Source organism: Phaseolus vulgaris, chromosome 6 (genome assembly GCF_051622355.1).
Source record: "Phaseolus vulgaris cultivar YP4 chromosome 6, ASM5162235v1, whole genome shotgun sequence".
NCBI classification, from domain to species: Eukaryota; Viridiplantae; Streptophyta; class Magnoliopsida; order Fabales; family Fabaceae; genus Phaseolus; species Phaseolus vulgaris.
The window spans coordinates 27,329,050-27,473,228 of NC_143503.1; the positions used below are offsets into that span (position 1 = coordinate 27,329,050).

The 144,179-nt window shown below is 30.8% G+C and overlaps 11 protein-coding genes, 1 non-coding gene and 1 pseudogene across 22 annotated transcripts; 4 read left to right on the forward strand and 9 right to left on the reverse strand.

Moving 5' to 3' along the window:
* Positions 1-2,328: 2,328 nt before the first annotated feature.
* On the reverse strand, positions 2,329-14,082 carry LRS1 (Transducin/WD40 repeat-like superfamily protein). 3 transcript variants are annotated; one of them, XR_016521443.1, is made up of 19 exons: positions 13,742-14,067; positions 12,700-12,806; positions 11,805-11,954; positions 10,531-10,596; positions 10,342-10,431; positions 9,878-10,183; positions 9,596-9,693; positions 9,174-9,209; positions 8,967-9,087; positions 8,590-8,826; positions 8,272-8,367; positions 8,119-8,184; positions 7,947-7,985; positions 7,683-7,812; positions 6,867-7,228; positions 6,513-6,606; positions 6,098-6,289; positions 3,523-3,645; positions 2,329-2,796 (listed from the first exon to the last, which is right to left on the reverse strand). XR_016521443.1 is itself a non-coding variant. In XM_068639551.2 (19 exons), the coding sequence occupies exons 2-18, from the start codon at positions 12,796-12,798 to the stop codon at positions 3,547-3,549; spliced, it is 2,286 nt and encodes a 761-aa protein (XP_068495652.1). In that variant the 5' UTR covers positions 12,799-12,806; positions 13,742-14,082; the 3' UTR covers positions 2,329-2,796; positions 3,523-3,546. The 3 variants fall into 3 exon arrangements, 2 of the variants coding, with proteins under 2 accessions (XP_068495652.1, XP_068495651.1); XM_068639551.2 differs by having other exon boundaries at positions 7,683-7,817; positions 13,742-14,082; XM_068639550.2 differs by lacking the exon at positions 13,742-14,067 and having other exon boundaries at positions 7,683-7,817; positions 12,700-12,819.
* A 6,681-nt stretch (positions 14,083-20,763) lies between these two features.
* Positions 20,764-23,357, forward strand: LOC137831754 (SEC-C motif protein). Its single transcript, XM_068639558.1, has 5 exons — positions 20,764-21,143; positions 21,256-21,404; positions 21,506-21,667; positions 22,374-22,489; positions 22,916-23,357. The coding sequence occupies exons 1-5, from the start codon at positions 20,936-20,938 to the stop codon at positions 22,932-22,934; spliced, it is 654 nt and encodes a 217-aa protein (XP_068495659.1). The 5' UTR covers positions 20,764-20,935; the 3' UTR covers positions 22,935-23,357.
* Positions 23,358-24,506: 1,149 nt separating this feature from the next.
* Positions 24,507-24,667, forward strand: LOC137833714 (U1 spliceosomal RNA). The gene has a single exon (XR_011084783.1). It is a non-coding gene; the product is annotated as a U1 spliceosomal RNA (small nuclear RNA).
* A 2,351-nt stretch (positions 24,668-27,018) lies between these two features.
* On the forward strand, positions 27,019-27,741 carry LOC137833107 (uncharacterized). Its single transcript, XM_068641480.2, has one exon. The coding sequence runs from the start codon at positions 27,102-27,104 to the stop codon at positions 27,633-27,635; it is 534 nt and encodes a 177-aa protein (XP_068497581.1). The 5' UTR covers positions 27,019-27,101; the 3' UTR covers positions 27,636-27,741.
* Positions 27,742-33,755: 6,014 nt separating this feature from the next.
* On the reverse strand, positions 33,756-35,846 carry LOC137833108 (glyoxal oxidase-related protein). The gene has a single exon (XM_068641481.2). It carries the CDS (start codon positions 35,584-35,586, stop codon positions 33,928-33,930), a length of 1,659 nt encoding a protein of 552 aa, XP_068497582.1. The 5' UTR covers positions 35,587-35,846; the 3' UTR covers positions 33,756-33,927.
* An 8,438-nt stretch (positions 35,847-44,284) lies between these two features.
* On the forward strand, positions 44,285-59,741 carry LOC137831755 (uncharacterized). Of its 8 annotated transcripts, none has more exons than XR_011084478.1 (21): positions 44,290-44,430; positions 45,358-45,464; positions 45,989-46,055; positions 46,201-46,359; positions 47,358-47,423; positions 47,521-47,610; positions 47,761-48,066; positions 48,214-48,311; positions 49,951-49,986; positions 50,065-50,185; positions 50,319-50,555; positions 50,797-50,892; positions 51,021-51,086; positions 55,982-56,020; positions 56,154-56,288; positions 56,735-57,096; positions 57,577-57,670; positions 57,888-58,079; positions 58,621-58,744; positions 58,971-59,015; positions 59,270-59,741. XR_011084478.1 is itself a non-coding variant. In XM_068639561.1 (20 exons), the coding sequence occupies exons 2-19, from the start codon at positions 45,445-45,447 to the stop codon at positions 58,717-58,719; spliced, it is 2,283 nt and encodes a 760-aa protein (XP_068495662.1). In that variant the 5' UTR covers positions 44,290-44,430; positions 45,358-45,444; the 3' UTR covers positions 58,720-58,744; positions 59,270-59,741. The 8 variants fall into 8 exon arrangements, 3 of the variants coding, with proteins under 3 accessions (XP_068495661.1, XP_068495662.1, XP_090159365.1); XR_016521424.1 differs by having other exon boundaries at positions 44,358-44,430; positions 45,358-45,893; XR_011084477.1 differs by lacking the exon at positions 45,989-46,055 and having other exon boundaries at positions 44,287-44,430.
* Positions 59,742-62,313: 2,572 nt separating this feature from the next.
* Positions 62,314-64,391, reverse strand: LOC137833510 (benzyl alcohol O-benzoyltransferase pseudogene; annotated as a pseudogene). Its single transcript, XR_016521756.1, has 2 exons — positions 64,153-64,391; positions 62,314-63,216 (listed from the first exon to the last, which is right to left on the reverse strand). The product of XR_016521756.1 is annotated as a benzyl alcohol O-benzoyltransferase pseudogene (transcript).
* Positions 64,392-74,159: 9,768 nt separating this feature from the next.
* LOC137831756 (benzyl alcohol O-benzoyltransferase) lies at positions 74,160-76,264 on the reverse strand. The gene is made up of 2 exons (XM_068639563.1): positions 75,653-76,264; positions 74,160-75,207 (listed from the first exon to the last, which is right to left on the reverse strand). Exons 1-2 carry the CDS (start codon positions 76,229-76,231, stop codon positions 74,329-74,331), a joined length of 1,458 nt encoding a protein of 485 aa, XP_068495664.1. The 5' UTR covers positions 76,232-76,264; the 3' UTR covers positions 74,160-74,328.
* Positions 76,265-90,817: 14,553 nt separating this feature from the next.
* On the reverse strand, positions 90,818-93,119 carry LOC137831758 (benzyl alcohol O-benzoyltransferase). Its single transcript, XM_068639565.2, has 2 exons — positions 92,584-93,119; positions 90,818-91,834 (listed from the first exon to the last, which is right to left on the reverse strand). The coding sequence occupies exons 1-2, from the start codon at positions 93,046-93,048 to the stop codon at positions 90,908-90,910; spliced, it is 1,392 nt and encodes a 463-aa protein (XP_068495666.1). The 5' UTR covers positions 93,049-93,119; the 3' UTR covers positions 90,818-90,907.
* A 6,346-nt stretch (positions 93,120-99,465) lies between these two features.
* On the reverse strand, positions 99,466-102,299 carry LOC137831759 (benzyl alcohol O-benzoyltransferase). The gene is made up of 2 exons (XM_068639566.1): positions 101,713-102,299; positions 99,466-100,528 (listed from the first exon to the last, which is right to left on the reverse strand). Exons 1-2 carry the CDS (start codon positions 102,175-102,177, stop codon positions 99,605-99,607), a joined length of 1,389 nt encoding a protein of 462 aa, XP_068495667.1. The 5' UTR covers positions 102,178-102,299; the 3' UTR covers positions 99,466-99,604.
* A 4,425-nt stretch (positions 102,300-106,724) lies between these two features.
* On the reverse strand, positions 106,725-108,350 carry LOC137831757 (benzyl alcohol O-benzoyltransferase). Its single transcript, XM_068639564.2, has 2 exons — positions 107,853-108,350; positions 106,725-107,780 (listed from the first exon to the last, which is right to left on the reverse strand). Exons 1-2 carry the CDS (start codon positions 108,297-108,299, stop codon positions 106,854-106,856), a joined length of 1,374 nt encoding a protein of 457 aa, XP_068495665.1. The 5' UTR covers positions 108,300-108,350; the 3' UTR covers positions 106,725-106,853.
* A 6,614-nt stretch (positions 108,351-114,964) lies between these two features.
* Positions 114,965-117,593, reverse strand: LOC137831761 (benzyl alcohol O-benzoyltransferase). Its single transcript, XM_068639567.2, has 2 exons — positions 117,025-117,593; positions 114,965-115,924 (listed from the first exon to the last, which is right to left on the reverse strand). Exons 1-2 carry the CDS (start codon positions 117,484-117,486, stop codon positions 115,004-115,006), a joined length of 1,383 nt encoding a protein of 460 aa, XP_068495668.1. The 5' UTR covers positions 117,487-117,593; the 3' UTR covers positions 114,965-115,003.
* Positions 117,594-126,908: 9,315 nt separating this feature from the next.
* On the reverse strand, positions 126,909-129,107 carry LOC137831762 (benzyl alcohol O-benzoyltransferase). The gene is made up of 2 exons (XM_068639568.2): positions 128,581-129,107; positions 126,909-127,970 (listed from the first exon to the last, which is right to left on the reverse strand). Exons 1-2 carry the CDS (start codon positions 129,025-129,027, stop codon positions 127,260-127,262), a joined length of 1,158 nt encoding a protein of 385 aa, XP_068495669.2. The 5' UTR covers positions 129,028-129,107; the 3' UTR covers positions 126,909-127,259.
* Positions 129,108-144,179: the final 15,072 nt, after the last annotated feature.

Sequence of the window (144,179 nt, forward strand, 5' to 3'; positions counted from 1 at the left end):
AACACTTTAATAACAGACAAATAAGCAGCGGCAACCACACAAGAAAGACGTTTATGGTTTGTATTTCGCTTGTTATACGGCTTCTCCCTCCCTCCAACAAGATCGTTGTTTATTTCTTCCTTTCGTTCCACCCTTTCTTTCATTTGAAATTCTCTCGCTTCCACACTCGCACTCAAACGCAATACTCTTACAAAATTACCCTCATCAAAATTAAAAAAAAAACATCACTCTACGAAAGTCTAAGTCTATGTTAATGGATAAAAGGTGTTAACAAAATACTTTTGATATAATATTTATGATTTAGGGATTTGGATTTGTGATATAGGATCAAATCTTTGTAAAAACAACGTTTCAACCACTCAAAAGATAAGTTTTATTTTAAAATAATTAAATAAACATAATATATATACAAGATCTTTTTTAATTACAAGACTAAATCAGTAAATTGTGTGAAATATGGAATATGGATCAATCTACAATCTGTTATTTTAATAAATATACATTCAATAACGAGTCAAAGATGTATTTAATAATAATTAATATTCTAACTACCTCACATGAATCCTAACTTACCTCAAATTGTCTTTTGTAGATATGTTATCTTTGATTGGGGACCTATAAACTCTTAATAAATACATGTCCAATAATCGAGACAAATGTGCATTAATAACAATTAGCATTTAACAACCACACATTAAATTCTAACTAACCACATATTAAATTATAACTTAAACGTTAAAATATCTTTTACGTTAAAATATCTTTTACAAATATCCTACTTCGAACACGAACTGAATTCCAAACTCACCTGAAGTTAAGAAAGCATAGGCATAACATCAATATGTATGTTCAAATCTTTCTGGTTAATTTATAACAAACAATTTCACACTAGTAATCATTTCAAAACGTGAAGATTGTTGCAATGATTTTTTTATCTCTCATAAATGAAACGATTAAGAATATCCACCCTAACTACCTTTGGTACTACTTTTATGAATGTCTGCTTTTTGTATTTTGCCTTAAAAGAACTTTGGCAATTGTTGAAAAGCCTTACTCGTGGAGAAATTTGCACTCAAGTACAACTTAAGAACCCTTAAAGAAAAGTTGAGTCAAAGGAAAAACAGGAAGTTGTAGTTGAATAGAACCCAACACTGAAAGCAGTGTACGTCCGAAACACTTTCATCTTGCCTAAGCTTGCACGTTTTAGTTTAATAGACGTGGAATAGTTGGTCTTTTTAAATGGACGTCATGTATTAAACTAAATTCAAATAATTTTGGACATATTTGAATAATTTTTTTCTAAATAGTTTATAAAAATAAAATTAAGAAGAAAAATTTATATATTAATATTAATTTTCAGATAAGTTAACTTATAAAAAATTGTATAGTTTCTTTAAAGTCTTGCTTTTAGTTTATGCGGAAACTTATGAAAAAGTTCATAATCAAGCAATAAAATATCAACTCATTCACGTCCTTATTAGTCAACACTGTGTCTTAACCAGAAGTTTAACTTTAAAAAAAATGGTTAATTTATTTTAATAAAAGTTTTATGTTAATTTGAAATTCAGTCATCCAAACCCCTTGAATTTATCATGTGACAAATGCTCCTTGTTTTGGCAGTGATCATAGCATAAACATGTGTTTGTTTATTACATTTTTCTAACAATTGTATTTAAATTAAAAGATAAAAACATGTTTCAATATCTGTTTGGAAAAAACCTCCAAAAACAACAAACCTTGATTAGAAAATTTTCTATATAAATAATTTTATATGTAAATATGTATTAAACATACTTTTTAAGTATAAAAATGCATTAAACAAGTTTTTACACGTCATATAACAACATTATATTTTAACAAAAAAAAACATCCCCTTAATGAAAAAGGAGTGCTCTGTCACCGAAATTTAAGAAATTTTCTGTAGAGTCAACAAAAACAGAAATCATGCAAATTTTGCTGATCACGAGAGTTCTCACAATAATTTGCTCTAAAATGAATTATAATACAGCAAGCAACAAACATCAGCTGCTGGAAAAAGTACCACCGTTTATGTACATATTCAGTTTCCATATTTCACATCTACTGGCTCAACAAAAATAAATAAAATAAAAGCATAACAAGGTAAGATTATCAGTTACATCATTTTGATAATAATTTCGAAATATAAACCTCTAAGGAAATAATGCCACAGCATCACAGTTTCAACTAATGTTTTGCCTTCAGAATTGCATATTGAATACACTCAAATATTCATACACTAATGCAGAGAAAGAACACAAGACCCATATAATGTTAGCTGAGAACTAGCACTAGATTTCAAATGACTAATTTGAACAAATGGAAATATTATTAGAATTAACAAAATTTTATGATGTAAATATGCACCTGGACAACATAATTATGGCCAGATATTTAACGCACAATTCAAATTTACAATGTTTTCGTTGTTATCTCTATATCAACTGCCTGATTCCTGAAAAAACACCCCACTTTGGCAGTATGATTCCAACTAATCCTCAATAGAGTCAATTAAAAGCCTTCATAGCGCCAGATGTCAGATGCAGAAGACACCGCCACGTCCAGCAGAAGTATGCACGCCAACTAGATATAGTTCAAAATTTACAGTAACAGCTCTCCAATAAAGAATAAACTATCCAAGCAGGTTCGGAGGATGGCACTAAATTTGGTGATAGTGACCACTAAGAATTTACAAATTCCTATAATAATACTACAATCAATGCAGGCAACCCAAGAAGAATCGGTGCTCAGAAGCATTTTACATAATCACAAGAAAACCTGCAAGTATCAATCACAATTCATCGTGAAGTTTGCAATCTTTGCTGAGACAGCATAAATAAAATACAGAAAAATACCAGCAATACACTCTTTTGAACATCTCCTTTTACAATTGATTGAAATTTATTAAAAAATACAAATTTTAGTAGGTTTCACTTCTCATTTTATAGTTTACATTAAATTTTATACCAATGAGATGAGTTAGAAAAAGTGTCAAGAGAATATATTACTAGCACTCCTCATCAAATATATAATTTTTCACACTAAGAATGAAGCATGTCAAAAAGGGGTAAATTCAATATGGAACAACAACAAACATTATCCCACCAGGGAATGCTTGTATTTAAACAAAAAAGTTCAGAATAAAAAAGATAAAAAAAATATTTTTCCTTCTAATTATTTTTCTTCTAGAGATAGAGATAAGAAAGCAGAAGAATGGTTTCTGCAATGCATCAAAATAAATAATGACAATTCAGATAATAATAGGTTAAGCTCAATTTTGTCCAATCTGAAAGAAAACAAGTTACTAATAAAGATTAGGCTTTATCACCTAATATCACTTTTATCGACATTCACACCAGTCAAGAAATATTATCTTAAAATGACTATTTCCTCTTTCCAATCGGTTACATTTACAAAATATGATAAATACAGAAATGAAAATTCACAAAAGCATTAAATATTATATTGTAGCTCAGAAAAGACAAGCAAGGCTCAATTACCCACCTCTGATGCATATGCAATTTGTAGTCACCTGCTTTGAACTAGTCTGTAATTTAGAACCAAGTCCTCTGATTTCTTCCATATGTAAGCTCGCACTGTGGCTAAGCTCATTTCAGGAGATAGTACCTAAAAATAAACCAAAAGGCTGGCTAAATGCAGATTCCTTAAGTGAAAAAATAGTATCATGCAAAGCAAAGTCAAATATGAATAAAATAAAAACAACATTCAATCTTTGGGAAAAATGATATTAAAATATTATCATCATCTCCAACCAGTAAAAGGCGTAATAAGTTTAATAACTTGATTAAAACATGAAATTGAAAACAAAGGTGGTAACACACAAGAACAGTTAAGACTAAAGATCAAATACAAGTACTGCCGTCTATTTTAAGACTTCAATACAATAGTAAAAAGGCTCAATTAGGAGTCTATAACATCTGAAATTGAGTTTTATAATCAAGGGCTTACCAGTAGGTTAAGAATTTAAGAAGACAGTCTTTTCAAATCTTATTATCAGTTCATCTTGTGATATCCGGTGAAAATAAAATCTAACACGGTTACACGATGAATAATAATAATAATAATAATAATGCCACTGGTAAAAGAAATCCCAGGTATAAGAAACATTGCACTGAGTTTTTGGATAATCAAATCAAACCAAGAATATTTAAACCATATTGCCCTAATATTCTGTCAACTCATCCTGCATCATGGACTCCAGAAGTCAGTCAAATTAGTGACTTTGTAACTGCAAATTACAAACCAACATCCACACTACATAATTCTAACAAGTACTAAATATGTTTTTAGTTCTTCAAATTCGGGTCACTCTTTCCTATAGTCCTCCAAATTAAAAATTGTCCTTTTTTAGTCCATGAATTAAAGAAAATGTTATTTTGATCCCTAAGTACTAAAGACGTTACACTCGTTGCTAATGTGGCTAACATCCATGTCAACAATAACATGTGTACCTTAAATAATTATATGAAAATTCACTTTTTAAATTTTTTGGCTAAAATATCTTTTTAATCGCTCTCAAATTTAGGCCAAATTTTAACTCCCCCAAATTTAAAAGTGTTTTTTGTCTCTCAAATTAAAAATTGATATTTTAATCCCAAAAATTGAAAATATTTTTTACTTGCCCAAATCTAAAGTGATTTTTAGTCCCCTGCAATTTTAGACATTTTTTTTAGTCCTCTAATTTGGAAATAACTCATTTTAGTTCATAAAGTTGTCAAAAGATCTACATACTAAAACTAAGAAATGAAAATGAATAATTGACAACTTCATTAATAATTCTAGGTTCATTCAAGATGAAAAATTAATTAAATAGAATAAAAGAAGAACATAAGCAGGTAGTGGGAATTGATATTGACATTGATTCATCATTTTGAATTAACGTCTTTAATTCAAATCTGAATACTTTACAGAAAAAAATTAAAGGATCGAAATCTTAAAAAAAATCCCCTAACATTGATGTCAACCCTTTTGTATTCTATCGAAAACATTGTTAACACTATGTTTTCTAAGAATCTTAGAGATACGATTTATAACAATTTTTAAACTTCCAAGATTTAAATTATCAAATAACGTTTTGAGATCAATTTGTTCAGGATTTTAAACCCACAAAATCTAGGGAACCAAGAGGAAACATTGTGTTCACACACATTCTAGTCACAAACCAGTATACTTTAATCTCAAAGTCAAAACTTCATTCAGGACAATGTGACAAAAAGCAAAGAATATAGAAGATAAGAATGAACTATATAGTTGTGGTTAATAGCAATCATTCATACCACTATTATAAGGAGGGGGCAAGAATGAGAAAAAGAAACTTCATTCACGGCAATGTGACAAAAAACAAAGAATATAGAAGATAAGAATGAACTACAGTGTTGTGGTAGTAGTAGCAATCATTCAGACAACTATTACAAGGAGGGGGAAGAATGAGAAAAGGAAAAGTATAAAGGATATTTCAAACAGGATTAAAATGTCGTTCTTAAACTAAATGTGTTAGTTACATCAACAAATTGTGAATGTCAACTTCGAAAATCAAAATGAATTATTCTAGACAAGAAAAAATATTTTCAAATTTGAGGGATGTAAATTGTCAGTTTTACATTGAGAGACTTAAAAAACCCCTTTCAAATTTTGAGGACTAAAAATTAATTTTAAATTTGAGGGACTAAAACTATCAATTTTTACATTTGAGAGGCTAAAAAAATCACTTTTAAATTTCAGGTACTAAAATAAAGTTTGATCCCAATATTAAGAACTAAAAAATATTCTGGGCAAAAAAAATTAAAAAGTGAATTTTCATATCATTATTTTAGAACAAGAGATCAAAAAGAGCATTCCTTCAATGACTTCCAGAAACACCAAGACGGGAAAACTAAAATGGCAATCATGTTAGCAAATAGATTCTAGAAGACATAAAAGGAATTGGAAAGTAAGCCAACCACAGAAAAATAAAGTATAAAGTCATGAAATTGCTCAATCTTGGTATCTAAAATACCATAATATATTCATACAGAGTCACAAGATTGTATATAAGACTGGTAAGCAACATATTACTTGCCTGGTTGTTGCACAATATTTCAATAGAAGGTCTAAGCTTTAGCCAAGGCTTAAATCCAGATCGAAAGGATCCATCTCCAACTGTTTGATGCTGTGACTGTGAACCAGTAAGCCCGGGGGCAAAACTACCATCAGCACTTATGCTATCCAAAGGTTTGTCAAGCACCATCTTTTCAACTACATAATTAATAACCTAAACCAACAGAAAGAAGAGAACATTAAGTTCATCATAAAAAATGTATCATCTACATGTGGGGATATGCTTACAGAATCCACACATATGAACAAACAAAAACTAAACTAAATTCAAAACGAATAACACTTTTGGAAAGTATGATCATGGTCAACTTAATAACACATGCAGAGATCATTAAGGCAATTATTAATACCAATTGTCAATTAATATAAAAACTTACCTTGTGAATTCTTAATATACGTGGGGCACTTAGCTTCCCTTGGGTGACAATCTGGACTGAAGAGCCTTCACATGGTTGCAAATAGAAACTGCATCTGCAGTGGTTATCACAAAAGAACACAATATTAAAGAGAGCTTTATATAACTAAGTTGAGATGTTATCATGCTCAGACAATCAAATTCAAAGACAAGTACCACCATATTTTTGGATGTGATTAAATAGATATAATCCTCAGAGTTAGGCAATTATGCCAAAGGAACAAAATATACAAATAATCAAAAGCACGATTACAACCACATATTTTAATGCAGCTATTAATATGGAAGGAAAAAATAAAGACGGCAGCAAAATTACTTAGTGTTTTCTCTGGTAGGCAACCGATTATTCAAGACGCAATCAAGGCACCACCAGGGGAAGTCTTTCTCGTCCTTAGTTCCATCTAAATCAGTAATTTTTTTCCTCCAAGGACCTCCATGAGAGCCCTCAGTAATAATGGAAGGAGGGGAAGTAACTGAGAATTCAAACGGAGGATAAACCATAGTATCATTCTCAGAACTACCATCAGCCTCAATTCTTGAATGGTTAAGACTTCTAGAAGCAATATCTTTTCCCGATAATAACTCCCCATTAGCAGGAGCTGGGGATCCCGTTCTCTGCTTTCGTTTTCTCAACCAATGAGCCAGGAGTCCTTTAAGGGTTTCCCTAGCCAAATTAACCTGCACAATAACAAGCAACAATTTTATTGTTCACACATGACAAACAAACTGATGAAAATATTCTAATTATGTCGTCGTGTGCATGAATCACATATTTATTAAAACTATAAAGATTCATAATAGAACTCAGCCAATATAGTTCAACAGATATATAAAAAACTTAAATGCTTCCATCATGACCATTATACTATGAACCAAGATATGAATCATTCCAGATTGAGCAAGATTATGGACTAAAGATGGTATGATGACCATGTTCCACTGACTGGAATGGATCCCATGAAGATTAAGTGGTTGACAATTATACAGTTTCACGTCAATTATAGCCAACGACAACAAGTAAATAAAGAGTTGACCTTAATTGTAGCGGCATACCAAAAACTAGGAGCAACATTATATAATTATAAATTTAAGAAAAGGGCAGGTCCATTTTTCATGACAATGATGCCATTACCTTGTCATCTTCAGGCTTGCCTACAATGTTAAGATCTGCCAAATACATTTCTGCAGAAAAACACTGGGGTGTGTCCAAATGAACTGATAAGCTTCCGAGCCTGGTATCCACTGTAAACCATGCAGGAATGCTAACCTAAAACAGCATTTGGAAAAATTAAAAGCTGGCTTGGACAAATAAAGTACCGGAAATCATGTTATCTTGCCAAGAAAAGAAAATATAATTATTAAAAAAGAAATTCATGATGTGACTTAGTAATCATACCATCTCAAATAACTCCTCCTTTTTCTCCTCAAATGAAACCTAGATAGTTCAAAAGTAAAGCAAGAGCTATTAGTTGAAACTTTGTAAATATCATTTATTCATTACAGACAATCTTCTTCCCTGGCAAACAAGAATGTGATACAAGTTGCAAATGAATGTAACCAGTTGTCACCTTTCCATAATCTTCAATCACATCGCCTTTGGTAATCTCCCAAAGTTTCACTGAACCAGATGCATCCTATACCAAAAGTTATTCATCAGATAAGAAATAACAGAGAAAGGCCATGTCAATATGCTAGACATAATAAAATTACCAGAAAATTACCTTTGTCAACACATGCCTCTTGTTATTCAAAATTTCATGTTGTACTATTGCAGGTGTACCTAGGATAGTTAAGGTAGGTTCTTTGTATACAGGAACCTATTAGATCAGTCATTTTGACAATAAAGGGATAATTATTAGTTCTGAGAAAAAGAGAAACCAGAAAAAAATATTTTCAACAAAAGCTAGTTTAAGACAATCTGACATATTCACCAACAGGAAGTACTAATATTGGATATGTAAGCTAACATGCTTAATCTATATACGTACATATAGAAAATTAATATAGTAACTTTTATTTCTGAAATAAATGTAACATACAGGGGTAGATCCTTCCAGTGACACTCTTGCTCTTGAAAAAGACAAGTTTCCCGCTAAAAAAGAATTGCCTCTCTGGAAAATCTTTTCAGGGTTGCATCCTTCAGTAGGCCATCTATGAACCGAAGAGTCTGTTGATGCAACCCATATGCTATCATCATGCAAAGCCAATTGAAGAATAGGGTGCTCGCCTGTGCAAAGCAAACTACTCTCTCTAGTTTGCAAATCTGTCAAGTATAACTTAGGGTATAAAAGAATACGACATTAGAAGATGAGGTTAATGAATTAAACAGGAAAAGGAGATGCCATGTCACATAAATGCAAGATGTAACAATAAAAAGATAGTTTGATGTTAATTTCAGTTTGAAGGTTGCACTCACTGAAAAGTCTCTCCCGCCACTATAAACATGACTAAACGTTGGGGTGCTGGCAAGTGCCCAAACAGAATCTATATGAACTGCATAAGAATGCACACATCTCTGCTGACCTATATCCCAAAGCCTGTGAGGAAAGATGGACAAATTGTTAGTCAACCACAAAACAAAACGAATTGAAATGCTTATAACTACTCCATATGCGACCATTACCTTATCATAGAGTCGGAAGATCCAGATAAACAATATCTGCAATGATGAACATTAAAAACATCACAACCGACTTGTTGAAAAAACATATTACTTAATTTGAACTTAACAAATTTATCCAGTGAAGAGATACATTGCTGTATACAGTGAAAAAAAAAATACTTCTCACTGTATGATTGACAATTAAATAAGTTCACTCTAACATAGCCAATCAAAGAATTAGGTTATTCATGTGCATTGTTATCTACAAGTTGTGGGAAAACATAGAAATATCAAATGAGAAAGATCAATGAGAAGAGAGAGACAGAATTTTACGAAAATAAAGAAATTAAAAATAAAAAAAGGAAGAAAAGCAAGTTACCAACTTTAAACTATAATTGTAAACTGGAAAATAGCAACTAAAACTAGATATCCACTCAACAAACCTGCCAGTAGAATCCAGAAGCAGAGCCCTGATGTTATCCGTATGCCCTCTTAGCTTTAGAGTCTTTGCTCCTGTTCTTGTGTCCCAGACACGCACAACCTAGAGAATCCCACAAAAGTGGAAGAAGAAATAAGCCATGGTAAAAGAAACATGCCACAAAATCCAAGCTACTAAAGCGCTCTATGTGATCTATACATCTATCTCTATTAAGCGCAAACAAACCACCTCTAATGTTTCAGAGGTAAAGAAGCCTCAACAACTCGGAGCATATGCCATACTGTACCTTTTCAGTGCCACCAGACACAAGAATAGTTCCACTTTCATTTGTAGCTAATGCATAAACAGAATCTTTATGGCCTTTGGCAGCAGTTGGAATGTATCCCTGACTTTGATTAGTGTTCATGGACATATTGGTGCTTGAGTTAACAGTACGCAAGCTTGTCAATGGTAGTAAGTTACCAGAACCATTGATACCATTTGAAGATTCGTCAACTGTAGTGTCATTGCTCTTAGAGACTGGAGTGGCAGCGGCCTCTATATCCCATATAAAAACCTCCCCACCAAGGCCACCAGAGGCAACAATATTGCTCTACAATGCATGACACTATTAAACAATCAAAGAATGGATTTGACATTGATAATTCAACCAAATTATCTATCTGATTCAATGCACAACCTATAGAAACAACAAATTAACTTTTTTTTTATGCACTAAATAAGAAGCATAAAATGTTTAAAGTACGTTACATTTTTTCCTGCTGATGCGAGGCAAGTAACATAGTCAGAGTGTTGTCGAAGCGTTCTAGTACAAGTTCCGAGGGACAAGGCATTCCATGTCTAACACAAAAAAAAAATGTTCAAATAATTATGAAAGTACTGGTACCATTTTAGAAGAGCAAGGATTGATTGGCACAAAAAAGCTAGCCACCAACCAACCTTGAGGGTAGTATCTGAAGAACAAGAAACAAGTGTACTGTCACCAACAAGAACAGCATCATTAACCTGAAAGAATAAAAGTAGCATTTATAAATTACGTATTCAATTGTACTTAAGCTGTTGTGCATGTGCTAGAGATTGTGCAGGTGTCAGGTTTTGTGGGTACAACTTAAATGTTAATGAAAGGGGGTTTTGGACTTTTGGGGGGGGGGGGGGGAGTAAAAGTAGAAGAATGGTCATAAGTTCAAGAACATTGACCTATTGAACAAAAAGAATTGCATAAATTTCTAACGACAAAAAATAGTTTGACAAAAAGAGGACATTTTAAAGGAAAAAATGTACATTAGACACTTCAGGATATTATGAATTTTACAGTAAAAGAGAAGGAAACAAGACAAAAACAGTTGTACACAATACAAAAGACAAATTCAGTTGCCTTTTCCTTTTCAATCATACCTTCACAATTAGAATTAAGCTTGTTAAATTTCAACACAGCAAATCATTTTCATTACAGACGACAGGAAAGGATATCTGTTGAAGTACTACACAAAAGTTAAAATAAATAAAAGTATATCAAATTCAGGCCACTGAAGACCTATTTTTGCAGATGAAATTCTAAAAAAAAAACACAACACTCTGAGATAACTTTATCTCACACAATACAAAGCTCAAATTCAGTTGTACACAATACAAAACAAGACAAATTCAGTTGCCTTTTTCCTTTTCAACCATACCTTAACAATTAGAATTAAGCTTCTTAAATTTCAACACAACAAATCATTACAGACGGCAGGAAAGGATATCTGATGAAATACTCCACAAAAAATAAAATAAATAAAATTATATCAAATTCAGGCCATTGAAGACCTGTTTTTGCAGATGAAATTCTAAAAAAAAACACTAACACTCGTCTTAGTAAAAACATAACCCTAAACTCTAAACCCAACAATGAGGCTTCTTTTGCTCGTAGCATGGAAAATAGATTTCCCACATTACATGATATACTTTCTTACACCTTTTGACTTTACCACTAGATTGGGTAAAATTTAAAAAAAAAAATGCATTATTAACAATGTAACATAAGTCCACCAAAAAATGCCAAGTGCAGGAAAAATGAAAAAAATAGCTGCTGGGAGGTTTTCCATTGCAGATGAAGATTCATTAAGTAACCATGTTAAGAAAACACTTCCATGTACCAGAAGTTACTAAATCAAAAATAAATTATCAAATGGAAAGGAAGAAAAATAAATATAAAAAATTAACACAAGGATTACCCAATCAACATGAGATTCAAAGGTAGCCGAGCATGTTGCTCTATCAACAGCTAGTACCCATCGCTTTAACCTGCCATCACGGCTCCCGGTGAAGAGATAATCAGACCCGTCAGATGTAAGCAGAGCCAAACAATTTATGCCTGCACAATGCTGCAGCAAAGAGCAAAGTTACAATTCTAGACCGTGCAACTAAGAGAACTATCAAAATTGAAGGAAATTCAACCAAAATAAGAAATATTGAAAAAATAAAATTTATGACATAACGCCTCTCAAAGCAAAACACAAGTACCTGGCAGAAAGGAGCTAAGTACTGTAGGAACTATTCATGAAGATTTGATCGATTAGAAAGTAAATATGGGTAAATATTAAAAACCAAAAGGTCAGATATGCAAACAACCAAGTGGGTCTAAAGTGAATGTAAAAAGAGAAAATAATATTAAAATTTAGGGTAAACCTCCACCTTAATATTTGTAAAAATCTTTGGAACATGAATTTGGTCCTTCACATCTATTTGATCCTCAATTGACAGTTTTTAATATCAAATTGGTACAAAAAATGGTCACTTGGACCAAATTTATGACAGTCAATAATCAAATATTCTCAATAAAGCAGAATTTAAGTCACTATTTTGAGAGGAATATTGAGTTAAGAGAATCTTTCTAGGACCAAACTGGGAATTCACCAAATCCATTAAATAGTATTTTCATCCAAGTAATGCTTATGTTTATTAAAATCAACCCAATCAGTTTCAACTAGTTAACAGATTCGGAAGCATAGTATCAAAGAAAATTTTGTAGGAATGGATAGGGATGAAGATGCAACTACTAGAAGCAAGCATGAAACTTGTATGCTACCCTGGAACAAATAAAATAAGTAAATAAAACAACAAGTTCACCTTAGTGTCATCAGAATCATTTAACACATAGGTTAATCTCTTCTCCTTGCGAGGTCGAGTTGAGTTGTTTCCGTTGCTCGCACTACCCACGCGGTGCATTGCAGAAACTGCCAAGTACATAAATCATATAGCGTAAATAAACCCCAGGGGTGAATTGAGAAAATAATTCCATAACAGGAATTTTACATAGGATCATTTCCAACGGCAAACAAAAAAAATCAGATGTAGTTTATGGATTATGACCATTTATTTAACAAACGACGTTTGCAATGCAGAAAAACTCTCTCAAGACACATCCAAATACCAAAATCTACAGCTCCGAGAAAGGCGTTAAGTATAAGGCATAACCGTACATCGTGGGAGCTCCGAGAAACTAACATTTAAGAAGTCTCTGTAACAGTACCTAGTTATTACAAAACATTTTCACCCATTATATAAGATGGACCATAGTCTTCTCAAGATCCCAAATACCAAAATCTACAGCTCCAGACGTGGTTTTTCACAATTACTAAGAAACCAGCTCCCACGTCCCAGACGTGATTTAGTATTTCTCAATGGTTTTCCAGACACGCTACATCATTCCAACAACAATTCCCTAATAAACTCACAATCCAGCCAAAGTTTAAAATCATTATTTCCATACAGTCTGAATTACCAGTCAAAGCAGAATCGCATATCAAACGCAGCGAATACTCAATGCGAATCAAATCAAAACGCAGAGTTACGTGATCAACAACCAAACACAAACCTAAAATTCATAACATGCTGAACCCGCAGAAGCTATCGAATACCCCAAATCATCGACACAAGTAACGCAAACGACGGAAAAAGAGAAAACAAAAGGTCGGAAAACAAAAACATAACTCTTCGCACAAACTAGCTAAACCGATCATAAGGCTCAGCGCTTTGCAACGCAGCACGAGCTAAAACGGACTAATTACAAGATGCGATAAATTGTTTGGCATAATCGAAAGGAGAAAATAACGGAATAAAACGAAATCGAGCTGGATAGGGAGAAGATGAATCAGTGGAAGGAACAAACCGTGATGAGTGAGGAATTGGGAGCACTTTGAGTGCTTGCGTTTGTTACAGTGGCGAGGTTTCAGGTTTAGAGAGAGGAAGTGTTTGGAAGAAGGAGAGAGAGAGAAGGGTGAAGACAGCGAACATGGGTGTGGAAAATGGGCGTCCAGATTTATTCCGGTAGATCCTTTGACCCGTTTGTGCCTTTTAATTGAGGGCAATATGGTCTTTACAGTTACGGAAAGGATAAACCAAAACTATGGAGAGAGAATAAATAAGCAGCATGGCCGATAATTAACTCTCCCTCACGTTTCATCAAAAGCAGCTCCGTCTGCGGAACCAATGCTTTCAACGGGTTCTTCTTTCTCCTACTTATCGCGTCAAATTTTTCATCTCGTTTCGTTTAAGAGTTTCAGTTTTTTTCTTCATTCTTTATCACACGTCAAATATTTCAAAGTAATTATTTTTTATTAAAAATTATAAATATTTGGATTGATAATTTATTTGTTCTCCTAATTTTATGAATTAAACTAATCAAAAATGTATTATTAATATACCAAGTAAATTATAAAAAGTGAAATACATTAAAAAATCGTTTATGATTATATGCTAACTGTAAATTAAATTAAATCTCCTTATGTTATGCTCAATATCTAAATGGGTGGGGAGAGATTTGTAATTAAAATATTTATTATTCGAGAGGTACGTCGTTTTAAAATATTCCAACCTCCATGCTGGATCGATGTGGTACTGGATGAACACACCTCAAATCATAAGATAATATATAGATGTAGTATTGGTGATGGTAAACAACCATCTTTTATTTGTGTCAATGCTTCATTTGGTTGAATTTGTTATATATATTTATAAAAATAATCTACAATTATATAAAATTCAGGTTATGTCTCATTGGATATTTTACAGGTGTTTCATTACATGACATGTCAAATTCTTAATTTTATTTCAATACTCTTTCAAAAAAAGTTGTCAATCATCTTAATATATGTATTCCCTTCAAATTATGTTGCTTAATAGATGGATGAACTTTTCTTCTTCTAAAGAATGTTGTTAGATGCATTGTATGTTTCATTGTTGTGGTGAAGTTTATGAAATTATATTTTTGGATGTTCCAAAAATGAAGTATTTAGCTAACTATTGTAGTGATATTTTTGTGTATGGTCAATGATAATTCTTTATATAATGTGTGTGATGGAGTATTGGAAAGTATGTTTTTGGGTGTTCTAAAACATGACATTCCACCAACTATTATACATGGGATTAATGTAATTGTTGTGCATTGCCAACAAGAAACCCAAATAAATGAAAAGTGTTAATTATTTAAATTGTGTGTTTTATAAAACACAAAGATAATATTTAGAGTTTAAATGAACCATCTAGAAAATAATTACATGTTGGAATATCAAATCACTCATGAATGTTAACTAATAAATATTTAGGTGCTTTTATGAAAAACATATTTTTATGTGAGAGCATTTTTTTTAAAAACTAGGTTTCAAGATGTCACAAACTTAAACCATTGCTTGAAATGTAAATGTTCTTCTAAGTGTATTAGAGGGAAAAAGAAAGACATAGACAAACCAGAAGCAAAAGAATTGTTATTATATAAAAAATGGATGTGTACAAAAGAGAGTGTAGTAAACTTATATAGAGATAGAATAAACTTAAACCCTGTGTGGCAGGTATAACCTTGTCAACCATCTTTAAATTTATGGGCGAGTGATTACAAATCCTAAGTTTAGCCTTCCATTCATGAAAAACTACATCAGAAACAAGTTTCGTGAGAATACCAGTTATTTAGAATTGGGATGAGAGGTGAACCAAAATGAAATGTCAATCTTGAATACGATCACGTACAAAGTGCAAATCAAATTCAAAATGTTTGGAACGGGAGTACATGATAGGATTTGTTGCAAGTTGAACTGCACCTAGGTTGTCTGAGTAAAGTTGTGTGTTGGAGATGTTATACAAAGTTCATGCATTAAATATTGTATCAAAATAATGTCAGCAAGTGCAGCAACAACACTTTTATACTCAACCTCAATGTTGCTATGAGAAACAACCATCCTTTTTGTTTTTTCGAAGACCATTAAACAAAGTTATTTCCAACAAGAATACAATATCTAATTATATACCTGCGATCATCCAAGTGAGTGGTCCAATAAATATCATTGAATCCAATATATTGCTCTCATTAACGTTAATTTCTAACTATAATATATATGCTAACAATTCTTTTATTATTACTATAGCAACAATTTCAACTAATAATATTTACTACTTAAATTCAAACTCCATTATTTTACTTTTTTTAATTGTCATTAAATTTTGTAAATGCTTTACTAGAGCTTTTGTGTTAATATTAATGCATCACAATATTCTGTTTTCTTTATCGATAAAAAAAATAATATTCTAATTAATATTTTTCATTTTGAATTTAAACAAATTTTAAAAACACATCACTACTATTTGTTTAAATCATAAAATTTGTATTATACATGCTTATTCAAAATTAATCATTCCTTATTTTTTTTAATTTAATTTATTTTTAGTCCTTGTAAAGCAAAATTAGTATCTAAAGTTTTAATTATCTATTTTTTTTTAATCATAAACAACAATTTTTGTAGTTCAAATATTATTCGTGTGAGACTTAATAAAGATATGTTTGACATATATTTGCATCATTCACTATCATTATGATATTTATTTAATAAAAAAAGTATAATCAATTCAATGTATAAAGTTAAAGTATTTAAAGTATTAAATACCCCTGATTAATCAGTAACAGTCAACCTAATTTTGTAGCAACGAAACGACGCCGAGTCGTGTTCCCTTCTACTCATTGAAGTTAAAATAAAAAAGATGGCATAAGAATCGGTGTCGGTGATAGGCATTGTTACGCAATCGAAGGACGCAGTGAGAACAGTGCCGGTTCTCGTTATATTCTCCTTTTCGTTATGTTTTCCACTCTTTCTTCTTCTTCTTCTCCCTTTTAATACTCCCGTTAACGACGTAGTTCATGGCAGCACCTCCGTCTCGGAAACGGCAATGCCATTTTGACGACGACGGTGGAGGACGTGGCGTGGATCCAACTGAATGGACTGCACTTCACGACAACATCCTCCGCAAGGGCATTAACCCGCCACCATGGCTCACCAACTCCATGATATCCGCCGGATGACTCACTGAGTCGGTTAGCAACTCGAACCACTCGATTATGATAAGAGGATTACGTTATGACACGTGACCGCCGATTCTTTACAACATGGGTTGATAAAGTGAGTATGGGTAATATATAAATAAGAGTTGTTTAACATAATTATAAATATGAACTAAACTCCTAATCCAGTGAAGCGAAAGTCCATTAAGAAAATATAAATAACACAAATTTTAAAAATCAAGTACGTCATTATTTACGTACTCTTATAACTGAGTGTGGAGTGTCTTCTGCAGGTACTTTCCAATATGTAAGACCAGACGATAAAGAAGAGGAAGACGAAACAGAAAACAGAAAGTGACAAAGAAAGAGATAACAAACACCCGAAAACAATAACTTTAAAATGAAGAATTTGTATTATAAGACTCTATACTCATAAAAAATAAATCTCTTTTAAGATCACGACTTTTAAGTTATTTATCCTAAAAAAATCGTATTTTTAGGAATATGTCCTTAATTTATATTTTTTAAAAATCGTATTACTGTCAACGTTTTCTTCTTTTAGTTACTTTTTCATTGTTTTACTTTTATTTTATTTTATTTTTTAAAATTCGTGTTAAAAGTCATACTTATCTATTCTTTTTCTGAATTTCTATATTTTTATACTTTTAAAGTTGTATATAACATATTTTTTACTTAAATTTGTTTTTGTAATAATTTGATTAATGGATTTTTTAATTTTTAAACTTTTATATAATCCTTTTTTTAGATATTTATTTCAATAATTATTTAAAGCATGACTTTTATCTATGTTTTTATCTACAAACACTTTGAAAATATGATTTCTTCTTAAAATTGTGCACTAACTTACTAATTTATATCATTTTTAAAAATGTATCCTTTTCAATACATTCGAATAAAAATTGTAAAACAACCTAAGGTCTCTTCTGCAATTTTCTCTTTAACTCATTGTTTTTTCAGATCAGATTTATTTTAGGTCTTTTTTGGATCAAACTGAAGTTTGTATGCGTCATTCCCGTCTAGTTATAATTGTCTTTCATTGTTGTCTTCTTTATCTTTTGTGATTGTTTGGACGGTGTAATGATATGTTTTATTGCTGCAGGTAGAATTTTTTTTCTCAATGACATTTTTTTTAATTTTATATGTTAATTATTAAAATAGGTAAATGGTGTTAAGTTAAAGTTGTGAATATCACAATGTACTAATCTATTTTAATAATTTCTTTAAATTTATTGATTTTGTTAAATAACATGATTCATTGTTTAAAGATATCATTTATCCATACAAACTCCTTTGTCTAAATACAGTTTTTTTTAATTGGTCAAGGTTATCTTTTTGAGCAAGTTTAAAAGCTTTATTATTATGCAACTTCTTTTAAATACATATCACTAACACTAATTATTGCAATTAATAACTTTCATCTCTTCTAATTGCACTTGATGGGTTCAGTTAGATTACTCATTCTATTGTCTTTTTTTTGTCTTATGCAAGTGTTTAGAAATTTCATTAATTTAGTTTCATATGTTACAAATACAATTAAACAACAAAAAGCTTATAACTGTAATTGGATTAATACAATACAAGTTTTCATTACTTTCAATCCACAAAAATGTTAAGTAAGTTATTTTAAATACTTATTAAATTTAATAATTTTCAATAATAATTTTTACATTTTAATTGCTTACTTTTCGTATGTTATTTTAAATTAGATATTATTAAATATTCATATTAACAATTTTAATCACTTAATGACAAATTCTCCCTACACCAGATCATTTTGGACTGCATCCAATATATGCAAAGGAAAATACCAAAATATCCTTAATGAAATGAAAATTAGGGTTTAGGTAAAATGTGCACTCAACCCAGCAGTGCACCATTAAATTTTCTGTGGTCATTGTGAGGCAGCGCCGCGGAGGCACGGTAGTTCCCAAGCACAGTGAGAAAAACAAAGAACACAATGTGGATGATGGCACCTGTAAATGTTGAACACATCACATCATATATGAAGATGGATGTCTACTTAAATATGCATATCACAATCACATTTTGAAGATCAAAACTTCTTGTAAATCGACTAGGGTTATGCAATCTTTATTCTTTGTTTAAGTTTTCAAGCTTTCGCGTGTTGTCTCACGGTGACCACAAAAAAATGAAAGGTGCACTGCTGAGTTGAGTGCACATTTAACCTAAACCTTAATTTTCATTTCATTAAGAGTATTTTGGTATTTTTATTTGCATAAATTTCGTGCATTCCAAAATGATATGGTGCATGGAGAATTTGCCATTAAACTTTAAATGTCAACGTTAATGTGAAAGAAAATAATCTCAATTCACAACTCTTAAGTTATTTTTGCTAAAAAAAATCACATTTTAGAAAAATATTACAAATTCTATAATTTTTAATATAGTTTTTTTCAGAAAAATAAACACATTTTGAATCATACCAATTATTTTCAAATCTAAAAATATATTTTTAATTTTACTGTCCAAAATATATATTTTTAAATATATTATACAGTATAAGATTTCAAAGTTCTTTTTTAATCTGTAAATATTTTATAAAATTTATAATTTGAATTATTTTTTAAATATATTATGAATTATAGAATTTAGAAGATATTTTAGGAATAAAAAAACATTAATATAATAATACAGATAATTTTAGTATTTGAAGAGTTATGAGAAGAAAAAAGTATTGAGGAAGAATACGTCAATAGTGGATTATGGTTGGAAGGGTTGCTGTTAAAGTTGTAGCTTAACAGAACAATATGAAACAAAATTTTCGAAAGGGACCTGTCAAAAGAGATGCTCACCACCACTTTCTGCAATTGATATGTTATATAGCATTTGTTTTGTAACATCCATTTTTTTTAATATTTTATAAATAAATTATCTATGAAAAGAAAAAAATTAAAAAGAAAAAGAGTATAGTATGGTATTATTGCAACAACCTTTTGAACTATATTCTCATACTAGAGAAACTATTCAAAACAGCTTATTATTTTAATTAACCTTTATATTCCTTTTAGCTTATAATCATTTTAAAAACTTAAAACAAACACATGATGCATAAAAATGGTTATTGTTTTTTAAAAAAGGACATCTTTATTTATAAAAAGAGTTGTAAAAAAGGTGTCATATGTTAGTTTGATACATCTAAAAAACAGGATACTTTAAAAAAAAAAACAAAGTGTATTATTTCAATATCAACAGCTATTAATAAAATACACGAATAACAAATTTTGAAGTCATTAAAACCTAAGCAATAACATTTCAATGAATAATTGTAATGCATTTCTTTTTATAATATAATAATGTAATTTCTCAAGGAAAGAATTTAAAATTCAATATTTTCTTTTTAAAAATATTCCTTAGGACTTACGAGCTATGTAGCACATGTACGGATACGGACACTGACACAACGTGGGTACGAACATGAAGATACGTATAATTTTTAAAACGTAGGATACAAGGACACAAATCTATATATTATATAATTTTGAAGTATATAAATTGAAAATAAATATTTATGTGCAAAAGTATGTTTCAGATTTTTTTGGAGCAGGAAAATATTTTTCATAACTGATTCAAAAGAATTTGTTTTTATTTTTATAATCATAATAAAATTTTACATAATAAATTTGAATTTTTAGAAAAATATTGTATTTATACCTTTTAAAATTGTGTTAGAACGTGCTAAAATTTCAGAAAATCTAACAAATATTTTTTAAATTGAACACTTTATTGATAAGTGTCTTATCCGACAAGAATATGTTTTTTAAGAGAAGTGTCTGAGTATTGTAGGAAGTGTTTAGTTTATAAATTATAAAAGTATTTAATTAATTAGTAAATAAATCAAAAGTTTCCGTCTAGGCGCAGCGCCTTCAAACGACGTCGTTTAAGTCTAGCGTCAACATCCCAATTTCGAGGGCAATTCTCTAACCTGGAGCAGAGTTGCAGCCATTGAAGAGTGTAGTAGTTGCAGAGAAGGAAAGAGTGTTCAACTCAAAGCTTTCAATGCCTTTACTTCGCATCGCAAGCAAGATTTTACATTCAGCAGCAAACCAAAGTTGCAAGCACCAGCACCAGCACCGAACAATCTTTGCCACGACACAGTTGCAAGGTTCATGGATGGAGAAGGTCAAAAACGTCATCACAGGCCAAAAGACCACGCAGTCCCAGGGAGACGCGTCAGAAGTCAATTCCGATTCATTCACTCTGATTCGTCAGTTCCTTTTGATTCCAATTTCGCCCTTTCTTCTCCTTTCTCAAATATCTCAGACACTGTTTTGTACATTTACTTAACCCAGTAAGAATAATGATATCATTGATCTCAGGTTTTGCTGATGAAATGAAGAAGGCAAGAAGAATTGGCGCGTTTAAGGAGTTCATGGTTGGACGAAGCAGCGAAGCCACTTTTTCCTCTGCCTTCGAGAAATACGAAGCCATAATTCGATATCTTGGGGTTTTGGACTCCACTGGAGAGGTTTCTGGAAAAATTCATTCTTCACAATGTTTATTTATGCATTTATTAATTAATTTGTGATTTATTCTTCTGGCTTTTATCCTTTGTTTTGTTATCTCCAGAATCTTCAGACTGCTCAAAAGCAAGAAGCGGCAAAGCATTGTGGCTGCACGCTTGCTGATGTAGAGAATGCACTTGCTAAGTTTACTTGGGCCAAAGAAGCACAGAAGAAGATAGAGAAGTTAAAAGAAGAAGGAAAACCAACGCCAAAAAGCTTTGCTGAAGTAATGCTTCTTCTTAACACTTTAATTCCTTGCAACCTAGTTGGGTTCAATTGATCATTTTTCTGGGAAGAAATTTTAGTTTTTTCATTGGTTCATGGAAAGCTTACCATTTTTTTACTCTCGCCTTTGTAGTAGTTCTACTCCAAAATAGGTCTTGATTGGGCAGTTTTATCTTGACATTTGGGGTTTGGTATGCGTAGCACGATTTGGGTCCATTATTAGCCTAGCAAGGTGCTAAGCCTCGGCCCTTGGGTGAGGTCCATAGCTTATTTCTGGTGATAACTTATAACTAATTAGTTGCTTCTTCAATGGGATTACAAAATTTCAGAATTATGCTATTGATTCATTATGACTTCTTTCTTGATTTCGGGTTATGTTGCTGGCAATGTTGTACAGCATTATGCTTCAAATAAAAACAAAGTATCTAAATGTTGATGTCTCCGTCAATGTGTTATATTTTTTTCTTATCTTTTATTGTTGGTATTGATATTTAATCAGAATTTCTTTCAAAACTTGTTTGATTTGGAAGTATGTATATCTAATGCAACTAAAGTCATTACCTTTTTTTGATGACTATGGTGCGTGTGAGTACGTGCAACAAGATAACAACTGAACTTTGAATGCCAAATAATTAGCCTAATTGCTTTTCTGGGTGCTTATAGCCATATTTTGATAACCAGCCATATTTATATTTAATTTTCTCTAGGTCCAAAAGCTGGTTGGTTCTACCCCATTGGACCTTGCAAGGTCTAATTTGGCCAAAGCTGGACAAATTAGCAGGAATGCGCCCTGTCCATGTGGTTCAAAGAAGAGATATAAAAGGTTGTCTTTTCTCCCTTTTCCTGTTTTGTTTAAGCGAGTAAAATATTACTGTCTGTCCATACTTGCCTGGGTTTTCTTTGGATGCTTTTTACACAGTAGCTGATTATGAGGCTAAAAGAATTGTTTTCAAAACTCCTTAATCCGTAGCCTCCTTAATTTGCTGCTTTTTGTATTATCTTGTTAGATATTAGAGTAGTTTCCTGCCTAATGTCTTTTATTTCTTAATTAGTTTCTGAAAAGCTGGATTTGGTGTATTATTATGTGTGAAAACTATTGCATTGTTGCGTGTTTAGTTGTAAACAGTAAACTCTGACTTTTCTTTCTTTCCTATTCAAATAGTAAACAACTTTTTTTATCCCCCAAATTTGATGAACTTTAATATAAGAAGTGCAGAACCCTTATGTTCCTCAATATTAATTTATGAAGGTGCTGCGGAAAGGATTGAAGGAATTCAGAGATTAAATGTTAAACTGCAAGTAAGCCTGATCGGTTATGGAGGTATCCCTAGACATTGCTGAATTGATCTAGAGTTATACCCTGTTTTGTTCTGTACCGATCTTGCTGCCCAATTCACTCGACTGCAAGAATGCCCACAATAAGTTGATTTAGGATGATGTATTTTGCTGAAGAATTGCGCAATTTTGTTTAGCTTTCCAATTTTTGAGGTGGTCACAGGCAGAACCAGAAAAGTATTTTTGTTCAACTGAAGAATAGTTAGTTAATTCTCCTGTCTCTCACACCTGCCTAAATGGCAAGGGAATAAGAAGAACTGTATTCATTTTAAAATTAGAAATGCTTCTACTCATTTGTTTACTGATATATAACAGCATTTTATTAAATCTATCGGATTCGAGATTTGGTACTCAAATTGCATTAATAGATTTTGGTTTTGGTATATTTGGTCAAGGTTAAAAGAAGAATGGACGAGAAATACACGGTTCAAAGATGGCTGTCAAGTGAAGTGGAATTGCTTAAATTAATTATCAAACTGGGGATGAAAAAAATTAAAACATGGATGCTGGAAGTATTTGCTCAAAATGATCGAAGTTACATGTTTGAACTCCTATAACTTGCCCTCTGTTCTCTGCAAGTGATCTAGTTCTAGCAGACCTAAGCAATCTATGGATAACATTCTCCTATCTCGTGAGATTCGAGACAACTTAGTTCATTAATTAAAAGTTGGTATCTGTCAAACGCATTGGTCATTCATTTGAGGTCTAATTGTACAAATTTCTCGACATACCCTTCCAGAAAAAAGAAGAGAAAAAAGAAGAAAAACAAATAAAAAGTTAATAGAGTTTTAAGAGATTTTTATTAGTTCTATAAACTAATTTTAGTTTATAAAAAAGTTAAGTTTTAGTTTTGTTTTTTTCCTATAAGGAGTGTAAGAAACGAATTTTTGTCGTTAGAAAATGGTTATGCATGTATATATAGTAATAAAATATCACAAGAAAAATTGCAGGAGTGTTATCCGTTACTAATGACCATTCCCTTTTACCAGTAAGTTTCAAGGAAACCCATAGTGGTTGAGTTGAGTAAGCATAATTTTTTTAATTATTTAGTCATCATACACAATTGTAAGGAAAAACTGTGCCAATGCAGAGGATTACTTTTGAAAGAATGTTATGGATCTTCTCAAGTTATACATTGGCATGATAAGGTCATATGAATATTTTATATTCCACTCACCCTTAATGTGTTTTTTTATAAATTTTCATCCATTCAACATGCCAAAGTCTAGTTCAGTTATTCGGCAATTAGTTCAAGGAAGAAAATATTGTTCAACAAATAAACGAAGAAAAGTTGAACTATTTGTCTTATCTCACTTCAAAGAGGTAAATAAATGTGGGAACTACCTGGAAAACTTCATATTATGAACCATGGAAAGATATATGGTTTTGCTTTCGAGTAGTTATTTCCTTAACTTCAGCATGCTTAATAGTCCCACATTGGCTAGTATTAAGCATGCGATAGTCTTCAGGGTGTTTAAATTAAAGCTGACCTCCGGCGGTAGAACATACTTACCTGGATGGGGTCAATGGGTGATCATTAAGGCTCATGGCCTAGGTTGGTGACCTCCATTGCACTCAGGAGGGGTGCCCACTTAAGGTCTCCCAAAATGGGAGAATCTACATCGTAATTTGTGGAAGCGGGGGCCTGCGTTCGCGCGGCCCCTACCAAACTCAGTTAAATTTTTAAGTATGAGATAATCACCTATTATATCATTCTTCTTTAATGTTTAATGTGCAAGTTGTATTTGACTAAACATAAAATGTATAAACCCAAAACTAGGCCCGTACCAAATTCAGTTAAAATCTTAAATATAAGATAATCACCTATTATATCATTCTACTTTTGTCTGTGAGATCAGAGTGTGTTACTATAGTATCTATTTTGTCTACCTATTGTTGTCTTTCGAAAAGTTATAGTGTATACCTACGTTTGATTAGAATTAGATTTAATATTTTGTAGGTTGAAAAGCTGGTTGGTTCAATACCATTTCTTCAGAAAAAATCCTCGACAGCAATAGATTATTTTTTCTGTTGTGGTAGTTGTTTGCTCTTCAATTAAACTAGTGAAATGTTGCTATCTGTCCATGCTTTCTGTAGTTCTTGGCTTTTCTGGGCATACCTTTACACAAAAGCTGATGTGTTGAACTTAATGATATATCCATGTGTTAAATCTCCCAAGGACCCAACACAGTTATAGCATGCTACTTTTCTATCATTTATTTAGATATTATAGTAGTTTGCTGCCTAATGCCTTTTATTTCTCACATTTCTATCAGAAAATCAGACCTCCAGTGAAACAACAACTTGTATTCACACAAAAAACTATAATATGCTTAATATTTAAATTGGAATTGGTGTTTTATTTTCTATCATAAGCAATTAACTCTTTGACATTTCTCTTTCTTTTTTATTTTAATCAAAGTAGGAAATTACTCTTTTTTTATCACCACAGATGTTATGAATTTAGTATTTAATATAAGGACATAATCTTAAAAGGGTTTTCATAATTGACCACAGTATGTTCCGCAGTATTCATTTATGAAGGTAAGGAATACAGAGATTAGAGGTTAAACTGCAAGGAAGCCTGATCTGTTATGGAGGTACCCTCTCCTTATGCAGACATTCTTTTTTATCTAGTTCAGGTCAAATTGCTCAATGCTCTAGACTGCAAGCATGCTCACAGTAACAGGTTTTTGGTGAACAGATGCATGATTTTGTTTAGCTCTTAATTTTTTGAGGTTGTCATAGGTAGAAGAGTAGTTAATTTGTTTTATTTCTCCTTCTGCTGCTTAAATAGTCAAGAAAACATACGATTTAGAAATCCAATTATAAGTAATAGAGATTGACCTTAAACATCTAAATTCTTACCTGCTTGCTTGAAAACATAAAATAAAGAATGATTTATATATAAGGGTTTAAAAAACATGAGAAAATAATTAGACAATCCTTGCATATATATACGGATACAATACTATCACGGTTAAATTTTATTATAATAGCAACTCCCTAGCCAACTGAAAATAGTTACACAATATAACACCTAATTATTTGACCTCTATGCAAAGGGCACACTGGGGTGTGTATCTCCATTTGTACTCTCGTTTTAAAAGTCAAAGTGCCTCAACTTCTTATATTTTAATACCAGTAGGAGAGGTGCAATTAGTTTGTTTGGATCAATTATTTACTTTCAAGACAAAAAATGCTAAGAGTTTTTTAAAAACCGAGAACCAAATTGGATCTTCTTGCTATATCTGTTCACTATGTTGACACCATGTTTCCCTCTTAGTGAAAAGGATTTCAAAAATAAGTCTTCAGTTGAAAAAGATTTATACAAGATAAACTAGTTCAACTAGATCTGGTATTATTTTCCATGTGAAATGCATGATTTCAGTATTTAATAGCAGTAAATCCTTAAAAAACAGGCATGTGTGAAAATGATTAGAAATGCACCAGGTAGTAAATTCAGAACTGATGCATTTCACATAGAAGAACAACTAAACTAGTATTTGTCTTAGTCCCACATCAATAAAAATGTACTTACTTTTAGTTTTGGATACTTTAAGTAAAGAGTAACTGGCATAATTGTAATTTAACCTGGACGGGTTAATGGGTAAAAAAGGTCTATTGTTTGTCTGATGACTTTTATCTTCAAACTTAATAGATAGAAATTCGTTTCCAAAACTAAATTCCAGAACTTTATGTATATAGAATTTACTAAACATTGAATTAAAATTAAAATTCTAAGTTTAAATAAAATGGTATAAATTAGAATTCTAGTCTTTCATTCTATCAATCAATTCTTGTTTAATCATCAATGTTTGACCAGCAAAAATCCTTTCAAATATTAGTTATATGTCACAATCAGAAGTCATACACATCTTTAGATATTTTGTTACAACATTTATATAAATAAAAGTTATCTATCTATCTCTATATATATAATATAAGGATATACTTTTTGATTGTTCTATTAAACTAAGATAACTGTTGGAAAAATCACACTTACATAATATTGGGCTTGGAAGGTCCTTTACTTGTGGTGCACACCACAGATCAATTTATAAAGTTTAGAAATCAAAATACTCCAAAATTTGACCAAGATGGAATCTGTGGATCTCTCTACTATTAGACTCCGGCCATTCAAGATTAGTGATGTTGATGATTTCTTCTTGTGGGCAGGGGATGATGAAGTGACCAGAAACCTCCTATGGAAGACTTGTGGCTCTAAGGAAGAGGCTTTGACCTTCATAAGGGATGTTTGCATACCTCATCCATGGCGTCGCTCAGTCTGTCATGGTGACTGTTCCATCGGATTTGTTTCAGTATATCCTTGGTCAGGTGATGAAAGGCACAAGGCTGACATAGGCTATGCCATTGGGAGCAGCTACTGGGGCCAAGGGATAGCCACCAAAGTGCTCCAGATTGCTGTGCCTCAAGTCTTCAAGGACTTTCCCAATTTGCTAAGGTTGCAGGCTTTTGTTGATGTTGACAACAAACCTTCCCAGAGGGTGTTGGAAAAGGTTGGCTTCATTAGAGAGGGTGTTCTCAGAAAGTACACTTATTTCAAAGGAGTTCTTAAGGATTTTGTTGTGTATAGTTTCTTGTCCACAGAGAAGATTCTTCCAGGTGACTAGATTATTTCTGCTGATATTTAGTCTGCAAATAAAGTATGATTCACTGTAATATGAAAATCTTGTTTGTCATAAATAAAATATAAAACAATATAATACTTTCCATGAATTGCTACACTACAGTTATTTGTGAAATTTATCTTAAATCTATTTCAAACACAAGCTTCTGCAAAATTGTTTTGCCCTTAAGCATATATAGCTTATTTATCAGTTAGTTGACAGATTTTTTAATCCAAGAAAAGATTCGCAACACACACTTGCAGATCAATGAAGATTAGTCACACATCGCTCAAAGAAGTGGAAATCTTGTTAATGGTCAAAGTATAAATAATTGTTTATAATTAATTATTAACAATATACAATTAAAATTGGAATAAGTTGAATTTATCAAAATTTAAAGTGTAGTATAATGGATAAACTTTTATTAGTGAGTAATATTTTATTTGATTAATCTCTTTAGGCAAAATTTATTTTCATAGAAATTAATGTTATTTAAGATATTCAAATTTAGTATCACTCAAACAATATAATTATTCGCAAGTAGAACTTAAAAACAACTGAAACCATACTTTACTGTGTTTTTTTACTTAAATTTTCATATATTTTATATATTTTTATTCTTATATTCTTTTTATAGTTTTTTTTTCTCTATATCTTTTTCCTCCAAATCATAGAATTTATGACATTTGTTCCTTTTCTTTTATCCTAATCATTTGTAAACAAGTAGGAGGTGGAGAGGAGTGAAATAGAGTGAGATGACAATGTCAAAACAAATTGTTTAATATGAAAATAAGAAAAAAGAATTTTAAAAGGCTAAACAAATCACTAATAATATGAAAGGTTCCCCTTCATATAAAGTCAATAAAAAAATCATCACATTCAACTTATTTAAACTTAGTTGCGATTTTGTTTTTTAAAAACATATTAAAACAAAAAATATATAAATTATTTTGTACTTTAATTCCTAAATTATATCAGATTATATTAGATTTATCAGAACTATAATTAGAATTATTCAATTTATTTTCTGAAAAGTTATAAATTTGTATTTAAATTTTTCTCAGGTTAAATTGCAGTACAAAGAATAACTTGCTACTAATAGTCAATTCGCAATGGTCTAATTAATATAAAACATATAAATCAAGTTCAATAAAAAAGGGAGACATGACATAATCATTATCAATAATTAATTAAATTAATAGTATGGTGTGTCAAATTAATCAAATCATAATTCTATGGTCGGGGCAGATAACAATTTAAATTATTATCAGAAACAACAAAATTCATCTGCACACTAGATAATTTTTTTTTATATCAGCACTCCATACTAGATAATGACTTCAAAATGATGACTATGGCCATGAACACCATTCTACCATCAAAGTTGAGAGAGATGACGAGATCATTTCATGGTCTTAGCATGAGATGATAGACTGAATCTAAAAAAAATAAAAAAATACAATAACAACCCAATAATAAATAATATAATGAAATTTTTTCGGTTCATAAGAAGAATATAGAAATTCAAGTTTCTTTCACCAGGTTGGATTAAAATTAATACGGATGAGACTCTTAGGGTATCCTGGTCTTGCTGTTTGTGGAAGTATTTTTTGTGGGAGTATGAGAAAGTTTATTGATGTTCTCTCTGCATTTCTTGAAGTTCAGACTACTATGATTGTTGAGTTTTATGAAGTTATACATGCTATGGAGAAAACTCAAAAGTAATGTTTGGCTTGAATGTGATTCTGTCTTGATTTGTGATGCGTTTACTTCTATAACTAATGTTTCGTAATCGATGAAATACTTGTCTTAATTACTGTAGAAAAATCAAGTTTAGGATTACTCGTATTTTTTCGTGAAGGAAATGCATGTAATGATAAGTTTTGATAAGTTTGAAATTATAAAATTTATGGGAGTGCTGCAAGAATTCATGAAGGTGCAAGAAGAAGCAGCCCACATTCATTATTGGTAGCAAGAGGACGGGCCGAGAGAGACCCAAAAGACTAGCAAAAACTCCTAATAGAATGCCAACAACACACAACTCTAACCTTTTTTTTATTGTTAATTAGATTTTTTTTTTATTGAAATGTATTGATTTGATTCGAAATATTACAGTAAAATATTTGATTAACTTGATATGATTTATTAGGGGACTTGAGAGTTTTTTATTAGGAGTTGAGTTTGAGTTTTCAAATAATATTGAGATGATTAGTAATTTAAAATGCACAGTGTGTATGATTGGAGTTTTACTCACACTCTTCATATATTCATGCTTTCTCCCTTGTGTAGTTCATCACTAACTAATTTTAAATATAGTGATTAAGAACGCAATAAATATGCAAAATAACTTCTTTTTCCAATATAAACAAATAATCATTTTAAATTTAAACTATATTACTATATTTTAATTATATATATATATATATATATATATATATATTTATTTGAAATAATTTAATATTCAGTAAGCATATTGAAATTTTAAAGGAGAAGGATAGGAGAATAAATATTAACTTTACTTAAATGATATAAATAAGTCTTATTATTTATAAATATTAATATTTTCAATTCATTTGATTTAATTTTGTGGTTCTATAAATAATTTCTTTTTGGGGAAATTTAAAATTTACATACTCAGTGAAATTGATAAAAATAAAATAACAGATTATGATCACATAAGGTCTTATTTGTGATGTGTTTAAGAATATAATCAAAATAAGATTGTACTTGACCTTTTGTTTCTTCACCATATTCAACTGTGACACCTACTCCTTTTCATCCAAAACATCTTTGTTTTGTTCATCTCTCCTCCAACTTTGGACACATGATTATCACTTTCATTTCATGCCATTTTTGTGATGATGTCCCATCAACCCCTTGGCATCAAATTGTGCATGCCATTTCAATTTATATTTTGGTCATCTTTCATATATGGAGAGATGTTCTCTTTCCTATCTCTTCATTCAAACACATAAATCTCTTCCATATTTTTATCCATTTTAATTTATACCTTTTAAATACTTATGTTTTTTTTTCTCCTATATAATTTAATTAATGGAAGAATCACACAAATGAAAAATCAAAATAGATAGATATAAATAGTAAATAGAAGTACTCCCTAGGATAAACTTTTCTTTATTTTTGTAATGAAATAGTATTTCCAGTCCAGCCATTGCAATGACTTTTATTTTTTCATGTTAAAAAAACATTTTTTTTAATATGGTAGATCATTAGATAAAAATATGTTAGATATTTGTTTGAGAATGAAGTCTTCATTTAACAAGATTTATATATTTAAGTAGTAATAGTGGATAAAAATGATTTCGAAAACCATAAAAATGAAAATGACTGGCAGTTTGCCAAAACAGTAATGGTTGTTGCATAAGAAACTTAAATGCTCTTCATGTTTATTATACTTATTATTAATATAATTTATACATATTAATAGAATTATTATTAATAATAATAAAATAAATTATACTCATATTATTAAATTATTATTAATATTATTATTAACATTATTATTAATATTATTATTAACATTATAATTAATATTATAATTAATATTATAATTAACATTATTATTAATATTATTATAAATATTATTAATATTATTATACATATTATTAATATTATTAGTATTAATATTAATATTTAATAAATTTAATATTATTATCATCAATTTAATAAATTTAATTTAACTAATTTATATCATAATTTCAAAAATAAAATAGTTATGACAATATATAAATAAAATAAATTTAAAATAAATAATATTTAAAATAAACAAATATTTTATATAACATTTAAATAATTTAAATATATATTTTATTTTAGTCAATTAATTTTAAATCAAACGCTTATTTAATTTAATAAATCTAATTTAATTAATTTATATTCAAAATTGATAAATTAAATAATTTATTATAACATTAAAGAAATAATTCTAAAATAAATATAATAAAGAATTCAAAATTAAAATATTTATTATACATTAAAAATATTTAAATTTTAAAATTCTAAACATGCGTGGGCTATAGCGGACGCATATGCGTGAGCTATAGCGGACGCATATGCGTGGGTTCTGTGGGCAACGCAAAACCGACGCCTATGCGTGGGCCGCGGCCGACGCAAAATTTTTAAAAAAAAAAAAAAATTAAATCAATATATGCGTCTGTTTTGCGTCCAATGTAAATTTTGCGTGGGCTTTTACTCATTTTGGCCGACGAGAGTAGCGTCCGCAAATGGCCCACGCAAAAATTTGGAAGCTAAATCAAGTTTTTCTTGTAGTGAGAAAAACTGAAATACAATAACAACACTAACAAAATAAAAAGAAAAATAGTAATATTATATCATCCTCAAGAATATAAAGTCTTGAACGTTTTATGGGGTAGAGGCTTTGTAAACAAATCAGTTGTTTGCATGGAAGAGGAGATGAAGAGTAACTTGATTAGTTCTTGGTTTAGCTTTTCACGAACTATATAGGTAGTAAATTTGTATATGTTTTTTTCCTTCGTGAAAAATTTGATTGTGAGCAATTTAGATTGTCGAATGACTGTCATAATAGGAGGAAAGAAATCCAAAAATCTTGCAAGAGATTATAAACAAGCCACTAAATTACGCAAGTGGTGAAAGCTAATGCTCTATACTCAACTTTCAAAGAACTCCTTGAAATGATTTGCTTTTTTTATTTATTTCCAGGAGACCAAAGTTTCATCCAAATATATACAATTGTGGAGAAAAATACCTGCACCAGGAGAGACTTTTAGGTATTTGAGAACGTGTAAAGCAGTATGAGATTAGGGGTGACAAAGTGAGGCGGCCCGGCCCGCGGCCCGCTGAAAAAAAGTAGGACGGGTTGGCCCACATAACTTTAAAATGTAGAAATCTTTTGTCTGCATCTCCATATTTTCTTTTTGTAGCTTCATATTTCACATTCCAAATATTTTAATAACATCTTACTACGCATGTTTAGTGAAAATAATATTATGAGACTATTTTCCTAATACATATAAATAATAAAAATTCAAATTTTTTATTTAATTTTTTATTTCTTATCAATTTGTGCCTCGGTTAGTTTTGATTCATAAATGTGATCAAACATTATTTTTGAGACTTAACATTTCACTACCACTAATGGTTTCCTTTTTATGCACCCTACACAAACCTCTGGTTATGAAACTTGAATCAAACAACTTGCAAAAGATCTTGTTTTTTTTTGGTTCAAAGATGTTTCAACCCTATATATTATTATAATAGAGATACTCAATCTACACCTCCAAAACCTACATAGTAAATATATTTCTATTATCTCTTATTTCATTCAATATCATCTTTTTTTCACACCTCATTTCCTTATGGGTAGAAGACTTATTTTGTACTCAATACCACATGTTTATTATATATTGTACAAGAGAGTGATATTTAACACTGATATCGAATACACAACTCCAAATATTAATATTTTTATGGATGTCAAAAGTATAGTTTTTAATTGTACAATAATGTCTATATGGTATTTAACAAAAAATAAATATTATGTGTATTTTTTTATCGGCAAAATATTATGTGTATAGTAGAAATTGATAATAAAAAATAATTTTCGCATTTTTTTAAATCATATCTACATTTACGGAAAGATAATGTCAAATTCATCTACATTCATCTTAAAATAATATATATATATACATATATATATATATATATACATATATATATATATATACATATATATATATACACACACAAGTTTGTATATTTTTTAATACTAACATATTTTTTTCATTAATTAGATTGTTTACCTCCTTAAAAATCATATTAATTCTAATTAAATAATCAAAGTTTATTATATAATCTGAAAATGTTAATTTAATTTCATGAAATCTTTTATGAAAAAAATTTGTAATATTAACAAAAAAAATTAAGATAGTTTTTATATTTATATCATTTGAAAGACTTATAAACAGTAAAGAAATTATATATAAAGATTAATCTCTAAAACCTAAATGTCATACACTCGTATCAAGAGATAAGTTCAATTGAAGGGAGTGTTTACTGGCAATGTTTGTGATATCAGCATTCAACAAATAAAATGTCATACATTTATAATCACCCTAATTATTTTTCTACACACCCTAAGTTAGAGCATTAGATATCATGATTTGTAGTTGGGTTAAGATTATTAATTCATTCTCATTCATCTGCACTGCACTAACAAACACCTCTTAATATTTATGCTAATTATTAACAACAATTTAATAACCAATTGCACAACTTCATAATCTCTGTTACTTTATTACATGACTTGCACCCACCAACCTGAACTTGGCACACCCTTGTGCACCACAAACAAAATGTAGTATCCCGGCGGTGCAATCTCCGCCGTCGAAGGCCCCACCACCGTTGCATAATAAGCTTCTCCGCCCAGGTACGTAACCCCACGCAACTTCAACACCACCATCCTCTGATTCTGTCCAAAAGAGTGCGTCGTAAACGACGGTGCCAAGATCCTAATCGACACGTCACTCGCCGAACCAAAATCAGACACCGAGAACGTCACATAACAAAAAGTTCTAAACCCTAAAACGTTATTATTCGTAACATACCTAATCGTTGGCCGCACCGGATTAAACTCCGGCGCCAAATACGGCGGAGAAAACGCCTCCAAGCTAAGATCAGTGGGGTACTCAACCCCAGTGAAGTTGTAAAAAACGTGAGGGTTGCTACCACCAACTAAAACCCTTCCATCTTTCAACAACACAGCCGAAGAGTGATATAACCTAGGTCTTGATGCCGGTGCCATAATACTAAACCGATTCACCGTCTCCGATGGCCGGAATATCAACGGCGTCAACACCGGCTCACGGCCGTGTTCCCACCCAGCTGTCCCGGCCCCTACGCCGTTAATTATAACGACATCACCGTTAGGGAGGAGAAGCATGTCACCCATTGCTCGTGGCATCGGCATGTTCTCCATCACCCAATTAGGGTTAGGATGAGTGAGTCTCAGTCTCCCGCACGAGGCAAGGGCTTGCATGAAGCTCCCACGTAAGGCGCTTTCGAACGAGCCGCGAGGCGCTCCGCCGCAGACCACCACTTCAGCTTGGAGTGGAACTAGGTTTTCGTCTAGCGGGAGGAGAACGGAAGAACCCGAGCTAGGGTAGTTACGAGGATCTTCACCTGGAATTGGAGGGAACTCTTTGATTACACTGTTTAGTTTGTAGTCAAATAACACGGATTTTGTGTTGGCGAAAATGAACAGGTTTCCATCGGGTAAAAGATGCACGAAAGGGTATAGATTATTTTCACTTGTATCGGAGGTTCGCTGAAGAAAGTTAAGAGGAACAGAAGAAGGATAACTGTTAGGGTTAGCGGTTTTAGGTAAGAATTCGTAGTTGAATTGTCTTCTACCTCCAACAACAATGACACGAGCATCTGGGAGTATTTGGTTTGTTGCATACCATCTTCTTTGTGATAACAAACGTGGGAATTCGACCCAGTCGCAGGTTTCGTCGAAGCACGGGGTGAACATGCGAATGTTACGTTCGCCATCGTTGTAGCCCCCGGTCTGTATCAAAGTACCGTTCGGAAGAACCGCTCCTGAGGAACACCATGTGTCGGTTTGTATCATTAAGGGTCGCAGCGTGTTGGTGGCAACGTCGTATAGAGCGGAGTGAGCAGAACAATCGAGTTTTAGGGCAATGTCAAAGGGATCCATGCGACAACGGCCATTGGAAAGAGGAAGGTATGAGTGGCCAAAATCAGTTCGATCAAACATGATGACTTTGTCGTTGTGGAGAAGTTGCATGTGCATTGGGGATATGCCAATGCTTGGGTGCAAGAGCTGCCATTGTCCTTGGTTGGCAAAGCGTGATGGCAGAGTCTGAGCCTGAAAACATGGAAACAATGAAGCTAGAACAAATGGTATTACTATTAGGATCATGATAGTGCTCATTCTTGGTAATTAGGTAGGGAGAAGGAGAAGTGTTGGAAGAATTTGGTTGAGTTTATTGGTGAAGAGTTGGTGGCGTTGGGTGATAGAAGGAATTGAAAGGGAAATTAATTTATATTTGTACAGAGTGAAGCATGAAACATGTTTGATGAAAAGAAGAGAAAAAACATGCATAGATATAATTACAGGGAGGAACAAAAAGGAGGGTATCTTTGAAAGGAATGGTTGATTCAGCAGCTAAAGGAGTGCAGGTGAAGCAGTGCAGTTTAAAGGCAAGAAATATGATACCAAAAACCTACACATCTTCAGTTGATTTTAAATCATAGTGTCCACATGTTCAGAAAATATAGGGCACCACACTCAAGGTAACTTTTTCAATGTAAAGTGTCAACCCACAATGATTTTAATAGGGTATAAAGCTCAAATGAGAAAGAAGAGTGTATACTCATGCTCTTTTCAACATATTTTTTTAATCATGGATTAAAATTAGAAAATTTTATTTCAATTACTGGTATGTTATAATAATTTTCAATACTATAAAATATATATACGTTGGTATCTCACATCCAATTAAGATAAATATTTCATATTATATAAATAAATATAAATATTTAATTTGTCTTAAAGTTAAATCTTTAATGTGATAAGAATTTATGTTCTTATAAAATTAATAATTTTTACCTAAAATATAATCTTATTTTTCAAGTTTTGATGATCTGTTTTGTAATTGTCGTGTGAAAATTAGATGATTTTTTTTGTCTAAGATTACTAAATACTTTGTACAAAAGCATATGAGTAACATTTAATTTTAGAATATGTACTATTTTATTTTCTATCTATCTGTCAGTCTTTTGATGCATATTTGAATGATTTAAGCATGATTTTTGGGATTTTAAGAATTTATTTAACTTAGCCGCTAAATATGGTCTATTATAAATAACGTTCAGATTTGGAAGCTTTTTTTTATCTTCTGAATGTAAATATCTAGAATCTATGCTAAATGTTTTTGGATTACTTTTCGAAAAACAAAATTAAAACAACTTGCGCCACTGTCACTGCATCCACCGTACAAAAACGAAAATGCTTGCGTGAAAATACAACTCCACCGCAGGTAGCATAAATCTCTCCTCCTCCACCACCACAACAAACAACTACACCTCCACTCAAAACATCTTCACCACAGCAAATAAAAGTGACAAGGTCAATTTGGATTTTAAGAAAAATGTTGGGTGCAGGTTAAATTGATCTGGTCAATTCTTTCCTGCACCCAACGAACTTTTTAAAACTCAATTCTGTCCTTGTTTTCTTTATTTTAAAAAAGGTGTAGTTGAAAAAAAAAACTTAATTTTCATCTTCTCTTTGGTTGATGCTGGTAGTGGACGTACCGTTTTCAGTGTAATACACTGAGAATTCTGGAAAAACTTATGAACATATGCATCTTCTGGATAACCCACATCCAAAACAGCGAAAAAACTTCCAGACATAGCATTCGCAGCGCATAAAGGCGTTCCGCTATATCCGGAAGGCAATGTCAATGAGAAAACACTTTTTTTGCGTGTCGTCTCTTCTTGTAGCTTCGTTCTCTCTTGCCATCCAACTCTATCACATTCGATACCGCCTCACTGACCACCACCACCACAATTGACATTGCCGTTCAGTTGGTCTTCGGTACAGGTAAACGCTGCTATTGAACGTAAAACGGCACAGAAAAGAAAGCGGCAGAAAGATTGAAAACAAAAGGGTTGCAATGTATTGGGTACAGGGAAAACTAAGAGACTAAAAGAAACATCCTAATTTTCATTTCATTAAAGTTAGTTTAGTATTTTCATACAAATAATTGGATGCATTTTTTATTGGGTGCAGGGAGAATCTGCCATTGATCTGGTGTAGGAAGAATTAGCCTCTATTGAAAGGGGACATGTGCTGGTATTGGTGAATTGGGTTTTGATCTAGATCTGGGCTTCTAATATATACTTTGGTATTAGGGGATTTCTTTTTATAGCCCCATATTTTTCTTCTGCAACTAATACATGTTAAAATCCTTATTTTATTCTTTTCATGGAAACACTTTCATAATATGTTAAAAAAAACTTTTGGAATGATTTCCAAATTTCACAATCTTGAAAAATAATGCCTTTTATATTGTGTAATTGATAAATTATTTTTCTAAAAAAGTGACTTTGAAATTATATAATTTGAAAACATTGAATTTAAAACCTTTGTTTTCATTCAATTTCTTTACAAACAAAAAATTAAGGGATAAAAAATAAATAAAAATTGACCCATAATATATGTGCCAAGCATTTTGTACTGTATAAATAAATTTAAGTATTTAGTAATAAGCTTTTTAATATTTTATAGATACAATTTTAAACTCCTGAAATTTAAATTATTAAATAATATTTTAAGATAATTCTGTCGTTATTTTTAAAACCTTCAAAATTTAATTAATAAAAGAATCATTATATTCACAGATTATAATCCTAATCATTATATTTTAATATCAAAATAAAAACTCTATTTTAAATAATGTAACAAATAACAAAAAAATTATATAAAAAATAGGAAGGATTATATAGCATTACTAACCATCTAAGTCATTATTCACTACTAAAAAAATTATAAAATAAAAAATAATAGTAACTAAATTAGAAATATTTTTATAAATTAGAAAGTTAGTGTTATATAAAGTAGTTTTTTTTATTAATATAAATTTATAAAATTATTTCTAAATTAACATTTAACTATTAACTACTAAATTTTAGTTACTAACTATTTTATATTCTAAATTAGTCTATATTAGTTTTTTAGAAATTAATTTAAAATCTAAAATATTAGTAGCCAGCTAATTTAAATACCAATTTAGAAATTATTTTACAAATTTTTATTAATAATAAAAACTATTTTAGATACCAATAATTTTTTAGTTTCTAAAATAATATATAATTTTAGTCAATTAATTATTTTTAATATCTAAATTTTTTTTTATTTAATAATTTTGTTGTAGTGATTATAAGGAGAAGAGAAAATCATATATAAATAATAAAATATTTAAAACAATGTTATAATATCGTTTTTTTTTTTCAAATTAAAGTGTATTAATTAGATTGAAAATATTTTCAGTACCATCAAATTTGAAAATCAAAATGAAATATTAATAAATCAGAAAGCATACAAAACTAAGTTTAAATTTGAAGACTAAAAATAAATTTTCTAATTTGAACCTTACAAAATTAGTTTTAAATTGGAGTCACTAAAAAAATGTCAACTATAAATAGATTACTTTTAATAAAAAGAAGCAGAAGGAATCTTTCCAAAATTTAATGAATATAAATGGAACTTTTAATTTTGAGAAGAAAGAAGTAAGAAGGGTTATTTAGTAAGTCAAACATGTTCAAATTTCTTTATAATTAATAATTAAAAAAAGAGGTGAAAAATAGGTAAAAACATAAATATTTGCAACCTTTATAGATTATGGATCATATGCAGATATGGAAAATCGGAAAAGACATTGTAGATGTGTAACAGTACCATGTATCCAATGTGAAACCTAATTGCTAATATGACAAAAGGAAATTAAGAGAAATTATTGAAAAGTTTATGAATAATTTAATAATGTGATAGAATTTTAAAAAATAATTATAAATTGATGTCTTTAGAAGATAACTAAAGTATTATTGCGTTAAAAATAAATTTTTATTAAATGCCAAGTATTGTTTAAACACCAAAATAATGATGATTATTTAATACCCATACATTATTTGATACAAATGTCCGTAATTTTATCAAAATAATTTGATTTAAAAAATATTTTTAAAAAAATTAATTTTAAAAAATTAATTAAAGTTGAAATAGAATGAAAATATTTTTTTTAATTATAAAATATTAGTAAAAGTAAAAGTTATAGAAAATAACAAAAAAAGTTCTTTATTAAAATACTCAAATTTAAATTAATTAATTTTATTTAATTCTTGATTTGCCCCACTTTAAAATATTAAGTCCTAACTTTAAATTATAACATCTACTTTAAAAAAAAAATAAACCTTATTCACATGTACTTTGAAAACATTGCATCTTAATTTAAAATATAACTTATATTTTCTAACTAGCCTCACTTAATTGTAAAGATCTATAAAGTACTACAAATAATTTATCCACTGCACATTGAAATATTAAAACCAACAGTGCAAAATTTAATCTCTATTTAAAAATATTAAACCCTGTTTTACATTTTAATTTCCTCCATTAAAATATTAAACCTATACTTTGTAATTGACACCGATCAATCAAACTTATATTTCATATTTTAACATAGTAATTATAGTTTAAAATTTTAATAACCAAACACAGATGAATTAGAACAAAAACAAATTTGTAGCAATTCTAATGTTCCACTTATATATAATTCATATAACATTATTAACAACGCCACTTATCAATTTGTGTATCCAATATATGTATGCATAGTAACATTAGTCTCCTTCAAAATCTTGTCATAATAGATTGTATTTCAACTCAATTGATTGGAAAATTTATTTTAATAGATTTTCAAGACAACCAACATAATTACATTCATCCATCTATAAAAGCACGATCTTGAAATGCAGAAATCATACATCTAATCACGACTTTATATAAATTGGAGTTTTTTTTTTTTTTTATAGTTTATTCTTGAGGTTATGTTTAAAGTCAATATTTTGTTTTTTTTTTTAAGTTGAGAGAGCACGACTAGTATTGTTAATTTTTTTTTTTTTAAAGTCATAACTTTGTGGTTTTATTTTTATTTTATTTTAAAATCACGATATTCCATACATATTTTAAAAAAATAATAAATAAAAAAATGTGATTTTAAAATAATTAAAAAACCAAATCCTAAAGTTGTGGTTTTAAGCATGATTTCTAGAAAATTTTAATTTTTTTTATCATTGTTGATATTTAGACTTCGTGACGATACCTATGTTGATGATGTTGTTAGAGATTCTTCTGGCCTTGTTACTTGTGGTAGTATTTTTTGTGGGAGTATGAATGAATTTATTGGTGGTTTCTATGCTTTTCTTTATGTTCAAACGACTTTGGTTTCAGAGTTTTATGAAGTTATACATGTTATTGAACAAACTCAAAAGATGAGTCGTACTAGTTTATGACTTGGTTTGTACTGCATTTATTGTTATGTCTAATGTTCCTTTGATGTTTTGTAATAGGTGGAACACTTGCCTTAACTATGGTGGGAAATCAGGTTTAGGGTTTCTCACATTTTTCGTGAAGGAAATGCATGTGCCGATAAACTTGCTAACTTAAGCTTTATTCATAGAGAGTATTTTCATTGGTATAATAGACTTCCAACGAGTCTTTTCTTAAAGTTTTTTATTAATAGGTATAGATTACTTAGGGACCATTTTTGTTAATATATGGGTTTTGGTATAGTCTCCCCATATTTTATTGTATTTTCCTTTCTTTTAATAGTTTTTTTTTGCATGTGATGACAAATGATTGTTGTTACTTGAGGTGTCAGCCTAACTGAGATGTCAAGATTCATAATGATCCCTAACATGAGAGTCTTAAAAAAAAGACTTAGCTTAACGATGATTCATATCAAGCACGAGGACTTGGTGATGACCCTACCAAGCATGAGGACTTTGTGACAACTCCTACCAAAAGCAAGGACTTGGCGACAACCCTGCCAAGTGCGAGGACTTTGCGATGTCCCTACAAAGTGCGAGGACTTGGCGAAAACCTTGCCAAGTGCAAGGATTTGGCAATGACCTTGCCAAGCGTAAGAACTTGGCGACGACCCTACCAAGTACGAGGACTTGCGATGATTCCTACCAAGTGCGATGACTTGGCAATGACCTTATCAAACGTGAAGATTGGCGACGATAACTTGGTGTAAAGTTCAAATGTTTTATCGATATATCCTTTCTTAAAGGTTGTCCTTATCTCCATATATCCTCGAACTCTAACCTGTTTACTAAAAAACCCTAAAAACTATAATAATTTTAATTTATTTAAAAAATAGTGAAGGTAATTACAATGCATATGGTCAAACTATTTTGTTATATAATGTAAAATCCTTTATCACCAATTAATTGGAAAGTAGAAAAATGTAAAAAGGAGAATATGAAGTAATTTGAAGTCATTGGTTCCTTGGTGGTCCCTGAACACCATTAGGTTCTCCTCCTCAAACCCTCATCATAGGCATTTGTGACTCTCCACCCTATTTCATTTTGCTTGCACATTTCTTTCATTATTTTTCCATAATTTGCTGTAAGATTTGAGATACCACATCTCCCTCCTCTTGTGTTATTGTTCTTCTTATCACTCATATTTATGAAAATGACATATCATTTACCTATCCACAATAAACACCAATATTCAAACCAAGAAGTGGGGATATCCTAATATAAACAAGCCACTTTGTCCTTTTACTTTTATCATTGTTCATTTTAATATATTGTTTGCTAGTTTCTACTTTTTCAATAGTACCCACATGAAATATAGTTTCCAATCTTTTACTTGTTATATTTATTACTAATTACACCTTTTTAATATTATGATTTATATTAAAAATAATTTGAAATACTTTAGTAGCACTATCAAGATTCATCTATTAATTATTTTTATCTTGATGAGTCCACCAACAAGTTACCATGAATAATATTATTAAGATCAAACCTGAACCATACCACCAAATAGCATTGACTTTAAGCCCAAAACCTAAAAGAAAGGATAAATTGATGACCTATAAAAACACCATTGATCAAACCTAAGAAAACCAGGCCTTAACCATAACGCTGCATAAACCTATGCAAGGGTTGGTGGATGTTTGTTTTACTCCAATTAATAATTTCCAAATTCATTGAACGTCACTCTCCTTTTCCAAAACTTTCCCAAAACTTTGACATCAAACACGACTCAAAACGGAAACACTAGTCTTAAAACTTGATGTTGAAACTATTTTGCCTTGTTCCATACCCACATTGTTCTATTCAGATCCAAATATTTAAGCCCTTAAATTTATCTATTGTTTTCATAAATAGTTTTACATTCACAGCACAACTATTTAAATACTTAAGCTATTATTTAACGTATTTAATTTCTTTAATTTTTTTTATTAAAAAATACATACAGTTTTATTAGCTAAAATTTATTAAAATTACAAAATCAACAGAATTAAATAAGAAATATATTCTTTAAATGTGTGATTTTTAATAAGTTTTAATTAATTAAAGAAAATAATATTTTTTTTATATATAGGAATTGAGTTATAACAAATATCTTGATCAACTACACTCTTTATTAATAAAAAAAATGTTTAAAGCGCACTTAAAAAAGTTTTTTTTTTTTTTATAAAAGCTTTCATGTTAGACATTATTATGCAAACATTTCAGCTAGACTCACACCTCAAATAACAATAATCATCTGTCATCCCATGAAAAAAATATTATCAAAGTAAAATAAAATATGGAGGACTAGACCAAAACCCATATGTTAACAAAAACTATACATAGTAAAGTATACCTATTCATAAAGATTTTTAAGAACAGGTTAAAAGGAAACTTATTATACCAATGAAATGATTATCTTTGAATAAATCCTAAATTAGTTAACTTATCAACACACACATTCTCTTCACGAAAAATGTGAGTAACCATAAACCTGATTTTTACAGTAATTAAGACAAATATTCCATCGATTATGAAACATCTACGGAACATTAGGCCTAACAGTTGTAAATACAACACAAACCAAGACATTATCACATTCATTCAAGCCAGACATTAGTAAGCCCCATATTTTGAGTTTCTTCCATAACATATATAACTTCACAAAACTCAGCAACCATAGTAGTCTGAACTTCAAGAAACGCAGGGAAAACACAAATAAACTCCATCATACTCCTACGAAAAATACTTTCACAAGTAGCAAGACCAAATACCCTCTAGTTGCCCATCAATGTTAATTTTAACCCAGTATGGAAAAGGAAATTCCCATCTAACCGGAAGAAGACAAAAAACTTTACCACTACGAGTATTAATACCAAAAAACTTAATCACGATGAAATCCAATATATCATTATTCATTGAAACTTTAGACGAATTTTCCACTAGACAAGTTAAATCTTTAACTATCGAGATAGTCCTAACATAATTTTCTCATACACCATATCATCAAAATAGAAAAAGTTATCATAACAACCTTAATCAATTTAATTAAATGACTACCATCACACTTAATAAAATAAATAGCATTTAAAAAAGGTTTAAGTAAGTTAATATTTTCTAAAACTCGACGTAATTATGACCATGGTTTCCCAAATTTCAGAAAAAAGTTTATTTAGTCTTTTAAAATTGAAAAAAGAGTTTCTAAACACGGAATTTAAAATGAATTCAAAACAGATTTTATCCTACATCCATAATTTAAAAAAAAACCTTTAAAAGTAGTATTTATAAATTAAAATCATATTATTTTAATGTTAGAAAAACTATTTAAAAAAAATGAAAGGAACAAATTAATCCCATTTTAGAAAGTAAAAACTTATCCATCCTTAAAATATATGCTGTTAAATTTTTTAAAAAGATAATCCGTTTAGTTTTATTTAATGAAACGCAAATTTAACATCATCGGGCATAAGCACAACACAAGTGTAAAGACCATCTTACCCTCAATTAAGAAGGCTCAAAACGGGTCAGAGGATCTACCAATCTCAATGCCCATATTTTTACACCCACGTTCGCTGTCCTCACCTTACCTCACCCTTCTCTCTCTCTCTCTCTAACCTTGAAACGAAACCTCGCCACTGCAACGAACACAACCACTTCAAGTGCTCCCAATTCCTCACTCATCACGGTTCGTTCCTCTTCCATTTTCTCCCTCTCCAACTCCATTTACTTTTCTTCCTTTTTTGTCTTCTTTCAATTCCACACACCAATTTATCGCATCTCATAATTGCTCTGTTTTAGCTTATACCTCTTGCGAACTGTTTAACCTTCTGATTGCCTTCGTAGGGTTATGGTTTCGTTTCCTCATCTTTTATTCTCTCTTTTTTCCTCCCTTTCCGTTAATTCTGTCTATGATTTGGGGTTTTTGGTAGCTTCTGCGTGTTCGTGTTCCTATGTTATGACTTTTAGGTGTGTATTTGGTTATTGATTACGTAACTCTGCGCTTTTATTTGATTTGCATTGAGTATTCGCTGCGTTTGGTACGCGATTATGCTTTGACTTCAGATTCAGACAGTGTTGGAAGAACGACTTTGAACTTTGCCTGGATTCTGAGGTTGACTAGGAGTTATTGTAAGAAATGATGTAGAGTGTTTGGGAACCTGTTGAGAAGTTAGACAAGGAACCCATAACTATTAGCTTCTTGAAGCTATGACTATTACCCCCTTAGTAAATGTGAAAAACTACGTCTGGACTTGTAGATTTTAGTACTAATATTTGGGATATTGAGACGACTAAGCTCCATCTTTTATGATAGCTGAAAATATTTGATAATAATTATCTACTGTTACATATAATTCTTTATGGTTGTTTCTAGGAGCTCTCACATTATACGGTTTGGATGTGTCTGTCATTAAATGTGCCCCTGAGAGAGTTTTTCTGCACAGCAAGCTTCCCTTTTTTTAAAATAAATGGTCATAATCCATAAACTGCTTCATTTTTTTTTATTATTTATGCAATTTGAAATGCTCCTAAGTAGAATTCCTGTTAATGGCATTGCTATCTCAGTTTATTCCCTGGGTTATTTTTTAAGCTATGTGATTTATTTACATCTCAGTTTCGGCAATGCACCGGGTGGGTAGTGCTAGTAATGGAAACAATTCAACTCGTCCTCGCAAGGAGAAGAGATTAACCTACGTGTTGAATGATTCTGACGACACTAAGGTGAACTCATTATATATTTATGTATTTTATTTGTTCCAGGGAAATAGACAAGTTCAATGTTTGATTCTATTAGTTGCATCTTTATCGTTGCAAAATTTTTATTTGATTTGTGTTTATCTTTTAAATAGTTGAACTTGATTGGATGTTTTTAATGAACACAATTATTTCTTACTTGGATGGAAAATATTCTTCAAATTATATGGTGAATTCCCACTTTGGTCCCTGCAAGATTTTTAAACTTAATGTTCTCCTCGAAAGGTTAATGACGTTAAATGGTGCCCTGGTGTGAATATTTGGGTCAATTGGGTCCTAGTAAACAGTATTTTCTCAAGTTTGATTTTAAAACCTTTTCTTTGAGAGTCAAATGGACGTGAATCGTGATCACCTTTGGAGGACCAAATTGATGTTCCTATAAAGATCAAGATGGAGGTTTTCCCTACCTTGTAATATTATTTTGTCTTTTATTTACGTTGACCCATTTAGTGGTTTGCATATTTTGACCTTCTTTTTAATATTTTCCCTAGATTTTACTTTCTGATCAATCAAAGCCTCATTTATAGTTCATATAGCACTTGGCTTCTTTTCTGCCAGGTACTTAGCATTTTGCTGTGAAAGGTGTTATTGTATGGATTTTCTTTAAATCAAGATTTATTGTTTTGGTTGAAATTCTTTCAATTTTGATAGTATTCTTGGTTGCACGGTCAAGAATTACTTCTAAGTTGACTCTTTTCTGCAGCATTGTGCAGGAATAAATTGTTTGGCTTTACTTACATCTGTATCATCTGACGGGTCTGATTATCTCTTCACTGGGAGTCGAGATGGCAGGCTAAAACGATGGGTACTAGATGTGGATAGAGCAACATGCTCGGCTACCTTTGAATCTCATGTTGATTGGGTACTTATGTTCATTTTTCATTTTATTTTTCTTCTCTTCCATTTTTTTTGTTTACTTCTTAGTTCTAATATAGTAGCTACTGTTAGATAACCATGTTTTTTAAATCTTGATTACTTGATTAAGCATTATCTGCAATGGATCCCCTACCCCTTCCGGTTTTTCTTGCACAAGGCATTTTTTGTATGGACTTCTGTTACATTTTTAATAATGCTTTCTTTTATAAAAGCTTTATGCTCAATCTCAGATATGAGATAAAAAGGTGTAAGGAAATATATGATGTGACATAGGAAAACAATTGACCATGCCATGTGCATGCCTTATTCTTTAGATCTTATCATCTTGGTTATGATTTTGTGGGGGCTGTATTTGATGTTTTGATTAAGATGAGTTGTGATATTTAGTATTCACCTTCATACGTAGGTTTGTAATGGTCTGAATTTGATATAGAATTTTATTTATTTTATATTGTAGAATTTTTCATCAGACATCCTTTCACCCAGTCTATAATGATTTGTTGCGTTCTTTTGTCTTGAAGTTTAACAAGCTTAATTCTATTAGAAAAGATATGGTTTAAAAGGAAAAGGCAATGAAAAACCATTGGTTCTCATGTGCAAAAATTTCTAAAACTGCAAGTGTAAGTGTGAAACTAAATTTGATTGAGTATTGTATTGTGTTGTTTGTGTTAGATAAATTATCACTGTATTCTTTAACTTCAGTTTTAGGTTGTCTTTTTGTCACATTTCCATCTCTTATATTGTAAAAGTCATAATATCCTGCAATGTATCCTGGACATTTTTTCCTTTAAAATATCCCCCTTTTTTTCTAATTAATTTATGTTACTAGAAAAATTCTGCAATCTTTGTTCAATATATCAACGTTCCTGAACTTATAATCATTCTTCTTCTTTTATGTTTTCTCCCTAAAGTCCAAATCCCTGTTTGGCTGTTTCATTAGCATTAAAGTTAATTGAATATGTAAATGCTATTTTAATCTTGCAGGTTAATGATGCTGTTCTTGTTGGTGATAGTACACTCGTTTCTTGTTCTTCAGATACAAACCTTAAGGTTTGTTAATTGCTAGCTTTCTTTGTTCCGACTAGTACTTGCTCTTCTGAAATTATTCCAGTAATTACATAATTATTTACTCCTTTTTATATGTTAGCTATGGAATGCCTTGTCCTTTGGAACTTGTACAAGGACTCTCCGGCAACACTCAGACTACGTTACTTGTCTTGCAGCAGCAGGAAAAAATGTAATGTACAATCTTATGTTTCTTATTAAGTGCATAAGAAAAAATCATTTATTACTTCTGCATGTTCCACATTGAAATGGATAGATACTTTGGTTGAATTATCAGTGTCAAGTCCATTCTTTGATTCTTTAATAGTGTCATGCTTTTTAGAGCAATATTGTTGCCTCTGGTGGCCTTGGTGGGGAGGTTTTTATATGGGATATCGAGTCTGCCATTGCTCCTGTCTCTAAGAGTAATGATGCTACGGGGGATGAATCTTCAAATGGTATCAATGGTTCTGGCAACTTACTACCATTGACAAGCTTGCGTACTATTAACTCAAATGACAATATGTCTATGCACACTACTCAAACTCAGGGATATATTCCAATTTCAGCCAAAGGCCATAAAGATTCTGTCTATGCTTTGGCTATGAATGAAAGTGGAACAATTCTTGTCTCTGGAGGCACAGAAAAGGTACAATGTGCCATATGCTCTACTTGTCAAGGCTTCTTAGTGTTTTGATGTTAGAGTTGGTTTGTTTGCACTGTAGTAGCTTGAGTTATAGGGAATTTGTCTCTGACCATGGTTTATTTATTCTTCCATTTTTCTTGGGTTGTCTAGGTTGTTCGTGTCTGGGACACAAGGTCAGGATCAAAGACCCTAAAGCTAAGAGGGCACACTGATAACATCAGGGCTCTGCTTCTGGATTCTAGCGGCAGGTTTGTGGAGTGGATATCCGAGTTTAGTTGCAATTTTCAGTTTACATTTATATTTTAAAGTTGGTAACTTGCTTTCCCTCCTTTTGGTAATCTTTTTAATATCAAAATTCTCTCATACTCTCTGCATTGATCTTTCTCATTTGACATTTCTATTTTCCCACAACATATAGGTAATAACTAACATGAATAACTTATCACTTCCGTTGGCTAGGTTACAGTGGACTTATTTAATAGTCAATCATATGGTGGATGAAATTCTGTTGGGTTTTCATTTCTTTGTATGCAGTCATGTATCTTTTCATTGGATAAGTTTGTTAAGGGTGAGTTTTGTAAGTGAAAAAAAGTGGGGAAGAGGAAGGAAGGGAAAAAGAAAGAACGAAAGTGGGTACTTTGGTAAGGGAGAAGTGTGAAGCAATAAAAATAATCAGCATGGGACCAACTTTTATTTTTGCACGCAAAACAACAAAGAAAAGTTGGGAAATTTGTCATGAAGCACAACATAATCCATTATGTTGTGATAAGGGTGTTCCAGTTATAAAACACTCCCTTAATCAATTATGCAGGGCCCATAATCAATATGGGGGCTTGAGTTTTTTTTTTCAAACCTTATTTTGATAATAAATAAATAAATAATATTAATAATAAAAAAGAAAAATATCATTGTAAAAGTAAATTCTCTTCAACTAAACAACCTTCATGTTTTATGGAGTCCTCTTGAACTTGTGAAGGATCTATTCAACTCAAAGAAAGAAAAGAACTCTCCATGTAGTTGCATTGATGATAGGTACGGCAAACTCCATAAGAAAATAATAAGTAAAATGAAAAATTAAAGTGCAAGAGGATTTACCACTTGAAGAAACTATTCAAGATAAGAACCACAAGAAAAGTATCATACTCTCAAGACACTAAAATGTTACAAAATTATATTTCATTCAATTTCAAGTGTGAACATTACACGGGAGAATCCCTTTATTTATGGATAGAGAGGGGTTCAAGAACCATCCAAAGAAACATTTAAAGAAAAGATAACAACCCATTGCGAATGCATCTTGCATGTGGTGTGTACTATTGCTGGTGATATGTGGAGGATGTTATAATTTCCACATGATGAAGTGGTTAGGTACATGAACTTGCTTAACCTCCTCAATGAGGAGTTAGTTAAGTGAGTTCATGTATCTTCCCACTTCTTGTGCTCATCTCCAGCCTTCTAGAAACTACTAGAATATTCTAAAAACTTCCAAAAAGTTACAAATAGAAACCACTAAAGTATACTAGAAATTCCAAAATGAATTTAAAGTATTATGCTTTCTAATTTTCTGTTCAAGCTCTTTCAGCTTCCTAGTAAATCTTCCTTTGAAATTTTTCTTTATTTTTCATCCTTTTTCTCTTTTGCCACATCCCTTGTAAGAACTCCTTGAGAAGGATCTTCTCCTTCCAACCTCTCATCTTCTCCTTGAAGTGCTTCCTCTTCATATGATCACATCAATTTCTACTCTATTTCTCACCTATTTTGTGTTCTTTTCTTTTCTACTCATTTCCTCACACTCTATTTCTTTCCTTCTTACCCAACATATCCTGTTAAATTAAATATGTTTTCTCCAACAAGTCAGCTGTGATTTTCCGATTTTCATTATTGCAGATATTGTTTATCAGGATCTTCAGACTCTATGATAAGGTAATGCACGTGTATGGAGTTATAAGCATTTGTATTTGTTTTGTTTTTGGTTGACTAATAATCCATCTTTCTTGATAGGCTTTGGGATATTGGTCAGCAGAGATGTGTGCATTCTTATGCTGTTCATACAGATTCAGTTTGGGCACTTGCCAGCACCCCAACATTTAGTCATGTTTATAGTGGAGGGAGAGACTTTTCAGTGAGTGCAATCTTCCATCAAGATTAACATCAAACTATTTTTTTATTATTACATTATGCATAACTTGACATCTCCTTTTTACGTTTAACCTGTGAACCTCATTTTCTAATGCACTATTCTTTTATATCCTAAGTTATACTTGACAGATTTGCAAACTAGAGAGAGTAGTTTGCTCTGCACCGGCGAGCACCCTATTCTTCAATTGGCTTTGCATGATGATAACATATGGGTTGCATCAACAGACTCTTCAGTTCGCAGATGGCATGCTGAAGGATGCAACCCTGAAAAGATTTTCCAAAGAGGCAATTCCTTTTTAGCAGGAAACCTGTCTTTTTCAAGGGCAAGAGTGTCTCTAGAAGGATCTACCCCTGTATGTTACATGCATTTTTGAAAATAATTACCATCTGACATTGCTCTGAGTACTCATACCAGTTGCATATGAACATCTGTGTATTAAGCGTGTTAGTTTACATATCTAATATTAGTACTTCCACTTTGTGCATATGACAATTTGTCTTAACAAATTTTGTTGAAAATATTTTTCTTTGGTTCTTTCTGTTCTGCAGAACTAATAACTGTCCTTTTGTTGTCAAAATTAATAATTTTAATAGGTTCCTGTATATAAAGAACCTACCTTAACTATCCTGGGTACACCTGCAATAGTACAACATGAAGTTTTGAATAATAAGAGGCATGTGTTGACGAAGGTAATAGTGGTGTTTTCTGGTAATTTTTTGTGCCATGCATATTGATAGTTCCATTGTGTCATCCATTTTTGTGTGAAATTAATATCCTTTCTGTTACTTTCTTAACTGGTTAATAATTCTCTGTATAGGATGCATCTGGTTCAGTGAAGCTATGGGAGATTACCAAAGGTGTTGTGATTGAAGATTACGGAAAGGTGACAACTTATTGAATTTTCATTTTCTAACATGCATGGTATTAAAGGAAAAGAAAGAATAGGGTAAATCCCTTGTGTATATTGAACACATAGGGTTATGTTTATATAGGAAAAAGAAACATATGGGCTAAGCCCATTACATAAATATGAGATATCTAACAATATCTATAATATCTCATAATATCAAATAATATCTAATTATATCTAATAATATCTAACACTCCCCCTCAAGCTGGTGCATATAGATCATATGTACCCAGCTTGTTACAAATGTAATCAATCCTAGGTCCTCGTAAGGGTTTAGTAAAAATATCTGCTAATTGATTATTTGAATTAACAAACTCAGTCTTGATATCTCCTGATATAATCTTTTCTCGAATGAAATGACAATCAATCTCAATATGTTTTGTCCTTTCATGAAAAACTGGATTTGAGCTAATATGAAGAGCAGCCTGATTATCACATATCAGTGTCATTTGACTAACCTCTCCAAATTGCAATTCTTTAAGTAATTGTTTAAGCCAAATAAGCTCACAAGTAGCCGAGGCCATAGCTCTATATTCTGCTTCTGCACTAGATCTTGCCACAACACTTTGTTTCTTGCTCTTCCAAGAGATCAAGTTATCACCAATGGAGACACAATAACCAGAAGTTGACCTTCTATCAGATGGAGATCCTGCCCAATCAGCATCTGAATAACAAACGAATTTAGTATGGTTATTATGACCATATAACAAACCTTTTCCAGGAGAGCCTTTAATGTACTTCACTATACGAATGACTGCATTCCAATGATCTTCACATGGAGAATTAAGAAATTGACTCACCACACTGACTGCAAAGGAAATATCAGGACGAGTAACAGTGAGATAGTTCAATCTTCCAACTAATCTCCTGTACTTCTCAGGATCTGAAAGAGGCTCCCCCTGATTGGGTAGAAGCTTGACGTTGGGATCCATGGGAGTATCAACAGATTTCGAATTCATCAACCCAATTTCCTCCAAAATATCTAATGCGTATTTTCTTTGAGAGATAACAATACCAGTATTGGATTGTGCTACCTCAATCCCCAAGAAATATCTGAGTTTGCCAAGATCTTTGGTCTGAAAGTGTTGACAAAGGTGTTGTTTTACTTGTGAGATGCCATGGTGATCACTGCCTGTAAGAACAATGTCATCAACATATACTACAAGATAGATACACCCAGCACTCGAGTGACGATAAAAAACTGAATGATCGCCTTCACTGCGAGTCATACCAAATTGTTGAACAACATTGCTAAATTTTCCAAACCAAGCCCTAGGAGACTGCTTGAGGCCATATAAGGATTTGTGAAGACGACATACCAATCCAGAAGACTCCCCCTGAGCAACAAAACCGGGAGGTTGCTCCATATAAATTTCTTCCTGCAAATCCCCATTAAGAAAAGCATTTTTAACATCCAGTTGATAAAGAGGCCATTGTTGAAGAGCAGCCATAGCTATGAATAAGCGAACAGAGGCCATCTTTGCTACTGGAGAAAAAGTATCACCATAGTCTAAACCAAAAATTTGGGTATAACCCTTAGCCACAAGACGAGCTTTGAGACGATCAATAGTACCATCAGGACCAACTTTGATAGCAAAAATCCACCTGCAACCAACAACAGATTTCCTAGATGGTAAAGGAACAAGTTCCCAAGTTCCATTATTCTGAAGCGCATTCATTTCATCAAGCATGGCCTGACGCCAACCAGGATGGGCTAAGGCATCACCTACAGATTTTGGAATGGAGACAGAAGAAATAGACGAAAGGCAGGTATAAAAGGGTTGAGATAGTCTATGGTAACTCAAAGCAGTATAATGTGGAGAGGGATTACGAGTAGAACGTATACCTTTACGGATAGCAATAGGAAGATCAGGTTCAACAGTCGGAGGTTCAACTATAAGAGCCGGAGGGGGATGAGGTGTTGGCACCAGAATAGAGTCTGCTGATGGACGATGAGACGGTTGACGACGACTATACACCTGAAGAGTTGGCGGCGGTGGTGAATTGTTAGGTGCACTAGGCACAACAAGAGGAATATTAACTTGATTAGATGAAGAAATTGAAGGAGAAGGACAAGACTTAAAGTAAAGGGAAGATTAACTGAAGGTGACATCTGCTGAAATAAAATAACGGTTTAAAGACGGTGAGAAACATTTATATCCTTTTTGTGATCTAGTGAACCCTAAAAAGACACATTTGTGTGACTTAGGAGATAATTTATCAAGACCAGGACTAAAATTATGAACAAAACATGTGGACCCAAAAACTTTGGGAGGTAAAGAGTGGAGAGGGTCATGTGGAAATAAAATAGAATGAGGAATTTTGTTATCTAAAACTGAAGATGGCATGCGATTAATGAGATAACATGCACTAAGAACAGCATCACCCCAAAAACGCTGAGGAACATCACCATGGATTAAAATAGTACGAGTTGTTTCAACAAGATGTCTATTCTTACGCTCAGCTACCCCATTTTGTTGAGGTGTATAAGCACATGAAGTTTGATGAAGAATACCATGAAGCCATAAAATTTTTAAAAGAATGAGAAAGATACTCACGTCCATTATCACTGCGCAAAATTCGGATGGAAATTCCAAATTGATTTTTAATTTCATTGTAAAATATTTGAAATATAGAAAACAACTCAGAACGGTTTTTCATTAAAAATACCCAAGTACATCTTGAATAATCATCAATAAAAGTAACAAAATACTGAAATCCTAAATTAGACTTAATACGACTTGGTCCCCAAATGTCAGAGTGAACTAAGGCAAAAGGAGATGAAGCACGTTGTGAGACACTACGAGGAAAAGAACTACGAATGTGTTTCCCTAACTGACACGACTCACACGATAAAGTAGACACATTAGACAAACTTGGAACAAGCTGTTGCATCTTGGCAAGACTAGGATGACCCAACCGAGCATGAATGAGAGATGGAGAATCCATAATTGCGCCAACATGTGCAGAGATCTGTAGTTGATAAAGTCCATGAGACTCACATCCGGTGCCAATCATCCGTCCCGAACTCCGGTCCTGTAAAGTAACAGAATCTTTGGTAAAAGAAATAACACAGTCAAGGGAACGAGTGAGACGACTAATGGATAATAAGTTAAATGGAGACCCAGGGACATAAAGAACATTATCAATAGATAAAGATGAAAAAAGATTAATAGTACCAACACCATGTGATGGTACCCTATATCCATTGGCCATGGTAACTGAAGGTAAATAACCCGTAGTAGATAGGGAAGAGAAAAAAGATTTATTACCAGTAATGTGATCAGTGGCACCTGAATCTAGAACCCAAGGGCCATGGGAAGTGGAGTGAGTGAGGCCAACAAAAGATGTACCTGAATGTGCAACAGAAGCCGTGGAACTAGGGTTCTGACGATCCTCATACCATTTAAGAAATTCATTGAAAATAGCAGGCTGGCTTGGGGTAATTTGAGCAACCGCAACAGATCTAGGAGGACGACCATGTAAGGCATAACATCTGTCAATTTTGTGGCCAAGTTTGCCACAATGGTCACACTTGTGACGCCCTTTGCCCGGCTTGTGAGGGCGAGTACGATCATTATGCTGAGATACTAAAGCAGAAGAGTCATCAACATGAGACGTTATATCAGCGGTGTGTTTACCTGGCACGCGCAAAAGGGTAGAACAAGTGGAAGTAAAATTGGGCACAATAGGAGATCCCAAAATTTGATCACAAATGTGAGAATAATCATCAGGAAGACCATGTAAACCCAATAACATGAAGAACTTGGATCTTTGTTCTAGTTCTTGAGAAGGAGTAGAGGCAGGAGGTAATAACTCATTAAAATCATGAAGAAGAGCATGAAGTTTACCTAGATATTCTGCCATTGTACCATCAAGACGTTTGGGAGCAACAATTGTGAGAAGATTTTGACACACTCTATAAAGACGTTGAGTATCATTGGTGTATAATAATTTTGCTTGTTCCCAAACTTCTGAACATGTTTCATAGGTACGAAAAATTTGTTTTAAAGATGAGTGAATGGTCGATTTGATAACAATGCATAATTGAGCATCAATTTTTGACCAACGAACAACCTCATTTTCAGCAAGAGTAGGATGAGTAAGATGATCAACGTAACCTTGACTCTTAAGCCATAATTTAATATCTGATGCCCAAGTGTCATAATTGGTTCCATCCAATTTGTCAATGGAAAGATGAACATTGACGTAATTAGTATAAATAGATGAATCCGGCATAATGACTGAAGAAGAAGCCATAGTGGCAGCGGAAGCGGAAGAAGCCATAAAAGATAAGGACAAATCCAGTCACCGGTTAATTGGCGGGAGCAACAAAGATGAAGGCTCCGACAGCGATTCCGGCGAGATTCCGGCGGCGTCTCCGGCGAAGGTCCGGCGAAGGTCCGGCGAAGGTCCGGTGAAGGTCCGGCGAAGGTCCGGTGAAGGTCCGGCGAAGGTCCGGCGAGACAGTGGGGGTGGTGGCTGGAAAATTCCAGTGAATAGTGGATTCACCAATAAAAATTAAACCCTAAACCCTAAACTCTAACCTTATGCTCTAGATACCATATTAAAAGAAAAGAAAGAATAGGGTAAATCCCTTGTGTATATTGAACACATAGGGTTATGTTTATATAGGAAAAAGAAACATATGGGCTAAGCCCATTACATAAATATGAGATATCTAACAATATCTATAATATCAAATAATATCTAATTATATCTAATAATATCTAACACATGGGAATCTTATTTGATAGGGAAGTAGATTGGCTGCAATGAGTTATATTTTCACAAATTTCTACTATAGCTGATGATAGGACTCATGTGTTCCTAATAGCTCATGCTTTTCTTGTGGACTATCTATCTAGGTTTCGTTTGAGGACAAAAAGGAAGAGCTATTTGAGATGGTACGATTACCAACTTAAGTCATGGATTCCATTTTTAATAATTATATTTTTTAGTTGGTAAGAAAACATAATGATTTCCAGTAGTTTTTTTTTATTCAAGCTGACTTTTAATTTTCTTCTGATGCTGCTTTAGGTTAGCATTCCGGCATGGTTCACCGTGGATACCAGGCTTGGAAGTTTGTCAGTTCATTTAGACACTCCCCAATGTTTTCATGCAGAGATGTACTCAGCAGATCTTAATATCGTAGGCAAGCCTGAAGATGATAAGGTAATGACTTTGTTATCACGAGTGATGTACCTGGCCTGATCTTAAATTCCTGATTATATTAATTTTTCTCCTATTTTTTGGTATGCTGTAACAATTATTGTCTACTTTTATGCAACCATTTACTTGCTACTGCTGGCTATAGTTGATGTCTAGTCTTGTGCAATTGTCAACCAATTTATCTTCATGGGATCCATTTTAGTGGCACATAACCATCAAACTATCTTTCTCCGAATTGTTACTCAATCTGAAATGATTCCTGTCACTATTCCTAGTATAGTGGACGTGGTGGAAGTATTTAAGTTTCTTTATGATCTGTTGAACTGACATTGGCCGAGTTCTGTTATGCTCTTCTATAGTTTCAACTTTCAAGAAATAATACAATGACAATGAAAATGTTTTCATTAGTTTTCTATCAACAATTCATAAATGCCTGGTATTTTTTGCAGGTTAATTTGGCTCGAGAAACCCTTAAAGGATTACTTGCTTCTTGGTTGAGAAAACGAAAGCAAAGATCTGGATCCTCAGCTCCAGCTAATGGGGAGTTATTATCTGGAAAGGATACTGCTTCAAGAAGTAGTACCCATTCAAGAATTGAGGTTGATGGTAGTTCTGATAATGATGCTATGGTTTATCCTCCGTTTGAATTCTCAGTTACCTCCCCACCTTCCATTATTACCGAGGGCACTCATGGAGGTCCATGGAGGAAAAAAACTACTGATTTAGACGGAACCAAGGATGATAAAGACTTCCCCTGGTGGTGTCTGGACTGTGTTTTGAATAATCGGTTACCTCCCAGAGAAAATACTAAGTAAGTTTACCTTCCTCTTCAATTTATCCTTCCTTAAAAGGTTGCTTTTAAACACATGGTAGTAGTTGAAAGTATTAAACCATGCTTGTGACAATTTGTTTATTAAGTTAATGTAGCATAATTTCCTAATTCTGATGATTAATATTTTTTAATCACATGAAAAAAAATATGGTGGTACTTAACATGCCTCTTGTAAATGACATCAATTGATATATGGTTAAAAAGTCAAAGGAATCTATCTTTCTATTAATTCTGTGGTATCTGTTGACTTGGAATCATCGATGTACTCAACAACACAGTATCTTCAAACCTATTTTGTACTTCTAGTGTTTATTTCCATGATCATGTTAAATTATTTTCTTACTTTTATAGATATAGATTAGCAATGGTCATGTCTATGAATTTGAATCGGAGTATGATGTAATCTCAGACTAGTTACGTATGCTCACTTTGATATATGTTCTTTTGTGATAACCACAGATGCAGTTTCTATTTGCAACCTTGTGAAGGCTCTTCAGTCCAGATCCTCACACAAGGGAAGCTAAGTGCCCCACGTATATTAAGAATTCACAAAGTAAGCTTTTATGTTTATATTAATTGACAATTGGTGCTAATAATTGCATTAATAATATTTGGATGTGTTGTTAAGATGCCTTTTATCATGCTTTCCAAAAGTATTATTTGTTTTGAGTTTTTGTGCGTGCATGCATGTGTAGATTCTGTACACATTTTTCTCACGGATGCTGATGCATTTTTGAATGATCAACTTTCTCTTCTTTTGGTTGGTTTAGGTTATTAATTATGTAATAGAGAAGATGGTGCTTGACAAACCTGTGGATAGCTTAAATGCTGAATCTAGTTTTTCCGCTGGTCTTGCTGCGTCACAGTCACAGCATCAAGTAGTTGGCGATGGATCTTTTCGATCTGGATTTCAGCCTTGGCAAAAGCTTAAACCTTCTGTTGAAATATTGTGCAACGACCAGGCAAGCAATATGTTCTGTTATAAGCGATCTTATGACAGTGTAGATAGTAGGTTAAGAATTAATGACAGTGTAGATAGTAGGTTAAGAATTTAAGTATGGAGAAAGTCTGTTGAAATCCAAAAATCTGTTCATCTTATGATATTCTCTGAAGATAACATCTGACATAGCAATTTAATTTAGGCCGGTAATTACAAAATTCAATTACAAGATATTGTCTAAACTCCTTGTTCAGCCTTGAGTATTGTATTTAAGTCTTAAAATAGATCACATTGCTTATATTTGATGTCTAGTTTTGACTGTTCTTGTGTGTTACCAACTTTTTTTTCAATTTCATATTTTTAAGCAAGTTTTTTTTTTTTTTTTTTATCTTACTATGTATGCCTTTGATTGGTTTGAGGATGATTGCAATTTTTTAAAGATTGTTTGTCCCAAATTGATTCAATGTTTTATTTGGTTCACTGTTGGCTTTGCTTTGTATGATATGCTATTTTTCATTAAAATAATGTGCATTTAGCCAACTAGCTTTTTGGTTTATTTTCAGGTGCTGTCTCCTGAAATGAGTTTAGCCACAGTGCGAGCTTATATATGGAAGAAATCAGATGACTTGGTTCTGAATTACAGACTAGTTCAAGGCAGGTGACTACAAATTGCATGATGCATCAGAGGTGGGTAATTGAAACTTGGCTTTTCTGAGCTACAATATGATATTAATGCTTTTATGAATTTTCATTCCTGTATTTTTCGTATTCTGTAAATGTTATTTACTGCCAACTGGAAAGAGGAAATAGTTATTTTAGAATAGTATTTCTTTTTTAAATGATGTGAATGTTGATATAAGTGATCTTTTTGTTGACAAAGCCTAATTTTTATATATAATTTGTTCTCTTTCAGATTGGATGAAAGTTGGGTTTAACCATGTCTGAATGTTCATTATTGGTACCACAAGTAACTTTTAAATTTTGATGCATTGCATAACCATTTCTTCTGCTTTCTCACCTTTTACGTAAGTTTTACATATAGAAGAAAAATAAGTTGGAAGAAAAATATTTTCACTTTGTATACTGAATTTTGTTTTTTCCAATACACGCATCACCTAGTGGGATATATGTGTGTGTATATATATATGATTTATGTTTGCCATTTTGGAAAGCATTGCAGACCTTATAATGAATTATGATTAATACTTGCAGGTTTTCTTGTGATTATGTAAAATACTTCTGGGCACGAATTCTTCTTGGGTTACCTGCATTGAATTGTGGTATTATAGGAATTTGTAAATTTTGAGCCGTCATTTATCACCAAATTTAGTGACATTCTCCAAAGCTGCTTTGATAGTTTTTTCTTTAGTGGAGATTTGTTACTGTAAATTTTGAGCTATATCTAGCCGGCAGGCATACTTGTGCTGGACACGGCATCGTCTGCATCTGGCATGAAGAAGGTTTCTTAATTGACTCTTTTGAGAATTAGTAGGAATCATACTGGCATAGTGGGGTGCTTTTCAGGAATCAGGTAGTTTCATTTAGAGATGACAACAAAAACACTGTAAATTTGAATTGTGCGTTAAATATCTGGCCATATAAATTATGTTGTCCAGGTGCATATATACTTAGTGAAATTTTGTTAATTGTTAATTGCTAATAATATTATTCTCATTTCTTCAAATTAGTCATTTGATATCCAGTCTGAGTGTACTCAATATGCAATTCTGATAATTGGCCACTGACAGGCATTATTAGTTGAAACTGTAACGCTGTTGATTGTAGCTATGGCTTCGTTTACTCAATGGTTTATATTTCGAATTTATACTAAAAAGGTTGTGACTGATGATCATATTCTTCTGATAATTGTAGCTATGCTTTTATTTTATGTATGTTTGTTGAGCGAATAAATGCTAATTATGGAAACTGCATATTAGCATAGTGGATGGTAGTTTTGCCCCCAGGCGATATTTACTTTAATCTATTGGTGCCTGCTATATTTTAAAGCTACCATTGGTAGCACAAGTCATATTGCAATGATAGAGGTGTAAGTTTTCTCATTTTATTAATGTTCTAAGAGATACTAATGCTCGGTTTGGATTTGGCAGGAAATTTGTAGGTTGTGAGGATTAGAGAGGATAGGTGAGACTGTTTGGATTGATGAATGATAAAGTGGATTTCTGATAATGATTTATGCTGTGTTTGTTTCTAGGTATGAGGAGGGAGGAGAGGGAGAGAGTGTTTCTTCTGTTTGTTTTAGGGGTTTTGAGAGTGTGGGAGTGGATGATGGAGGTGATGAGAGTGATTTTTCAATCTTCACAAAATGAAAAAATGTGTTTTTTCTATGTAGGATTATTGGATTTTACCCAAATATTATTGGACATGCATTTTATTATAATATACAATATACAAAATTATATATTACATAGATTTATTTAACAATTTTTTTTTAATTATACTATTAATAATAAAAAATAATTATAAATAATAAAATAAAATTATAATATCAGTAATATATATAGTTATAAAAATAAAAATATATATAATAATAAATATTATTTTTATAATTTTTAATATATTTAATAAATTTATTTCAATTTAACACAAAAATATTTTCTATTTAATTTTTTATTTGTTACTGAAAAATACAAGTAATTATGTATATTATATATTAAAAAAAATTAATTAATTCAAACTATACAAAAAAAATATATCATAATTCATTATTCAAATATTTTGTAATAATAAGGATAGTAAATTTACATTTTACATCTTTAAAATAATTTTTAAATTTTCTCTCAACTATCAAATCACTTATAAATTTCAATAAACTATCATCACAAATTCACTCTATCATTCCTCAATTCAAACAACCTCTCTAATCCTTACACTTCATCTTTGATCCTCACAAATTCTTTCTCTTTTCTCTTCAATAATCCTCTCCTTAATCCAAAGACAATATTAATGAGATTTGTGAGTGATGTGATAGTTGGGAGAGAATTTAAAAATTATTTTAAAGGTATAAAATGTAAGTTTATAAATTTATCTATATTATTAAAAAATATTTAAAGAATGAATTATGATATATTTTTTATTTAGATTTGAGTTAATTAATTTTTCTAATATATAATATTCATAATTACTTGTATTTTTTAATAAAATTTTAAAAAATATAATAGAAAATATTTTTGTGCTAAATTGAAATAAATTTATTAAATATACTAAAATTTATGAAAATAATATTTATTATTATATATATTTTTTATTTTATATAACTATACATGTTTTGTTGATATTATAATATTTTTATTATCTTTATTATTTATAATTATATGTTATTAATAGTATAATATTTTTAAAATTATTAAATAAATTTATGTAATATTTATTTTTATATATTGTATATATAATTATAATTATAATAATAATAATAAAATAATTAATATTATTAATAGTTTGAATAATTTATATTATTAATAGTTAGAAAATGTATGTAAAAGGTATGTGGATAAAATGTAAAAATTGTATGTAGTATCATTGCAAATCTCTTCATTTATGTGAAAAATAAAAAAAATGCTCCCACCCTCTCCTTCATCCTTTTCTCCACTTAAACAAACACAATAAGCAATTGCTCCTCCTCCCTCTTCATTGCATATATCTAAAAACAAACACAATGTAAGAAGAGAAAACGAAGCAGAAACCATTATGAGCAAGCAAGGAAGACTTTCCAAGTATTAATACTTTTTTAGTCAAATATAAAATTTAGAGAAAAACTAACTTTGTCAACAATAGTAAGCATGTGTAATATTTTTCCTATTCTGTAGTAAATTATGTTGTAAATACTTAAATCTCTCATGTATAAGGACCAAATTAAAAAATTTCATTTCCCCATGTTCAAGAATGTTAATTTTTTTTATTGACAAAGTGTAAGAGCGTTGTTTATAATTTTTTTTCCAATTGACATACATGGACACCACATTGTGCTAAGTATCAAATATCAATGAAAAAGTGGAATCAAGCAAACGATGAAGGCAAAATCATAAATATAACTGACATGAACTCAGGACCATGTTCCACCAATCTCTATCCTTCTTTAGTCAATCTTTAAAAGAACAAAACATTGATTTGCTAAAAAAAAAGTCCATTGATATTTTTCACAACAAACCAGTACAATGTTCTTCAGAATACATAATAATGATATAACACACTATATCTACTTCTCTTCTCTATATCATGAGAATGACCTAGGGTGGACATTATAAAGTGCTTTGAGGTTGATTTTGGTTGCAAAGCATGTGATTAAACTCTTTGGCAAACCTTTCCATAGCTTCCGCAGGCAAGAAAATCGAAAATATTATACCTTCTTCTCCCTTTCCATTCTTAGCCGAGCAGAAATACGATATTCCTGGAAAGCTCCCAGCCCCAGCTTGGGCCACTCCACCATACACAGCCTTACCCCAACCAAAATCCACTGCTCTAAGATTCACACGTGCCAAATATGACACAATACAAGACCTCACAGTTGTGAATAATAAACTTCGTCCCTTCATCACCATCAGGTCTGCAACAGACTGCAAGTACTCTTCTTTCATCTCACCTTTCACTTTATTTATTAACTCCACCGCATACCCAAATGGGTTTCTGCAAAGCTTTCCTGCACTCGTTACTGCCGCCAAATATGCAAAGGCATTGCCGTAGTAACCATCCGGTAGTGGAGGATTGAACCGACCACGTGCATTGACTATGCACATCATGCGAACATCCTCATCTGCCTCTATTTGCATTGCTTTTGTGCGACACCGTCATAGGCATGCTGTGATAAGATCAAATGTGGAGCAATGTTGAAGGTGTTGGGGAATCAATTTGCGAAGTGCAGCTATGTCGAGGGTTCTAAAGAAGAATGATCGTTGAATCAAGTTGTGGTTGGAAGAAGGGAGGTTATCTTGGATTTGCTCGTATTCGCGATGGTTAAATGTAATGCGAGGTGGATCTCTTGCCATTAGAAGTTCCCTACCCCATACTGGTGCAATGGAAGGTTTGGTTACTCCTCTAGCTATTTCGGCCCAAGCGTTAATGAATTGTTGGTAACCAAAACCATCAAACATAGTGTGGTTGAAGCGAACGACTAAGATGAAACCACCACACTTAAGTCGTGTTACCTGCATTTATGTTCCATCTTCAATAACTAAAAGAAACAAGCTACTTATAAATGTTTTAATTAAATTCTCACATCCATTACCAAATTAATATATATATATATATATATATATATATATATATATATATATATAAGTAATCACTTAGAGTGTGTCACTCGAGCATTTATTTAAGTTATCTGAGTTTGAGAGTTAGTTAACAATTTCTTCTCCAAATTGAAGTTGTGAATATTTTTACTTTATTAGAGTACTTACCATAACTTCTGCATTAAAAAATAAATAAGTAAATAATAAATACAATAAGATTTTAAAATGTAGTTCAACAGTATTAAAATAGGAGTTACACTGATTATCTCAGCCATAAATTATTGTATATTTATTTAAATTAAAATGAATTTAAAGATTTTAATAAAAAGTTCTAATCTGAATTTTAATATTCTCTTAGATAGGCAACACAAATATTTATTAATAATATTATTCAATTAAAATAATTTTTTAATGTTAAAGGGATAAAACAAAAATTTAACTGCAGATAACTACAACCAAAAATCAACTTAAAATTAAAACCAGTGGAAAGCCGTGAAACTTACATTTTATAAATTAAAACAATTTTTTTCCCTTACTCATCATGGATTTTAGATAACTAATATCAAACATAAAATAAAATTAAACAAATGATAATAATATTCATTAAAACGAAAGCACATTTGAATTCCTAAGACTCCCAATTCAATAGATCTGAAATCTAGACTAGAAAGCACATTTGAATTGTTTTTTATATTTTATTTTTTAAAAACAAATTTCAAAACATGGTGGATTTTGACAGAATTTAATTTGGAAGTAACATATAATTATATCAGAATTTCAGTTTTTAAAATTTAAAAAAAAATCTAAAAAATGAATCAAAATGTTCTAGTTTGATGAGTGTGCGTAGTGAACCTGTACGAGTAGAAGGGGAGTGTCGGTAATTTGTTGTGAGCCAGGAACATCGTACAGCAGTTCATCAAAGCATGGAAATGGAGGTTGGAGAGAATCACCAAACTCAGCCAGTGTGACGTCAGCATCACCCTCCATGAACATGGCTCCTTCTCCAGTGCAATCCACCATTAATTTGCGTTGAGGTCCCTCCCTAAGCCTACCTGCAAATGGGTAATAGAAGACAAGTGTTTGCGACAGTGCTTGCCGAATCACTTCAACTGGGTCTTTCTCTGTCATTAACACTCGTAGGACACTTATCGGTGAAGTGTTCAATTAAAAGAATATTTGTTGGATTTTTGAAAATTCTAGCACGGTTCTAACATAGTTTTAAAAGGTATAAATATAATAATTTTCTAAAAACTCAATTTTATTGTATAAATTTGTATTATAATTATAAAAATAAGGAATAAATTCTTTTGAACCAGTCATGAAAAATATCTTCTTGCTTCCAAAAGAATTTGAAACATACTTTTGCACATAAATATTTATTTTTCAATTTATATTCAAAATTATATAATATATAGATCCGTGTCCCTGTATCCTATATTTTTTAGATTATGCGTATTTTCGTGTCTACATCGTGTCAGTGTCTGTATCCGTATCTGTGCTACATAGGTTCTCATCAAATAAATTAGAAAGGGTGGTGATATTTTAATACGAAGGGAAATGATGTTTTTGAAAAAGTTGTATAATTCTTGATGTTTGATGTGATAAGTTTAAATATAAATATATATAATATTAAATAAATTTTTAATTAAATAATATAAAAAATAATAAAATAATAATATTAAGAGTTCTAACGTAATTATATAAAAAAATATGGATGTATCATTATCCTACAATAAAATATATACACTCTACACACAAATAAATGATTATTTTAATTATATTTATTTTATTTTTAATTAAAAATATTATTATATTATTATAATTAACTTGGCTGTCAGATGTATGGTTTAATGTGTGGGTGTTAAAGTAAACTTTTCCATTTCTAAACACGTTTTTTAAGAGCAATAAATTCGAAATACATTTTTCATAAAGAGTTTTGATACTTTCAAAATTATGTATGCAATAAGTTGATAATGGGAGAGAAAAATAACTTTATGTATATATTAAGTTATCATTGACAATTGAAGATAGAAATAACTTTTTATGTATACAATCATTGATAATTGGAGAGAAATAACTTTTTTATGTATACAATCGTTGATAATTGGAGAGAGAAATAATTTTTTATGCATTAAGTTTATCCATTAAGTTACAGTTGACAATCAAAGAGAGAAATAACTTTTTATGTATGCAATAAAATAAGTTACCGTTGACAGGTGGAGAGAGAAATAACTTTTTATGTATACAATAAGTTATTGTTAATAATAAGTTATTTGTTAACAATTGAATAGAGAAACAACTTTTTATAAAATAAATAATTTTAAAATTATATTAGTAAAATCACAATTATAAGTTGGTCTCCTTCAATTTATAATAATTAGAATTTTTTTTTAAAATAAATAATTTTAAAATTATATTAGTAAAATCACACTTGTCAACTAATCACCTTCAACTTTCGGTGCTGAAAGCAATATTTTTCAAACTAAAAACACTCTTAATGAAAGTATATTTCTCTTTGGTGTAAAATAAGTCATTCTCTTTCATGATAACATAAGAAATTTTCTACCAACAATTTTTCTTTTATTATCATTATAACAAACTAGCGAAAACACAAACACTATTATATCTGTGTGTATTTATATTTTTTATTTTTATTATTATTATATGTATATTATTATTCTCACAATAAAAAATATATTAAACAAATTTAAATTTATAACACAATAAACATAATTATATTAAAACAATTACATCCTTTGTTTCTTTCTCAAAACTTATAAATCACTAATTTCTAAGATGAGATGAGAAACTCCCCAATAACAAACTCTAAATATATATTTTTTTTTCAACAAAGAATTAATTAAATTAAAATAGAGACACTTTAGGGGTATCTCAATCCTAATACAAAGAACCATAAAACTAATTCTACCAGCTATTTAAAATAAACTACTTCACCAAACACACATTGGCTCCAATAAAAAACAACCCCAGCAGCCTGCATAATAGTCTTCACACCAACATAATGGTATCTTAATACCTAGTATAGATACGCACTTCAGACTTCCCTTTCTCTTTTAGCTACTCCTAAAAGTTGTACCCAAACATCCCAACTAAAAACCAATGGCTGAATAGAGCCCTATTACTAGATTACAATTCCAATCTCAGACTAACAACAAAGCATATAGTGGAATAACCCTTCGTAGCTACACCAGTTCAGGAATTCTTATAAAAAACATTAATCTTAAAGCCACTTCCAGCTTAGTCTTCATCTTCATGCCAAAGCCTCCCCACAAAAAAAGTGATTCCTCTTCCTCCACCTTACATAACAATAAAAACATAATGAAACAACTCCTCTTCCTTCAATGTACTTCCTCTCTTTCTACTCCCTTTTACTGGGAAAAATTATGCTCCCCACAGTTGAGCCTGCATCAAAAAAGATAACCTTCCCACCGCACAAGTCTAAAACATTGAATCAAGACAGATAACTTCTACAAGCATATTACAAAACGTCCGACCATAACATTCATCAAGTACAAAGATTATCCAGACTCCTGTAATTTGCGAACAGAAATATGTAAAAGGTTAGGCAAACAAAAAGACAGAGATACCACCCTTACCTTGTTACCATATTGATGCATGTGAAAGGTGATAGAATCCAGTCCGAAAAGGAGAAAGTAACTCTCTTATCTTTATGTTTCATCCAAACCCAAGATTGTACTTGTGCCATAGTAAAAATTTCCTCTACATCTACCTTTGCTTGATTAAAGGTGACCCTATTTCTATGCTTCCATATAGTCCATACAATTGAGACCCACAAACTCATCCAAAGTCTATTGCCTTCCTTATTAAAGCAGATGCTAGAGAATTGTTCGAAGTGATTATTCAGCACTATGTGATTCACCGAACAGATTCCCAACCAACTAGAGCACATATTCCACACTTTACTTGACTCCCTACATGAGAGAAGGATATGCGTAGAAGTCTCCTCTTCCCTTCCGCATAAAGCACATAAAGTATCCCTTAGTGGCACACCCCTCTTATGCAGATTCTATTTTGTCGCGATCCTATCCGAAAGGGCTCTCCATACAAAGAACAAAGCTGAGGGCATTGCCTTCAGATCCCAGAGAGAACCAAACACTGATACCCCCCCTTGCCTATAATTAGCTAGCTTATTATAAGCAGATTTAACCGAGAAAGAGTATGATGGGGGTCGTTCCATAACCTTACATCCTCATTATCTGGTTGAAATGACGCCATTGATATTATTGACATGAAGTCATCTACCAAGGTCTTCTCCCATTCAAACCATTCTCTTCTCCAACTGAACATCCACTCCCACCGATCTATATTCCATCTGCCAAAACTTCCGATAGTCTTGTCTTTAAGCACAGAGTTGTTGTACATTCTTTCATACCTTGCTTTGAGTTGGCCAATAGCTAGCCATTCATCTTCCCAAAATTTGATCTTGTCCCCTTTTCCAGCTTTCCAATATGTATTCTGTTTAAACCAGTTGTCGCCTTGGTCTGATAGTCCAACTCTAGATAAGTCATTCCACCATCTAGATGTGAGCTTATTTCGATTCGGTGTACATGAATTCAATAACCTCCTCAAATCATACTTAGATTCCAAAACCTCCTTCCAAAGTCCACGCTCATTGGAATCTAACCTCCATAGCCATTTTGCCAAGAGAGCCTTATTAAACAAGTCGATACGTTTAATGCCAAGACCACCCTCTTCTTTCGCTTTACAGATATTTTCCCAACTAGTCCAGGCGATTTTCCTCCCTTCCTTTCCCCACCCCCACAAAAATTTCCGTTGTAGCTTAGTGATTTCCTTACACACTCCAGTTGGGGCTTTAAAGAAGGATAGATAAAAGAGTGGAACGACATTTATAACAGATTTTATAAGGCAGACTCTTCCCGCAAAGGATAAATTCCTACCCTTCCATACAGACAAATTCTTTCTTATCTTTAATAACACTGGTTCCCAGAAAGAACATCTCGATGGGTTACCACCTATAGGTAACCCTAGGCAGGTGAATGGGATATCCATTAGACCACAATGGAGGATTTCAGAATACATTTTCACCTCGTACCTTTCTACTCCAATTGCCCCAATCTTGCTCTTGTGAAAGTTAACTTTGAGACCTGAGCTTAATTCGAAGCATCTTAGAATAGCCTTGATACACATGATGTTCTGCACATTTGGTTCACATACGAAAAGGGTATCATCTGCAAATTGTAGTAGATTTACCTCCACCTTTTTACCCCCCACTTTAATACCCAAAAGCAGATTCTTTCTTGTGGCTTGCTTTGCTAACCCAGCTAATCCTTGTGCCACAATCAGAAACAAGAATGGCGCCAGCGGATCCCCTTGTCTAAGGCCTCTAGTTGGTTTAAATTCCTTTGTTGGACTACCATTTACCAAAACCGATATTGTAGCTGATTCAAGACATGCTCTAATCCATTGAACCCATTTCTCACAGAAACCTAGTCTTCGCATCATATAAAATAAAAAATCCCAACTTACCGAATCATACGCCTTCTCAAAGTCAAGTTTCACTACCACCCCACTCTTTCTCCTTTTTTTTAGATCATCCACAACCTCATTCAATACGAGAACACTGTCTAACAAACCTCTATTAGACAGAAATGCAGATTGTGACTCATCTATTACGTTGGCAATGACCCTTTTAATCCTATTAGCTAGCACTTTCGTCAAAATCTTATACAAGCAACCAACAAGAGAGATATGTCTATACTCTTGAAGGGATTGGGGATTCTCCGATTTTGGGATCAACATTATAAAAGACGCATTACAGCCCTTCGGGATCATCCCCTCTTTATGAAAGAATTTTACAGCTCCCAACATGTCTTTTTCTAAGATATTCCAATTATTTTTAATGAAGCTGAAGGTGACTCCATCTGGGCCAGGACTTTTATGACTATCACAATTCCAGATGGCTTCCTTTATTTCTTTTTCATCAAACGGTTCAGTCAGGAATCTATTTTCAGAAACGGATATCTCCTTGAAAACCACATTATCCAGCCTAACACCGATATCTTCGGTGGCCGACATCTTGTTTTTGTAAAAATCCAAAACCATCTCTTTTACCTTGTTTGGTTCTTCCACCCAGCTCCCAGATATATTACAATTCATACCTTTTATTTCATTCCTCATCCTTCTCCATTTGATAGAAGTGTGAAAGAATTTAGAGTTTAGATCCCCTTGCTTAATCCATAATGCTCTTGATTTTTGCTGTAATAGGGATTCATTTCTCTCATTTATAACCTATAACCGGCTCAAGAGTTCTCTTCTTACCATGATCTTGTTTTCATCCAAACCCTCCTCATCATCTCTCGAATCCAACTCTTGTATTTTCCTCAAGATCTCAAGTTTAGACTTTTCAGTATGCCCGAAAACATCTCTATTCCAACCTTTTAGGTCACTCTTTAGCATTTTTAGTTTCTCTTTTAACACCACAATTTCGTTACCTTGAACCAGGTAACTTTCCCACTTGCTTTTTACAAAGTTAACAAACTCTTTGTCTTCCTGCCAAATGTCAAGAAACCTAAAAGGTTTTGGACCCCAATCTGCCACATTTGATTTTAACACTAACGCACAATGATAAGATATTTGTCTCTCTAAAACGTATTGCTTACTACCTGGCCAGTGTTGTAACCATTCAAAGGACATCAAAAATCTGTCAAGCCTACTCTTTGCTTTACCGTTAGGTCTATACCAAGTATATTTTCTTCCAATACAGGGTATATCCACCATTTCCATATTATCAATGAAATTATTGAAACCTTGCATTTCTCTCTTATTGCCGCTTACTTTATTAACCCCCCTTCGTTCCTTCCCGTTTCTTATGGAGTTGAAATCCCTCAATATACACCAAGACCTACAAGGTTCCCTTTGCCTAATCTCCAATAATTCTGACCACATTTGTGTTTTCTCGTGTATGATACAGGAAGAATACACATTTACGATAACTACAGGGATATTTTTCTCCTTAGATAATCTAGAGAACACTATAAACCTTCTGTTAATGATTTTGCTGTTGCACTGGAAGAACACTTTGTGCCAAATCATAAGAATACCCCCTGACCCATTTACTGGCTCACTGTATAAGAAATCAATGTCATTATCGCCCCATAACTTACAACATAAATCTAGACTAAAATTACTCATTCTTACTTCTTGTAAACATAACATTTAAATCCCCTCCTTTCTAATAATTTCCTTAACATACCTCCACTTTACAAGGTTCTCGAACCCTCTCACATTTAAAGAGAGAATTCTCATTAACAACCTAAAACCTCCCCTGCTTCCCTTTTAAGTTTCATAAACCTATCCCTTTTTTCCAATTCCTCTAGGCTTACCATAACTTTTCCTTCTTCCCCGCAAGAAGCCCCTAACTGTTTGCCCAACTCCCACACTCTAATTGTTTCAAGGCTTCCATGTTTCAACCAAAATAAACGATTACAGTTATCAATGGCTGTATCAGAGACAAAAATACTAATTTGAGATAGAGCTGACCTTATATTCTTACGTTCGTCCTGCTTACTGCTCTTGCTTGATTCTCCCACCTAGAACTCTCTCCTATCCATCGTTTCAAACGAATTAGAATTAGTCGAATTGCATACGTGCTTTTTTTGGTGGTTCGCTTCGTCCTCGACCAATTGGATCCCCTTTTTCTTTTGCTTGCCGAACGGAAGGTATGTATCTTTGATTCTGCAAGATTTCGAATCCAAGTGAAATTGCTTGTGTTTGTTCTTTGCGCCTACAAGGATGTGTTGTTTGGATGACTGATTTGCCTCCCCCTCTTGTGACTCACCCAACGAATCCTCCACCCTCGATACGGACTTTGAAGAACCGTGATAGCCCCATTTCTTCCCTTCCGCTGGCGTCGAGATTTGAGTCTCTAGGTCTGCAATTCCTTCCGCTGCCAAAATCGTCGTACACGGAGTAGACCTCTTCTTCTCCTTCGTAACCTCATACGAAAAAGAGGGGAGCACGGACGTTGCTCTGTTTCGTGCATTGACTTGGTGTGAGGTGACTTTGTCAATCCCACTAAGACCTCCCTGCTCTGATTCGTCAAGAGAAATGAAGTTTTCAGATGTGGGCAACGAAGGCAAATAAAAATTTGCAGGCAAAAGAGTACATTACAAGAAAACAAGCAATTAGCTTCCAATTTTTTGCGTGGGCCATTTACGGACGCTACTATCGTCGGTCAAAGTGGCAAAAAACCCACGCAACAATCGCATTCGACGCAAAACGGACGCACTTATGGATTTAATTTTTTTTTAAAAAAGTCCAGTCTGCGTCGACTGCGGCCCACGCATATGCGTCCGCCGCGGCCAAGATTTTAAAATTATTTATTTAAATTTATTTAATGTATAACAAATATTTTAATATTTAATTCTTTATTGTATTTATTTTAAAATTATTTCTTTAATATTATAATAAATTATTTAATTTATCAATTTTTAATATAAATTAGTTAAATTAAATTTATTAAATTAATTAAGTGTTTGATTTAAAATTAATTGAGTAAAAGAAAATATGTATTTAAATTATTTAAATGTTATATAAAATATTTTATTATTTTAAAGATTATTTATTTTAAATTTATTTTATTTATATATTGTCATAAATATTTTATTTTTGAAATTATGATATAAATTAGTTAGATTAAATTTATTAAATTGATGAAGTGTTTAATTTTGAAATCATTTAAAAGAAGTTATCTTAAAAAGTTTATAAAGATTTGAATGTATTTGTGGATGTATTGTGAATGATAATAATTTGTCTGAATGTGATTTGGTTGGTATTTCTTCTTTACAGGTATCTTAGCTATTTATAGGTAAATTGGCTAGAAAACAAAATAAATTTGTTTTTTTTTCTTCCCTTTATGCGTCAGCCACCGCCGGCCCATGCTAGCTTTTTTTTAAATATGCGTCGGCTTTTGCGTGGCCCTAGCCCACGCAACATCTGATAAATTATGCTTCCGTCTGGCCCGCGCTAGTTTACATTTGCTTCCCAGTTTTTTTCGTCGATACTCGGGCGCACGAAAATCTGACGTATAAGCGTCCGTTTTTTACCCACGCAGAATGCTTGTTTTCTTGTAGTGGTAGCTCTCACTTTAAAAGCACTAAGACATTAATAGAATCACATTCATTCTTACAAATTTTTTGTAATGACCATTATTCACCATAGCCATATCACTCTCAACAACATTCCAGTTCTCCTTTGTTGAGTTCAGATCATTTAAGCCATGGATTTGTTTATCCATTTTCAATGTTGACATATTTTATACCAAAAAATGGAGTACAAAATTCCACAAAGAAAGACAATGACAGAATATAACTCAATGAATTCAAAAAGCAATGAAGATATATACAGTGCGATGCCACAAACTTATACGTAAAGATTAATCCATTCATAATACAGGTCATATTTCTTTCTAAGATGACACTGGTTTTGGATAACATGCAACCACAAATTGACAGAAGTGGTTGTTTTTTATCAGTGAAAAAACACTTTTTCTTACTTTTTTCACTAATTAAGCCATTTTGAAACACAACTACGCACCAATATAGGATTGGTAAGCTGCATATTTCTGTAAAGCATAGTTTCAGAATGCATTAAACGATGATGGTTTTGAGATTTACTTCCCATGTCTCAGACTATTTTTAACACTATTCGGGCAATGAAGCAAGGCAAACATGTGGATTTAGTCCAATGCTTTTTTTGCTACCTCAGTATTTCTGTGTAATGGTAGCTTTGTAATTGCGTTGACTTAATGAAAACCATTTTTGATGCAGCACATCAGGTGCCTTAAATAGCTATGATATATATTTAAGGCAATTTGCACAAAGTTCTAACAGTATTTGTATGCTGTAATTAACTTTATGTAACAAACATTGGAAGTGTTTTAGGGTTTGCTTTATTGCTTTTTTTTTAGGTATAAAGTTATTTTTAATTTGCATAAATATTTACTGTGGTATAAGAGGTTTAATTTAAATCAGATTACACAATGCATTGCTTTCCCAGTATTATAAAAACTGTTAATTTGCTTATTACATTTGTCCTTAGTTCATCACTCATTATTGTAATTTTTTTTAATCTATATGTATATGTTGCCTATATTAGTAACTATTTAATGTCACAAAAGAGGTTGAATGCAAAACAGATTACACTCTCATCTGCTTTACTACTATATTAAATATATACTGTTTAGTTAATTTCATTTGTGTTTGGAACCTCACTGTCCATTTCAATATTCAATGCAGTGTAGGCTTTTGATTCCTCTTATAGAGTTTGATTTATATTTGTTTTTACTTTATGTTCAGTTTGATGTCTACACTTTGATACCTACTTCAATTGCTTTACATAAAGCTTGAACATAGTAAATCTCATTTCAATCAAAATATTCATGGTCGCATCAGATGTTATTTACACAAATCCATATTTGTTTGATCCAACAATACAAAATGTGAAATTAGACAAATAGAAACTACTAAAGTATACTAGAAATTCCAAAATAAATTTAAAGTATTATGCTTTCTAATTTCTTGTTTAAGCTCTGTAAGCTTCCTGGTAAATCTTCCTTTGAAAATTTTCTTTATTTTTTCATCCTTTTTCTCTTTTGCCATATCCCTTGTAATAAGAAGTCCTTGAGAAGGATCTTCTCCTTCCAACCTCTCATCTTCTCCTTGAAGTGCTTCCTCTTCATATGATCTTGAGACTCTATGATAAGGTAATGCACGTGTATGGAGTTATAAGAATTTGTATATGTTTTGGTAAATTAGACCAACATGTTACCCACTAGTTAACTAGTAATGCCTAGGAACTACACCTGCTAAAATTCCATTGATATTTATCACAACAAACTAGTACATTTCTTCAAAATACAAAATATATCCCACACTATATCTACTTCTTTTCTCTAATCACATTATGAGAATGACCTATAATCCCATGAAATACAGTTTACTTAGGAGAAATGCTTTGAGGTTGATTTTAGTTGCGAAGCATGTGATTAAACTCTTTGGTAAACCTCTCCATAGCTTCAGCAGGCAAGCTAATCGGAAATATTATTCCTTCTTCTCCTTTTCCATTCTTAGCAGAACAGAAATAAGATGCCCCTGGAAAGCTTCCAGCCCCAGCTTCGGCCACTCCACCATACACAGCCTCACCCCACCCAAAATCCATGGCTCTAAATTTCACTTGTACCAAATATGACACAATACAAGACCTCACAGTTGTGAATAATAAGCTTCGTTCCTTCATCACCATCAAGTCGGCAACAGATTGCAAGTACTCTTCTTTCATCTCACCTTTCACTTTATTTATTAACTCCACTGCATACCCAAATGGGTTTTGGCAAAGCTTCCCTGCACTCGTTACTGCCGCCGGATATGCAAAAGCATTGCCGTAGTAACCAACTGGTAGTGGAGGATTGAATCGACCACGTGCGTTAACTATGCACATCATGCGAACATCCTCATTTGCCTCTATCTGCATTGCTTTTGTGCGACATCGCCAAAGACATGCTGTGATAAGATCAAATGTGGAGCAATGTTGAAGGTGTTGGGGAATGGATTTGCGAAGTGCAGCTATGTCGAGGCGTCCAAAGAAGAATGATCGTTGAATCAAGTTGTGGTTGGAAGAAGGGAGGGTATCTTGGATTTGCTCGTATTCAGGATGGTTGCGTGTAATGCGAGGTGGATCTCTTGCCATTAGGAGCTCCCTACGCCATACTGGTGCAATGGAAGGTTTGGTTGCTCCTCTAGCCATTTCGACCCAAGCGTTCATGAATTGTTGGTAACCAAAACCATCAGCCATGGTGTGGCTAAAGCGGAGAGCCAAGATGAAACCACCACACTTGAGTCGTGTCACCTGCATTTATATTCCATCTTCAACAATTCAGACAATTTCATTGTTTAACTCTCACATTAATTACGAAATTATAATATATATATATATATATTTAAGATATCAAAACTTTATTTTAAATTGAGTAACTTAAGAGAAATTAGCTAAAATGAAAAAGTAACCGGAATAATTTCAATATATGTCAATTTAATTATTTAATTTTAGTAAACTAAACACTTGTGCACGTGATTTTAGTGATTTTTTATTTTGAAAAATAAGTGAATAATAGATATTTTGAGTTGTTTTTATATTTTACTTTTTTAAAAAAACAAATTTCAAATGGTAGATTTTGACAGAATTTAATTGGGGAGTAACAAATAATTATATCAGAATTCAGTTCTTAAAATTAAAAAAAAAATCTAGAAAATGAATAAAACATGTCTTAGTTTGATGAGTATGTGTAGTGAACCTGTACGAGTAGAAGGGGAGTTTCGGTAATTTGTTGTGAGCAAGGAACATCGTACATCAGTTCATGGAAGCATGGGAATGGAGGCTGGAGAGAATCACCAAACTCAGCCAGTGTGACGTCAGCATCAGCCTCGATGAACATGGCTCCTTCTCCAGTGCAATCCACCATTAATTTGCGTTGAGGTCCTTCCCTAAGCCTACCTGCAAATGGGTAATAGAAGACAAGTGTTTGCGACAGTGCTTGCCGAATCACTTCAACTGGGTCTTTCTCTGCCATTGATTCCTGCTTTCCATAAATTTGTATCATTGGAATGTGGAAACGCAGGGCTTCTTGATCATCAATGTCGGAAAGTAGCTTGAGTTCATGAGGAGTGGGGATAGCAGGAGCCACCAGCTGAGGTTCGCACCTTCGCACTGTAAACTTTAGAGAAGAAGAAGAGAAAGAAGATGATAAAGATGAGGCCATGAGAATTATGAGAGAAGAGAAGAGAAGAAAAATGAAGCAAATGGATTTTGGTTGAGTGACTGTGAGTTCCTCGGACTTAGGCTGCAACCCTTTATAGATGGAAATCATTCTCATCAAATAAATTCGAAACACGTTTTCATGATGAGCAATAATACTTTTTATCTAGATAATCATTCATTATAAGATATAGACATTGAAGTGAATTATTATTATTAAACTAAAGTTTATAAATATAAATTAAAGTTAAACATAAGTTTGCATATAAGATTATTTATGAAAGGTCAGACATCAATACGAAAATGGACCCAAAGTGTCGCACAGCCACAATATAACCTGACCTTATCAAGTGCTTATCTGAAAGAAAAAAAAGTTACTAAAAAAAACATGTAGTCTGATCACGGTGAAGGACGTAAAAATTGTGTAAAATTAAAAAAAGTTACAGTAAGTTGTCAGAGGTCGTGAATTAAATAGTTACAGTAAGTTGTTATGTTGTTCTAAGTTTTAGAAGGTTAGGTTGTTTAGAAGGGAGGAACTCATCATCCACTTCTATTCCTTTCTTGGAAATAGAGAATGAGGGACAGCCGTGAACGACGATACTCCGGTGTATGGCGACAATGCCAAGGTGGATGGAGGGAGGACCAACGGGGGAAGCGGATCGTAGAGACAAACAAAGCGTCCTCAAACGAAAGCTCGACTTTTTTCTTCTCAAATTTTCCAAGTACCCATGGTGAGTATGACATGTTGAAGATTTTTCAGAGATGGGCTAGGGTGAAAGAGGTATTCATTTCCAAACATAGAAATAGGTGGGGAAGAAGGTTCGGGTTTGTGAGATTCTTTATGGTACCGAACGTGTTCAAACTAGAGAAGGAGTTGGATCAGATCTTCATTGGTGATATGAAACTTTATGTTAACTTGCCAAAATATAGGAGATCTGAGCATTTTCAACAAGGGGGGGCGCCACTTGCGGAAGGCAAGGATAAGCACCATGCTCATAGACCAAAAGGGCAATTGAGGGGCAAGGAATGGAGAGTAGTAAAAGGGAAGGGTGGTAACAGGGACCATCTAGTGAAGCAGTCGTATGCTGAAGTTGTTAGGAAACAGTCACAAGACCAGTGGACGGGACCAAGTATTGACACTACTTCAAAAGTTCTCCCATGGATGTCATATAGTGCAGTAGGTTGGATGGTACCGGATTTAAACTATACGGCTCTGTGTGAAGAGTTTATCAAAGGGGGTATGGCTATGATTAAGGTGAGACCTATGGGAGATAACCTTGTTCTCTTGACTCCTAGGGAAGGTGAAAGCATGGAAGATATTATTAAGCTGAATAAAAGTTGGTTTACAAGTGCCTTCGAGGAAATTGAACCGTGGTCTACGTCAGTTGTAGCGACCCATAGGCTGGTGTGGGCGAGGTGCTATGGACTTCCTATTTCACTATGGAATAAGGATTGTTTATCTAAGTTGGTCGAAGGCATCAGTCAATTTCTTTGGAGGGGTGAATATCGATCTCATAAATGGGGCTTTATGCCCAGTTCGTTCCTTTCGCGAGTGCGCGGACAAAGGGGGACCTTCTATCTGTCTGCAACATAATCATATTGGATTACCAGGAGAATCAAGTAGTGTGGACAGTTCAACGCCGAAAAAGAAAGAAGAATTTGATGATAAAATTAACTCAAGGGCAGAAGCAGAATCCAATACACCAGAGAGTGTGCGTAGACTCCGAAACCTGTGGGAGCAGGGCACGAAACAGTCCTGTGTGCGATGGAGATCGAAGGGAGGTTTAGGACCACTACATTATGGCGTCAATTCTTCATCTAGGTTAAGTCGCTGCTCCTTTGCTGAATCTGAAAGTGACATTGAACTTTGTAATAATAGATTGAGAATTGAGGATACTGTTGATGAGCCAGTACAGATTTGGGATGCGGGCAAACGGTTAGGTTTGAGGTGTTCAGGGGAGGAGGTGAATGTTGTAGTAGAACTGGAATGTATGGAAGTTAGGGACAAGGAAGTCAGAAAATGTGCAGAGGAGGGCACCAACCCCGTTGGTTTATGATTATTGTTGATCTTAATATTAGGGGGTGGGGGGGGGGGGGGTACCAAAACAAATTATCTGAAACATTGTATTACTAAGGAGAATGCGGAATTTGTGTGTTTGCAGGAGACAAAAACTACGACTTTCTCAGATATTAGATGTTTCTCACTTTGGGGAACAATAATATTGGTTGGATACATTATGAAGGCAATAATGGAGCTGGGAGTATGATCTCCATGTGGCAGAAAGATAAATTTTGCTATGAGACGCATGTTGTGGGGACTGGATTCATTGCGGTAGTAGGTCAACATATTCATTCTGGTCACAGGTGCTTCGTGGTTAATGTTTATGCAGCTTGTAATCTTAGAGCAAAAATAACTTTATGGGAAGATTTATCGTCTTTCAGGCGGACCTATCAGAACATGGCTGGTTGTTTTTGTGGAGACTTTAATGCTGTAAGAAGGGAAGATGAAAGGAAAGGTATTGGTAGGGGAACCAGCCAGAGGAAGGAGATGAGTGGCTTTAATGACTTTATTGACACAAACTGCTTGGTGGACATACCAACTGCAGGCAAAAAGTTTACTTGGTTCAAACCAAATGGTACTGCTAAAAGTAGGTTGGATAGATTTCTTGTGTCTGAAGAGTGGATTCAGTTTTGGCCTTTCTACAAGCAATATGTGCAGCAAAGAACTGTGTCCGATCACTGTGCTATTGTGGCGAAATCTTGGGTTAAAGATAGGGGTCCTAAACCCTTTCGTTCGATCGATGCTTGGTTTTTGGAGCCAGGATTCAAGGCGTATGTACAAGAGAAATGGGGCTCATACAATAGCCAGGGTAACAACATATCTAGCTTCAAGGACAAACTAAAATTGCTGAAGGCTGATTTGAAAGTGTGGAATATGAAAGTGTTCGGGTGTTTACAGACAAATCAAAGGCAAATCCTGAAGGAAATTGAGAACATTGACGTTAAGGATGATAATGAAGGTCTAGAGGAGCATGATCGACTAAAACGATTGGAGTTACTGAGTCAGCTACGATTGGTTGATAGTAAGATGGATTCTCTTTCAAGGCAGAAAGCAAGAGCAAATTGGTGTAAGTTTGGGGACATAAACTCCAGATTTTATCATACAACTATCAGATGGAGAAGACTGAAGAACGAAGTTAAAGGAGTGGAAGTTGGGGGGCAATGGTGTGAAGAACCGGAAGTGGTTAGAAGGGAAGCAAAGTCTTTGTTTGAAAAAAGGTTCACAGCTACACAAGATTCTGGAGTTAATCTGAGATCTGTGGAGTTTAAATGCCTTCCCCAAGAAATCAGCATAAGCATGGTTGCAAGTTTCACAGAGGAAGAAGTAAAAGAAGCAGTGTGTCAATGTGAAGGAACAAAGAGTCCAGGCCTGGATGGATTCAATTTCACGTTTATTAGGAATTGCTGGGATTGCCTTAAAAGTGACATTATGGAAGCTTTGCACTTGTTCCATGAAAATGGAGTTATACCAAAGGATTGTAATGCCTCTTTTATAGCCCTGATACCTAAAGTGCCTGATCCCTTATCTTTAGACCAGTTTAGGCCCATTTCCCTGGTAGGCACTTTTTATAAGATCGTCTCTAAGGTCCAAGCGGGACGTATGAAGGGTGTTCTTCCTTTGGTTATTGATGAAAACCAATTAGCTTTTTTGAAGAACAGAGGTCTGCTTGATAGTGTACTCATGGCAAATGAGGTGGTGGAGGAGGTTAGGAGGAACCGGAGAAGTGCACTCTGCTTTAAAGTGGACTATGAAAAGGCATATGATTCTGTAAGGTGGAACTTCTTATACGACATGTTACAAAGGCTAGGCTTCCATAGCAATTGGGTGAGGTGGGTTAGAGGGTGCTTGGAATCGGCTTCCATTTCGGTGCTTGTCAATGGAAGCCCAACAGAGGAATTTATCCCGTCAAGAGGGCTGAGACAGGGTGATCTTATGGCTCCTTTTTTGTTTCTCGTGGTTGCTGAAGGTTTGGCTGGGCTTGTGAGACAAGCGACTAAGCTAAAAATGTTAACAGGCGTGAAGGTGGGAAGGAAGGAAATAGAGTGCAGCATGCTCCAATTCGCAGACGACACTTTGCTCATGTGTGAGGATAATTTTTCAAATGTGTTCACGATAAAGACGATCCTAAGATGTTTTCAACTAGTCTCAGGTTTGAAAATTAATTTTCATAAGTCCAAATTGGCAGGGATAAATGTGGATAGGTTCACTCTGGAAACTTATGCCAAGTCTCTCAATTGTTTTACAATGCGCATGCCTTTCAAGTACTTGGGGTTAGAAGTAGGAGGGAACCCAAGGAAGGTACAGTTCTGGGAACCGGTTGTCAATAAGGTCAGAGCTAGGCTTAGCACTTGGAAAGGGAGGCGCTTATCTATGGCGGGTAGGATTTGCCTGATCAAATCTGTGTTCACATCTATTCCCCTTTTCTACTTATCTTTCTTTAAAGCTCCGATCTCGATCTGTAATACAATCACGAGCATCCAAAGGAGTTTTCTGTGGGCCTGGGGTAGAGATAATAAATCTATACCTTGGGTAAGTTGGGGGAAAATTTGTAAACCTTTTGAGGAAGGTGGTCTGCGTATCAAGGATATCAGGAAATTCAACTATGCGTTGATGGCGAAATGGAAATGGAGGCTAATGAGTGATGAGAAGGGGAAATGGAAAGATATTTTGGAGTCCAAATATATGGTCACTCTTGGTGGTGGAGAGACTTAGAAAAAATATGTAGGGAGGGTAATGGTGTAGGCTGGTTTCAACAAGCTGTTAAATGGAATGTCAGATCTGGGGACTTAGTTCGTTTATGGGAGGATCCTTGGATTAATGACAATAAACTCAAGGATTTATTTCCTAGGTTATACTCTATTTCGCTGAATCAAGGGATGACGGTGGGTGAAACTGGTTATTGGGATGATCATGGGTGGACCTGACATTTGAACTGGAGAAGGGAGAGATTTTGCTGGGAGTCGGATGTGGAGGAATAATTATTAACAATTCTAGCCAGGGAAGTTTTGGTTAAGGATGCTAAAGATTTTATTACTTGGAGTGGGGATTCCAAGGGGTTATTCTCGGTAAAATCAGCATATGGTCTCTTAACCAATCAGGTTTCTGAACCGAGTAATGCTGTTTTTAGTCTGTTATGGAGGACCAAAGCTGTCCCAAAAGTGTTAACCACGGCCTGGAGAATCTTGCTGGACAGAATTCCGACTTATCATAATCTTGTGGTACGAGGAATAGTGGTGAATTCACCTCTGTGTGTATTCTGTAACTTGCAAGTTGAATCCACACAACATTTGTTTTTGTATTGTGCTTTTGCTTACTGTGTATGGATGATGTGCTACCAATGGATAGGTGTAGTGGGAACACAAAATAGGGACATTTGTAATCACTTTCTGAACTTTCACTTAACTAATATGTCTAAAAAACAGAATCAGGTCTGGAGGGGAGTGTGGGTGGCCATCACACGAAGCATATGGGAGCATAGGAATAATGTTATCTTCAGACAAGAAGTTCCCGATCCCGAAGAAACTCTACAAGCAGCTCAACTTATAGTTTGGCTATGGCTAAAACATAAGGAAAGCTCGTTCTCATATTCTTTCTCTGATTGGATCCTTAACCCATTTCAATGTCTATTGAGTGTTTGTTAAATAGGGGAGGGATGGTGTATGCTAGTATTTATACACTATTGTGGGGCTGGTTTGTGGCAGGTTTAGGGTAGTTGGTGGTCGCCGAAGGTATGCATCATCGCCGTTTTTGAAGAAGGCCAACATGAACGCCGGACGATAAAGAGGCGTTCTCCATGCCTGCGTAGTCGGTGGTCGTCGAAGTGGTGCATCATCGCCGTCTTTGAAGAACAGAAGTTCATTTGAAGTGAGGGGCGATGTGGATGAGGACACGTGGAAGGCCAATATGATCGCCAGTCGATAAAGCGGCGCTCTCCATTCGTGCGTAGTTGGTGGTCGTCGAAGGTATGCATCATCACCGTGTTGAAGAAGGCCAACATGATCGCCGGTCGATGTGGCGGCGATCTCCGTGCGTGCATAGTCGGTGGTCGCCGAAGCTGTGCATCATCGTTGTCTTAGAAGAACAGAAGTTCAGATATTGGAAGTGAGGGGCGATGTGGATGAGGACACGTGGAAGGCTAGTATTATCGTCGGTCGATAAAGCGGCGCTTTCCATGCGTGCGTAGTCGGTGGTCGCCGAAGGTATGCATCATCGCCGTTTTTGAAGAAAGCCAACATGATCGCCGGACGATAAAGAGGCGTTCTCCATGCGCGCGCGTAGTCGGTGGTCGCCGAAGTGAAGCGGCGATCTCCGTGCGTGCGTAGGCAGTGGTCGCCGAAGTTATGTATCATCGCCGTACTTGAAGAACAGAAGATCAGATAGCCGGAAATCGTCGTGGTAGGCACATCGCCGGGTTTCCAGAAAGCTTAATTGAAGCTGTTAGAGGTTTACGTATAAAACTGAAGACCTAGGCAGGAGGTATTTTATGTTCACTGTCATAGGAGGTTGAGAGAGGCAGCACTAGCCATTGGGTGTGGAGGTTGCGGAAAGTCACTCTCCAAGTACCATTCAACATGGTGGGAGGACCTAATGGTGTTATGGTGGTGTGAAATTGTTGTTTAGTGTTTTGAAACAGTCCAACATTACAATAGTAGTAGAATGGAGCAGTTTTTATGATATATCTTTTTATCCCTTGTTTTGGGATACCTCGTGGAGGTCCTAAAAAACAGGGTTTGGGTTTTGTAAAGGGTTGGAATACCCCTTTTGTATCCCCTTAATTTAATTTAATTCTTTGCTGATAAAAAATAAAAAAAATAATAAAAATAAAAATAATCTTGATCTTGATCTTAGAAATTAATTTATATTTAAATTAACATTTTAATATAATATTAGTTATGTAATTTTCCTATAAAATCACTTGGTTGATACACGATATTAGAGTTGAACTCAATACCAAATATCAATTATACATGTTTGTTTTTTAAGATAATGACAAATAGTTAAAATTTGATATTAAAATTTTGATATGTTGAGAGTTATTTTTTTTTTCTTAAAAAATATTTTTGGTGTTCGAACTCTTGTACAAACTCAAAAAAAAATCTGGAACATGTAAAAAGAACAATTAATATTAAAGCTGCAATGTGAAGTCCCTATTTATCAAGACATGACAGGAACTTATCAAGATTCTAAAAGCTGGATCCCAAACACTCTTAAGAGTTATCGAAAGAATGTTATCCACGAAAGAAAAATGATGAATGTATTTCTATAATTTGACAATCATCACGCGTGCCACATTTAATGAAAAGTGATTTCTGACAGACGTACACCAATACAACTAGTATTCCCTACCGTGGTGTTCGTACTATGAAACCTTAAAATTCAACCAAAAATATCAACACTTAAACTTTCAGTTTAAAAGTGCGAGAAAATTTGAAAAAAGATTATTTTAATAAATTAATCTTTTATAATATAATTTTCTTTCATTAATAATTACATTTTGTAAATAAATAATTAAGACAAATATTATAATAAAAAATAAATATTAATATTTTATTTTAATAATAAATTGAAAATTTATTTTATTTAAATTAATTTATTATCATTTTAAAATATAATTTTTTATATATTAAAATATATAATAATTTATTCTTTTAATTTAAATTTTATTTACATTTTAAAAATTACTTTTTATATTAAATTTTATTACAAAAATCATTTTTATCAATTAAAATTTTAACTATATCCATCACATCACTCTCGTAAACTTTCATAAAGTTTTCTTTCATTTTCATAATTTATCTTAATCTAAACAACCTTACTTTCTTTACATTTTTTTTTTCAAATCCACTATCTCATCCAAACAAAGAAGTTCTACAAATATACTATTCATCAAAGATGAAAAAGTGAAAGACACACATGTTTTGATCTATTTATTTACACTAAAATAAGAGTGAGTAATAATGTAAAAAGTTATTGTTCACACGCTCACTCATTTGTAAAGAAAGACGAAAACCCTATCCCTAATGTTTAGCCCAAACACTAATCTCTAACCCTAATCACACCTTTAACCATAACCCTACCCGTAACACAACCCCACAACCACCAAACCTACCAAGCATCCCTTAATTCTAAACAATAATCCATAACCATGATGCATATACGAATACGTAAAAACCTAAACATACTAAAATTAATATAAATAGTATAAGTAAATAAACAAATGGTTCAAGTATCAATAAATTACAAAATGATTAACTTTTAGATAAATAAATAACAATAAACAGTTTTGTAAAAGAAATATTCATCCCAAAAAGACGAATAACTCAAAAACAATTTTATCTTTTTTGAAATCATTAACATACAAAAATTATTCTATTCCCTTCAAATTTTGTTGATTTATTTATTTTAAATTTTGTTTACGCAGAACATCAAAATATTTTAGATTTGTATTTATTTAAGATTTTGAATAAGTTAATAATTTTATTTATTTATGATACTAAATATTTACGGTTTCTCTTTTTATTTAGGATTTTGAACAAATTTAGGAATTTAATTTGTTTATGATTTTTATTTAATTTGAACATTAAATAATTTTTAAAAATTAGAAATTTTATTAATTTTAAATTTTTATTTAAGAACGCAATTAAATAATGACATTAAATATTTATGTTTTCTGTTTATTTAGGATTTTCTATTAATTTAAAAATTTAAATTATTTCATATTTTTATTTAAGTAAAATATTAAATAATTTAAGTTTATTTATTTAGGATTTTGAAAATAAATAAAAAAATATTTATTTTTTTATATTCTTTAAGTAGGAAATACAATAACTTAGAATTTTGAAAAACTTAAATTTTTTATTAATTTTAGATTTTTATTTAAGAATGTAATTAAATAAATTAGGATGTTGTATCTATTTAGTATATTTAGTATTTTGAATACTTTAGAAATTTTATTAATTTTTTATTTTTTATTTAAGAATGATATTTTTTTTTTGGATTTATTATAATTTAGAATTTTGAGAAACTTATAAATTTTATTTATTTTAGATTTTTATTTAACTAGGAAATACAATAATTTAAGGCTTTTAAAAACATAGAAATTTATTTGGTTTAGATTTTTATTTATGTATGACATAAAATAAGTTAGGGTTTGTATTTATTTAGAATTTTGAATAACTTAGAATTTTTTTTTATTTCACACTTTTAATTAAGTAGAACCTTAAATAAGTTAAGATTTGTATTTATTTAAAAGTTTGAATAATTTAGAAATTTTATTTATTGAAAATTTGTAGTTAAGTAAGATATTAAATAATTTTAATTTGAATTTATTTAAGATTTTGAATAATTTTAGAATTTTAATTATTTTATTTTTGTATTTACGTATGACATAATTAATAATTTAGGGTGTCTATTTATTTTTAGATTTTAAATAATTTTGGAATTTAATTTATTTCATATTTTTATTAAAGTAGAACATTAAATAATTTAGGTTATGTATTTATTTAGGATTTTGAAAATTTTAAAAGTATTATTTATTTTAGATTATTATTTAAGTATAAAATTTAGGATTTGTATTTATTTAGAAATTTGAAAAGTTAGAAATTTTATTAATTTTAGATTTTTTTTTATAAAAATGACATTAAATAATTTAGGATATGGATTTATTTAAAATTTTGAATAATTTAGGAATTTTATTGTTTTCAATTTTTGTTTAAGAATGACACTACAAAGTTTAGGATTTTTATTTATTTAGAATAATAAAAAACTTAGAATTTTAATTTATTTTATATTTTTTTTATTTAAGTAGGAAATAAAATAATTTCAGATCTTGTATTTATTTTGGATTTTAAATTTTTAAAAAAAATAATATTTAAGATTTGTTTTAAAGTATATATAAAATAAGTTATGATTTGTGTTTATTTAAAATTTTAAATTATTTGTTTCAAATATTCATTTAAGTATAATTCAGAATTATTATTTATTACGGTTTTGAATAATTTAAGAATTTTATTTATTATAATTTTTTTGTTTAATTATGACATTCAATAATTTAGGATTTATCTTTTTTATTATTTAAATTATTTAAGAACTTTATTTATTAAAAAATTTTATTTCAGTACGAAATTCAATAATTTATGATTTTTATTTGTTTAAAACTTTAAGTAACTTAAGAATTCTATTTATTGTAATTTTTAATTTAAATATGATATTAAATAACTTAGAGTTTGTATTAATTTAAAATTTTGGATAATTTAGAAATTTAGTTTATTTTAAATTTTTAAATAGAAAATTAAATAATTTAGATTTTATATTTGTTTTAGATAATTCTTTAAGTAGAAAATAAAATAATTTAGGATATGTATTTATTTAGAACTTTAGAAAACTTTAAAATTTAATTAATTTATATTTTTAGTTAATAATGATATTAAATAACTTAGGATATGTATTTATTTAGAATTTTGAATAATTTAGGAATTTTAGTAATATTTAATTTTTATTTAAGAATGACATTAAAAGTTTTTGGATTTATTTTTATTTATGACTTTGAAATTTTTAGTGATTTTATTTACTTTAAATTTTTTATTTAAATAAAAAATAAAATAATTTAATATTTTGTATTTATTTAGAATTTTGAAAAACTTATAAATTTTAGGTTATGATTTATGTGTATTTGAATTTTGAATAATTTAAAAATTTACTTTATTTTAGATTTTAATTTAAGTAGGACATTTAATAGTTTAGAATTTGTATTTAGTAAGATTTTAAATAATTTAAGAATTTATTTAAGATATTTTATATAAGTATGACATTAAAGAATTTTAGGATTTGTATTTGTTTAGATTTTTGAATAATTTAGAAATGTTATTGCAAATTTTTATTTAAATATGACATTCATTTATTTAGGATTTCTATTTGTTTAGAATTTTGAATAATTTAGAAATTTTATCTATTGGAAGTTTTTATTTTTATTTAAGTAGGACATTAAATAATTATTTATTTTTATTTAAGAATAATATTAAATAATTTAGGATATGTATTTATTTATAGTTTTGAATAATTTATTAAATAGGTTCCTGTATGTAAAGAACCTACCTTCACTAACCTTCCATTACTGACGGAACCAAGGATGATAATAAAGACTTCCCTGGTGGTGTCTGGACTGTGTTTTGAATAATCGGTTGGTTACCTCCCAGAGAAAATACTAAGTAAGTTTACCTTCCTCTTTAATTTTTCCTTCCTTAAAAGGTTGCTTTTAAACACATGGTAGTAGTTGAAAGTATTCAACCATGCTTGTGACATTTTGTTAATGTAGCATAATTTCCTAATTCTGATGATTAATATTTTTAATCACATGATAAAAATATGATGGTACCTAACATTGCTTTTGTAAATCACATCAATTGATATATGTTCAAGAAGTCAAAGGAATTAATCTTTCTATTAATTATGTGTAGGATGATAATACGGGCATGTTATGTGAGCTGGCTGCAGTCCGCTAAAAAAAAAAAATACGGGATGAGTTAATAATTTAGTCTTCTGACTTATTTAGATCCGTCTCGCATAACTTGCAGTTTACACGGGTCAACGTGACGCGGGTTGGCTGACCCGCGTAAATAAAAAAAATTATTTTAGTTTTTTAAATAAATAAATTATACCTCAGTCACTTATTATTACAGCGTGACCTTTATTTTATTTTATAAAAATTAAATTTAATGTAAAAAGAGAATATTTTAGTTTAATCATTTAAGTAAGTTAATATTAAGAGTGACAAAACTTTAATTATTTTTAATCAAACCTTATAACAACTCTCGTACTTGAATTTCTTTATATTTTAATCTTAACCGAATGAATTGAAATATGTATTAAATTTTAATTTTTCAGAAGGAAAAATATAGTTTTTTATAAGTACTAAAATTTTAATTTTTTTTATGCAGGCTGGCCCACAGACTACCTCTTATGTAGGGCGGACAAGTAAAATAAATCTACATTTTTTGTGCAAGGCGGACCAACTCAACCTGTGTTTTGTGGGCTAAACGTGAGATGGATCATAACAGAACATGTCAACCCACATTGTCATCCTTAATAATTATGTGATATCTATACACTTGGAAGCATGATATACTCAACAATACATATTTTCTACTTCTTGGGTTTATTGGCATGATAATGTTAAATTATTTTCTTATTTTACAGATATAGATTAGCAATGGTCATGTCTATGAATATGAATCGGCACCGCAGATGCTGTTTCTATTTGCAACCTTGTGAAGGCTCTTCAGTCCAGATCCTCGCACAAGGGAAGCTAAGTTCCCCACGTATATTAAGAATTCGCAAAGTAAAAGCTTTTATGTTTATATTACTTGACAATTGGTGCTGATAATTGCATTAATAATATTTGGATTTGTTGTTAAGATGCCTTACTCATGATTTCCAAAAATATTAAGAAAATTGTATATAAGAAGATGGTAAAAAAAATTGAGATAATTTTATTTTTTTATGGATTGAAAATATATGCAAGTGTACGAAAATTTTCTCTTTTCAAATAAGTAGTAATTAGTAAATATTGTTCATGAATCATAATAAACACTAACATAATTAACAAGTAAAGTAAACATGAATACAATATATAATGTGTTACCTTTTATTGGAAATAGCCACTACAACTTTACTTATTTTTTTTGAATTTTTTTTTTAGTTATTGTTCTAACACGATTTCAACCTCTTGGTTTATTTTTGGTAAAATTGTGCTATGAAACATGTTTTAGATTTGAATTTATTTATTTTTATTTAATCAACACGATTTTTTAAAACATTTTTACATGTTTTTGTAGAAATTGTTAGTTGGGAACATGACCTAACCTTAATTATTTTTTGTTTGTTAAAATATCTACTTTCAAGCACGTTTTCAACTTTAATTTTTCCTTTTTTCTTTTTATTTTACATTTCTTTTGTTTTATACCTAAATGATTTTTAGTTTTCTGAAAAAAATTATTTAATGGTTTTTATTTTTTTTTTTACTTTATTTTTGTCAATTGTTTCTTATTTAATGCATTTTTTTATTAAGTTAAATATTTGTGTGACAATCCAAAGATATTTTTATTAACATTTGTAATTGGAGAAAGAAAACTTTGATTTGGTTTTTTCAATTATTGTTAATATGTTACACGCAATCAAATTTAGGCTTAATAACAAATAAAAGACCAACTATCTTATTAACATTTGTAATTGGACAAAGAAAACTTTGATTTGGTTTTTTCAATTATTGTTAATATGTTACACGCAATCAAATTTAGGCTTAATAACAAATAAAAGACCAACTATCTTATTAACATTTGTAATTGGACAAAGAACACTTTGATTTGGTTTTTTCAATTATTGTTAATACGTTACACGCAATCAAATTTAGGCTTAATAACAAATAAAAGACCAACTATCTTATTAGCACTACATTCTTGAAGAAGTTGGTCGAAAGACATAGGGTTTACTCTTAGTATATTGCATATAATATATTTCATCCAACTTCAACTAAAATATCAGAGTTCAATAGTTGATTAACATAATTATTACGAAGTGGATTTTAAGCCTAACTCAACCCCATAAAACCGGCTTTAATCTCTAGTCGGTGTGGGATCTCCAACACACCCCCCTCACGTCGAGACTACCTACTCGTGCGTGAGACTATATATTATGGGTGGGTCCGATAGCGGGTGGCCTGATAAGCCCAACAAATACTCTTGCTAGGATAGACTCGTAATGGCTCTGATACCATATTACGAAGTGGATTTTAAGCCTAACTCAACCCCATAAAACCGGCTCTAATCTCTAGTCGGTGTGGGATCTCCAACAATAATTATTGATATTCTTCGATTTTAGTTACAAATTACTTCACTATCATGTAAAGATTACATTATATAATTTGCAAAATTGTTATAGGTTACAAAAGGAATAAGAGGATCTTAAAGAAGGAACGCATAGATCATATATAAATTTTCACAATATTGTTGCAGCTACAAGTCTAGTCATGGGTCACTTCAAAAGTACGCTTAGCGAGCTTTTCCTACTCTAATTAGTGTCTTGAACCTCTGGTTTGCATGAGATCAATCAAAATTAGGAAAGGCTAGAGGGGGGAGGTTGGGTAGAGACGGTTCGTTCCTAGTTAGGGGGTGTTGTTTTTGTTTCTAGGTAGCATTACATGTGATTGGCAGATGGATGTCACTCTTTTCGTATAAGGGTTGAGATATTCCTGAAATACCTCCATTTATTCTATTCTTTTTTTGTCGATAAAAAAAATGAAACAACTTATAGTTCAAGAAGTGTTGAAGATCTCACATTGACTAAAGATAATAACATTTTACCATATATAAGTGGATGTAAACCTCATTTTTTAAATTGGTTTTATAAGGTTGAGTTCTCTAGTTGTTAATAAGTTGTTTCATGGACAAATCAAATACCAATGAAGAAGTTAAAAAAAAAATTAATTATAAATTAACAATTTAACAAAACAAAATGGTATTGAGAAACAGATTTTCAACATTACAAATTTCTACCACCAAACACTCATTTTATAAGTATTAACTAGGAACTACACATGCTTAAATTCCATTAATATTTATCACAATAAACTATAAAAAAAAAAAACCCTTTCATAATAAAGTATATATCACACATTATATCTACTTTATTTTCTCCGATAACATTATGAGAATGACCTACAATCCCACGAAATACAATTTACAAGGTAGACGTTATAAAATTAGCAAAAGTGCTTTGAGGTTGGTTTTGGTTGCGAAGCATGTGATTAAACTCCTTCGCAAACCTCTCCATAGCTTCAGCAGGCAAGCTAATCGGAAATATTATTCCTTCTTCTCCTTTTCCATTCTTAGCAGAACAGAAATAAGATGCCCCTGGAAAGCTTCCAGCCCCAGCTTCGGCCACTCCACCATACACAGCCTCACCCCACCCAAAATCCATGGCTCTAAATTTCACTTGTACCAAATATGACACAATACAAGACCTCACAGTTGTGAATAATAAGCTTCGTTCCTTCATCACCATCAAGTCGGCAACAGATTGCAAGTACTCTTCTTTCATCTCACCTTTCACTTTATTTATTAACTCCACTGCATACCCAAATGGGTTTTGGCAAAGCTTCCCTGCACTCGTTACTGCCGCCGGATATGCAAAAGCATTGCCGTAGTAACCAACTGGTAGTGGAGGATTGAACCGACCACGTGCGTTAACTATGCACATCATGCGAACATCCTCATTCGCCTCTATCTGCATTGCTTTTGTGCGACATCGCCAAAGACATGCTGCGATAAGATCAAATGTGGAGCAATGTTGAAGGTGTTGGGGAATGAATTTGCGAAGTGCAGCTATGTCGAGGCGTCCAAAGAAGAATGATCGTTGAATCAAGTTGTGGTTGGAAGAAGGGAGGATATCTTGGATTTGCTCGTATTCGCGGTGGTTGCGTGTAATGCGAGGTGGATCTCTTGCCATTAGGAGCTCCCTACGCCATACTGGTGCAATGGAAGGTTTTGTTGCTCCTCTAGCCATTTCGGCCCAAGCGTTCATGAATTGTTGACAACCAAAAGCATCAACCATGGTGTGGTTAAATTGGAGGGCTAAGATGAAACCACCACACTTGAGTCGTGTCACCTGCATTTATATTTCATTTTCAACAAATTAGACAATTTCATTGTTTAACTCTCACATTTATTATGAAATTCTAATATATATTTAAGATATCATAATTGAAATTGTGTAACTTAAGAAAAATGAGCTAAAATGAAAATGTGATATGTCAATTTAATTATTTAATTTTAGTAAACTAAGCACTTGTGCACGTGATTTTAGTGATTTTTTTTTATTTTGAAGAATAAGTGAATAATAGATAAAATAAGATTTTAAAATGCAATTCACAGTATTAAAATAGGAGTTAGAGATGACCTCAACCATAAATTGTTGCATATTTATTTAAATTAAAACGAATTTAAAGATTTTAATAAAAAGTTATAATCTGGTTTTTGATATTCTATTAGACAGGTAACAATAATACTTATTAACAAAAAAAAAACTTATTAACAATATTATTGAATTAAAATAATTTTGTAATGTTAAAGTGATAAAACAAAAGCTGAACTGCAAATAACTACAACAAAAAATTAACTTAAAATTACTAAAACCAGTGGAAAGCCGTGAATCTTACATCTTATAAATTAAAACAAATTTGTCATGGATTTTAGGTAACAGATATCACACATAAAATAAAATTAAACAAATGATTAATGAATTATAAAAACAAGAATCAAAAGTGTTCTTCCAATACATTCGACATATACCTGAAATAAATAAAAAATATAAAATGAATAAAACGTGTCTTAGTTTGATGAGTATGTGTAGTGAACCTGTACGAGTAGAAGGGGAGTGTTGGTAATTTGTTGTGAGCCAGGAACATCGTACAGCAGTTCATCAAAGCATGGAAATGGAGGTTGGAGAGAATCACCAAACTCAGCCAGTGTGACGTCAGCATCACCCTCCATGAACATGACACCTTCTCCAGTGCAATCCACCATTAGTTTGCGCTGAGGTCCCTCCCTAAGCCTACCCGCAAATGGGTAATAGAAGACAAGTGTTTGTGACAATGCTTTCCGAATCACTTCAACTGGGTCTTTCTCTGCCATTGATGCCTGCTTTCTATAAATTTGTATCATTGGAATGTGGAAACGCAGGGCTTCTTGATCATCAATGTCGGAAAGTAGCTTGAGTTCATGAGGAGTGGGGATAGCAGGAGCCACCAGCTGGGGTTGGGACCTTCGCACTGTAAACTTTAGAGAAGAAGAAGAAGAAGATGATGATAAAGATGAGGCCATGAGAATTATGAGAGAAGAGAAGAGAAATTAAGCAAGTGGATTTTGGTTGAGTGAATGTGAGTTCCTAGGGCTCAGCCTGCAACCCTTTATAGATGGAAATCATTCTCATTAAATAAATACGAAACACGTTTTCATGACGAGCAATAATACTTTCTAAGACTTCAAAACTAAAAGATTATTCATAATTTTTTTTATGAAATAAACAATTTTAAAATTATATTAACCTAATTACAATTATAAACTGGGAATTTTCAATTTTCAGATGACAATATTTTTCAAACTAACAATAATCTGAAATGAAAGTGTATTACTCTTGGATGCATAATAAATCTTTCTCTTTCATGATAACATAAGATAAACAATACCGAATATTCTGAATATTATAACTTAAGAACAAAATAATTTTTAACAATGCTATTTTAATTCTTAAAATTAAAATAATTTTAATAGTAAATTTGTCTCTTATAATTTAATAGAGTATTATTACAAAGTGGACTTTAAGCCTAACTCAATCCCATAAAACTGGCTCATAAGGTTGAGGTTTGCACCCACTTATATATAATGAAAGGCTCTAATATCTAGTCGATGAGGGATCTTCAACAAGTATAATTATGACATTATTTAAGTTTTTAGTTGCTTAAATATTAAAATAAAATTTTATTTTTTCATGATTAAATTCAAATTATTTCATGTATCTAGATAATCATTCATTATAAGATATAGACATTGAAGTGTATTATTATTATTAAACTAAAGTTTATAAATATAAAATAAAGTTAAACATAAGTTTGCATATAAGATTATTTATGAAAGGTCATACATCAATACGAAAATGGACCCAAAGTGTCACACAGCCACAATATAACCTGACCTTATCAAGTGCTTACCAGTCAAAGAATATTTGGTATCCATGGTTTTGCATTTTTCATATTTTGTGTGTGTGGAATCACAATGGAAGATCTTCTTTTTTATTTATTTTACTTCTGCATATTTACGTATTCCTATCTCTTTAAATTGAATTTTCTTTATATCAAATCACACAAATAAATTTAATATTATATACCAATTGCACTACAAGAAAAACGCGAATTACATACAGATTAAAATCCGTATGTAAAATCAACATTACATACGGATTAAAATCCGTATGTAATTTTTGGCGCCATGCAGCGGGAATCAAAATCCGTATGTATGTTTACATACGGATTTTTTCCGTATGTAAATATTAGCACCATAAAATAAAATTAGCAGTGAATGGGATTCGAAACCAGGTTCCTTCAGCAATCCTTCAGCAACCAAGTAAAATTTAACCACTACACCAAGCAAATTCTTTAGTTTTATTATGATTTTTATTATACTTATTATTATTAATAATACTAACAATATTAATAATACAAACAATATTAATAATATTAATAATATTAACAATATTAATAATATTAACAATACTAACAATATTAATAATACTAACAATATTAATAATACTAAAAATATTAATAATACTAACAATAATAATAATACTAACAATAATAATGATACTAACAATATTAACATATGAATCACATTTAATTTATCTATAATCTACTTGAATCTAAACATAATTTATTATATTATCTATTAGTATGAATCAAATTTAATATATGTCATACTCATAGTCATCATATTACCTATTACATTAAAATCAACTATCATATTAATTATTATTTTACGATCATATTGACTTAATTAAGTTCATTATAGGTAGTTGGTTTTACTTGTGTGTTATAGTAAAGAATATTGTCAACAAACAATATTATCTTTTAACATAAAATGATGACTTTTACATTAACTACTAATTAAATCTCTAATACAGATTACTAGTTAGCATATCATTATAGTTTAAACTATATTAATTATTCCATAAATCTATGTAAAAAGTTGTTACTAAATAACCCTTTCTACTAATATATAAATCATAATGACAAAGTGATTAAATAATTTATAATTTAAAATATTTTAAAAATTATACATTATATCAATTTTAATCTATGTAAGTAAATATTTGAAAATAAGATTTTTTTTATCGACAAAGAATAAAAATAATTAAACAAAACATTTTAAGGATATTTCAATCCTTATACAAGAATCTCAAATCAGAAAAGAAGTGTAAGATACAAACACCTATATAGCCATCTAACAAAAACTTCACAACTACCTATAATAACCTATATTTGAAAATAAGATATCAAATAATTTTATATTAATATATATATATATATATATATAAATAATATGAAAGTAAATTTAAATTTAACCATGAGTTTTAAAAAATTAATGATTAAATAAAGAAATATATTAATCAATATATATGTATTTATAGTATTAAAGTTATATTAATATTATATAATTTCTTCCTTTTTCTCTCTATCTATCTATATCCGGATAAAAGTAATATTACTCAAGTCAAATAAAACTACTATACACACACAATAAATATCTAAATGTATATTTATATCAAAATTAATATTAATAATATGAATATAATATTGATAATATGAATACAATAATAATAATATGAATATTAATACTAATAATATTAATACTAATAATAATATCAATAATAATATTAATAAATATTAATAATAATATGAATATTAATACTAATAATAATAATAATAATATTAATAATATTAATAATAATATTAATAATAATAATAATAATAATAATATTAATAATATTAATAATATTAGTAATAATATTAATAATATTAGTAATAATATTAATAATATTAATAATAATATTAATAATATTAATAGTAATATTAATAATATGAATAATAATATTAATAATATGAATAATAATATTAATAATATTAATAATAATGTTAATAATATTAATAATAATATTAATAATAATGTTAATAATAATATTAATAATAATATTAATAAATATTAATAATACGAATATAATGTTAATAATAATATTAATTATAACATTAATAAATATTAATAATATTTATAATATGAATATAATGTTAATAATAATATTAATTATAACATTAATAAATATTAATAATATGAATAATATTAATAAATATTAATAATATAAATATAATTTATTTTATTATTATTATTAATAATTATATTAATATGTATAAATTATATTAATATGTATAAGTATAATAAAAATGATAATATGACCAAAGAACTTGTCTGGTCTAGTGGTCAATGCTTCCCCTGGTCACTGGAAAGACTTGGGTTCGAATCCTGGCTGCTGCAGTTTGCTTGTGACATTATTTGGGGCTTGGTTTCGAGTCCTAGCCAGTGCAAAATGCCTCTAGGATTAATAAAAAAATATAGATAATGATAAATAATAATTAGTAATAATGAAAAAATCACAGTAAGTTGCCAGAGGCCGTGAATTTAAAATTTGATATTAAATTTTTTATATGTTGAGAGTTATTGAAAGAATCTTATCCACGAAAAGAAAAGAATGAATGTATACCACTTATATTTCAATATTTTGACAATCATCACGCAAAACAGGTGCCACATTTGACACATTTAACGAGAAGTGATGTGTCTCAGAAGACGAAGACTTTTCTCACAATCATTCATTACTGTGTTCGTACTATGAAACATTAATTGTCTGTTTGTTTTTGGACAGAAATACTAAAACTTAAAAATTCAACCAAAAATATCAACATTTAAACTTTCGGTTTAAAAGTGCGAGAAGAAGATGTGGCAAAAAATAATCAAATAAACAAACTCGATTCCAGAATCCTATGAATTATGGTAATTGCGTACTATGTTTTGCTGATCATACACACCAAATTTATTTTAAAATATAAAATAATTTGAGATGGATAAATTAGAAAAATGAAAAATATTATTATTTTTTTATTAGGTTAAGGGTGTTCACAAATTTTGTACATGTAAAAGAAAAACATTCCCATCAAAATTAAGAGTAAGAAAGGATTGTTACGTACTTCAGTAATAGTGGTGGTGGTTAGCTACTTCTTTTGTGTGTTAATAAGAGTTAATAGGTGAAAGAATCTTATCCACGAAAGAAAAAGAATGAATGCATACAACAAGTATTACTTATATTTCAATAATTTGACAATCATCACGCAAAGAACGTGCCACATTTAACACATTTAATGAGAAGTGATTTCTGACCAGACGTTCACCAATACAAAAACCATTCCTTCCCGTGGTGTTCTTACTATGAAACATTAATTGTCTGTTTATTTTTCGATAGAAATAGTCAAACCTTAATGCTCTGTTTGTATACAGTATTTGTACCTTAATGCTCTGTTTGTATACGATATTTGTTTCTAGTCATCTAGACATATGTAAAGGCAAAGAAAGATGAATGAAGATATAAGGTATCTTCTATAGTCGAAGAGAAAGTGAAACACAGCATACAAAGGCTCTCAAAAAATAATTTTCTTATATTAATAATAATAAAAATAATTATTAATATTACTTTTTTATAAAAAAAAATATACTTAATATATATATATATATATAATATAATATAATGTAATTTAGATTAATAAAATAAAATAATATAATTATATTTAATTTTTTAATTTTATTTCTTTATTTTAATTTTACATTATTTTATTTTTTATTTATAATTGTAATTTTATATTATTTTAATCAACTAAAATATCCACAAAATTAATTATTATTAGAATTAGTTTTATTTCAGATATTCATTTAAGTAGGATATTAAGTAAATTAGAATTTGTATAAGCATTTGTATATGTTTTGTTTTTGGTTGACTAATAATCCATCTTTCCTTATAGGCTTTGGGATATTGGTGAGCAGAGATGTGTGCATTCTTATGTTGTTCATACAGATTCAGTAACATTTAGTCATGTTTATAGTTTCAGTGAGTGTCCTTTTGTTGTGAAAATTAATAATTTTAATAGGTTCCTGTATGTAAAGAACCTACCTTCACTAACCTGGGTACACCTGGAATAGTACAACATGAAGTTTTGAATAATAAGAGGCATGTGTTGACGAAGGTAACAGTGGTGTTTTCTGGTCATTTTTTGTGCCATGCATATTGATAGTTCGTTGGTGTCATCCATTTTTGTGTGAAATTAATATCCTTTGTCGTTACTGGGAATCCTAACATGCATGGGAATCCTATTTGCTGTAATGAGTTGTATTTTCACTATTGTCTGAATGTTCATTATTGGTACCACGAGTAACTTTAATTTTTGCTAAAATTGTGCTATGAAACATGTTTTAGATTTTAATTGATTTTTTTATTTAATCAAGCACGATTTGTTTTTTTTTTAAACTTTTTTATTTGTTTTTGTTGAAATCTAATTGGGAAGATGACCTAACCTTGGTTTTTTTGTTTGTTTGTTAAAATCTACTTTCAAGCACGTTTTCAACTTTAATTTTTTCTTTTTATTTGTCATTTCTTTTTGTTTTATACCTAAATGATATTTAGTTTTTTGAAAAGTTTTTATTTAATTTTTTTACTTTAGTTTTGCAAATTGTTTCTTATTTAATGTATTTGTTTTTATTAACTTAAATATTTGTTTGACAATCCAAACATATTTCCATTAACATTCGTAATTGGACAAAGGAAGCTTTGATTTGCTTCTTCTAATTATTGTTAATATTATTACACCTCAATAAATTTTAGGCTTGATATTAAATAAAAGACCAACTATTTTGTTAGCACTATAATATGAAGTTGTTGGAAGACATAGGGTTAGTATAGTGCATATACAATATATTACTTTCAACTTCAACTAAATATTCAAAGTTAAAGACATGTTTTAGCCCAATGGCACATGCTGGTATGCAAGCTGCTTTGACATGTAGGCTCTGGCACATACTGGTTCAGGAATTTTTTTTTAGCATGTTTTGGTGATGTGGGTTTGCTGAGAAAGCGTGCTCGGGAACCTATTTTTTTGGAGTTAGGCTATGTTATTGTCATATTCTAGTCTCCTTTAGAAGCATAGGATTGGTTAGTTGGTTCTTTGGCTCACTATTTTCACCTTATTTTGACTTGAAACTTTGATACATGCTCTTGAGATTAGTTTTTTTTTTTTATGTATAAGGTTGTCTCACATTTTTCTGAAGAGTCACTTCAAATTTACAAAATTCTTTGTTGACAAAAAAAAATATATAAGTAATGTAAATCACATTTTATAAATTAATTTTATAAAGTTGAGTTATCAATTTCTTAATAAGTTGTTTCATGGACAAATCAAATAACAGTGAAAAAGTTTAAATAAAAAAGATAATTATAAATTAACAATTTAACAAAACAAAATGTTATTTAGAAACAAATTTCTACCACAAAACACTCATTCTTATAAAAGTTTAAAAATTACATAAATTTCATACAAAATATCTCCATTTTGTTAAATTAGACCATGTTACCCACTAGTAATGCCTAAGAACTACACCTGCTAAAATTTCATTGATATTTATCACAACAAACCAGTACATTTCTTCATAATACAAAATATATCTCACATTATATCTACTTCTTTTCTTCGGTCACATTATGAGAATGACCTATAATCCCATGAAATACAGTTTACAAGGTAGACCTTATAAAATTAGAAGTGCTTTGAGGTTGGTTTTGGTTGCGAAGCATGTCATTAAACTCTTTGGTAAACCTTTCCATAGCTTCAGCAGGCAAGAAAATCGAAAATGTCATTCCTTCTTCTCCTTTTCCATTCTTAGCAGAACAGAAATAAGATACCGCTGGAAAGCCCCCAGCCCCAGCATGGGCCACTCCACCATAGATAGCTTCACCCCAACCAAAATCGATTACTCTAAAATTCGTACGTGCCAAATATGATACAATATAAGACCTCACAGTTGTGAATAATAAGCTTCGTTCCTTCATCACCATCAAGTCGGCAACAGATTGCAAGTACTCTTCTTTCATCTCACCTTTCACTTTATTTATTAACTCCACCGCATACCCAAATGGGTTTTGGCAAAGCTTCCCTGCACTCGTTACTGCCGCCGGATATGCAAAAGCATTGCCGTAGTAACCAACTGGTAGTGAAGGATTGAACCGACCACGTGCGTTAACTATGCACATCATGCGAACATCCTCATTTGCCTCTATCTGCATTGCTTTAGTGCGACATCGCCACAAACATGCTGTGATAAGATCAAATGTAGAGCAATGTTGAAGGTGTTGGGGAATGGATTTGCGAAGTGCAGCTATATCGAGGCGTCCAAAGAAGAATGATCGTTGAATCAAGTTGTGGTTGGAAGAAGGGAGGGTATCTTGGATTTGCTCGTATTCGCGATGGTTGCATGTAATGCGAGGTGGATCTCTTGCCATTAGGAGCTCCCTACGCCATACTGGTGCAATGGAAGGTTTGGTTGCTCCTCTAGCCATTTCGGCCCAAGCGTTCATGAATTGTTGGTAACCAAAACCATCAACCATGGTGTGGCTAAAGCGGAGAGCTAAGATGAAACCACCACACTTGAGTCGTGTCACCTGCATTTATATTCCATCTTCAACAATTCAGACAATTTCATTGTTTAACTCTCACATTCATTACGAAATTATTATATCTATATCTATATATATATATATATATATATATATTTATTAAGATATGACAACTTTAATAACTTTAAGACAAATTAGCTAATTATTTAGTTTTAGTAAACTAAACACTTTGCACGTGATTTTAGTGATTTTTTTATTTTGAAAAATAAGGGAATAATAGATAAAATAAGATTTTAAAATACAATTAACAGTATTGAAATAGGAGTTAGAGATGACCTCAACCCTAAATTGTTGCATATTTATTTAAATTAAAACGAATTTAAAGATTTTAATAAAAAGTTATAATCTGGTTTTTGATATTCTCTTAGACAGGTAACTAATACTTATTAACAATATTATTGAATTAAAATAATTTTGTAATGTTAAAGTGATAAAACAAAAACTGAACTGCAAATAACTACAACAAAAACTTAACTTAAAATTACTAAAACCAGTGGAAAGCCGTGAATCTTACATCTTATAAATTAAAACAAATTTGTCATGGATTTTAGGTAACAGATATCACACATAAAATAAAATTAAACAAATGATTAATGAATTATACAAACATGAATCAAAAGTGTTCTTCCAATACATTAGACATATACCTGAAAACAATTTTTTTTTAAACAGCACCATTACTGTTACCATTGCTGAACCACACTTTTAACAAAAAAATGTTGCATGATACAACATTATGAATAAGCCTAAAAATAGTAAAGTTCACCAAAGATTGCACGACTTTGGTTTAGTTTATCTTTCAACAAACAAAAATCATCTTGCACACGACTTTACTTAATTTGTTATACTAAATAAAACCTTTCTGTTTGACACAAGTTAAGTATTTACGTAATTAGAAAGCATTTAAATCATTGAATTTCACTTAAAATTTCGGAACTAGTAAAACTCCCAATTCAATATAGATCTGAAATCTATACTAGAAAGCGCATTTGAGTTCTTTTTTATATTTTCCTTTTTTTAGAAACAAATTTCAAAATATGGTATAGATTTTGACAGAATTTAATTGGGGAGTAACAAATAATTATATCAGAAATCAGTTTTTTAAAAATTAAAAAAAAAATATAGAAAATGAATAAAACGTGTCTTAGTTTGATGAGTGTGTAGTGAACCTGTACGAGTAGAAGGGGAGTGTCGGTAATTTGTTGTGAGCCAGGAACATCGTACAGCAGTTCATCAAAGCATGGAAATGGAGGTTGGAGAGAATCACCAAACTCAGCCAGTGTGACGTCAGCATCACCCTCGATGAACATGACTCCTTCTCCAGTGCAATCCACTATTAGTTTGCGGTGAGGTCCCTCCCTAAGCCTACCTGCAAATGGGTAATAGAAGACAAGTGTTTGTGACAGTGCTTTCCGAATCACTTCAACTGGGTCTTTCTCTGCCATTGATGCTTGCTTTCCATAAATTTGTATCATTGGAACTTGGAAACGCAGGGCTTCTTGATCATCAATGTCGGAAAGTAGCTTGAGTTCATGAGGAGTGGGGATAGCAGGAGCCACCAGTTGGGGTTGGGACCTTCGCACTGTAAACTTTAGAGAAGAAGAAGAAGAAGATGATGATAAAGATGAGGCCATGAGAATTATGAGAGAAGAGAAGAGAAATTAAGCAAATGGATTTTGTTTGAGTGAATGTGAGTTCCTGGAGCTGAGGCTGCAACCCTTTATAGATGGAATGCATTTTCATCAAATAAATTCGAAAGACGTTTTCATGATGAGCAATAAATTCTAAGTACTTTTTCATATAGAGTAGATATGTTGAAAATTAAGTCCTATCTTCTTATACGTTATTGTTGAAAAAAAAATCATTTTTGATAAAATAGATAAATTTAAAATTATATTAACTAAATCACAATTTACAATTAATTTAGTAAATGCTATAATAGCTAAAAAAATAACCTTTTGATAAAATGAATAATTTAAAAATTATATTAATCAAATCAAAATTATAAATTATTTCTTTTATATACAAGTTTTTTTTAGGCTGACACCAATTAAAATTTTGATCAATTTATAATATAAATAAAAATATTAGTTATATAATATAATAAATTAATTTAAATTTAAATGAATATTTTAATAATATTAGTTATGTACTTTCCCTATCAAATCATTTGGTTATTACACGAGGATTCCTCTTATCCACAAAAGAGAAAGAATGGATGTATACCACTTACTTATGTTTCAATAATTAATAGACAGTCATCAGGCAAAGCACATGCCACATTTAATGTGTGACAAGACGAAGACGTTACCAATACAACAAACATTTACATTACCGTGGGTGTTTTATGACGTGAAACATGTTTGGATTTCAAGATAGAACATTTTTTCTCTATTTTTACTTTTATTTCTTTATTTAGTATTTTTTTCTATTTAGTATTACTTTTTTTCCTCGTATACTACTATTTCTATTTTTAAATATTTATAAAACTGTAATAAATTTTAATATTTATAAACTTGAAATAGAAGAAAATTTCAAAAGATATAAATATAAGTAATAGTAAAAATTAAAAAAAAATTGTTTGAAAAAAATATTAACAGAATGGTTTAAAAAATTATAAATAAAAATTAAGTTATTTATGATATGTATATAAATAAATAAATTTATTATTAGATTTAATAAAATAAATAAATGTATAAATTATAATTTTAAAATAAAAATTTAGAATAATGTTATATTTAAATTAAAAAATTATATAAATAATAAGTTATATATAGATATATGTCATAAATTATAATAAAAAATATGATTATATTATGATTTTTATAATTTTTTTAGGATTAAAGGTTATGGTTTAGAGTTTAGGATTTATGGTTTAGGGTTTATATTTATTTTACTCATAATATTTACTTACATCAAATATCTATAAAATATTTTATTTTATTTTCATTATATTGATATTTTATTCATAAATTTTTATATATTTATTTTTTATTTTTTTATTTTTTTAATTTTTCTTCTATTTTAATTTTATAAATATTTAAATTCACTATAATTTTACAAATATTTAAAAGTGAAAATAGTGTTATTTAAGGGGGGAAAAAAGTCAGAAACAGTACTAGATAAGGAATAAAAACAAAAATGTGTTGGATGGAAAAATAAAAGCAAAAATAATGCTATTTGAGAAAAAAAAATCTTCCAAGATAATTTTGAATATGGGAAAGAGTGAAAATGTAAAGATTTAAGAGTATGTAATATTTTTTTGGATTTAGTTTTTTTTTCCTTAATCAACAAGAAATAAAATAAACCGAAGGATGTCTCAACCCTTATACCAACTATTACAACATATACATAAAACACCCAAAAATGATATAACAAGAAAAGTTATTACATAAGAGAAACAAGATGTAGGATCTACCACACAAACACCCAAGAGTTGCAAGAGTTGCAGAGAAAATACAATTGAATCCTTAGGTACAAGACTAACACATAAAACTGCTGACAGAAACTTGGCAAATGTTAGAATGATACCTAGCTCCTTCATTGTTCCATAATATTGCACACACACTCCCACCACCTGCTTGTGCTTTTGTCACACCAAAAAAGGAACTTTAAAGACCCGCCCTACTTCCTTATTGAATTCAGTTTCTTACCCCTGCGTCTCAGTTACTTGGTCTTTCGTCTTGGGGCTGCAGATTTAAAATCCTTCAAAAACTAGAGTCTCTCAACATCTTCTCCATAGCAGATACTCACCACCAACCTAAATCTGTCAGTCCCTATTTTTTCACTACGAACCAGAAACAAGATAAACATTTGATAAACAATGCTACCTGCATAATTGTATAGCAAACTATAAAGCATAAAATACCTGCATAATTATGCAGCATGTACCAGCAGCTTTTGGGAGTGTAGCTAGAAAGTAGAAGATGGTTCATGGTTGGCATACAGGAACACACCCAGTTAGTGAACCAGAATGCCCGTGTAGTTCCTTGTTTGCTTGGTGTACCAGCCCCATCAAGAGATAGGATGTGGCACCAAATTTCTTGCTCCAACATATTACCGTATCCTAATTCCTATGTAGCACAGATACGAACGGACACTGACACGATACGGATACGGATACGAAGATACGTATAATCTCTAAAATGTGTAGGATACGGGGACACGGATCTTTATATTATATAATTTTGAATTATATAAATTGAAAATAAATATTTATGTGCAAAAGTATGTCTTAAATTCTTTTGGGAGCAAGAAGATATTTTTCATGATTGGTTCAAAAGAATTTGTTATTTATTTTTATAATCATAATAAAAATTTATACAATAAATTTGAGTTTTTAGAAAATTATTATATTTATACCTTTTAAAATTGTGTTAGAACCGTGCTAGAATTTTTAAAAATCCAACAAATATTTTTTGAATTGAACACTTCACCGATAAATGTCCTACGAGTGTCATTTAAGAGAAGTGTCCGAGCCTCATAGCCTAATTCACTCCACCATGTAACCAATACTCTGCCTATGTTGATCACTTGCTGCTCATTTGTGTTTGCTGCTATCTTCCTTGCACTTTCCAACCTGTGTCAACGTTCAACTAGAAACTGCCTCTCCTCATACAGTCCCTTTCCTCCTCCTAGCATTTCCTTCTCTACCACAAATGAGACATAAAGATGGAAGCACAACACAAAGATGGTCAACCACAAGTGCATAATCGTTGTTGTCGCTGCACCATCCTTCCTCGATAAAACAAGGGGGTAGGGAGGTACTAAAGAGAGAACCCCGCCACCACTGGCACCAGACACCCGCTAAACCTGAACATCACTAGGTGAAATCAACTGTTCCTCCAAAACATCAACTGCAATATATGATAGTTGAGAAAAAATTTAGAAATGATTTTAAATATATAAACTTACTTTTATTATTAAAATATATTTGAATAATAAATTATAATATTTTTTAATTTTTTATTTAATTAATTTTTTTTAACATACAATATTCATAATTGTAAGTATTTTTTAATGAAAATTAAAAATATAATACAAAATAATTTTGTATTTAATTAAAATAATTGTTAAATATATTAAAATTTATAAAAATAAAAATAATTATTATTATTATTAACATTTATTATTTTATATAACTATATATGTTTTTTGATATTATAATTTTATTTTATTATTTTCATTATTTTTATTTATATGTTGTTATTAAGAGTAGAATTGAATATTTTTGTTATATGTAATATTTAAAATATTAATTTTGTATATTGTATTATATATATATATATAATTATATAAAAAATTATAATAGTAATAAAAAAATATTATTAATAGTTTGAATAATATATATATTTTAAAAATAATGTGCAATTTAAAGTAAAATATATATAATTGTGCAATGAGTGAAACTAAATTCATTGAAACTTACGTGACTCTTTCTACAAATCAATAAAACCAAGCATCATTCTCAAGTGTTCAGGTTATCAATAGAACCAAACATATCATAAAAATTAATATAGTAATTATGAATAACACTATAGCAATTAATTATTTTTTATCTTTAAAAATTGATTTTTATTTTATAATTGTTACTAATTATATTTAACATATACTTAGATGTTACAAAGCATTTATTTATTTTTTTCAATTTTAAAAGTCGCAGAAGTTATGGAAAAATCAATTTTAAAAGAATTGATATTATTCGATCTTGGATTAATATTTTGGATTCTATCAACAAGTAACCTAACTTTTACAGGTATAAGATGGATTACAGTGTTATTTTTTTCATTCAGTAATTTAGAATATTCCATGAATATAGATCCGAACACAAAGGAAGACAAAGAGATTAATTAGGTAATGGGATGGATACTCATTTTCCATTGTGTTCCTTCTTTACTTTTACAATCCAATGGAATATTTTTCTATTTTTCCAAATTATTCCTCCACCATACCAATCAATTTGTACACATCTTTTAAATCTTCCAAAATTATCATCTGGATTTAAAAGTTTGGACTTTCAATAAGATAATTAAAAAATTAAAATTGTATTCTGGAAAAATAAATCTGAAATGCAAAAAAATACATTTAAAAAAATCCAGAAAAAAAAAACTAAAAATACGTTTAAAACAAAATTTAAAATTCAGAAATGTGTTCTAGAAAATTTAAATAAAAAATATATTCTGAAAAAGAAATTCTAAAAATATTTTTTTTCAATTTGTGTTTTCCCTTTCATTGTCTTCTCCGTTCCACCACCTAGAATGAATCCAAACATAGCCTAAAGAGAGAAAATACAGAGAGTTTGATAGTACAGCTAAACGTTAGACCTGATAAAAGCAGGGGTTGTTTTAGGGTTGTTTTGGTGGTTGCCACTGAGCATATCATCCATCTCTTTGAGAAACCTCTGCATAGGTTTTGCAGGCAACCAAACTGGTAACACCAAGCCATCTTCTCCTTTTGAATTCTTATACGACACAATGTGTGTTCCTCCATAAAAGGGTCCAGTACTACCTTTCGCTGGAGCACCACACAAGGCCTTGCCCCATCCAAAATCCACGTCCCTAAACCTAGCACGAGTCAGGTCTGATACCAAACAGGACCTTACAGTTGTCGGCATGCACCGTCCCTTAAGCACCATTAGATCCGCCACAGAATGCATATACTCATCTGTCACCACACCCTTCACATTATGAATCAACTCCACCGCATAAGCAAATGGGCTTGCGCAGAGCTTCCCTGCGCTGCTCGTTGCGGCGGGGTATGCAAAAGCGTTGCCGTAGTAACCAATAGGTAACGGAGGACGGAACCTATTACGCGCGTTCACGATGCACATCATGCGAACATCCTCATCTGCGTCTGTTTGCAGTGCTTTTGTGCGACAACGCCATAAGCATGCTGTGATGAGATCGAAAGCCGTGCACTGTCGGAGGTGATGGGGAAGCAAGCGACGAAGGGCGGCCATCTGAGCAGGTCCGAAGAAGAACGATCGATGAACCAAGTGGTGGTCGGAAGAAGAGAGGGTGTCTTGGATTTGGTCGTATTCACGGTGGTTGCATGTTATGCGAGGTGGATCTCTTGCCATTAGGAGCTCCCTTCGCCAGAGAGGTGAAATGGAAGGAGTCTTCATACCTCGAGCCATTTCAGCCCATGCATGCATGAACTGTGACAAACCAGCTCCGTCTGCCATCACGTGGTTCCACCCCGTCGACACCACGAAACCACCACACTTGAGTCGTGTCACCTATTTATAATTTCACGTTAGAGAATATTTGGTGATGAAGTTGTAAAGAGTGCGTAACAGTGAAAGTAGGACCTGGATGAGTAGAAGGGGCAATTTTTTGATATCTTCGGAGTCTGGAACATCACATAGAAAAGCTTTAGAGTATATGAATGGAGGTTGAAGATTGTCACCAAACTGTTCCAGTGTTACGTCAGCGTCAGCCTCAACGAACATGACACCCTCTCCACCACAATCCACCATCAATTTGCGGCCACGACCCTCCCTAAGCCTACCCGCAAATGGGTAATAGAAGACAAGTGCTCGTGCCAGTGCCTGCCGAATCACTATTACTGGGTCTTTATTCGCCATTGATGATTCATTTTGATAGATTTGTATGATTGAATAATGGAAACGAAGGTAGCTTTGATCGTCTATGTCAGATAGTAGTTTAGTTTCGTCGGGAGTGGGAATTGCAGGAGCCACTAGCTCAGGTTGACACTTACGCATTGTAAATGACAGAGAGGGAGATGGTGAAGCCATGTTTTCGATCTGAGGATGTTGTTGCTCATTTTGGGAAGAGCAAAAAGAGTTATTGTAATGTATTTAATTTGAATAAGTCAATGTTTGAATTTGGTCAAACTTTTTCTGTCCATATTTATCCAAGATTTATGTCAAAAATAGCATGACAATAACTATATATTGACGATTCAGTGGTGCATGTGGAAGCTATGATACTAGATTTTATGAAGGGCTTGATTTTTAAGATCATTAGAAAAATAAATTTTGTATTTGTAAAAGAAAAAAAAAAGATAAAAAATAAAAATAATAAATGTAAAATGGGTATAAAAGTTTATTATTATCGAAATGATTAGTGTTTATTTGATAATCGTATTTTTTTTCTGTTATAAATATTAATATTTGTTGTACTCTAAGTCTATCAACAACATATATGGTCCTTCCATCCTCACTTTCTGATGTGATTTCCAAAATTTCCACGACAAAAACTTAAAGTGTAATAAATTTCTAGATGATGTTGGATGTATTTAAGTTGAGCATTAATATCTCATCAAAAACAACTATTTTCACAATTAATTATATATTAATATTTTAGTCATTTATTTTTTATTATTTATAATTAATTAATTATTATTATTATTATTATTTTAAAAATTATTAAATAAAAATAAATTTTAAAATAAAATAATTAGTTATTAATTATTAGTTACATTAATAAAATTAGATATTATTTTAAAAATTAAAAAAATTATAAATATTATTATTAATAAAATTTATAAACTAATTTATAAATAAATATCTAATTAACTATCTAGATTTTAGTTACTAATTAATTTAAATTCTAAAGTTGGTAAGTAAAATCATAATAATTAATTAAATATCAAATTAAAAATTAGGTTATAAATTTTACTAATTATAAAAATTATTTAGATATTAATAATTTTTTAGTTTCTAAACTAGAATTTAAATATAATAATTAATTATTTTTTATTTTTAGAATAAAGGTTATATTAGTTATTATTTTTCTTTTAAGTTTAATTAAAATTGAAAAAAAAAATTCAAAATGGTATAAAAAATTATTATTATCGAAATAATTAGTGTTTATTTGATAATCGTATTTTTTTCTATTATAAATATTAATATTTGTTGTACTCTAAGTCTATCAACAACATATATGGTCCTTCCATCATCACTTTCTGATGTGATTTACAAAATTTCCATGGCAAAAACTTAAAAGTGTAATAAATTTCTAGATGATGTTGGATGTATTTAAGCTGAGCATTAATATCTCATCAAAAACAACTATTTTCACAATTAATTATATATTAATATTTTAGTCATATATTTTTTATTATTTATAATTAATTAATTATTATTATTATTTTAAAACCATTAAATAAAAATAAATTTTAAAATAAAATAATTAATTATTAATTACATTAATAAAATTAGATAATATTTTAAAAATTAAAAAAATTATTTATATTATTATTAATAAAATTTATAAACTAATTTATAAATAAATATCTAATTAACTATCTGATTTTAATTACTAATTAATTTAAATTCTAAAGTTGATAAGTAAAATCATAATAATTAATTTAATACTAAATTAGAAATAGGTTATAAATTTTATTAATTATAAAAATTATTTAGATACTAATATTTTTTTTAGTTTCTAAACTAGTATTTAAATATAATAATTAATTATTTTTTATTTTTAAAATAAAGGTTATATTAGTTATTATTTTTCTTTTAAGTTTGATTAAAATTGAAATTTCATTCTCCACTAAAAAATTGAAAAAAGAGAGTTCAAAATTTTAAGGTAAAATTTCAATAATTTGTAATTAAATAACAGAATTCAAAAGAATACAAAAATTTAACAAATACATATATTGTATTTTGTCCATTTGAGGTACACGTTTGAACACCTCATTTTGATAAAAGCAAACTGATCATGATAGCGTCCATCATTTCTATGGTGCTCTATCAACGTTAAAAATACAAAAAATATGTTTTTCCCTCCATACGGAAACCTATACTTTAATAAATATTAATATTTTAATTATTTATATTTTTTTAAATTTTAAAAATTATTTTAACATTTTGTATTTTGCTTTAATAAATATTAATATTTTAATTATTTATATTTTTTTAAATTTTAAAAATTATTTTAATATTTTGTATTTTAATTAAATTTTTATTTTATTTTTTTAATTTATTTTAATTACAAATATTAATATTTTGCATGTAAAGTGGAAGCTGGATGATAAGCACACTTAAAAATAATACCTTAACATCTTAATAAATTAATATTTTAATTCAATTAAATTTATTTTATTTTAAAATATTATTATATTATTCATAATTTTTATGGGTAATCGCTAAAAAGAACAACTTAACATCTAATAAATTTGTAAGATTCCTAATTTTACTCATTTTATATATATATATATATATATATATTATGCATGCAATATCTAATTAACATATAAACATATATTGTTTTCTTATATTTGTATTTCAAAAATATATCCCTCTTCATAGGGATTTAATATATACATCAAAAAGTTTAAAAACAAAACAAAGCAAAACATTCAATTTAAATTTATCTAATCTTCCTGTTGCTCACTGAGGAGCTCTATTACCTGCAACTTCATCTGCTCTCGTGTAATTAAAGAAAACAAACACAAAACAAAGCATGGGGTAAGCTAGCTATTTTTAAGAATTCTAATATAAATTTAACTTTCAAGAACAAACATAATCCATGAAATTCTCATAATTTACACAAATTCATCAAATGTCTATCACAACTATCATCCACATTATTCATGTCAGATCTTTATTGACTCACATACTCAAACACTTGACTCTACTTCCGGAAGACTTGTATATTGAAATTAGAATCTTGATACTTGCACCTGTCATACTAATCACTGTGAATCCACACAGCCATGCGCATAAACATCTCAATATCTCATCATCTAGTATGATAGGGTAAATTCATATGACTTGAAAGACCAAATTATATTTCAAAGCATAAACAAAGTCATATGAACCTCCATCGACTCTCACCAACTGAATAACTTCATCTATTTGATTCCATTATATCAGTAGAGACAGGATGTCTCATTACAGGCCTAACATATCAATATACCCTAACAACAATCTCAACACGGTATTTCCTTTCTTGAAAATACTATGTTTGATCTCACTTTCACCACATTCAATATCTCATGTAACACATCAATACACCATACAATCACAACATATAATTTAAACTTTCTAACAATCCAAATATATCCAAGAAGTTATTTAACAATAGTAATCCAAAATAAACTATGCTAAAATAATAATGATAGTAATATCCATAACATAGAGCACCAGAAATTTTGGGTCGATCGAAAATATTTTAGGTTGATCTAAATGACACCAGAGAACACCATGAATTTTGGGTTGATCGAAAATATTTTAGGTTGATCAAAATGACACCAGAGAGCACAAAAAATTTTGGGTCGATCGAAAATATTTTAGATTGATCTAAATGACACTAGAGAGCACCATGAATTTTGGGTTGATCAAAAATATTTTAGGTTGATCGAAATGACACCAGAGAGCACCAGAAATTTTGGGTTGATCGAAAATATTTTAGGTTGATCGAAATGACACCAGAGAGCACCAAAAATTTTAGATTGATCGAAAATATTTTTAGGTTGATCGAAATGACACCAGAGAGCACCATAAATAACAAAGTCCCTGCTATAGCTAAAATTTATCTAAATCAATATCAAACGACATTATAATTGTATAACAACAACCATATATCAAATTTCACCTTCAAATCTTCTAGCCTAGTGTTCTATTGGAAATTAAGGCTAGCTTCCCTTACCTGAAAATTAGTAGATATTCACCAAGAGCTCCAAAATCACGAAGAACTCAAAGGTAACTTAACCTGTATCAGAGAGTCCTAATAAAAAATCTAACTATATCACTAAGACCCTCAGCTAACAGAGATTAACCCTGAAGCTAAAAGGGTCACATGCAAAGCAAGGACAAAATCAACCTGACAAGTTCAAAATTTGACTCAAAGAGAAGAGCAAAAATGAACTTACTCTATCAGATATTCCGATCGGGCAGTCTTGTAGTACTCACTGTCAGGAGTCTGATGGTGGACTCTGATCGTCAAACTGATGAACGAGGAAGTCATAATCTTAGAGAGAAGGGAGAGAAAAGGAAAAGAACTTTCTAAAGAGATGGTGATTTTTGTAAGATGAAACCTGGATAACTGAATTTCTATTATATGCCCTTTTCATTTTAGATAAAAAAATATTCAGGAATCATTTAAAATATATCACTTCTACTCTAAAGTAATTTTCTAAATCTTACAAAATTCATATTTTAATTATATATTTTTTTTAATTTTAAAATATTATTATATTCTTATAAGAAGTTGGGAAGTGGATATTTTTGTCAAAAATAAATTTCCAATTTTTATGGATCTGCATAAGAGTGCCCATACTTTGACACCTTCAATAAAATATTCACAATTCAAAATATTATTATTTTAATTATATGGCTTTTATATTTTAATATAAATTACAAATAATGATATTATTATATATATTATTAAAATAGGTTCTAAATCCGAAGTGTTTTGTTTTATATGGTGTCTTCATAAATGCCAGATCTAGTGAATCTAATCTTTGAGAAAGTGTGTTTCAACTATGCAACGTGCCTAATTAGTCTCAAAAGTTTTTGTTTCTCACCTTCTTTACTTTGCTAATCATAATGAAAGTTTAAATCTTTTTCTTACCAGTTTCCTCTTATTGTGTTAAAAATGACGTTTTTTTGGAATATGAAAAAAATTACTTTAACTAAAAGGAAAAAGAAATCACATGTTTAGAAAAGAAGGTATGATTGAATAATGGAAACGAAGGTAGCTTTGATCATCTATGTCAGATAGTAGTTTAGTTTCGTCGGGAGTGGGAATTGCAGGAGCCACTAGCTCAGGTTGACACTTACGCATTGTAAATGACAGAGAGGGAGATGGTGAAGCCATGTTTTCGATCTGAGGATGTTGTTGCTCACTTTGGGAAGAACAAAAGGGTTATTGTAATGTGTTTAATTTGAATAAGTCAGTGTTTGAGTTTGGTCAAACTTTTTCTGTCCACATTTATCCAAGATTTATGTAAAAATTAACATGACTATAACTGTATATTGGTGATTCAGTGGTGCATGTGGAAGCTATCACACTAGATTTTATGAAGGGCTTGATTTTTATGATCATTAGAAAAATAAATTTTGTATTTGTAAAAGAAAAAAAAAGATAAAAAGTAAAAATAATAAATATAAAATGGGTATAAAAAAATTATTATTATCGAAATGATTAGCGTTTATTTGATAATTGTGTACACTTACAATCAAATAAATATTAATATTTTAATATATAAAAATTCATAACTTTTATTAATTTTGAAAAAATTATAACTTTTTTTACGTGTATTTTAAAGGATTTTTTTATTTTTTATTTATTGTTTTCTGTTATAAATATTAATACTGTTGTACTCTCGTAAGTCTATCAACATATATGGTCCTTCCATCATAACTTTCTGATGTGACTTACACAATTTTCATGGCTAAAACTTAAAAGTTGTAATAAATTTCTAGATGATGTTGATTGTATTTAAGTTGAGCATTTATATCTCATAAAACAATTATTTTCACAATTAATTATATATTAATATTTTAGTCATATATTTTTATTATTTAAAATTAATTTATTATTATTATTATTTAAAAAATCATTAAATAAAAACTAAATTTGAAAATAAAATATTATTATTAATCGTGTCCACTTACCATCCCATAAATAGGTGTATGGGACTAACATTTGTGTACCCATAGCCTTAGCCATGAACTGGCTTCTGTTTTGATGCAGGTATGGCGTAAGGGGTGTTTACGAGGAAGTTTTATCGTTATGCTAAAAGGAATTGGTGTGCTGGGGGAGAGTAATTAATACCCAAAGTGGCCAAAGAGTTAGGTGACGGTGGATCGGTGCTTTATGGCACAGTGGTATGTTTAAAGTGGGGTTTTTGGGATGTTGCAAAAGTAGCCATCTGGACATGCTGCTGGATTCTTTTAGCACGTAGGCGGTAGTTCAATCTAAGATACAAACGGTGCAAGAAAGTTTGAACAATTGCCTTTGTTGTCTTTTCTCAAAGTTTTTTTTTATTGGGTATCTTAGTTCTTTTACTTTTTTTCTTATTCAATGTTTTAAAAAAATGTATTGCACCCATACTTTAAAAAAATACTTAAATTATCTTTGACTTTTTATTGAATTTTTTTTTTTAATTTTTTGATATTTTTATTGAACATTTTTTCTTTAATTTTAGAATGTGAAGTGAAGAGATTTCTCAAATTATAGAAATTGAAAGTTAAAATTTGTGTTTAGAATTGATTGCATAATTCAAAATGTAAATTTATATTTCATATTATAAAATTTAAAATTGATAATTTTAAAAAATTTGGTCATAAAAATGTTTGTAATTGTTTGTAATAAGATTGGAGTATCCCTAAATAGTCTCATTTATTATATTTTTGTTATTACTGATGAGTGATGAAAACAATTTGTATTGTATTTCCATAACAAGCTAATTTTTCTTAGCCTTTCAACCATACTTAAGACATGATTAAGCTAGAAATTTATTGTTTCATAAATTATTAGCAAACTATAAGGTAGCCATGATAAAAGTAGGACTCCTTATGGTAGTATGGTTTTGATTCCCAAACATGTTTTCCAACTCTTTTGCAAATCTATTCATAGCTTTAGCAGGCAACCAAATTGGTAAGACTATGCCTTCTTCTCCTTTTGCATTCTTATGCAACATTTGACAGGTTCCTCCAAGAAAGCTTCCAATCCCAGCTTGGGCCACTCCACCGTACACAGCCTCACCCCATCCAAAATTCACTTCTCTAAACCTCCCACGTGTCAAATCCGAAATAAGACAAGACCTTACGGTTGTAAACATGCATCGGTCCTTAATCACCATCAGATCTGCCACTGAATGCATGTACTCTTCTGTCACCACACCTTTCACTTTCTTTATTAACTCCACTGCATACCCAAATGGATTTTCACAAAGCTTCCCTGCAGTGGTAACTGCTGCAGGGAATGCAATAGCATTTCCATAGTAACCAACAGGTAAAGGAGGATTGAATCTTGCACGACCATTCACTATCACGATCATTCGAACCTCCTTATCTGCCTCTATCTGCAATGCTTTTGTACGACAACGCCAGAAGCATGCTGTGATGATGTCAAACGTGGTGCAGTGTTGAAGGTGGGTTGGAACCAAGAGACGAATAGCAGCTATTTGGGAAGGTCCAAAGAAGAACGATCGTTGAACCATGTTTTCGGTTGATGTGATGGTGTCTGGGACATGTTCGTATTCGCGATGGTTGCATGTAATACGAGGTGGATGTCTTGCCATCAGGAGTTCCCTACACCACACAGGTGGAATGGAAGGTTTGGTTGAACCACGAGCCATTTTAGCCCATGTGTTCATGAACTGTGAAATACCAGTTCCATCACACATGGTGTGGTTAATGGAGAAGGCCAAAATGAACCCACCACACTTAAGACGTGTCACCTGTCATGTCATCACCAGTTCATATCCAACATCAACAATTATGGACAAAGAGATAATTATGAAGAACTCAATTCAAAAATCCATGAAATTTTGATTACTATGGTGCTATTTTTTTTATTTTTTTTTACTAAACAGGGATCGCTTTGTGACAATACGTATATTAAACTCGTGTCAATTGATTTTTTTTCAAAACCAAATTATTTTAAATGTTTTTGTTTTTAAATAAATATGTATATTATTAATTATTTAATTACTGTTGAAAAATTAATTAAAATTAAGTCATAAGATGTAATATTTGAAATTAATTTAATAAATAATTTTTTTATATTTATATATTTGATTGAAAAATATAATATATAATTTATGTAAATATAATATTAATATATAATATAATATTGAAGTAGTATTATTTTTTGGTTAATTTAATTAGTTGAATAAAATAAATGAAAGCATAAATAAATAAGTGAAGAAAATGAAAAAAAAATTAATAATAAAAAGTTAGGATTGAATTTTATTATGAAACTTATATGAGTACAATTGTTTCCTTAAGTTTTACAATATCAACATTTTATTTATTTATTAGAAATTTCCAATTTCATTACGAATATTATTATTTACATAAATTATATATTAGTCTTTTTTAAATCAAATATATAAACATAAAAAAAATATTTAACAAATTATTTTTAAATATAATATATATTACTTTCAATTTTAATTAATTTCAACTATAATTAAATAATTAATAATATATTTATTTATTTTAAAACAAAAATATTAAAAAAAATGTTTTAAAAAAAATAATTGAAGTTGTACTAAGTTATGAGGACATTAAGTTGACACGGACAAAATCATGTGAAATTATTACGATTTGATATAAAAGTTGTGTCACATCATGACGAGTGATCCAATCTGTAATTTATTTAAAAATAATCCTTATTTAATAAAAAAAGTTAGCTTCATGGCGGTAAAAAATCTCTATTCACGTTAGTTTAATTCTGAAAACTTTGTTTTAAAAATGGGCTCATATAAGTCATAAAATCAATAAAAAATGGATCAGAAAACTGAAAATTTAGTTATATGAATAAAGTGTATTGAACCTGTACGAGTAGAAGGGGAGTGTTGGTAATTTGTTGTGAGCCAGGAACATGGTATAGCAGTTCATGGAAGCATGGGAATGGAGGTTGGAGAGAATCACCAAATTCATGGAGTGTGACGTCAGCATCAGCCTCAATGAACATGGCACCTTCTCCAGTGCATTCCACCATTAATTTCCGGTGAGGTCCCTCCCTAACCCTACCCGCTAGTGGGTAATAGAAGACAAGTGTTTGCGACAGTGCTTTCCGAATCACTTCAACTGGATCTTTCTCTGCCATTGATGCTTGCTTTCCATAAATTTGTATTGCTGGACTGTGGAAACGCAGGGCTTCTTGATCATCAATGTCGGAAAGTAGCTTGAGTTCATGAGGAGTGGGGATAGCAGGAGCCACCAGCTGGGGTTCGCACCTTCGCACTGTAAACTTTAGAGAAGAAGAAGAAGATGATGATAAAGATGAGGCCATGAGAATTATGAGAGAAGAGAAGAGAAGAAAAATGAAGCAAATGGATTTTGGTTGAGTGACTGTGAGTTCCTCGGACTTAGGCTGCAACCCTTTATAGATGGAAATCATTCTCATTAAATAAATACTAAACACGTTTTCATGATGAGCAATAATACTTTCAAGACTTCAAAACTAAAAGATTATTGATAAAAAAATATTGAGGAAATAAACAATTTTAAAATTATATTAACCTAATTACAATAATAAACTGGGAATTTTCAATTTTCAGATGACAACATTTTTCAAACTAACAATAATCTGAAATGAAAGTATATTACGCTTGGATGCAAAATAAATCTTTCTCTTTCATCATAACATAAGATAAACAATACCAAAAGGATTCTTATAATTGTATATTATTGGGTACCGGTATTGGCGAGGCCGAGTCCTTTTTGACCGAGACCAAGGGAAACTGGTCGAGATCTCATAAGACTTGGCCGATAGGTCGAGACCTCAGAAGGATTGGCCGAGATAATCAAGACCACTGGAATATGGCCGACGGCCGACCCATGTCATGATGATTTGGCCGACGGCCGACCCCATTACTGTTAACGCTCAAAGTAATGTCAGTGAAGTTAATCTGTCATTAGGAATTAGGTAATGCGATCCTAAGCGGTATCCACTTCGATAAACGGACCCAACAAGGTAGGTCCATTAGAATAATATAAATAGCACGCATCCCAAGGAGTAAGGTATGTCATTTATTACTGTTCACCTACCTGAGAGCTGACCACCCGCTTTACTGACTTGAGCGTCGGAATGCCTTCGCAGGTACCCCCACCATCCGGTGTTCACCCGGCGACCGAGTGCCGAAGGAGGACAAGAAGAATCCCAGTTCATCACCCAGTCACCTGCCCGACCGAAGGAAGGAGAAGAAGACTTCAATAGTTCTCTAGGTCCCATCTCCCTAGCAGGAACATTGGGAATGTAAAAAAATTTCATGAATTGAAGAAAAAAATGGTAAATTAATATTTTTTTTGTAAGAGTTTCTTAAATCAATTTGTGTAAGCTTTGCGAAAAGTACAATAAATCTATTTAACATTTATTTTTTTAATGTGTTAATGTTTTGCGTATTAGGAGTTAGGTTCGACTCATTTTTTCTACTTATGATTTTTCTAAAAAGGATGATCTTCTTTCTTTTATTAAGAGTGGTGGTAGTCTGTTGGTTAAATTGGTTAAGTTAGCTGTGATAACTTTTTCTATTTGGATGATATGGCGTATGAGGAATTATGCTCGTTTTCAGGATAAAATTGAGGTTTCTAGGGCTATTTTTGGTTATTAAAGATTTAATTTGTCTAGTGGCTAATTCGTCTAAAGTTTCAATGAAAAATGATATGTTCGATTTCAATGTGCTCAAGTTTTTTTGTATTAGCACTCGTACTAGTAAAGTTCTACATTCTTTTCCTGTTAGATGGGAGTTTCCTTCACCAGACTGGGTTAAAATTAACACTGATGGGGCTGTTAGGGGTTATCCAGATCTTGCCGCTTGTGGAAGTATTTTCCGTAGGAGTATGGGGGAGTTTATTGGAGCTTTCTCTGCGTTTCTTGACGTTCAGACTGTTTTGGTTGTTGAATTTTATGGAGTTATATATACTTTGGAGGAAGCTCAAAAGTTGAGTCTTACTAATGTCTGGCTGGAATGTGACTCTGCCTTGGTTTGTGTTGCGTTTAGTGCCAGGACAAATGTTCCTTGGATGCTTCGTAATCGATGAAATACTTGTCTTAATTACTGTGGAAAAATCAGGTTTAGGGTTACTCATATCTTTCGTGAAGGGAATGCGTGAGCTGATAAATTGGCTAATTTAGGATTTATTCATAGAGAATCCTTTTTTTTAATAATACTTTTTTCATGTGATGACAAATTATTGTTGTTACTTGAGGTGTTAGTCTAGGTGAGATGTCAAGTAGCATAATAATATCTAACATGTAAGCTTTTTATAAAAAAAAATCAATTTTCACGACATCATTTAATGCTAGTAATTGTGAATTTAGGTTTTAAAAAGGCTAAATTTATAAATTCATTTGAATATTATAACTTAAGAACAAAATAATCTTTAACAATGTTATTTTAATTCTTAAAATTAAAATAATTTAATAGTAAATTTGTCTCTTATAACTTAATAGAGTATAATTATGGCATTATTTAAGTTTTTAGTTGCTTAAATATTAAAATCAACTTTTATTTTTTTCATGATTAAATTCAAAATATTTCATGTATCTGGATAATCATTCATTATAAGATATTGACATAGTGTATTATTATTATATTAAAGTTTATAAATATAAATTAAAGTTAAACATAAGATTGCGTATAAGATTATTTATGAAAGGTCATACATCAATACGAAAATGGACCGAGAGTGTCACACAGCCACAATACAACCCGAGCTTATCAAGTGCTTACCAGTCAAAGAATATTTGGTATCCATGGTTTCGCATTTTTCATATTTTGTGTGTGTGTGTGGTTAATCACAATGGAATATCTTCTTTTTACTTATTTTACTTTTTCATATTTACGTATTCCTATCTCTTTAAATTGAATTTTCTTTACATCACACAACTAAATTTAATATTATATTCAATTCAAAATTTTAATATTAAAAATTTATTTAAAATATTTTGCTAAATTCATTTATTTATCTAATATTAGAAGCAATATTGATATTTATTTCCTCATGAAAATATTGTGAGTATTATTACTTAATACGATATAATTCTCTCCGTTATATAGAACCTTTTATGCATCTTGTTAATCTTGTTAGAGTTAATGTGAGAAAAAAAGGTTACTTAAAAAAATGATGTAGTTTGATCACGACAAAAGACGTAAAAGTTGTGTAAAATTAAAAAAAAACACACACTAAGTTGTGGATCGATCTACGTGATTTAAAAAAATTGATCAGATTATAATATAAATAAAAATAATCTTTATCTTAGAAATTAATTTATATTTAAATTAATATTTTAATATAATATTAGTTATGTAATTTCCCTATGAAATCACTTGGTTGATACACGATATTAGAGTTGAACTCAATACCAAATATCAATTATACCTGTTTGTTTTAAGATAGTGAGAAAGAATTAAAATTTGATATTAAATTTTTTATATGTTGAGAGTTATTGAAAGAATCTTATCCACTAAAGAAAAAGAATGAATGTATACCACTTATATTTCAATAATTTGACAATTATCACGCAAAACAGGTGCCACATTTTACGCATTTACGAGAAGTGATGTGTCTCATAAGACGAAGATTTTGCACACAACCATTCATTACTGTGTTCGTACTATGAAACATTAATTGTGTGTTTGTTTCTGAACAGAAATACTAAAACTTAAAAATTCAACCAAAAAGTGCGAGAAGAAGATGTGGCAAAAAATAATAAAATAAACAAACTCGATTCCAGAATCCTATGAATTATGGTAATTGCGTACTATGTTTTGCTGATCATACACACCAAATTTATTTTAAAATATAAAATAATTTGAGATGGATAAATTAGAAAAATGAATTTTTTTTTTATTCGGTTAAGGGTGTTCACAAATTTTGTACATGGAAAAGAAAAACATTCCCATCAAAATTAAGAGTAAGAAAGGATTGTTATGTACTTCAGTAATAGTGGTGGTGGTTAGCTACTTTTTTTGTGTGTTAATAAGAGTTAATAGGTGCATAGTGGAAAAAATAATTAGAAAGGAGTGTTATGTTGTCCAATATATTTTTTAAACAATGCTATGACAATTTTTTAATAATAAAATGAAATATTTAGATGAGTCGTTGATATCAGTAGTTTAGTTAAAAATAAAATATTATTAAGAAGAATGTTATACTGATTGATGTAGAATATAAGAGGATGTTAAAATATCATGAAACTCTTTTGTCAAGGTTTTTTTTTTACATTATTATTTGAGTTTTTAATTAAAATAGGCTGATATATATACGTCAACTGTGTCTGTAATTTTAATTTATTGTGATATTTATATTGGAAAAAAACATTATTTAGATTTGCTTCCATGTATTAGATTTACGAATTTTTTTTAATCAATTAAACTATAACCGGTTTTTTAACTAAATGAATTTTATATAAAAACATTGATTTGGCTTTTAATTACCTGATTAAATATCGTCGAAGTATATATAGAGTGGGTTATAAATTCTCTTTTCTCCCTTTAATGAAGGGGCTTTACCTTGCTTTTACATAGGAATTATTGAAATTATTATTTTATTTATATAATATTCTATTTTTAGAATCAAATCTATCTTTTTAAACATAGTTTAGCATTATCTGAAAAATTTTGTTTTCAATTTTTTAAAATTAAATAACTTTATAATTGCTAACAAATCTGTTAATATATTCATGTAAAAAATAGTATGTATTAAAGTTAATTATCAAATTTTAGTTTTAATATCTTAATGAGTAGTTGATAATAATAGACGTTTAACATTTTTTAAGCAATTAAATAACATATCAAGAGTAGATTAAAACTATTTAATTTTCAAATTTGGAAAACTAAATCTACAACTAAAACTTCATAGGAACGGTTGCGAACTCAAAATCCGAGAGATAATATTAGTAGATTCAATCATTGCATATGTTGTGTTCTTTAGAGATCGATGTTCTATCACGATTTTATTCTTAAAAGACGTCTCGAAAGGTTGAGGAAGGAGAGAGTATATAACTGTCATTGTTATCGACTCCTGAGCGATGTTGGACTATATTGGGTGTACCGGAACAAATCTCCCGGTCAAGGTTTAAGGTGAGAATTCCCCCTTGTGTTTCAACTGGTAATGTGGTTAGCCTGTCTTGCATAGGTTCATGTGTTTGGTTCGTTCTGTATAGGGTCATCATGTGTTTGGTTCGCTCCGTGTAAGGAATGCATACTCATTTCACTGACTCGTCTCTCATAAGAGGTAGTATGTGGGATTGCGGGTCAACTCGCATAAAGAAAATATTTTTTTTAAAACAAATCATGAATTAAAAAAAAATATTATCCACGTTTCAATTCATTCAATAATCAAGATACAAATATGAATTCAAGTATGAGGATTGTTAGAAGGTTTGGTTAAAACTCATTAAAGTTTTGTATCTATTTTCCCACTCCTTTCACTACAAGAAAAATTGGAATTACATACCGTCAAAATCCATACGGATTTACCCGTTATGTAATGTAAAAAAAGCAGCGCAACCAGGATTCGAACCCAAGTCTTTCCAGTGAAAGGAAGAAGCATTAACCACTAGACCAGAAAATTTTTTTGGTCATATTATCATTTTTATTATACTTATACATATTAATATAATTTATACATATTAATATAATTATTATTATTAATAATAATAAAATAAATTATATTCATATTATTAATATTATATTTATATTATTAATATTATTATTAATATTATTAGTACTAGCGGAAAAACAGGCGCTAAAGCGCCTGTGTATCCACATTTTTTTATTATTACTATATTGTATATTATTATTTGTATTCATATCTTTTAAATATCAAATATCATTAAGTAAAAATAAGATAGAAATACTTTTTTCTCATCATTTATGAGTTTCAACCTACTATTTTAATAATTAAGTTGCAGTAAAAAATATATTAAATAAATTTAAATTTATAACACAATAAACATAACCAATTTTGATTTGTTGTTAGTAACATAAAACTAAAAAAGAGAAATATAATAATGAAAAGAAAATAATAATAATAATAAGATAAGAAACTTTATAACAAACCTTAAAAAATATTTATTTTCCAATTTCTTTCCTTTTCCCCGCACCGCAAGAATGTTCATAACGCATTCATCCTCCTCATGCCTACATCAACAATGATGTCAATTTAACTTTGTACCCTAAAGAAATTAAGTCATCATTCTTGTGAATCACTAATTTTGATTTGTTGTTAGTAACATAAAACTAAAAAAGAGAAATATAATAATGAAAAGAAAAAAAAAGAAGAAGAATAAGACGAGAAACTCCATAACAAACCTGTCATATCCAGAACGCATTCATCCTCCCCGTTGATGCTCACATCAACAATGGTGTCAAGATAACTCTGTACTTGTGCAGGATTCCGCCTTCGGTGTACGAAAATGAAAAGTAGGGTAAAAAAAATAAAAATGATAAAATTGAGTGACATTAACAATTAAACAACCAAGAAAAGAAAACTCACCTACAGCAACTAACGTGGAATGTGTGTTCTTTTACTTACTCTTATCTTGAAGAATGAATCTTTTTATCTAATGGAAGTGATATGAATAGAAGAGATAAAGTGAGAAAGAGGAAGGAGAGAAAAATGATAATAAAAATTCTAAATATAAATTCAAATTGAAAAGAAACTCTGAGTGAAAACTGAAGAAATAAAGATATATTTCAAAAAGCTAAATTCAAAACAGTTTTACGTTTAAAAACTCCATTCTGATAACTGTTTTAATATTTACAAAATTACAAAATAACTAAAAATAAAATTAAGTTTTTTATATATATAAAAAACAGTTATCTATATAAAAGATAGTTATGAGGGGAATCCCCATTATATATAGGTATCATTATTAATATTATATTCATATTATCAATATTATATTCATATTATTAATATTATATTCATATTATCAATATTATATTCATATTATTAATATTAATATTAATTTTGATATAAATATACATTTAGATATTTATTGTGTGCGTATAGTAGTTTTATTTTACTTGAGTAATATTACTTTTATCTGGATATAGATAGATAGAGAGAAAAAGGAAGAAATTATATAATATTAATAAAATTTAATACTATAAATACATATATATTGATTAATATATTTTTTATTTAATCATTAATTTTTTAAAACTCATAGTTAAATTTAAATTTAATTTCATATTATATATATATATATATATATATATATTAATATTAATATAAAATTATTTGATATCTTATTTTCAAATATATAGGTTATTATAGGTAGTTGTGAAGTTTTTGTTAGATGGCTATATAGGTGTTTGTATCTTACACTTCTTTTCTGATTTGAGATTCTTGTATAAGGATTGAAATATCCTTAAAATGTTTCCTTTAATTTTTTTTATTCTTTGTCGATAAATAAAATCTTATTTTCAAATATTTACTTACATAGATTAAAATTGATATAATGTATAATTTTTAAAATATTTTAAATTATAAATTATTTAATCACTTTGTCATTATGATTTATATATTAGTAGAAAAGGTTATTTAGTAACAACTTTTTACAATAGATTTATGGAATAATTAATATAGTTTAAACTATAATGATATGCTAACTAGTAATCTGTATTAGAGATTTAATTAATAGTTAATGTAAAAGTTATCATTCTATGTTAAAAGATAATATTGTTTGTTGACAATATTCTTTACTATAACACACAAGTAAAACCAACTACCTATAAGGAACTTAATTAAGTCAATATGATCGTAAAATAATAATTAATATGATAGTTGATTTTAATGTAATAGGTAATATGATGACTATGAGTATGACATATATTAAATGTGATTCATACTTATAGATAATATAATAAATTATGTTTAGATTCAAGTAGATTATAGATAAATTAAATGTAATTCATATGTTAATATTGTTAGTATTATTAGTATTGTTAGTATTATTAATATTGTTAGTATTATTAATATTGTTAATATTATTAATATTGTTAATATTATTAATAATAATAAGTATAATAAAAATCATAATAAAACTAAAGAATTTGCTTGATGTAGTGGTTAAATTTTCTTTGGTTACTTAAGGAACCTACGGACATACGTTTTCTTGAGCTAAAGTATGAGGATGAAAAAAAAAAAATACTTCAACTAAAAAAAAGAATCACATATTTAAAAGAAAGATCAATTTGTTTTAATTTTTTTTCTTGCTCAATACTCAGATATACCTAAACACTTTATACATCATATATACTCCTACGGTGTTTCTTTTGTCTAACAAACATCTCATTATATTCTCAAAATGAATTCACCCAAATAACAACTAATCATCTTTTTTTCTCGTTCAACAGTCTCGCATGTTTACTTGCACACTTTCCACCATTTTGTTTTATAATTTTGTTTCATTCTATTTCTGTCTTAATTTTCCATTTTTGGTTCTGTAAATTCACACGTGATAAATGCTGCATCATGATGTACTATGTGGTACATGACAAGGTTAGTAACTTAACATTTTTAAAAAATTACGTGAAAAATATTAAAAATAAATAGTTCGAAACTTAGATGAATTCTGAAAGAAAGAAAATTTGAAAACTCAATTTCCTGGAAAATTAAATTTATTGTAAAATAAAGTTTCTTCATACTCGTTTTTTTTAATAAAATATTACATTATAATAAAATAATTTTTTTTAAGTGTAAAGTGAATGAAACTGGTGTAGTATAATTTTTTAGAAAAATATTACTTTAACAATTATAAATTATAATTGAAAGATACAAATTTACAACTGTAACGAGGCCAATATAATTTTAAAATTGGTCAATTTAGAAAAAATATTTCTCTTTCCAATTATAATATTTCAATTATAATATAATACATGATTGTTGATATATCAGCCATCTTCACCTTTATTTCAATCTCTACAACAGTTTTTAGGAATAAAATATTACATTATAATAAAATAATAATTTTTTATGTGTAAAATGAATGAAATTGGTGCGAATGTATAATTCACCTTTATTCCATTCTATAATTTTTTTGGAATAAAATAATAATTTTGAAGTGTAAAGTCAACGTAGTTGGTGTAAGTATGATTCACCTTTATTCTATGTATTCCATAACAAGCTAATTTTTTTCGGATGGTTTGACACTGCTCCACTTTCATTAAAGACATTTTTTTATTTTAAATTTTTTTTTTATTACAAATATTAATATTTTAGTGTAAGTGTAAAAAATATAACTTTTTTTTTTCAACCTTTCACCTTTCAAGCATACTTTAAGACATGATTAAGCTGCAGGTTGTTCTAAGTCATCTTTGCTGCGAAACTCTTTGTTCTGGAGTTATATGGTGCGGTGTTGTGGTGCTGTAAAGGGGAGTCTTGGAGACTACGGGGTTAAGCTGCTATATTTTTTCTGGTTTCTTCTGCAGGGTTGGTGGGTTTGGGGCCTTTTCTGAATGTTTCCTTTCTTTCTCTCTTTAGTCCACTCTTAGGCTTTGCTTCTCCTCAGAAATCCAAGGATAGAATGCTGTTATTATTTTGTTAAATACCTTCGCTGCTGTTTTTGGAGTGGTTATGCTCTTGGTTTAGCTGAGAGAAGTTACTGTATGAGAGAAGTTACTGTATGTGTAATTCTGTTTAACCATGAAAGGTGTAATAGTTTTGGATCTCTATACCGGTTGGGATACCTGAAATATCTCCTTTTAATTTTATTTATTCATTACTAAATGATTAAACTCAAAATTTATTGTTTCATAAGCTATAAAGAAACTATAAGGTAGACATGATAAAAGTAGGACTCCTTATGGTAGTTTGGTTTTCTTTCCCAAACATGTTACACAACTCTTTTCCAAACCAATTGGTAGTTTGGTTTTGGTTCCCAAACAAGTTATCCAACTCTTTTGCAAACCTATTCATAGCTTGAGCAGGCAACCAAATTGGTAAGACTATGCCTTCTTCTCCTTTTGCATTTTTATGCAACACTTGATAGGTTCCTCCAAGAAAGCTCCCAAATCCAGTTTTGGCCACTCCACTGTACACAGCCTCACCCTACCCAAAATTCACTTCTCTAAACCTTCCACGTGTCAAATCCGAAATAATACAAGATCTTATGGTTGTAAACATGCACCGATCTTTAATCACCATTAGATCTGCCACCGAATGCATGTACTCTTCTGTCACCTCACTTTTCGCTTTCTTTATTAACTCCACTGCATACCCAAATGGATTTTCACAAAGCTTCCCTGCAGTGGAAACTGCTGCAGGGAACGCAATAGCATTTCCATAGTAACCAACAGGTAAAGGAGGATTCAACCTTGCACGACCATTCACTATCACCATCATGCGAACCTCCTCATGTGCCTCTATCTGCAATGCTTTTGTACGACAACGCCATAAGCATGCTGTGATGATGTCAAACGTGGTGCAGTGCTGAAGGTGGGGTGGGACCAAGAGACGAATAGCAGCTATTTGGGAAGGTCCAAAGAAGAACGATCGTTGAACCATGTCGTGTTCGGTTGATGTCATAGTTCTTTCGCTTGTGTCTAGGACATGTTCGTATTCACGATGGTTGAATGTAACGCGAGGTGGATGTCTTGCCATCAAGAGTTCCCTACACCACACAGGTGGAATGGAAGGTTTGGTTGAACCACGAGCCATTTCAGCCCACGTGTGCATGAACTGTGAAACACCAGTTCCATCACATATGGTGTGGTTGATGGAGGAAGTCAAAATGAAACCACCACACTTAAGCCGTGTCACCTGTTATGTTATGTCATCATCAGTACATATCCAACATCAATACCTATGGACAAAGATATAAGTAATTATGAAGAACTCACTTCAAAAATCCTTGAAATTTTTATCACCATGGTGCTATTTTTTTTCTATTTTTACTAAATAGGGATCGCTTTCCGCCAAGAATTTGTACATTAAATTCGTGTCAAGTTAATTTTTTTCAATTTTTTTTTTAAATGTTCTTATTTTTAAATAAATATGTATACTATTAATTATTTAATTACACTTAAAATTAATTAAAATTCAGTAGTGACATGTAATATTTGAAATTAATTTGATAAATAAATTTTTATATTTGTATATTTGATTAAAAAATATAAATATATAATTTATGTAAATATAATATTAATATATAATATAATTTTATAGAAGTGGTATTTTAATAAAATAATAAAGATAATAAAAATGTGTTTAAAATCATTCTTATGAAAAATCGTTATGGTTAACTTATGGTGGGATATTTTTTGTTAGTTAATTTAGTTTGTAGTTGAATAAAATAAATGAAAGCATAAATACAAGTCACAACCTAAAAGTTTTAATCAGTAAATTAGTTATATGAATAAAGTGTTTGAACCTGTACGAGGACAGGGGGAGTGTCGGTAATTTGCTGTGAGTCAGGAACATCGTACAGCAGTTCATGGAAGCATGGAAATGGAGGTTGGAGAGAATCACCAAACTCTGCCAGTGTGACGTCAGCATCAGCCTCCATGAACATGGCACCTTCTCTAGTGCAATCCACCACTAATTTCCGGTGAGGTCCCTCCCTAACCCTACCCGCTAGTGGGTAATAGAAGACAAGTGTTTGCGACAGTGCTTGCCGAATCACTTCAGCTGGATCTTTCTCTGCCATTGATGCTTGCTTTCCATAAATTTGTATCCCTGGAGTGTGATAACGCAGGCCTTCTTGATCATCAATGTCGGAAAGTAGCTTAAGTTCATGAGGAGTGGGAATAGCAGGAGGCACCAGCTGGGGTTGGCACCTTCGCACTGTAAACCTTAGAGGAGAAGAAGATGAGGCCATGTGTGTGAGTAGTTGAGAAGGGATTGGTGATATTATTAAGAGAGAGAGAACAGTTATTTAATAACTTATTTTGTTTGAGTGAGTCAAAACGTCTAAGTTTGTTCTCCTTTTATAAAGAGACATCTAGTCATACTAAACAACAATAATTATACTTTTGACAACACCCAAAACTATATAAAAATTATATTCATATCGACAATCCTATTTTTTATATAACCATATCGACAATAATGTTATGATAATTTTTTAATAATAAAATGAAATATTTAGATGAGTCATTCATAGCAGTAATTTAGTTAAAATTAAAATATTATTAAGAAGAATTTTATATTGATTAATGTATAAGAGGATGTTAAAGTATCATGAAAGAAAATCATGAAACTCTTTTGTCAAGTTTTTTTTTTTACTTTATTATTTGAGATTTTAATTAATATAGGCTGATATACGTCATCTGTGTCTGTAATTTTAATTTATTATGATATTTATATTGAAAAAAATATTATTTAGACTTGCTTCCATCTATTAGATTTACGATTTTTTTAATCAATTAAACTATAATCGTTTTTTTAAATAAATGAAATTTTATAAAAAAAAAACATTGATTTGGCTTTTAATTACCCGATTAAATATATAGAGTGGGTTATAAATTTATCTTTTCTTCCTTTAATAAAGGGATTTATTGTAGTATTTTTTTTTTATATAAAAGTTTTCATGACTTAACATCTTAATTAGACGGATATTTCAAGTAAACAATTACTTGTTATCTCATGAAAAAAAGTATTATTAAAAAATTTATGAGGTGACTAAACCAAAATCCATACATTAACAAAAATGATACATAAATATATTATACTTATTTATAAAGAATTCTAAGAACAGACTAGATGATAGTCTATTATACCAATAAAATGATTCTCTATGAATAAATCCTAAATTAGTCAGCAGTGCATTCCCTTCAGCCTATTTAAGAGTGAAAGGATCAAACTCATCTATAATTCAATTAGGAATATCCTGCTTCTCCCTAATCATGATATGATTAAAAAAATAAGACATTTATGATAAAGATAAGAAAATATTCAAATCACAACCTGTCCAAAATTGAGAAACGATATCCGAAATGCTAGCATTATAAGATAACCTCCAATATTTGGTAAAGAAGTAGTGAAATACAATTTTATCATTCCAGAAATAGTTGGTGGATTTACTGGAATTAGTTGGTGGATTTGCAGAAAACGTAGTTGCTTTTAATGGAGAAGTGGCTCTTGATTTAGAGACTTGGCCAATGGTTGAGAGTGGTTTAATGCGCATTAATGGGGATAATGAAAAAGCATGGGTGACCATGAATGAGGGTGCAATTCACGAAGAAGAACATGTAGTAAATGTGGTGGGCTCCATCGAGAATATCCACCCTGGGATTAATGGAGGATTAGCAGAAAACGAAGCAACATTAAATGAAGAAATGAAGAAGTGACTCACGTAGTGGTGGAGGTAGTTGGAAACCAATTAATGGGTGCTAAAGGTGGAGATGTAGGCGTGACCATCACTTTTTGAGTGCAGCTCATGTAGAGTCAACAAAGGTGGTTGGTTCTAAGTTTGGTATTAATAAGCAGGGGCATGAAAGGAATGTTTTGGATGGTGGCGGTGAAAAAGAGGGAGTGAGTGGACATTAATGGGACGTGGTTTGCTCCCATTTAAGCTTTGTTTGGATTAGAGGTTATGGATGAGTGGAAAGTTGAGGGTGTGAGGGAGTGGAAGTATGAAGAAAGTGTGAAGAAAGTTGAGGGTGTTTGGATTGAGATATGTTAGAGTGGATGTGTGAAGAAAGTTTATTAGAAATTGTGAATGATGTGATAGTTGAGAGAGTATTTTAATATATTTTGAATAGTGTAAATTGTAAAATTACAAATTTACCCTTGTATATAAATAAATAGGAAAATGAAATATTAATGTTAAAATTTTATTTGTAGATCATTTTAATATTATTAATGATTATTTAATAAATTTTATGTTATATAAATATATAATTGTTATTAATTATGATTTTGATTACTATTATTAATAACATTAATATAAATTAATAAAAGATGTCATGAACATTAATTAGTTGCAAAAATATACAAAAGTCATTACATTTGATGTAGAGAGATAAATACATGTTAATTTGAAATTATGCAAATTATTACAATATTTTTTATAATTTTTTTAATTTTAACATTAATAAATTACGTTAAATCTACAAAAAATTAAAATCCTAAACATTATAAATTTTGAATTCCATTCTGTCAAAATAATTTTTTTAAATAAAAATTTCTATTTTTTTATAAACAATTAATTTTTAAAAAAATAATTACTTTCAACATTTATTATTAAAAAATCAGATTTATTCTTAAAAGTTTGACTGGTTTTTTTAATTAATACAACATTTTTTATAAAGCTTTTAATTATAACATTAACCATTTATGTCAGATATAAACAAATCCTATAAATTTTTAATTCCAATTCTGTAAACATATTCATTTTTAATTTCATTATGTAAACATATTCATTTTAAAACATAATAATTATCTACATTTATTACTATAAACTGAAATTTTTTATCTAAACTTTTTCTGCTTTCTTAACTTACTAAAATATTTATTTTAATTTTGTAATTTATAATATTAATTTATAAAAACCCTACACATTACAAATTTCTATTTCCAGTTCTACAAATATTCAGTTTAAATAAATAATTTTTTTTCTTATAAATAATTAAATGTTATAAAAAAATGACTACAACATTTTTTTAATGTTTTTAATGATAACATTAATAATTTATGTCAAATCTAAAAAAAAATTAACTAAACATTATAAATTTTTATTTCCATTCTGTAAAAATATTATTTAGAAATAAAAAGCTATTTTTTAAAACAATTTAATTTTTAAAAACTAATAACTATCTACATTTATTATTAGAAATTTAAATTTTTTTCTCTAAACTTTTTTTGCCTTTTTAAATTACTATAACATTAAAATAAATAAATACAAAATTAAAAAAACCTGAATAGAATGGAGGCCCTGTGATTTTGATGACTTTTTACGGCAAGTGCACCGCGTTTGTCAGAAGTAATAATTGTCCCTAAGGACGGATATCGATCCCACAAAGAACAGTAAATTATCGAGTACAATATTCGCTAAATATAACAACAGAACAATAAAAAAGAGTTTGAAGTGATTATGTTGGCACTGATCAATAAGAAAACAAACAAAGAATTAGTTGCTTCAATTGGAAAAATTGGGATTAAGTTTCATCTATCTCACTCTCATGTATTTTGATTAGCATGTTAATATTAAGTTCTTTAATTGAAATTGATGCCCGTATAAAAATCATTTATATCGATTCCTCGCATATAAAATCCTTAAGAATGTTCCCTAACTATCGATCCCTCGCATACTTATAAGAACAACTTAGAACGAAGCTCAGACGTTTAATAGCTATTAACATTTCAAGTCTATTCCTAGCACTCAAATATGTTAAGTATTGTTGTTTAGGTCCGAACCCTAAAAATACCTCTCGGTCAGATTTAAGATTCTCAATTTGTCACGGAGAATTAAAAGTAAAACAACAATACCAATAATCAATCAAGAACTGAATATTAATATATAAAATATCACCTCAATACATAAGAGTTTGAGCAGATTACTCCCAATCCCAAAGGGTAGAATTAGCCACGCATACTTCTATCACCTTCCATTCTCCCAATTGGGTTACAATTCACTCTATGGTGTTTTCCTCTCAATCTGGCACACTAAGGTTGAGCCTCTAGCCCTCTATTTATCCTAGTTTTCTAGGGTTAGGTTGTTTCCTATGTCGCGCTAATGGGCTAAATGATAAAACATAAAAAAGGCCCAATCTTTCTTTGCATCTTTTTCCATTCTGGGACCTTCTATCTTTATCTTTTTAGCTCAAATCATTCATCTTTAATCCAAATCTCCAATCTTCCTTAGAAATCTGCAATTAACACCAAATTTGAGAATAAAATACTCTTATTCAAATAAAGATCATAAAAAATGTAAAAAGGTATAAATTCATAAATTAGGGATTATTTTATATGTAAATTAGCAATAAATCCTCATAAGTGCCTATATTTTAATATGAAATATTACTGAAATTAGACACTTATCAGATTTGTGGTGGCATGTAGCACTACAAGAAAATCATGAAATAGAAACCAATTTCTAAAAATCAAAATAATTAGTTGCAATAGTAACTAAATTAGAGACCATTTTAGAAACTAAAAAGAAATTTGGTTTCTAAATTAGTTTCTATTAGTTTCTATTATTTTCTATTATTGTTAAATAGTTTCTAAATTGGTATCTAATTAGCAACCCAAGATTTTAGAGACCAAATTTAGAAGCTAAATAATTGGTATCTAAAACCTTAGTTGTTAATTAGATACCAATTTAGAAACTATTTAACAATAATAGAAAATAATATAAACTAATTTAGAAACCAATTTTTTTTTAGTTTCTAAAATGGTCTCTATTTTAGTTCCTATTGTAACTAATTATTTTGGTATCTAAAAATTGGTTTCTATTTCATGATTTTCTTGTAGTGTAGGAGAAAAGAGAAAAGAAGGGTAGAAAAGTAATTTTTTACATCTGATGTGGCATTTGCTATGCACTCTCCCCTTTCTCTTCATTTTGGAGAAGATGCAAGATCCCCCTACACTTTCCCTGCAGTCTCTCCCTCACCCGCATACATAACTGGAAGCAAACGGGGTGGTACTATGACTTCCGTCGTCACAAACAGTACCACCCCTAGAAGCGAACGGTACCTTAATGTGGAGTGTTCCACTCACCTACCCAGCATTAAAGTGGGGCATGCAAAGAGCCATCTAGGCTTAAATAAGGACATTTCAAACACGTGGATGAAGGAGTTTGAAGAGAGTCTTGGTGGTGTTGGTGCTTTGGGCCACGAGGAAAGCTTGGGCTGGGAAGGAAATTCGGTTGGCTGCTTCTTCCTGCACCTCCATACCTTTTTGTGCCACCCCCATAAATTTTTCGTATTACAAAAGTACCCTTTTCAATATTCTGGATTACATAATCTGGAAGTCTTTATCTAGATTCAGAATTAGCTTCCGGATTATGTAATCTGGAAGTCTTTTATGATTAGCTTCCGGATTACATAATCTGGAAGTCTTTTCTATACATAAGATTAGCTTTCGGATTATGTAATCCATAAGCCTTTTTTTTCAGATGTGTTATTAGCTTCTGGATTACATAATCCGAAAGTCTTTTCTAAATATGAAATTGACTTTCGGATTATGTAATTCGGAATATATCCGGATTACATAATCCATAGGCTTATTATTTCAAATCCAAGGGGTGGAAAAAAAGGATAAAATGGTATTTTCATATTTAGTATGGGGTAGCACAAGAAGGTATGGAGGTGTAGGAAGAAAGAGTCGATTCGGTTAGGCTAGGCCCAAAGTTAGGAGAGTTGGAACAATCTGGTGTGAGGGAGGTAGGAATGGGTGACGTGGCATCTATAAACCATGTAATAAGTGGTGAGATCTTGGGTCATATGGTGGCAGATGACGGAGGTAATGTGCAGGGATTGGTCAGTGGGCAGAAGAAGGGCTATGAAGGTGATCTGTTGGTTGTGGAGGGGAAGGGTATAGACAACCCTTCAAGGTCCTTTGGCGGGACGGAGGCGAACAATTCCTTGTTCCTCGTTCCCATAAAGGGGTCGAATCTAAAAGTGGATAAGTCTGTCTTCTCATATTTTCTCTTTGACAATAATAATCTGGTGGATCAGGCAATTTTTCTGGTTCAACAACCTACTATGAGAAACAATTCTCTAGCCATATCTGACAGTGCAATTAAAAATTGCAACAAAACTTTTTGGGTGAAAAATGACAAGAACGAAGCCTCTAGTGTGTGGAATGTTGGTAAAGAAGCTGGGTATTCTCACCCTGGGCGAGAAGACTTAGTTATTGGTAGTTTACAAGCTTTGACGTTTCAGGATGGTCGCAAGGTAAGGAAGTCAAGGGGGGAGACTAGTCAGTTTGTCGATGAAGATAATTAGTTTGAATGTTAGAGGACTAGGAGGCGCTATGAAAATAAAATATTTAAGTAATTTGATAAGTAAGAAAAGGGCGGATATGGTGTGTTTGCAGGAGACGAAATGCTCTGAAGTTAGTAGGGAGAAAGTGTGCCTTATTTGGGGAAATAACAATGTTGATTGGGTTGAAAACAAAGTGGAAAACAGCGCTGGAGGGGTACTTACGATCTGGAATAATACGACTTTTCAGATAATTAGTTTTGTTAATGGAAGGAATTACTCTATCATTGAGGGCCTTTGGAAGGTAGGCAATGGGTTACATGTCTCCATCGTGAATGTCTACTACTCTGGCTCCCTATAGGAGAAGAAAGTGATGTGGGGAGAGATCAATGGGTTTAGGTCGAATCAACTTTCTAAGGCCTGGTGTGTTATTGGAGACTTTAATTTAGTTAGACAAGAGGAGAGAAAGAGTATGATCTCGGTGACAGGCTATTCTAGAGAAATAAAAGGATTTAAAAAGTTTATAGAAAAATTTGAGTTGGTGGATATCCCGCTGGTTGGTAGGAAGTTTACTTGGTATAAGCCTAATGGATTGGTGAAAAGTAGAATTGACAAGGTTCTTGTGTCAAAGGAGTGACTCGAAGCCTGACCACTTTGCCAACAGTTCGTCCTAAACAGGTCAATCTCGGACCATTGTGCAGTTGTCCTTAAGGAAGTGTTTGTCGACTGGGGTCCGAGACCTTTTAGGAGTTTGGATGTCTGGCAAAAAGATAGTAGGTTTAAAGATTTTGTGAGATTGAAGTGGGACAACTTTGATGTTCAAGGAAGTGGAATTTACGTCTTAAAAGAAAAATTGAAAAAGCTTAAAACAGAGTTGAAAATCTGGAACAAAGAAGTGTTTGGAGATGTGAACCTTGCTAGTGAGGAGTTACAAAGGAGGATTAATGAGTTAGACACACGGGATGATGATAATGGTATAGAAGAGTCAGAAAGGGAGGAGAGAAGGTCACTCTTGGCTGATCTGAACAAAGCCATGTTTAAACAAGAGGCTGTTGTATTTCAAAAAGCAAGACAAAAATGGTTGAAACAGGGGGATCTTAACACAGCTTTTTCACTCATCTGTGAAATGGAGAAGGTCGAGGAATGAATTGCACGGGTTGTTTATTGAGGGTAGGTGATGTGAGGATAAGGGAGTAATCATGGACAAGGTTCATGACTTCTTCAAGGATAGATTTGACAGGAACGATGTTTGTCAGGTCAGGTTAGATAACGTAAGGTTCAATTCTACCTCGAAAGCAAACAATAAGATGTTGGTGGGGGAGTCCTCTGAAGAAGAAATTAGGGTTGCGGTTTGGAATTGTGAAAGCTCTAAGAACCCTGGTCCTGATGGATTTAATTTTGGTTTCATAAAGTTTTGTTGGGAAATTTTAAGGATGGATGTGATGTCAGCAGTGAAGAATTTTGCAACAAAGAGTCATTGGCCTAGAGGTTCAAACACTTCTTTCCTTTGTCTTGTCCCAAAAGTTGAAAATCCTTTGCAGCTTGGCGAGTTTAGGCCCATTTCTTTAATATGGTGCTTGTATAAAATTATCTCAAAAGCGTTGTCTCTGCACTTGAAAAATGTGATTAGCAAAGTGATTGATGTTAGACAGTCTACATTTCTTGAAGGTAGGGGATTGCTGGACAGTGTGCTGGTAGCGAATGAGGTGCTGGAAGAATATAAAAGGAAGAAGAAGAGTTGTGTGTTCTTCAAAGTTGACTATGAAAAGGCATATGACTCGGTTAGTTGGGAGTTCCTATATTATATGTTGGAAAGGCTGGGTTTTTGTGCTCAATGGATTCGATGGATAAAGTGTTGTTTAGAATCTGCTTCAGTCTCTGTATTAGTGAACGGCAACCCAACTAGGGAATTTTCTCCTAGGAGGGGACTTCGTCAAGGTGACTCGCTTGCTCCGTTCCTCTTCCTTATAGTTGCTGAAGGGTTGGCTGGGGTGTCTAGGATGGCGGAAGAGAAGAATTTGATTGACAGTCTGGAGGTTGGAAGAGCTAAGGTGATGGTTAATATGTTATAATACGCTGATGATACCTTATTCTTCTGCAAAGCGAATACCAAAAGTGTTTTTAATATTAAGGCTATTTTGCTTTGCTTTGAGCTTGCTTATGGGCTTAAGGTGAATTTTCTAAAAAGCAGAATTGGCGAGATGGGGTTGGATTAGTGTTCGCTTCAGCGTTTTGTAGCTATTCTTAACTGTAAGGTAATGGTAACTCCTTTTGTTTATTTAGGATTACCGGTAGGTGGGTGCCACAAGCGCGGTGTTTTTTGGAACGGGGTGTTAGAGAGAGTTCAGGGCAAGCTGTCGAGGTGGAAAGGCAGGTTGTTGTCGATGGCTGGGAGGATCTGTTTGATTAAGTCAGTCCTCTCCTCAGTCCTGGTTATTCTTTATGTCCTTATTCAAACTGCCATATGGGGTGGCTGACAAGTTAGTTCGGATCCAAAGGAATTTCCTTTGGGGATGGAGCTCTGACGGAAGGAAAATCGCTTGGGCCTCTTGGAATAAGGTCTGCGAGCCTCGGGACTACGGGGTCTTGGAATCATTGATTTAAGTACTTTTAACCTGGCCCTGCTAGGCAAGTGGATTTGGAGGTGGGGATCGGCCAAGGGATGTTTGTGGAAAGAGATTCTCAACTCTAAATATGGTGGTTGGAGGAATTTGAGAGCGGAAGGTAAATCTTGCAGGGGTTCCTGTGGTGGAGAGACCTGAAGGAGGTTTGGGCCTCAAAGGGCTGAGGCAGAAGTTTTGAAGATGGGGTTGAGTGGAAAGTTGGTGATAGAGGGAATATTTCTTTCTGGTGCCCTGAAGGGAATGTTTCCGAGATTATATTCGCTTAGCACGGTTAAAGCTGCTAAGGTGGCCGAGATCGGGAACTGGTCTAATGGTGTTTGGATTTGACATCTGTGCTGGCGTAGATCCCTCTTTGACTGGGAGAAGTTGTTGGAGGAGCAGTGAGTCAGTTGCTGCAAGGGATAAAGATAGATGCGAGAGGGGTGGATAGCTGGGTCTGGAAGGCTGAGGGGTCTCAAAGTTTTACTGTTAACTCAACTTATATTAAGGTAAGGAGGGTTAGTGATGGGGAATTCTCTTCGATTTACTGTAGGTTGCGGAGGTGTAAAGCCTTGCCTTCTGCTGTTTTCTTGGCCTGGAGGGTGTTGGAAAATAGGATTGCGACTAGGGTTAATTTGGTAAGGCGCGGGGTGGTGGTTGAAAACCATGTATGTTGCTTGTGTGGGAAGGTTGAAGAGTCGTCGAGTCACTTGTTCTCCGTTTGTGACTTTTCTTGGAGGGTCTGGTGTCTTTGCTTTGAGTGGCTTGGAGTGTCGTTCGTATCCATTTGGATCCTATGCAAAATTTTATCCAATTCAGGTTGAGTCAGGCATCTGTTTCAGTTAATGATGTGAAATTTGGAAGCATAGGAACTCGATCGTCTTTAATGGAGGAGTGGCAAATGTGTTAGAAGTTTTTGCCTCAGCGTAAGTAAAGGTGTAGTCTTGGATTGCTGCAAAGTCCCGTGAAGTTTACTTTTCCTACCCCTGTTGGGTTATGGATCCTTTGGCCTGTATACGGCTGATTCGGTAAAGCTAGTTAGCGCTTGGTTTGGTTGGTCCTTTGTCCGACGATTTTGCGTGTCAAGTTAGGAATTGGATTCTATATGTTCTTGTAAAAGGGTTGGACCACCCCTGAAGTGATTTTCATTTATTTATATTTTATTGCTGATAAAAAAGAAATCACTCTAGAAATTAATAAAAGAACATGTACCAACTGTTTAAGAAGTTTATGTTGCTTTTACATAAGAATTATTGAAATTATTATTTTATTTATATAATATTTTTTTAATTCAAAACCATCTTTTTATACATAGTTTAGCATTATCTGTAAAATTTTGTTTTCAGTTTTTTTAAATTAAATAACTTTATAATTGCTAACAAATCTGTTAATATATTCATGTAAAAAATAGTATGTATTAAAGTTAATTATCAAATTTGATTTTTAATATCTTAATGAGTAGTTGATACTAATAGACGTTTAACATTGTTTAGCAATTGAATAACATATTAACAGTAGATTAAAATTATTTAATTTGGAAAATTAAATCTACAACTAAAATTTCGTAGGAACAAAAGTTGCATATTTACAAATCTATAAAGATTAAAAGTGGAATTAAATAAACTTTTTATACCATAAACTATTTTATTTTATTTTTTTATTTTAAAAAATTAATTTTTATAGTGTCAATCCTTATAAAAAGACCACAACAACTACAACAAAACACCCAAAACAGTATAACCATGGAGGTTGTTCTTCTGCTGCATAAGATTGCATTAAAAAACTGCAGGTTCTATATGTATATCTCTTCATATTTTATTCATTTAATGTTGCAATTAAATAAGATTAGTTGTAACAAACATTATTTCGTCACATGTTAATTAAGGTTTCATGTGTTTGTTGATAACAAAATAAATAAATAAATAAATAAAAAAGGTTTCACGTGTTTCTTGTAGTACTCGTGTCGTGTAAAATAGATTGGTGGTGATGTTGGAATATAGGACAACGAAACAAAACATAGGCAGCAATCAATCACCCTCAAGAAATATTTAAGAGTAAATATTTATTATAGTTAGTGTATTTTGTTATAACATTAATTTCTAAAATTAAAAAAAGTCTTTGAAGGTTTTAGGATTTTATTTAAATTTATAAGATCGACCTTTTTTTTTATATTTCGGTCTTCAAATATTTAAATAATTAGTAGTAGCATTATCATTATTGGTATGTTTTAATAGTTATTTTTTTAAATTTAAATATTTGTTGTTATCATTTACATATTAAAAACTCTTTCCTTAGTTACACCTTATTTTTATTTTGTTTTGTTTTTTTAATAGTAAACAAATACGTTGGTTAAAAATAGCATCTACCACAAAATTCTTAATTAGAAAAAAATATATATAATCGGATTCAGTGTAATCAATGTTAATTCATAATTTGAGTGAAAAAACAGATAAGCTAGAATCAAGTGAAGTGCTATAAGTTGACCTACGTTAAATAATATTTTAAAATATTTATTTTATTGTTATCTTGATTAAATCAGTACTAATTCTTAATTTAAATAATAAAAAATAGCGTATATAAATGGCAGTTATAACTTCACGTTAAATAACAATTTTAAAAAATTACTTTTTGCAATTACAATTAGTTAAATCAATGATAACTCACTTTAAAATAAATTTTGAGTAATATAGATGAAAAATAAAAATGGACGTTCAAATAAAAAATAATTTATTTTTTTTGTGTGGCTTTGCTTTTATAATATGTCTTTTTCGTGCTGTCGTGTGTTAATAGTTATCAAAAGACAACAAAAAGTAATTAGGTGGGTTTGAGTAATAGATGAAAAATAAAAAATGCGTTCAAATAATTATTATTTTTTTTTTTGTGTGGCTTTGCTTTTGTAATGTGTCTTTTTTGTGTTCTCTGATGTTGATAGTTATCAAAGACAACAAAAAGTAATTAGGTTGGTTTGAGTAATAGATGAAAAATAAAAATTAACGTTCAAATAAAAAATGTTTCTTATGTTCTTTTTGTTGCTTTACTTTTGTAATACGTCGTTTTCTTGTTTTAGATTAGGTTGGTAATATTAAATTATAGTGCAATAAATTAATTAAAGAGTATAAGTGTGATTATTATGTAATATAATGAATGATAATTATTTTGATATTGAAAGAGGTTAAATCGGATAATTATGTTTAATTAATTATTTATGTAAAAAATTATATCTAATTTATGAATTAATTTCAACTTATTATATGTTTCAATATTTTATAGATCTACAATTATTCATCTTGAGTTTATTAATAATATTAAACAAATACGAAAAACTTATTTTATCAATTTATATAACACAATACACAATGGAATAAATGATCTTAGAATTTTTTTCAAACTATGTTTTTTTTAGTTTTAGTTTTAGCTTAATATTTTTATTTTTTGAAATTTTTAACAATTTAAAATACTTATTTACAATTTCTTTTAATGTTGTTAATTTTTTATTATTTTGTGTGCATTTATATATTTCTGTATATGATATTCTTCAATATAGTTAGGTATATTAAAATGAAGAAAAAAACATAAACAAAACTGAATTTAAAAAATAATACGACGATTCGTTTGTTTAATATGACAACAATTTTAACACATGTCTAGTCCTTTTATTTTTTATAATTAAAAGAATTAATTGTTAATCAGAATTGTTATATATTCATCAACAAAATAATAAATATTAAAGTTAACTGTAAAACCTTATTTTAATATCTTAGTGTATTAAAGTCAATTGTGAAACCTTTTTTTTAATATCTTAATATAATAATTAACATTATCATGCATGCAATATTTTTTGTAATTAGTTAAATAACAAACAAAAATTGCAAGTTTGCATAATTATAAAGACTACAAGTGAATTTAAATGTATTTTATATACCATAAATGATCCTGTTCTAACCAACATTTTACATTTTTTTTTTTTACTTTTTCATTATTCATTTTTATAATGTGAAAATTGCGTTCCATTTATGTTTCTCATTTTATTTCTTAAATATTGCCATTAATAATGTCAGGTTGAAAAGCACGTGCAACTGTAAACAATAAAAGCCACACAAAAACGATAAAGGCAAATTCAAAATGAAGTAATGTTCTCTTAAGAACCACACATTTTCTTGTTAGCCAGCAATCAATATGCACAACTATTTATTATGTTCATCTTCGGATTAAAATTAAATGGAGATTAATGAAATTAAATAATATTAACTATTTTTCTTAATTAATATAAAGTTAGTTATTTTTTAAAAATTTAAGTCTAAAGAGAATAGGAAGAATAGAAATAGAGAGATTAATAGAAAATATTTTTTCATAGATAAACAAAATTGATATAAAATCTTCCTTTCTATCTGAATGAGTTGAAATTTGGAGCGTGAACAAATAAAATGAGAAAAATAAGTAAATTGCATGAAATGTGATGGTGTTGCAAGAATGGACGGATCTAAAAAAAACAAAAATCTATTAACACTTTTTATACTTAAAAATCCTTTATATGTATATAAATATATAGTATAAACTTAAATTACTGTGTGGATATTTAAGACTAGATATTGTTATAGCATTAATTTATAAAAGTAAAGAAAATTTAAAAAAGATTTTGAAGCTTTTGGGATTTTATTTAAGATTAACTATTTTTTTTATATTTTGGTCTCTAACTCAGAGATTTAAATTATTATTATTATTATTATTATTATTATTTGCATGTTTTAATATTTACTGTCATGAAATGTTGTTAATAATTTTAATATTTGTTATCACTTCCTTCCATGTAGAAAAAGACTCTTTCACTAGTTACATTTTCTTCTTATTTTGTTTTATTTTTTCATTGTAAATAAAGAGCGTTGGATAAAAATAGCATTTACCATAATAGTGTTAATTAAAAAAAAATTATAATCAGAGTCAGTGTAAAAATGAATGTTAGTTCATAATTTGAGTGAAAAACGAATAAGTTAGGGTCAAGTAAAGTGCCAAATTGACCCATGCTAAATAACAAATTTAAAAATATTTATTTTATTGTTAACATTGATTAAATCAATACTATTTCTTAATTTAAATGAAAAGAATAGCATGGATAATGTGTCAGTTATGTCCACATTAAATAATCATTTTGAAAAAAAATAATAATTAGAATCAGTTAAATCAATGCTAAATTAACTCAGTTTAAAATAAAGTTTGAGTATGAAAAATAAAAAAGGGCGTCTAAATAAAACATGTTTTTTTTTTTCTGACCTTACTTTCGTAACAGGCCTTTCCCTACTTCATTTATCTTCTAATTTTTTGAATCCTTTATTTAATAATACACTAATTAAAAGTTTGAATAGTCTATTCGAAACCAATTGTATTCACTAATTGTTTTGGGGGGTAAAAGTAAGGCAAAAATAAAAAAAAACTAATTCGAATCGAATTGTATTCACTAATTTGAATCATGAGTCCAGGTGTGTTATTTTAGATCATTTTTAAGCAAGTATTTATAACATGTGAAATAAATTAAAACATAAAATGGGCCTGGTATACCAGTTTTTTTGGCCCAAATTTCTGGAAGCTTCTTCCTGCACCCCTACAATTTTATAAATTCAAAAACTGACCTTCACCTTTTATTTGAAATCAGGATCTGTAAGTGTGCTACGGATTCATCAATCTGAAAGTGAATCATGTTGCTTTCTGGATGAGGAGATGTTCCGAAAACAAAGTTTGAATAAATTGTTGATTTCTGAAATATTAAATCCGAAAGCTTAATTTTTATTACGGATTGGTAAATTCATAATTTTTTTTTTCAATTATGGATTTCTGGATCTAAAATACATATTTTGAATTACAGATTGATAAATCCAGAATAATTTTTTTAATTATGGATATTCTGCATTTTTTATTTTGGATTAACACTGTCATTAATGTACTACCGGAAGTAGCAATCCGGAAAGTTACTGAATGCATCAATCCAAAATTTTACCAGAAATGCCAATTCAAAAGTTTACTGCAAAATTTTTTTGTCTTTGCACAACATTGTGGGGTGCAAGAAGAAAAATGTAGGATGCAGAAAGAAACTGCCTAAATTTCCCCAATGATACCCATCATTTAGAAATTGCTTCCTAAACCCAACAAATTTAAAACTGCACCCTATCACTCATGCAAAATAACTAAAATGTCGTGGATAATTTTTAAATAGGAGTTAGGATACAGGTCAAAATGTAGTTTGGATTTAATATTTTGGAATACATTTTAAAATCTGGATTCTGAAAACACTTTCCATTGAAATCTTTTTTCAAAACATGTTTTGGGATTTTCTGATAACACTTTTTTAAATTTTGGAATCCTTTTTCAAAAATTGTTTCAGAATTATTATTTTTCAAAATTTTATTATTTAAAAAAAAATCTATTTCTTTTTCAAAATGTATTTTTTAATTTTGGATTTCCAATTTTAAAATGAGACACAATTTTAAGATTTCAAAAGTTAATTGGGTTTA

Coding starts and splice junctions, on each gene's coding strand:
- LOC137831755 (XM_068639560.1), top strand. CDS start 45,366: ATGCACCGGGTGGGTAGTGCTAGTAATGGAAACAATTCAACTCGTCCT. Junction 47,611..47,760: donor TTGCAGCAGCAGGAAAAAAT/GTAATGTACAAT, acceptor CATGCTTTTTAG/AGCAATATTGTTGCCTCTGG. Junction 57,097..57,576: donor CCTCCCAGAGAAAATACTAA/GTAAGTTTACCT, acceptor TGATAACCACAG/ATGCAGTTTCTATTTGCAAC.
- LOC137831757 (XM_068639564.2), bottom strand. CDS start 108,299: ATGGCTTCACCATCTCCCTCTCTGTCATTTACAATGCGTAAGTGTCAA. Junction 107,781..107,852: donor TGCCCCTTCTACTCATCCAG/GTCCTACTTTCA, acceptor AATTATAAATAG/GTGACACGACTCAAGTGTGG.
- LOC137831759 (XM_068639566.1), bottom strand. CDS start 102,177: ATGGCCTCATCTTTATCATCATCTTCTTCTTCTTCTTCTCTAAAGTTT. Junction 100,529..101,712: donor CTCCCCTTCTACTCGTACAG/GTTCACTACACA, acceptor ATATAAATGCAG/GTGACACGACTCAAGTGTGG.
- LOC137831758 (XM_068639565.2), bottom strand. CDS start 93,048: ATGGCCTCATCTTTATCATCATCTTCTTCTTCTTCTTCTCTAAAGTTT. Junction 91,835..92,583: donor CTCCCCTTCTACTCGTACAG/GTTCACTACACA, acceptor ATATAAATGCAG/GTGACACGACTCAAGTGTGG.
- LOC137831762 (XM_068639568.2), bottom strand. CDS start 129,027: ATGGCCTCATCTTCTTCTCCTCTAAGGTTTACAGTGCGAAGGTGCCAA. Junction 127,971..128,580: donor CTCCCCCTGTCCTCGTACAG/GTTCAAACACTT, acceptor ATAACATAACAG/GTGACACGGCTTAAGTGTGG.
- LOC137833107 (XM_068641480.2), top strand. CDS start 27,102: ATGGAATCTGTGGATCTCTCTACTATTAGACTCCGGCCATTCAAGATT.
- LOC137833108 (XM_068641481.2), bottom strand. CDS start 35,586: ATGAGCACTATCATGATCCTAATAGTAATACCATTTGTTCTAGCTTCA.
- LOC137831756 (XM_068639563.1), bottom strand. CDS start 76,231: ATGAGAATGATTTCCATCTATAAAGGGTTGCAGCCTAAGTCCGAGGAA. Junction 75,208..75,652: donor CTCCCCTTCTACTCGTACAG/GTTCACTACACA, acceptor ATATAAATGCAG/GTGACACGACTCAAGTGTGG.
- LRS1 (XM_068639550.2), bottom strand. CDS start 12,819: ATGTACTTGGCAGTTTCTGCAATGCACCGCGTGGGTAGTGCGAGCAAC. Junction 7,986..8,118: donor TGATTGAAGATTATGGAAAG/GTGACAACTGGT, acceptor TGAACTATCTAG/GTTTCATTTGAGGAGAAAAA. Junction 6,607..6,866: donor CCTACCAGAGAAAACACTAA/GTAATTTTGCTG, acceptor TAACCACTGCAG/ATGCAGTTTCTATTTGCAAC.
- LOC137831761 (XM_068639567.2), bottom strand. CDS start 117,486: ATGGCCTCATCTTTATCATCATCTTCTTCTTCTTCTCTAAAGTTTACA. Junction 115,925..117,024: donor CTCCCCTTCTACTCGTACAG/GTTCAATACACT, acceptor ATGACATGACAG/GTGACACGTCTTAAGTGTGG.
- LOC137831754 (XM_068639558.1), top strand. CDS start 20,936: ATGCCTTTACTTCGCATCGCAAGCAAGATTTTACATTCAGCAGCAAAC. Junction 21,144..21,255: donor CGATTCATTCACTCTGATTC/GTCAGTTCCTTT, acceptor CATTGATCTCAG/GTTTTGCTGATGAAATGAAG. Junction 21,405..21,505: donor TTTTGGACTCCACTGGAGAG/GTTTCTGGAAAA, acceptor TGTTATCTCCAG/AATCTTCAGACTGCTCAAAA.